The sequence below is a fragment of the Blennius ocellaris genome, assembly GCF_963422515.1.
Source record: "Blennius ocellaris genome assembly, chromosome: 7".
Classification (NCBI taxonomy): domain Eukaryota; kingdom Metazoa; phylum Chordata; class Actinopteri; order Blenniiformes; family Blenniidae; genus Blennius; species Blennius ocellaris.
The window spans coordinates 10,428,878-10,573,056 of NC_137656.1; the positions used below are offsets into that span (position 1 = coordinate 10,428,878).

At 41.9% G+C, this 144,179-nt stretch overlaps 5 protein-coding genes across 7 annotated transcripts in view; 2 read left to right on the plus strand and 3 right to left on the minus strand.

Annotated features, from left to right (window-relative positions):
- Nucleotides 1-1,944: 1,944 nt before the first annotated feature.
- On the minus strand, nucleotides 1,945-6,419 carry LOC308132079 (sesquipedalian-1-like). Its single transcript, XM_080499031.1, has 3 exons — nucleotides 6,321-6,419; nucleotides 5,803-5,874; nucleotides 1,945-4,820 (listed from the first exon to the last, which is right to left on the minus strand). The coding sequence occupies exon 3, from the start codon at nucleotides 4,777-4,779 to the stop codon at nucleotides 3,898-3,900; it is 882 nt and encodes a 293-aa protein (XP_080355157.1). The 5' UTR covers nucleotides 4,780-4,820; nucleotides 5,803-5,874; nucleotides 6,321-6,419; the 3' UTR covers nucleotides 1,945-3,897.
- A 10,566-nt stretch (nucleotides 6,420-16,985) lies between these two features.
- prr16 (proline rich 16) lies at nucleotides 16,986-22,535 on the minus strand (the record flags this gene model as incomplete). Its single annotated transcript, XM_080499703.1, has 2 exons — nucleotides 16,986-17,846; nucleotides 22,401-22,535. 2 exons carry the CDS (start codon nucleotides 22,533-22,535, stop codon nucleotides 16,986-16,988), a joined length of 996 nt encoding a protein of 331 aa, XP_080355829.1.
- Nucleotides 22,536-25,353: 2,818 nt separating this feature from the next.
- hsd17b4 (hydroxysteroid (17-beta) dehydrogenase 4) lies at nucleotides 25,354-53,281 on the plus strand. Of its 2 annotated transcripts, XM_080499282.1 has the most exons (25): nucleotides 25,354-25,485; nucleotides 25,856-25,909; nucleotides 26,992-27,099; nucleotides 27,678-27,737; nucleotides 27,891-27,912; nucleotides 28,109-28,155; nucleotides 28,431-28,515; nucleotides 30,490-30,677; nucleotides 32,985-33,076; nucleotides 33,275-33,299; nucleotides 33,466-33,594; nucleotides 39,007-39,104; nucleotides 44,724-44,836; nucleotides 45,071-45,194; nucleotides 45,461-45,512; nucleotides 46,295-46,366; nucleotides 48,010-48,113; nucleotides 48,234-48,299; nucleotides 48,714-48,783; nucleotides 48,917-49,023; nucleotides 49,909-49,995; nucleotides 50,108-50,194; nucleotides 50,288-50,423; nucleotides 51,401-51,528; nucleotides 52,732-53,275. In XM_080499282.1, the coding sequence occupies exons 1-25, from the start codon at nucleotides 25,434-25,436 to the stop codon at nucleotides 52,819-52,821; spliced, it is 2,196 nt and encodes a 731-aa protein (XP_080355408.1). In that variant the 5' UTR covers nucleotides 25,354-25,433; the 3' UTR covers nucleotides 52,822-53,275. The 2 variants fall into 2 exon arrangements, with proteins under 2 accessions (XP_080355408.1, XP_080355407.1); XM_080499281.1 differs by having other exon boundaries at nucleotides 50,108-50,423; nucleotides 52,732-53,281.
- Nucleotides 53,282-55,470: 2,189 nt separating this feature from the next.
- dmxl1 (Dmx like 1) lies at nucleotides 55,471-109,093 on the minus strand. Of its 2 annotated transcripts, XM_080499279.1 has the most exons (51): nucleotides 108,777-109,093; nucleotides 106,508-106,708; nucleotides 105,738-105,863; nucleotides 103,360-103,437; nucleotides 102,705-102,783; nucleotides 102,393-102,537; nucleotides 101,975-102,041; nucleotides 101,371-101,555; nucleotides 100,480-100,684; nucleotides 91,655-91,835; nucleotides 90,834-91,010; nucleotides 90,453-90,718; nucleotides 88,927-89,644; nucleotides 88,672-88,793; nucleotides 88,303-88,392; nucleotides 87,864-87,960; nucleotides 87,637-87,756; nucleotides 87,074-87,292; nucleotides 85,385-86,646; nucleotides 84,966-85,221; nucleotides 84,008-84,141; nucleotides 83,617-83,803; nucleotides 83,408-83,518; nucleotides 82,730-82,899; nucleotides 82,312-82,409; nucleotides 81,996-82,161; nucleotides 80,837-80,965; nucleotides 80,521-80,653; nucleotides 78,138-78,913; nucleotides 77,500-77,598; nucleotides 76,989-77,156; nucleotides 75,057-75,248; nucleotides 74,544-74,620; nucleotides 72,280-72,401; nucleotides 70,121-70,378; nucleotides 69,538-69,740; nucleotides 69,131-69,279; nucleotides 68,807-68,892; nucleotides 68,491-68,692; nucleotides 67,916-68,033; nucleotides 67,455-67,517; nucleotides 65,794-65,880; nucleotides 64,807-64,925; nucleotides 63,960-64,107; nucleotides 60,737-60,797; nucleotides 60,118-60,245; nucleotides 59,480-59,557; nucleotides 59,279-59,370; nucleotides 59,048-59,100; nucleotides 58,254-58,471; nucleotides 55,471-55,971 (listed from the first exon to the last, which is right to left on the minus strand). In XM_080499279.1, the coding sequence occupies exons 2-51, from the start codon at nucleotides 106,592-106,594 to the stop codon at nucleotides 55,747-55,749; spliced, it is 9,330 nt and encodes a 3,109-aa protein (XP_080355405.1). In that variant the 5' UTR covers nucleotides 106,595-106,708; nucleotides 108,777-109,093; the 3' UTR covers nucleotides 55,471-55,746. The 2 variants fall into 2 exon arrangements, with proteins under 2 accessions (XP_080355405.1, XP_080355406.1); XM_080499280.1 differs by lacking the exon at nucleotides 67,455-67,517.
- Nucleotides 109,094-128,331: 19,238 nt separating this feature from the next.
- Nucleotides 128,332-144,179, plus strand: part of sema6a (sema domain, transmembrane domain (TM), and cytoplasmic domain, (semaphorin) 6A) — a 108,263-nt gene continuing 92,415 nt past the window's right edge. The window contains exon 1 of the mRNA XM_080500060.1: nucleotides 128,332-128,699. The gene's annotated coding sequence lies outside the window, so the exon portion shown is untranslated. The remainder of the gene's footprint in view (nucleotides 128,700-144,179) is intronic.

The following is a 144,179-nucleotide window of genomic DNA, read 5'->3' on the forward strand; positions in this document are numbered from 1 at the left end:
CTTAAGGTTTCGCACTAAAGCTCAATTTATAATTTCATTTAATCCCCATTCTTTTTATTCGGATTTTTATGCTGATGATCATGTTTTTTTTAAATCGTGCTGGGAAAAGGCATCCTTTTGATTCCCAGCTTTTTCTTACTTCTCCTTCCATCCTGAAACTCTCTGGCGCCCCCCTGGGGAGCCCTTATACCTACGAACTGAGGAAAAACAAAACAAAACAAAAAAACACTGCTTTGGGTGAATGGTGGTCTTGTGCCAAAGAGGTGGTGGGTGGGTGACCACCTCAGGACACATTGAATCTCACTGCAGCCATGTCATCTTGAGGTCTCCACTAAAGGTCTCTGAGCAAAGCTCTTAACCCTGTAATGCTCCCTGGACATGGCACACTGACTCGCCACAGTTCCAAAGGGATGAGTTGGAGAACAAATGTCACTGTATATTTGCTGTGTGTGTGAGACACAGAGAGGTTCGCTGCCCTTTTCCAGAGCTTGGCCTTTACTTGTTCTGCTCATGAACAGGAGATAGGTCATCCCACCACATTGACCTCCACGCAGAGCAAAACTGTGACAGAAAGCACAAAGTTACATAAAATAAAACCATAAAACACTACAGCGGACACCGGCAACAGTTATATTTCCAAATGAATGCTTAAAAATTAAGGTAATGCATCCCTTTATTTCATTTTCTATTCATCCTTAGGCAATTTTGTTGGTTGTGCGGTGCTGCCGTCCATTGCAGCTGAGCTCTTAAGGCAAACCCTGGACACATTCTCAAACACACATTTTTTTTTTAGGTTCATATTCACTTGATACACATGTACTTGGACTACCGGTGGGCAAACGTCCGAGGTGGTGTTGGAAGCACGGGTGAGAAAACACCTGGCTGCTGAGTGGCGAGGCTGAAGCCCACCATGAGAGCTGTGGCAGGACGGACGAGGAGACAGATTTACACAGGACCACAGCAGATGCAGAGCTTACTTGTGGAGTAAGAAAAATGACTGTTGGAAGTCCATGTTCACCATCTTCACCTGGTGACAGCAACTGTACAGAATCGCTGATACAAGCCAGCAACTCCATGCTTCCAAAAAAATAAAATGTTTTTCCTCTTTTGCAGCTTATATCTTTATGTAGTCTCCCAGACAATTCTTATTAGCAGTCACTTGTTCGACCAGGTGAGTGTGGCTGAGGGCCTTAGAGACTTAGGTTGAAAATTAATGCACAGCGCCCCCTGGTGACAGGCAAGCTGCAAGGCACCAGGAATGTGTTCATAGCTTCAGTACTGTGTCGCACCCATCAGTGCAGCAGATCGTTTTGTACAGTCCTTAACCAGTTTAGAAAAGATAAATGCCCAAAAAAATATATTCTTTCTACTCTAAATAAGATTATGTAGATAGCGGGATGAGCTTAAAGGACTTTTGTACCGGTCAGAAAATGTACTGCAGCTTAGTGTCCGAGTCAGGGCAAATATCTGATTTCTTTTTTCCCTCTAGTAGCACTTCAGCCTCACAGCTGGATTATCCCTGGGTGGATTTTAATGTTGGACACGCTGGAGTTGCCATGTTTTCCATAAGTGTGTGTTTTTCTTGGCTATTCTAGCTTCATCCCACAAACTAAAAACATGCCTTTGAGGTTCGCTGGTTACTCAAAATCGCCTATTGAAATGAATGTGTACGTGTTTACCTGGGAAGCAAAACTATAAAGATGAGAGAACAACAAACATTTAAGTTTAGTAGAAAATCCCCAAAGCTATTTTGTAAGAAAATTAAAACAGTTTCATTCCACCTCTTTCTTTCAAAAAGACCAAACAACAGGAAACTTTCGCCGAAGCTCATTTTTTTTTGATACTATTGACAGCTGCAAGTCAAAAGGGGCAATAACTTCAACCGTAGAAATATGAATACAATATGAACACTGTTTATTGAATGGTTTACAGTTTATTGAATGGTTTACAGCAAAACATTTTCAAGGTACCACAGTAATAATAGTATTCTTTTTTTTTTTTTTTTAAAGTGGAATAATAAAAATGCCTTTAAAAAAACAATCAGATTGGTTATTGTGCAATGGGGCTACATTTCTCCCTTGGCAGATTGGTATGTTTTAAATCGATGTAGTTTTGACACATTCACACTGTACTTATACTAACACACTTCCGGAGATGTGACTAGTCATGGTACAAGAGAATATAGTCCCGGTATTTTCATACCCAAAGTGTACCGCTTTTCTGAATATTGGACTTGGTAGTGATGTGCTTTGACGCAGACTGAAGTGACTGAGACATTGTCAAAAAGTGATTGCACAAAAAATTAGCCTTTGGTAAGAAATGAAGCAGAAAAAAAAAAAAAAAAAGAAAGCAAGCAAGTCCCTCCAATCACTACGATCATATGGTAATGGTTGCAAGTGCATTAAATGATTTATAGATAACATGAGGCACATAATAAAGTTCAAATGTAAACAGAGCCATGATTGGATATAGGAACACAATATCATTTATAAAGGCCCATTGTGAGAAGTGTTAAGTGTTAATTTCCAACATGGAACATTAAGACTCGTGTTGCAGCCAAGAGGTTAGATGTTTACACACAGTAGACGTAGGTCGACAACAGTTACACCCATTCAGTAACGCTCGGGTTAATCCCCTGTTACAAAACATTCCGACATCATAAAGATTTGACCGTTTAACGTTGGGCTGAGAATCACAGAGACGCAGTGTTACAGTGGTGGAAGATGGAGGGGGAAAAAAACCCATCTCCTTTGATGAAATGCAAGAGTCAAAAGAGAACCAAGTGATGCACACTCTTATGACACAGCCTCATCTGGCCGCTGGCAAACAAGGGCTAAAAATAAAAAGGGAGTTCGTAGCTCTGAGCGAGACACCCAGCTTCCACCGCTGGTCCCCAGTGACTGTCGGGAGGGGGTGTGACATTAGCAACCACACGGCCCCCTCCCCGGGGTGACTCGCTCCCTAGTGGGAGCATGGAGGAGAATCTGGACACATTTGCAAAAAGTTCTTAAGTCTCCAGAGGAATCCTCACGTCGACATCAAATCGCTACATGATTGTGATGCAGCGATTAAGGAGGTTTAAAGTTGTGGGACGCTTCAAAATCTGAAGCAGGAATATCAATTGTCCCGGAGCATGCGCCACGAGAGCTCATTTCCTCATCCAGCAAGAGGATACGTGTATGACATCACAAAGGGATTTCATCCAATCGGCCGCAGGATTTTCCCATCAGCTTGAAATGTTGCGGATAATGCATCAATGTGACAACCTGAGCTTTGTGGAGCCGTCTGACTCCACATGTTCAGATCGTTATTTATGTAGCCTTATAGCAGCCCCCCAAAAAATTCATGACTGTGTTGATTAGTTGCAGCCACCTGTTGTTTTTGTTACTTAACAGATGCCAAATGGGAGGAAATAAAAGGTTTGTTGCTTTTGCAGGTTAGAATAAAAATAAAAAGAATTCCACAACCATATTTGGAAGTAGGAAAGTCTTAAACACAGGCACTATATTGAAGAAGCCATTTAGTTTGAGCTAAACTCAAAGTGAAGCTCTTTGCATTACATCCCGCCATTTTAATACTGTATTTCTCGCATTCTTAACCGTCATTGGCAAAAATAACTCAGCAAATAGTTGTAAAAATACAAAAAAAAAAGAGAGCAAACTATCTTTCTTGGATTGTACACAGATTGATTCCTGAGTGTCGGGGAAGCTCTGGGATCAATTTCATACTTTAGTTGTGTCTCCTGATTGCTGATTTTGGCCTTCAACTTTGCATTGGGATCAGAATGATGCAGCAGTGGAAACGATTACATAGGAATGATAGAAATGTGTGGTTAAATAATAATAATATAAAAAAATTATTCTTTTTTTTTAAATGAGGCGATCCACCTCCATTAGGTTACTGGCTCTGCAGCCACTGCACTCTCAGCTCTTCCACCTCTCTGCCATACCAGTCGTGGAGTTTGGAGAAGCAGCCGGTGCCTGGAGAAACTGGGCTTTCCAGAGAGGCTCCTCTCCTCCTGGGCGGCACTGGCGGGGCCCTCACTCCGTCGGCACCACACCCGATCACATTCCCCGAGTCCGCGCAGCCCTCCCAGGCCACAGAGGACGACGCTCCCTCAAAGCAGCCGTTAGCCAAGGCAGCTGGTGATTTGCTCCACGCAACTCCATTCTCCCTAAAGGAGCCCGACATCAGCTGCACCTCATCCGGGAGGCCCACGGAGCCAATTGACCGAGGAGCGGCGTTTGATGAGGAGGACGACAAAGAAGACGAGGACGAAGAGGACGACGACGCTCCGGACCTGGAGCGCGCCACCTGGTTCCTCTTGGAGGCCTTGGGCCTGGCCTGCAGGCCTCCAGCTCCGACAAAGCCCACCCCGGCGGCCTCCTGGATCTGCTCCAGCTGCTGCTCCAGCTCCCTCACCACCAGCCTCATGTAGTCGAAGCTGGCCCGCGACAGCGCCTTCACCCACGACTCCATGCCCGCTTGGCTCTCGGCCGCCATCTTGTACACCCGGGCTTTGGCGCAGTCAAACTTGATGGCGAAGGCAAACTCCTCAGCCGACTCGCACAGCTCCACGGTGCACCCTTCGAGGACGATGACGCCGATCGGCTCTCGGCTGTCCCGCTCCTCGAAGTAGAAGAGCATATTTCCCTTCAGGACGAACCAGCGCCGGTGATACGCGGTGTTGCGCTCCCCCTTTTTGAACAGGAAGCCGGTTTTGTCTGGCGGAGTGTCGCACGTGGCATAGTGCGCGACACTGCGTTCGTTGAGCTTCATCTTCGACCGTTCTCCTTTTCCGCCGCGGATTCTTTATTTACCTGGAGAACAATGCGCAAGGATGCGTCATGGTTTATGATCAGAATCAACAATGTATTTGCTCTTCTCACGTTAAAAAGAGGTTAATGTGCAGGGCTGAAGAAAAAGCTTAGCTTATATAGCAACTATCCAGGGCGATCAAGAAAGGTCTGTACACCACTAGACATCCCTGGACACCACCTATAGAGACATTGTATTCCAACAAACAACTTTCTTTCCTAAAAGGCAGACAGTGTAGGCATGATGCCACTTGTAAAGTATAACGACAACACAGGAGACAAGGAATGCTGAATACTGCAAATGTGGGCCACTTTAGGAGGCCCGACTCATAAAACAAAGACCATTTTCCTGGGTTATATGCAGTGCAGTCACATGCCCAGCTGTAAAGTAGAGCTCAGACCTTCCCTCTGTGTAAACAACTCCTAATCCAATTTTATCCGGTTGAGAAAGAAGGAACACTTACAGAGCCACAGTAATATTCAACCCTGCTGTAACTTCATGTATCACTTCTTCTTCTTCTTTTTTTTTTTGCATATGTGAGAGGGCACAAGCTCAGGGAGTCGTGAGAAAAGCTCTGGTTTCAAAGTGGAAAAAAAATACTGTACATCTCACAGATTCTCAGCACATCCCAACACTGCAAAGGTGAGAAGAGAGGTCTCACGTCTTTTGCATAGCTGACCTACTTTACAGCAAAGAAACAGAAGGGAGCGAAAATATAACATCACTAATATTGACCTCCCATCCCTTGTGTCCAGCATGGCTGATGACAGCATTGTTTGTTATCTTTGTGTAGCTTTTCACAGGGTGAAATATATTCTCAAACTTAATCGAGGCGGCATGAATGCATCACTACCAGAGAGACACAATACAGATCCCAGAGAGCAACACGAACTATTTGTAAATGATCAAATGACACACGTGAAAGACTGGTGCTTCACGTGTCCGTGCCCACTGATTCAGTTGTCCAAGAAAGTTATTGCTTACGTGTTAATCTCATATCCGACAGACCTCCAGCATCCCCATCACACCTCCAGCTCGTCCTGTTTCAGCTGCAGACTGGAAGAGACAAACATTGCGGGGTGTGATCTTGTTGTTGTGACTCCAGGTATGAGAGGAGAGGAGTGAGACAGGAAGCAGCGGTCAGGTGAGGGTCCAGTGTTTCACACTCAGTTACAGATTAGCAGTTTGGTTTTTTTCCAGCCTGTGCCAGCGGCTAATCCTGTCTGGACCCATGACTCAGTCTTGGATGGGGACTGCCGCGGCTCACACGCCTTTGACACATTCGCGTCGTGGCAGCAGGACATTGTCTGGACGTTCACGTTAAACTCTCGGGAGAGATCGAGGGATGAAAACACGTCTCTCTGCAGAGACTAGCTTTACACGTTTAGCCTCTGCGGTTTGCGCAAATACGCGAGAAGCGGCAGAGTTCATTATCCCGCCGAGCAGAAGCTGTCAGTCACTCAGCTTTTGCTCTTTTACCTGTTACGTGCAGATAAACTCACCTCCTCCTCCTGCCGGGGCGGTTTTCTCCGCGTAGTTTATTTTGTCTTCATTTCTTCTTCTTCTTCTTCTTCTGCTTTTCTTTTTCTTGCTTTCGTCTGTCACGTGACAGCCGGAATGGAGGCACGTTGAATTTTACGGGGCCGGCTCGGGAGGGCGGTGTTATCCCTGCGACTTTGACGTACGCTATCGGGATACGCGAAGCACTAAAACGTGCGCACCTCGCCCTTGCCCTTGGAAAAGGAGGGGTTGTCTGACTCCCGGTGCCGCTGCAGCACCTGCACGGATGGACCGTGACCAGAATCAATGTACCGCTAAATTAAGACCGGGTTCTCCAAGTGTTCAGCCCGAAGTTCTCAAATTAATCCCGAGGTTCTCAAATCTGTGGCAGGAGGTCAACCAACTCTCAATGTAATGACAATTGCGTATTGAATGCCATGTTTTTTTTATTATTATATTTTATTATATTATATATACTATATTCATATTGTAAATATAGAATATTAATCTGAAAGAAGGGTTTCTATATAATCTGCTAGTGTGTTTTATTATTTGAGATGAATTCGCTTAATTTCGAGCAAACTAAGGAAAGATGATATGTGTTTTAATGAAATCATTCCAACTTTTTATCAGCATATCTGCCCCACTCACAAAACCCCCCACACCAATAAGACAAAATAAAAAAATATGTTTATTTGATTATATGTGCACATTATTGTCAAGGAATACATTATATTAACTGATTATGCTAAAAAGATGTCAATACAATGATCATTTGTGACCCCACTGTGTATTTATCACCATCAGATGAGCCAATAATGACCAACATCTCTTTAATTGTGGGTATATCACTGTATTTTCAAGAATTCACCATTTTACTAAAGGGCTGTTAATTGCAATGCAATTACTGTGGTAACATCAACAATATGTCAGACAAATATATCAATGTTTTGAATCTACAAATTGGCATCCAATACTAACCAAAACTTTCACGTGTGAATTTCTGTTCCACTCTACATTTTTAACAGCTCCAGTTGCAGGGGACAACATTTTATACAGAAACCTATGTCATCAAACATGGATAATGAGAAATAGTTATAGTTTACTTTTGGTAGTAGAGTGGTGTCATGTTAGCACTTAAGCTTCACATTGAAGTCTTAATTGATTGAATATGTGATTGTCTGTTTCTCTGTTGTTGGCCTGTGAAAGACTGCTGAGCTGTCTGGGATGTGTCTGGCCTTCGGACCATATTCAGCTGTGATTGGCTCCAGTCCAACACAACCCTAAGTTGAATTAGGAAACACATAACACGGAATACAACCTTTTAAACTCAAAAATGTTATGAAGTGGAGGTCTCCTTTCTCCTTACAGTTAATGCATATGTTTGGAAAGAAGCTGTATTTAATTTCATCATGTGACATCAGACTGTCACCTCAAGAGAAACTAGAATAATATGTTAATTCACTGTGGGCCAGACTTGAGGTTCTCTGTAATTAGATTTGAAAATATATTGTGCTTAGGTTGGCACTAGCATCAGCAATCTGCCAAAAGAGTTTGAAAATATTGGCACACGGGCAAAAAAAGATGGATCTGTAATATAATATTGTGACAACTGCTATCTCAGTTGCTTCTTTTTGACAGTCATCATCCATTATTAATGATTTCATTGTTTTATGAAGCAATACATTAAACATTTTTTGACATTTGATTCCTGCGTGATATTAACTCCAGATAGTTTTAGAAGTGAAAGTAAAACATGCCTCAGCGGAGTATTCATACAGATATTCGACTCGAATGACAGAGGCAAAGCTCAGATAACAAATACATTATTTTCAAATCATTTGACGAGAAAAGTGCATCATGTTTTTTGTTCCAGATCCTGAAAACTTAGCTTTCTTTGAGAAGTGGCTTCTTTTGTGACCGTACTATACTGTCTTGTGTTTTTCTCACAGATCAAGCAGTTATTTAGGTAATATGTAAGCAGCATTAAAACATTATAGCTGCCTCGGGAAAGGCTGTTTCCATCCATCCATCTCTTGCCTGACTTCATTCAACTTAGGGCCATGGGGCACTGGAGTCAATCCCTACTGATTATGAGTGCAGGCAGGGTACATCCTGTACAAGTTATTAGGCAAACAGGGGAAGACAAACAGTCACACACATTCACATTCACATTTAGGAGCAAATTAGAGACATCAGATAGCCTCATATTCATGTTTTTGTACTACAGGGGGAGAGCAGGTTCCCCTGAGAAAACCCACATTGCACAGGGAAAACATACAACGTGAAATGAGGAAAAGCGCCTAAACCCGACCCGGACTCAAACATACACACATCAAATCTGTTTTGTGAGGAGAAAGAGACTTAGATTATTATGTGCCTGTTGGAACATTCTTAAGGTGACCAGTTAAATTGTTTAATTTCTCTTGGGTGATTTTTCTAAATTCACTGAAATTACATTTCAAAAACCCCTCAATTAAAGACATTTTATCTTCATGAGCAGCTTGTTTTTCATTTATAGATTTCTATAACTATTTGCTCTGCACAATTGGGTCTCTTTAGAGCTGTGTATTTTTTTGGAGTTCTCCATGGTTTTTTTTTTTGGTTTTTTTTTACTATACACATTTTCTCAACAAATTCTTCATCCTGAGATGCTTTGTCTTTTAAACCACCACTGCTCCTCTCCTGTGACCCTGTCCTTCATTTTTATGGAGCTGAGCTTCTGGCTGTTACAGCATGTATGGCCATGACAAGCCACCATGAATTCATTAGAATATCTTTTGGAGACAGCTGATGGCCTTTAGCAGCGCCACTCTGCTATCTCATCACACTAATCTTCAATTAACTGATGCAGCTGCTGATGCCATTTAATACATTTTTCCTTTCTGAAATGGTTGCCCGTGCTGCTTTTTGGTGTTAAGTGTGATACTGTTGATGTCAATTTAATTTCCCCCATGACTTCCAGTTCACACAGTCTTGATATTCTGAAAGATTAAGCGGCAAAGGAAGTTTATAATAAAGAATAAACACAGGCATGAAGTGAGCACTGAAACCATTGTTCAGGCTGAAGTCCACAAGCACACACACACACGTACGCACAAATGCACATTGACAGTAAGTGCAAAGTGTTTACTTCTCACATGTTAATTCTGAACAGCTTTTGGAAACACATCAACAGATTTTTGACACATTCCAATCATCTGTCAAGCAGGTGTCTTTGTTGATCCAGAGTTTGGTCATAAATTCAGTCTTCCTGTCCACTGAGAACGAAGAGGTGGCGTTTCCAGGAGTGATGCCTTCAATTAGAATGAAATGAGACGTCAAATGTTTAAACATTAAACATTTTTCAAACCCTTATCTCCAGAATGGCCGAAGAATATCTGTTCACATAGCAATAGTAATGTATTCTCTCCCTTATTCTCGCTATTTCTGTATACATTTGTCCAGATCAGATTTCTTATAACTGCTAATGGTGCGTTCATTGGAAAAGTCCCACTTCTCTTTGGAAAATGTGCAGCTGAATGCTGCCACAACTGAAAATCTTCCACTCTGAAGTTGGAAAGTTTCCGATAGTCATTAAAACTCACAACTCTCAACACAACAGCTTTTGTGCTTCACCATAAAAATGAGGATCAGCTAATGATGGACTGTGTCATTTATAAATCTCATCTATATTATGGTGAAAACAGCCAGATATCTTTTGGCATATGTAACTATCTACCTACTACAAAATGGCAGTGTTTCTAAATGCCTAACATGTCTATCACAAAAGCAAGGTTTATGCATAATATTGATATAAGCATTCATTATGTCAAAGTCCATGTGTTGGATTATATAGGTGATGATAATGTTGTTGGTTCGCTGATTGCAGATTTTTTTTGGGGGGGCACCTTGTTAGCTGTTTTTTGTTGTTGTGTGAACCCTCCCAAATGGGAAATGAGACTTCCCCAACTGGAAACGTTCGAAGCTCCCAGATTCATAAACACACCATCAGTAAATGTAAGTTGTTTTTTTTTAATTATTATTATTATTAATGGTACAGGTAGTTAATCTCTATTGAGTCACTGGCAAAAGCAACATGGGAGTCTGTCAGGTTTACATTGACAACAGGATTAACCCGATGGACATCATATGAGAAAATACGGGAGAAAATGTATAAACTCCGCAGGATGGAGAGCAGAACACCCTGTATGTTGGAGCCACCAACACACAGCCTCTCCACAGGAATGCATAGAAAAACACAGTGATGGCAGGACAATGTGAAGAGTCAGTCATGTATTAATTCAGCCCCGTGCCGCTCACCTGATAAAGCACAACTCGGTTTTTGGTTTGCGCCACTTTATCGTGTCCACCTCCGGATATTTTCTGTCACACAATGCGGCTCATTCTGAAAAGTTTCTTGTAGCAATAGTTCTGATGTTTTTCATCCAAACAAACACTGTCCTGTATACATATAATGAACTCGTCCTGCTCTGCACTGCTCTGAAAAACATGTACCTTGAGGGAATGTCGGCTTTCGTCAACAAACCTCTCAGTCATCCAATGCAATATCAAAAATATCATCTCTTTAAATGTTAAAGTCTCTGTAGAAAAATGCCTGAAATATATTGATATCAAACATGTACATGTATTTTTTTTTTTGTATACAAAGAAAATTTGATGCAAATTATTACTTCTTTGATTAACCTTTAAAGCTTTAACTCTGCCAACTCTTCATCTCTGAATGTAACAGTGGGGAAAAAAAGGAATAAAATGCAGCCTGCATGGCACCAGTTGAGCAAACACATTTTGATGCACAATGAACATAATGTCTGGATACAGATCATTGACCACATCATCATTCATTTCAGAGCGCTGGTCTTCCCAAAAGTACACTGTGGCGGTGCCATGCGGCACATACTGACATGATGTAATTTTCTCCTTATCTGCTGTCCAGCAGAGCGGGCGGTCTTGTTGGGCTCTCCAGACACGAACAATTACAATTCTTAAAAGGCAAATTTCATCGGTTGAGTGGAGCTATTGATTTCCATCTGAGTGTGCACACAGCAGAAGTCTGAGTAGACATCAATCAAATACTGGCTGACATCATTTCACCCCATCTTGTACGGCTTCATCTGACCCCACCGCTACACTTTTGATGATGATGACAGGGCTTCAGCTGTATTCTGCTCCGTGATTTAACCATTTATGTTGACAAAAATATCCAATCCACACTCATCTACACACAGCGAGTGCCCGCCCGGCCTCTCCTCTGACAGTAACACAGCTTGGACCACGTCCACAGAATTGAATTGGACATTGTTGATTGAGAGCCATTAAACCCTTCATATAAAACAAGGTTTGGTGCTTGGCCTCTGCTCAGTCTCTTCCCTCCCTGATCAACCAGGGTCGGGGACTGTGTGAAGCGAGCAACCATTCCACTCGTCGCTCGAGTATCTCAATGGGCCCTGCAGAGGAGAAAGAGGAAACACATTAGTGTGAATATCTAACCGCACAGAGGAGAGCCACTTGACAGTGCAGTCACAGCACTAACAATAGCTTTTCATTGAGCAAAATGAAAATATGCCAAGGTATCATTGCCCAGACACAAGCACCCAGCAACACATACACAAGTCATCAAAGTTAATAGGACTGAACCGTCTGACACACTTTCCTCTGAGGATTAAAAACCTTTTTGTGAAAACACAATTGCCTACTCTTGCATAGCTTCTTAAATAGCTACCTTTTTTTGGGGTTTTGTCACGTCTGCAGTGGTTCAATGAGCAGAGGACCCCATCTGGGCCACAGTGCCGCTTAGAGATTTGATGCTGTTGTTGAGATATTGTTTACCTTCCCTAAGTAAGGTGCAGCTGATGCCTCTAACTTTTAACAATCTCCAAAGGAGCATGAAATTCTGGGATTAAGTTTGCTTCACCACCAAAGCTTTCTGAGTTGCACTGAGCCTTTCCATGCCCTTTGACTCATTCCTCCACACATGGCTGCATTTACCCACGAGAGTCTGTTTTTGTACTTTCATATAGCTTTAAACACGGGCACATGTCTCTTTTTATTGGTCAAATATGAGTGTGCAATGCACGCGCACATGCCCACTCACTTTCCCACATTATGACTTTGTCTGAGTCACTGACAAACAAGCACCGAAGACGAGCCAGCATTCATGGAGAACGTGCACCAGATTTACCTCGGAAAGCTCGCTGGTGTTCACCAATGTAGGTCATGTCTGCTTTGTATTCCAGTGAACCCTACGTACAGTGTCTCCATTACAGATGTGATGCGTCTGGCATGCAAGTTAAAAAATGACAGCGTTTCATTTTGTTTAATGCATTTCCTGGTGACATCCCATTCTGAGTGATCACAATACAATGTAGCTATCTGATTGAGGAAAACAGAAATCAAAGCAAACGACACATGCAGAATGGGGATGAGCAAACAGACAACTGTGGCTCTTGGCAGACTATCACCACCAACAATCAGACAACGAAACAACAGCTAATTAATATTCACTGACAAAATGTGTGTCTCACTCTGACACATTTATCCAGTTTTATCGCACGCTGTGTGCTTGCCAGGTTGGAAAATAGGATGGAGACAATGCAGTCAGTGGAGGCGCTGAAAGCACACATACTGTATGACTATTGTGTTGCAGGTAATATGTTTACATTCTCAAATGTGCTGTAACTGCATCAATCAGGCTTTCATATGCAGCAGATCTTCAGTGAATTATGAGAGCAGCAGGTCTGGTTGTTTTCTTGATCAAATTAAATGTCCCACAGGTGACGCGAACACAGCCTGGTGTTTTTAATCTGCAGCACACAAGGTAAAAAGAACAGGAAGAATCTAGTGGATGTAATAAATATTCTCATCCATGGAAGGTTATTTGTAATTCAAAGGTACAAAGTGGGGGAATGCAGAAGTTTTACAGCTTGTAAAATAATAAAAAACCCTGTAAACTTACTCATTAAGCATGCACAGGGGCATGATGCCAAAGGTGTTTTCTGTGCAGTGTTTCAGATATGTTTTAATAATAGCTGCTTCACCCACATGGACACAGAGGTGCATGTGCAAGAAGAGATTGTTATGCATACAGATGCTGGTGAGTGGGAGGGAAGCATCATCCAAAGGGAAAAGGAGAGCAAAGACGTGACGAGAGAGAGAGAGAGAGACAGAGAGAGAGAGAGAGAGAGAGAGAGAGAGAGAGAGAGAGAGAGAGAGAGAGAACGCCAGATCTGTGTGCTGTAGGGAGTAGGTCAGTGTGGTTGACTCAGTCCTGACTCATGATGGAGGCGGTGAAGATCCACCTCCTCCCTGCCCATTACAACCTCATCTTGGGCCTAGAGCACTGAAGCTCAGAGAGCCTTAAAAAACAAAAACAAAAAAAAAAACAGTGAAGAACTCCTACACCAGTGGTCAGAGGAGCTGTGGCTCGTGTTACAAGAACAGCCTGATAATGTACAAAACAGCAAATTGAAAAGTGTCTGCGGCAGGAGCCCGTCAGCAAACTGTGAGGTGTGGCTCAGCGTAATTTCACCACATAGTCATCTCATGGTGCTTTACAAAGTAAGATAAACCTCTGACAAGAAGTGCAAACCACAGGAATTTAAAATTAGTTGCAAGATAAGCAATGTGTCAACATCCCTGTTTGGAATAATACTTTTTAAAGTTACACATGACTGCAACACCACTACTTTAAATTTTCATAACTGATTACTATTATCAAAATGATAATACACTTGCAAGCACTTTCTCCCTCTGTCGTGTTCCCTGAGTTGACTGTTTGATTCAGTGTTTTAATGTCAATCAATACTAGCTTTTATATACAGTAGCTATGATTCAACCCTAACCCTGACCCTATTGGACTTTAATTATGACTGATAAGTTCAAACCTCAAAAACAGACCAACGTGCACCACTATTTGACTTCTGTATTACTTATTTTTTGCTTTTAAACACACACTGGTGAACAGTCACTATGAATCAGAGTCAACTTGTATACTTTTTGGCACAGTGCATTTCAGTATGTTACTCCATTAAAGAATAATATGATTCTCAATCTTGTAGAAATAATTTTAACCAAAGTAAACTCTGGCATCTTTGATTAAATAAAAAATGAGATAATAATCATCCAGATGTTGACAAACTGTGACTGTTTTGTCATTTTATATGGGTCTGGAAAGGCAAACCATCAAGTATCAGAGCAATATCAGCCATAATTTCCATTACATCACTGTCTACAAATGCTGACATTTTAAATTATATAAAAAAATAACAGTCATAATTTGAAAAATGGCATTTTGAACTGTAAATCTTGTACACCACAGCAAGGTGTTTTGCTTCAGAGGAGTGGTGAATGAAATTATATATTTAAGAGTTTAATTAAAAAAGTTATGAAACAAAGTCAGTAAACACTTCAGCTGGGCACACTGAAGTGTTCGAAAACTGCTGATGCTTTTACTTTTAATAAGTTATTCTCTTCATCATAAAATGCCAGAATGTGCTGTGTAAGTTTTTTTCTTTGTTAGGTGAATATTGCACAGTAACAAAAGCCCCGATCAACTGCATCTATTGCTGATACTTTCAGAACTCGGTTCACTTTTACTCATATCTGTATGTATGTGGACGGCTGCTGCCAGACTCATGGGCATCCACTGTAAATACAGTGAATGACCCCCACTAAAAGCAATCAGCAAATGGATAAACACGCATCGACAAATGCTTTCACACAGCATCGAAATGCACAGTCTTACAAAGAAGCCTCCACTACCTCAGCGTTAGCCTGTTTACTATCTCGCTCTCTTCTCATTCCATGCCTGTACTCTCCATCTGCAACTCACTCGCTCTTTCTTGTTTTTCTCATGGCTGCATATCCACTGACCCTTGATCCAGATGTTGATATAAAGTAGATTGTAAATCTTGTGGCCTGAATTTAGTCGGCGGTACATGTCCTGATCTTCTTGGCCTTACCCTTCAACCCTCTACAAACATGAGTGACATATATATTAAATGTAATGCTTCTGGAATAAATCTCGCCCCTGAAGCACACACAATAGTTCTTTTTACACACCTTTACCATTTTATTTCTTTCATTTTCTCCTGACAACATGGCTCTCCCTCACTCTGTTTATCGTAAAGAAGAAAAAAAAAATCATGTACAGTTCAGAGTTTTGTCAAGGCTAATGTCGGTACAAAGGCTCTCCGAGGCAGAGCTGTTATCTCTTGTAGTCTATTCCAGCTAATTAAGGGCATTGCTTGGAGGAAGGTGCTATTATTCTCATCTGGCTCTGGGGTATGCTGTCTCCCCACGTCTGCCAAACTGACATGTGCTTTTATAAACTCCTATACAAATACAAAGACATGATCTGAGATGTAAATAAAATGTCAGATCAACCTCATGTGCATGTAATTCAAAAGCACATACAATGAAAACCACTTAAGTGTGCTTCTGTAGAGATGCTAATAAAGTGAAGACGACAAACTGCTCAAATAGGATCATATGATACCATATAATGTCTAATTTATATTCCCTGGAGGAAATAAAGCTTAGCATTTATTGTGCCTGATTCACTCAGCCCAAAAGCTGAATTAATCAGCCTGTTGTCCATTTAGTGTCGTAGTAATCATATAGAAGTGGTGCAGATATCCCAGAGGGCGGTAAGAGGATGCATACTTAAAGCGGGCTTGTACAGCTAAACATGGATTATAAAAGAAAGTGACGTACAGCATTTTTCAATTAGAATTTTGCTGTAAAGACACCTGCCGACACAAATCAAAATGGAGTGGAGTCAGCTCACACTTCTCCCTCTCAGCCTACAACTCGTCTCTCATTTTCTCTTCTTTCGTCCAATCTGACAGTCTGACACGTCAGCAAAATGGCACTTGGAAGGTGGTGAAGGCAGAGGTAGTATGAAGTCACTCGTCTATCCAGCAGGCCTAATTGTTTTTCTAGGCAGGTATGCACAGAGGTATGTATCTCACCACCTGTCTGCAGTGACTTTGATGTATTAGTATATGCCATAACAGGATCATTCCCATACAGCTATTTGCGTTTGTGTAGGTGTCAGAGCATGGGAAGATCTTTAGGGCTTTGGATGAAATCCGAGGCAAGCAGGGATTCTTGTTTCATGAATTAATCAGAGCTTCTCTCTGAATAAAAAAAAAAAAAATCTTTCTGACTTTGAGGCTCATTAGTACCAGCAGCTTCTAGAAGGACACAATTCAGCTTTGGCGTTGTCAGCCATTTTTTTGTGACATGACTTCTTATGTGTTTTTCAGCCCGATGCTGCAACGAAACTGCAAACAATCATCTTCCCATGTACACATACGAATATACATAAACAAATAGACTTGTTGCCAGACAAACCCACAGATATGCATCAGTGCATACATGAAATTGCTCTCTGTTTTCCTTTCTTTGTCTTCCTGACAAACACGCTTATAGTCGCACAAACACTCACCGCTTCTTCTTGATCGGTGCATGTGTCCCAGTACCCACGGCAGTGCCTTTCTCTCTATTCCACGCACTTTATCCATCTTTTTGTTTCTCATTCCCCAGCCCGTCCTCCCTGTGTTTGGATAATCCAAAGTTCGACTGGAGTAGAAAGAGCTCATAAAGTAGAAGACATTATGAATGATTCAAAATGGTTATGTTAGAAAGAACATTGGGATTCTGTGTCAAACTGTGGTGGTGGTCGATTTGCGTAAGATGGTTTTCTGGGGCTTGAGGGAAGGTGTGTGAGGAGGCACGCAAGGTGGAGACGTGTGTGTTGTTGGTGGGAAACTGTGGCTGACTGAGAGCCCACCGTTTTCCAACATGAGTTCATGAGAGAGAACATGAGGAAGAGGGGGGGAGGAAGAGCAGTAGTGCACCGGGCTGAGCCTGAGGTCGTTCAGCTCAGCCTGTAAATGCAGTTCTGTTTCGTCCACATCATATTGGAGGTCACAGTCCGGGCAGTATCCGTGGTACTGGACCTTTTCGCTGAAACGGACACGCTCGCGAGGCTCCCTGCCCGGGGCCTTGGGGCATTTGTTCTTTTCATGGCGGAGGAGAGGCATAGGCCTGGGCAATGTTGGAACAAGACCTGACTCCGGGATCCCGCTGTCATTAGAAAAGAAGCACGGTGTAGAAGAGAATAAATCCCTGTTTTGTTTGAGTGGGAAAATACCACCATTCTTTAATAGAGACCCGTTAGTCTTGGATAGATTCCCTGATAACACTAACGTCGGATGAGGCAGATTCTTCATGTTGTGATCCTCGGCTCTCAGAGGGGTAAGTCTCGGTGGCGGCAGGGGTGGGTGGGCTTTCTTGAGCACAGTTAGGACTGTAGAAGGATTGACGGGAACCGGGGTGAGGGGCGCAGGTGTTTTGAAGATGCAGTCATCAGGGAAGAGCTTCATTTTCTCCAGGCTGGAAGCGGTGGTTGTGGTGGTGGTGGAGCTGGAGCTGGAGTTGAGGGTGTCCGTCTTGGAGCTGTCCGTCATTCCGTCTTCCTCCAGCTGCAGATCGCAGGTCAGGGTGTCAATATCATGAACAACCTGGTGACAAGAAGACAAAGTGTGACTGTGGCAGCTGAGGATAGGGATAATAAATAAATGTGGCACAAGAGAAAGAAGTCTTGGGGAGAAAAAGGACAAGAAGCTGAAGGTTAAAAGTGTTTTCTTCAAAGGGGCTGGTCTTATAATATCTATAGGTCCTTAATTAATTTATGTCAGGGAAACCTTTATGAGGACACTGAATTTCAGATTTAGTGGATTTAAAATGTATTAGGATATCACAAAATTAATATCACTACAATGTATGAGGATAGCCATGGACCATCCACATTCTGACCATTGTGACCATTCCGATTTACTAAAACAAGCTAATGCACCAGTAAAACTCAGAGAATGAATAGTACTATACATGTCCTGTAAAGCAAGACTCTCATTTCTAATATATATCCAAAATTAGGAAAGAAAAAAGAGAGCAAAAGATAAAGACAGAGGGAAAAAAAGATTACAAGTATAAAAAAGCAGACTATTGGGCTCCTTTAATGTAAAATTAGTATAATAATGTATCCGAGGACATGAAATGAAAGGTTTACACTGAGAACAAGAGTTTGAAGAAAAAAAAAGATAATAAAAATGAAAAATGAGATTTTTCCACAGTACAAATAACGTTTTATTATTACCCATGTATATATGATACATAGTTAGATCAGGGATACTTTATTTGTTCTCAAAGAGGAAATTTGCTTTCCCAGATATTTTGTTTGTGGGTTTGACTTTGGTTTGACTCGCTATAATTGAAATTGATAAAATGCAATCTCAGTGTACAGATATGCACAGATAAAGGCAAAACAAAAACCTGTGGTGGGAAATGTTAGCTGGTGATACATACATTTCTCCTCATGAAAAAGCACAGGAGGAGACAAAGACTGAGATGTTCTTTACTTGAGTCCAGATACGTGGGCAACAATGACCTGGTCAACTTCAAAACATCTTCACTGGGGTAAAAATGAAAAAGAACAGATTCTGCTTTTTTTTTTTTTTTTTTTATAAAAACTGTCCATTATACCTTGAATGATGCTAATTTTCTGTTTCACACATATTGCATTTAAGACACATTTGTTTTGTGGTCAAACGTAATTCTGTTGTCTGTTCAGTTTTTTCTTTTTCTTTATTTGCTTGTGATGGGTAACCAACAGAAATGTCCCAGCCTTGGTGTTTAGTCCAATGTTTCGTTTTCCCAGAGGTCACTATTCCCAGCTTGATTTCAGTGTCTAATGCTCTTTGTGCTCCAGTGAGCTTATTTGTTTACTGTTTTTTTGTTCAAGCCTTGTTTTGTGAACTTTACTCTTTAATCTTATTTCATCCATGCATTCATTCAACCATCCATCCAGCTTCTAAAGGGCTTTATCTAATTTAAGCTTGTTGAGGATAGGATCTATTCCCAGCCTACATCGGACAAAAGCGTGCACACACCCTGGACCGGTTGCCAGTCCATCACGAAACCAAGTTACCTTGGAAGCCAAATTACCAAAAACACAAGGTCTTTGCACTGAGCAAAAATTATGCAAACTCTACATACGTATCTATGACGGGTCTAACCACATGTCCACTGTGTCAGCACCTTTCTAGTGTGGAGCTATCTGATCCTCTTGTTTCACATAAGTGTGTTTGTGGGCTTTTACTACATCATCATTGATTTATTACATCCTTTATGTGACACCTGTGTTTCTATGTTTATGGCTCTCGGTTTAACTTTTATATTTCTTTATAGTGCCTGCTTGTATATCTGTTGTTTTAATTAATACTTATTTGTTCTGCGATTTAGTGTTAATTTACTTGTTCATGTCCGTTGCCATGCAAACGTTTGTGAGTGTTGGTCAAACAGTTCCCTTTAAATAAAGATGGTTTTTTTGCTTCCATCCTGTTTAGTCTCTTTAACAAAAGATCCCTGATCATTTATTTGAGTGGTATTGTTCCACTGATTTAGAGTTTCAAAAATCCAGATACTTGTTTCACAATACAATATACAGTAGAGGCAATAAAACTTTATGTGAGCGCATTGACATTGTGTTGGTTTTGCTACTTCCCACCTTTGGCCGGCACCAATCAATGACAAACAATCCACTGATAGAAAAAGTCAATAGTGATATACTGTCCTACCATCTAAAAATCTGAAGAGCATCTTCTATGCAGACAACAGGAACTTGCACTTTCACCGGATACCTGGACTCTTTATTACTATTTATTTTATTTTTTTCTACATGGTGCATAAACTATACCTTGAGGCTCAAAGAGTTTAAATTACATGGTCACATAATAAAAAAAAAATAAAAAAAATGTTTGAGGAACTTTTAGCAACGGGGACTGAATATAATTATAGTGCTTAACTCTGTTGGGAACTACAAAATGATTTTCAGTAATATCATGTCTGTGTTCATTGGCCATTTTCAGAGCCCGATTCCAAAAATGGCCCACTGGAGAATGGTTCCTTCCTTGTTCTCTTCCCTGAGTGGAGTGGTTATTGCTTTGATGGCCAGAACTGAAATAGTGTTTTACATTTTATTAATGTCTGCCTGATTATTGAGGATCCAGCTCTCAATGGGTCTAAGTTGAGCTGGGAAAGGCTAACACCATTGTGTCCAGGTTAAAATAATGCTACAATGTCCAAGAATAGAAACCTCACCAGAAGCGAGAGGCAATCTATTTTGTTTTTGCAAGATATATTAAATAGTTAAAACAATGACAAAGTGCTTATGTTCTTTCCCTGAATTAGTGATGCTCATCTCACAGCACCCCAGCTCACTTGCCAACTTTAAAACACAATTGCTATTATCTGAGGGTTTGAAATGCATGCCCAAACAGTGGCTTGAATAGAAGCTGGGAGAGGAATGAAGAGTGTGATGAGGAGAGGGAGAGGAGGGAAGGAGCAACTGAAAGGGGGAGTTAAAGAGAGAGAGCGAGATAGTCTGGAGTGGAGGAGGCAACACAGCTGAAGCCTCCATGCACTCTCTAAATGGATAATTTGTTGGGACACACGCGAGAGGTAATACCAGTATCCCAGTGTGCAGCCCCCGCTGTAGGCCAAGCAGCCTCAGCGGCTGTGCCAAGCATCTGGGCAGGGTCTCTCCTCAGAGCCAGACTCAGCTCCAGCCCTGACTGTGAGTTATAACAGATAACTGCATTTCAAACGGATTATACCCCAAACACTGGCTTTGATAGTAACACCCCCCCGAGGTATGTGTTTAGTGTGTACTGTGTCAGAATAACTGATCCTCTACACAATTTCCTGGAAGCTAAAAAAAGAAAGAAAGAAAGAAAGGGGGGAGAAAAGGAGATAAAGAAAGAAAAAGTGAGCACATTACAAGAAATCACAATAGTCAGATTACAATGCCATCCTGTTCTCTGGTTCTGGTGCCTGCTGTGTAGACATTGTGAATTGATGAAAAACACAAAAGAAGTCTAATTTAGCTCAAGTTAAAAAAAAAAAAAAAAGGAGCAAGAAAATGGTGCATAGAAGCAAAATAAGACAGATGCTGTGTCGACTACCCATCCATAATGTAGGAACCAGAGGCTGTACCGAATAGAGATTTATTAGAGTGACAGCTTGTCATGTTAAGGTGAGCAGCGTGGCACAGCAGGGCGGACGCCTGGTGTGTGGTGAGCAGTGCAGTGCGATCATGAGGGCAGGTAAGACTGTGGTTTATCAGAACTGGGGTGGTTACGTGGGAATCAGCATGACAATTGTTCACGAAAAGAAAGAACTGTTACAGAGGGACAGATTACATTTATTATAACAACTCGTGGGTATTAAATTGTTTAATATCATCTTATAAATCTTATAGATCTCCGAGTAACAATCGGCAGCCCTGTCTCTGCATCTGAGATTTAAATGCCCAATCAGACTGCTCAGAGAGTTTTGAGCTTTGGGAAAGCAAACGCGGATGACAAGAGATAAGGCAGGGATGAAGATGAAAGTCTGAGATAAACAGAGCCATGTGGTGCAAGATAAGGAGAGACAAAGGGTTGATGAAGATGAGGAAACTGAGATATACGGAGCAAAAAGCAAAGACCACTCCTCCATTATTGGGAGATAATTCACAGCAAACAACAGTCAGCATTAAGATGATGAAACGCAATGCAAAAAGTGCCTTCCTGGTTGAACCAACTTGTCCATCAAATATTAATCGTGATTGAATTTTTCTCACTTTCATCAGAGCTTGTGAGTCAGGGCGAAGGCGCTGTCCTGTCATTTCACACCCCACATCCTCCTGTGCCAAATGTCTTTCATGTTGGAGATAATGATCACATACATTAGTGGGCAGGGGGAGGAGCCCAGTATATGTGTGAGTGACTGTGTGGTGAGAGAGAAATAGAGAGAGAGAGAGAGAGAGAGAGAGAGAGAGAGAGAGAGAGAGAGAGAGAGAGAGAGAGTGAGTGTATGTACGTGCGTGTGCACAGCCGTTTCCAGGCCCCAGAGAGCTGGATGACAGCATCCCATCTCCTCTCAGACAAGAATGCTTAGAAAGAGTATTCCCAAGCACAATCCTGTTGAAAGCACAACACATGGTGAACTCCTATACTCCCTCCACACAGTGTTACCTCTTTCAGCTCTTTGGCTACATCCTTCAGGTCCCCCAGAATGGTTTCCAGATTCTCCACGATTGTCTTGATCTCCTTTTTCACTTGCACTTTGGAGACTACTCCTTCAGCCTCCGCATTTGGTGTCCCTGACATTCTTCAGTTTGTGGCACGAGCTATTTCACGAGGGATCTCGAGTCAAATCCTGCGGGCATCGCGCCGCCACTTTGCCAGCGCATTTTTTTTTTTTTTTAATTATTATTATTATTATGGTTTCTTCTTATTAGTGTCAGTCCTCCGCTCCCTGCACTTTGGCTCCTACATCACGGCCAGGACGGAGCGAAGTGGCGTCGGGCACCATCCAATATCTACCAGCAGGCATGCGCAATAGAGTGTAACACAAAAAATAATGCTTGTGTCCAAATATTGTCTCATACTGCCCGGACAAACGGCGCCCGTCTACAGGTTTGTGCACCTTGCGCGTTTATGTCCAACCACAACTGAAAATGACGCGCCACGGAAATCCTTCACGTCCACAGAGCGCTAAATTCAACATTTTCAGGGGGAAAAAAGAACGCGTAAAGACAAACGTCCCGACTTCGGTGGTAAATAGAGAAGATATGAGAGAAGCAGCAGAAGAAAGAGGAGAAGGAGGAGGAGAGGAGGAAGAAACAGACGTCTATCCACTCCGTCACGCCGTCGCTCCTTATTGTAAAGGTCCATAATCCTCAGGCATCGATATTATGGTAACGCACTCCTCCTCTTCCCCCCGAAAAGACGCGTCTGGTGACGGTCTGCACCCGCAAAAGACGCCAGGTAACGACACGCCAGAGGCACTTTTCCCCGAAAAAACACCTCGTCGGCTTCATCGTGTCTCCATCGCAGCCTCCTTGGAGAGTCTGAGCATCCACCGTCCGGGCGCAGAGGAGTCTCTCTCTCTCTCTCTCTCGCTCTCTCTCTCTCTCTCTCTCTCTCTCTCTCTCTCTCTCTCTCTCTCTCTCTCTCTCTCTCTCTCTCTCTCTCTCTCTCTCTCTCTCTCTCTCTCTCTCTCTCTCTCACCTTTGTATATGCATTTTGTATAAGTGCTTGTTGTGCGCAATAACTTGATTACCACTCATGGCCGACAGCCTCAGTATCTGAAGTCAGAGATGGATGAGACCGAATGTGCCCACATTATTACCATGCCCCGTGATATTTGTACTCTACTTCCCCCATTGTAATTAAGAGGTGAAATAAGGCCCATTTCAATCCATACAACTAATGTCTCAACTGCTTTTGGTCTTAATTCCATCACAGGACCAAAGAAACGGACATACACACATCTACACCTAGTTACTTGGAGCCATATAAACCTCAAATCTAGAAGGGAGGAGATAATGGTATTCAGAGAAATCCCACAACCAGGGGAGAACATGGAAACTCAACCAAGAAAGGTCCCCAACTAGCTGGCTGATTCTGATCTCAAGTCCTCTAGTGTCTAATCAAGGGCACCACTGTCCCATTATGGAAATATAAATGTTCTAGATGTACTTGCATTTCTAGGCATGCAATGTTTTGTGCCTAGAAGTGCTGGCAAGGCGCAAGACAGTTGGAGTATAGTGTCCAAAGAAACCTAGGCACGTGGTCAGAGTGACATGAAAAAGGTCAAACTGCTCTCCTGGTGTTTACAAGATGACCTGTTGTGCCAAATGAGCCATAGTTGCCCCATATAAGTGACCTGCAAGGATATAGAAATGTCAGTCATCTGGTTGAAGTTTAGAGCATAGCCATGGATAAAAGAAAATAAATATAACATATATAAATGTAATAGATTAATAGATTGCAACTGTGATCCTTGACTCAAAAGCCTCACTTCCAACTCAAAACTATGAGCCTTTTGTGTTATTCTGTGTTATTTGACAGAAGAGATGACTAATTACTGAAATCTCTGTCCCCTATTTTGTTTGAAACTCAGACAACATCTAATACACCAGACATTTTTTACTCTGAAAATGAAGTATTCTGCTGATTAAAAAAAAGAAAGAAGCTCCTATCTGGTCTTCGCAAATGTGGGTCAATAAGAAATGGATTTGTAATTATGTTTTCCACTGAAAAGGAGTAAATATAGAGAAGCAATCTACAATTAGATAGGATTTCTTTAGTTAGTTCTTGTCTGTACCCTAATTATAGTATTTTGTAGTCAGTTTACACTTTTAAAGGATTTGTTTAATTATAGGTATGTAGCTAAATTTAGTCAGTGAATTGTCTGTGTCTTGAATTAGGTTTTCATTAAGATTTTCATTATCTGAAAAAAACCCCACAGTGGCATGGTGGTGAGCACATTTGCGTCATAGCCAGAAAGTCATGGTTTCAAATATTGGCCTCGCCTTTCTATATGGCATGTCCATGTTCTCCCTGTGTGTGTGGGTTTCCTCCAAAAGCATGTATGTGAGGTTAAGTAGTGACTCTAAATTGCCCCTAAGTGTGAAGGTAAACGGGAATGTGCGTAGTTGTCTGTCTCTCTTTGTTTGCCCTGTGATGGACTGGCAACCTGTCCAGAGTTGGATCCCACCGTCACCCAAAGAAATTGGCTCTAGCAGCCAGTGACCCTGGACAGGATAAAGTGGTATTGAAGAAGAATGGATGGAATTAACAATGAGATCTCAATTTCCTGGGAGGCTCTGAAATTGATACATGTTCAACAAGCATGAACTAAAACTGTAAGTCAAAGTAGAATGAATGATCCTTATTATGATTTATAGTTTTTTCCTTTTACTCTCATTATTATGCTGGTGTGTGATGAAGATCGTTAAATGATTGTCTGTGCAAAGGACTTTATGTTAGTGGTTCGCAAATGGAAGATAAAGTAAAGATGCTGGTTAAAGGGTTAAAACAACATGCAGACATCCTTCGTAATATTGACAATACGTAACAAAACCCTGGCTTCTGATTGGCTGCTGCTGAGGAGGTGCGCTCGTAAACCCGGAAGTGTCACAGTTCACTGCGGACTGCTTCGGGACTGCTGCAGCCACTTCGGTGTCTTCTGTCTCCTACCAGCAGCGATTCCTCCCAACAATGTCTCTGTCCTTTGAGGGAAGAGTCGTGCTCGTCACCGGGGCTGGAGGAGGTAGAGTAGCAGTTTTCACGGCTCTCACAAGACGTTAGCTTTTCTAACTTTAGCTCTTTGTGCTAACCTGCTAGCTGAGAGTTTATGTGATAAAAGTCAGCAAAGAAAGTGATCAAAGACAACGCGGGAGTTATCATGTATATCTTTGTACAGACCTTTACGTCTCGCGGTTAATGTCACGAATATCTTTGATCCGCTGCACATTTTTAATGTTATTAGGCTTTGTTTAAAACCCTACTGGGGGCAAAGTGCAGCTGCTGCAGCAGAAAGTGTGTGAAAGGGCGCCTGCAACAACATGACAGCAGTGCTCGTTTAGTGGCGTGTTTTCTGCACTGATTCTCTCTCTCCCCCTCCCTCCCTCCCTCCACAGGCTTAGGCAGAGAATATGCCCTGGCTTTCGCTGAAAGGGGAGCCTCAGTAATAGGTAAAATAAATATATGCATCCCAAGATTAAAAGTTGCAGTGCAATACCATTTATATTTGACCTCTGTTTTGAAAGTTGACTTGGCATTCAACCCATCCTATATTTGACACGCTACACTTTTTAGTTACCATTCTGTTTTGTGCAATACTGTATCTGCATCCTCAATAACATTTTGAAACATTAGAATTTGTTCATGTTTTCACTGGAGGGAGAATGCCACGTCCTCCAAAATCACAATATTCAGACATTACTGTATAGCCTATTCAATTAAAATGTACTGCCTGTCACAGACTGCCATGCCTATGCAATTTAAACAGCTTGTAGCTGAAGTTTGTAACGGGTCAGGTTAAGGAGACCTACTGAAGTTTTGTTTGTTGTTGTTTAGCCTTCTAGTTGATTAAATGTACGTACCATTTAACAGCATTTTCAGTATGCATGTGTCTACGTACTGTTGCTCAGGGTGACTCTAGAAGATTTTTCCCAAGTTTCATCCACATAGGCTTTTCAGTAATCCTTAAAATGTTTTATTCTAGGTTCATCACACTTGCACATACATTAACGCATTAGTGACTTTTAGCTGTGAAATATGAGATCATTAAAGACTTGCAGATCATCAACAGAATGATGTACTATTACAAACGAATGGTTCAAAACCTTACAGTGAAGTATGGGTACGCGGATCCAATATACCGACACTCATGAACACTGAAATGGGGCAGTGAGGTCCATATAATGAGGGACAACAAAAGCTCTGGTATCAGACACCCTGCATGGAGGTATAGAAAAATCTTATTGCTACTGAGGGATAATAGATTTGGATAAACTATACCTTAAATGTCTCGAATAAACACTTCTTATAGTGACATTTATAGGAGGCGTGTTGATTTTTACACTGTGTAATTCCGCCGTCAGTGCGAGCATCTACCCATTGCCAAGCAATAACTCTGTCTGCTGTCCGCCTCAAACCTGCTCTTAACTCTGACAAGGAATCAGGCCACACTCATCTTTTATCCTAATCAGTCGTGGAGAATTGCAGAACTCACCCCATTATTGCTAATCTTTTCCTTCTCGTTGCAATAAAGTGAATGACCTTGGGGCAGACACTAAAGGGGGTGGAAAGAGTTCTGCAGCTGCTGATAAGGTGGTGGAGGAGATAAGAGCGAAGGGAGGAAAAGCTGTGGCCAACTACGGTGAGAAGTCTGGACTATCTTTTGTCTCGGCTCTTCGGCCGTTCTTTCTCTATTTGCTTTTGTTTCACACTGTGTGCCTTGTAATATCCGTTTTAAGCAACGGTCCACTGAAAAACAATATGGATTTTTGTCTGTTCAACACGAACGCCAATGAGGCCATTTGTGAGTGTTGGGGACAAATATATCCTGGTTTGTTCTCCCTCCCAGGTTCATAGAATAAAACTGCTTGTTTCATTGGTGATTTTTTAATTTTTTAATTTATTTTTTATTTTTAACATGGCAGATGTCTTTGAGGCATCCATTTTTATCAGAAATGGTTGTGAACAGTAGTCAGTATACACACTTTACATGCACTCGTACTGAGAACGTGAGGGAGTGTTGGGAGTAAAAATGTCTGTTCTTTTGTTACGATGATCCTGCATATTGTGTCTCTCTGGCAGTCAAACCCCCACCTGGATCATGTCTATAAATAACCCTAATAGATGATTTATGGAGCCCTGTTTCATACTATTTGAAATACACTGTTCGTCAGATGTAAAAAAAAAAAAGATAAGTTTGTCCTTGTCACTCACCCACAGATTCAGTAGAAGATGGAGAAAAGCTGATCCAGACTGCACTGGATTCATTCGGAAGAATAGGTGTGTAATGTACACATATTTGTATCCAGTGGTCATGAAGGCTTGCACTGTACTTTCACTCTGTGTATGCAAATATTAATCATTCTGATTAGAAAGTGTTTACAATATTATTACTGTGGTTCATTAAATCTGCCCATGTGCCTTTTGTTGCAGATGTTCTTGTAAACAATGCCGGGTAAGCCATTTCACAGCAATAACCACACCTTTTTGTCTTTTGGGTTAATCACAAATTCTTTTAGAATGATCATTTGCTTGCAGTTTCCATATTAATGGGCGAGTGGGCTGCAGTTTTCATGCAAAGGAGAGCCCTAAGTTTTGGCTCTCACTCTGGGAAAAAAAACTGAAACCCTTTTATGCTCTTCTTTGCCAAGGATACTTCGTGACCGATCATTTGCCAGGACGAGTGATTTGGATTGGGGTAATTGAATTATGTCTTCTCCATACATTCAACTCACTCTCATTAACGCATTTGTTGGTTTGTTTGGCTCGACATTGTGCTGTATGTGGAGGAATATGTTTGTTTTTGGTCAAATATCTTATGTTTGAAATAGCAGATTGTCTGCGTGGGAGTTGGAAAATTGCACTGCAAGCTGGACCTGTTCCACGCTGTTCCAATGTAAAACAAAACAACAAAAGTGTGTAAGATTTGTGTGTTGGTGTTTACTGTGGTATTCCTCTTCCTCTGCTCTCCAGACCTGATTCAGAGAGTTCACTTGAGAGGCTCCTTCCTGGTGACTCGAGCTGCCTGGAACCACATGAAAAACCAAAAGTTTGGCAGGTGGGAAACACAAACACGTCTAGTAGGAACTATTGACGTGGGTGAAAACTGTATCAACCTGGTATGACGTGGGTAGAGTTTTTATAGATCTAGCAATCTTACAGTACCCAGACAGACTATTGTTAGACTATAAAACAAAAAAAAGATGCATCAGTATCGCATGCTGTGTGGTAAAGACTGACTGAGACTCAAGAAAAAGTACAGAAAAATGCACGTTGCATGGTTTCACGAGTTCAGGGATAGAGCTAACATCGATACAATATTAATTTAGTTGCATGCCACTTTTTAATATGTCTTGCTGGACTGGTTTCTTGTTACATTATTTGGAGATAAAAAAAGGACACACTTGTACAGCAACAACTTCAAACATACTCCCTCACCCATCCAACTGCTGTGTCATTTTATCTCAGAGTCGCCAGGTGCTGGAGCCAATCACAGCTGATCTGGCAGGGTAACAATCAGGAAAGGTTACCAGCCCATTACACGGAAAATAAACAGAGACAGACTTGGATTCATACCTTCAGGCAATTTAGAGTCCTCAATGAGACGAAAAGTTGCAAATATATATACTATATACTATACTATACTATACTATATACTACAATACAAAATGTAGTATATAGAGAAGAAATCTCAGTGAGAAATTCCCACTATGAGGTGAGAGCTTGAACCACTACTTCCTCATGCGACCAACAAATATGCAAATCTCCAAAAATAAAAGAAGTCATGTTTTGGACTTGCAGGCTGACGGATTAAAAGCAGTTTGAAATGATTGCTCTGCAGGAGTTAAAATGGCCACTGCGTTTTTCTTTCTTACATGGTGGAGCTCACATCATTAAAGAAACTTCTTCTCGCAAGTCTTTCAGTCTAAAATGTATTTTGGGAAATTCTTCATCTCTGGCATCAGAAGCAATGGATCCAATGTACAGTACATTTTGATTTAAAGCAGAGACATAGCCAATCCAGGCTGTATTGATCCAGTTCTTTAAAAACATCATCGGTTGCTTTTGCAAGCTGATATCCAGTTGCACATTTTTGCATCATAATGTGAAAAGCACTGCACGTGTGTTACTGCAGGTAACAGGCGCCCTTTACAAGAGCACGCAAGCCGCGCCACATGAAAGGTAAACAATAGCACATAAACTCTGAAGGGACATTCAGTCAAAAGTTTCACAGTTGCAAAGTCGCGTCTCACTGAGCAGAAAACGGTAGCAAATGGTGCCGTCGCTTTCAAATCAAGGTTTCGCTGTAAAAATATTACAGTTCATTGTTGAGAGATGTCATTCCAGATCTAGCCATGTTTTTATTTCAGTATTTTGCTGTGCTCATAGGCGGTTCTAAAATTCAATCTCTGTGTGCAGTCACCCCAAACAAAAGTTTCTGGTGCATTCAAAGGTAAAGCTGAGGCTTTAGGAAATGAAAAGGCGACAGCGTCATGGCAGGACTCTCCTGCAAAAGCATATTTGTCATCTGCATCTGGTCCCTGATGCAACAGTTTTATACTCTGATGTAAAACGTGACAGATTCACTTTTCATTGTGGTACTTGATTCTCTAAAAGGGATCTCAGTAATTGAACTGTAGCCTTAAGCTCATAAGTAACCGATTTATTTGTTTTTTTTGATGAAAATCTCTCATCACTGCTACCCTGATGCCTCTTGCAGTTTACAGTGTTTCTACTGACTAGTGTGACAGCAATTTTCAGTTTTCTTCTACAGTTAATGCCATTGATTGATCAGTACTGTTGTGTGAGTGAGATCTCAAGAAAATCTGTCAGTGCCAGTCTTTGTGCTTGCTGTGCTTCAGTATGTGTATTTCTGTATAATCACACATGCTGATATTCGCTCTTGTAACGGTAAAATGTATGGAGAACCCGCCTGCCAATCGTCCTGTTGCTTTGCACAGGCCTATCCTTTCATGTGTGCGTCTGCCTCCGTCTCCATGGCAATGGATTGCATTTTTGTTTCTGTGGCCAGGATCATCATGACGACTTCAGCCGCGGGCATCTATGGCAACTTCGGCCAGGCCAACTACAGTGCTGCCAAACTGGGCCTGGTAGGGCTGGCCAACACCTTGGCCATCGAGGGCCACAAGTACAACATATACTGCAACACTATTGCTCCTGTTGCTGGTTCCCGCCTCACAGAGACCGTCATGCCCCCAGGTAATCACAGTGGGTAAACAAAAGAAACCACACATAGTTTGTCCATACGTGTGTGGTAAGTGGGCTCACTCAGACAGTAATTTATTTATTTTTTTTTTGGGGGGGGGGGGGTGACATTTTTTTTTTTCTTTTTAAGCACAGCTGCATAATGAAATGCCCCTGTAATGTTGATTTGCAAAATTCGAGGCAACAGCTCTCCCGTTTGACATGCAAATTTGTCATCTAATATTCAAGAGCTGTGTTTTTCTTGGCTCTTCCCACAGCCATGATGAAATCGTGCACCCTGTAAGTGCTTTAAAAGTTTTAATGTGTCAGCCCCTGATTTAAACGGGGCGGCTCTGGCTCCCTTTGTTTTCCTCTAGGTGTTCGCTGAACTTCCAAATATTCACTCAAAATGTTCTGAGTTAACTAATGAAAGGTGTTACCTCCTATGGCAGTATTTCTCATGGCAGAATGTCATGTTGATAACTCAATACCTGACATAAAGATGTTGAGGTTGCAGTTATTATCGAACATTCAGAATGAACTTCGTGACCCTAAAAAGGAATTGAGCAGCACATGACTGTGAATCTTTTTCCAACCTTGGTATGTGCAAACATCACGAGCATATTGTCAACGCTCTATGACTGCAGCTCTGTTGACAGGGGTATTAAATGACAAATTAAAGGAATGGCTTTGCTGCCCTGCTGTGCTGGTCTACAGTAGCATCTGTCGCACCGCACCGCGCCAACTGTCTCAGGAAGGCCTCACCTTAGTAAATGACTCACTTCAATATGCTGCCTTTCAGCGACTGCCACTTAAAAAAAAAAAAAAGACAAACCACAAAACTCCTCTTGCGGTGTGCAGCAGAGTAGAATGGCTCATATCCCTACCACCAGGGTACAGATATTTTCAGCACACATATGGTGCAGGGCGTTTAGTCTTTAACAGTTCAGTCAGGGATTTAAAAGCTTGCACTGTGTTTGACGTCTGACTATTCAGACATGTTTATTAATGTGGTTAAACCGTTATCGACGAAGGGACTGTACTTGGTAATAGCCAGGTTTCTTCTTCTTTTTTTTTCAAGTGCGTATCCATGAGGGGAAAGTCTTAGAATAAAGCAAGAAACATGTGCATTAAACATTGAAATAGGCCTTGCCGATAAACCGAAAATTTACCGAAACCAAAATTTACGAACATTTCCAACGTCATTTTGCCCATGTTGGTATATTTGGTGTTTAAAAAAAAATGAAATGTTAGTTTTGAGTGTGTGTAGGTAGCACGTCCCTTAAGACGCGGTACTGCGAGAGAGACGTGACCCCACCTCTTCCAGTCGAAACAAAAATGAAGAGAGGCGATGGAGGACAGTTCAGAAGTTGTAGCGGCTGAAAGTTGTAGAAGCGATCGACGCAAATCGTCCGTATTTAGAACCAGGGGGCAGAGTGCGTCACTCTGGACGTGAAAAGTCATTTTACACACAAACTATGTAAGTTCTTTCACGAGAATTAGGTTAGATTGGTCTTTTTTTTCATATCACTGTGGAGAAATCCCGCGTTTTCAAGTGCAATGCAGACAAAGTCACGGGTGTAATCCGCTCTGTCTCATCTCATTTCAAGTAATCTGTCCTTATCAGCTCTTTAATAAATCTTAACTAAAAGTATTTAATTTGTATTTTCTTCATTTATTTTCAGACAGTGTAGTTTTACAGTCCTTTTAAAGTGGCAATAAATAGGTCCAGGGGAGTCATAGTATCAATATAACTGCTACATCTAGTGGCCAAACATTTTTTTTGTGCAGGGGGCACAGTGGAGTAGTTATCGTCCATTTATCGGTATCGAGGTGAACTGCTCTATATACCGTGATATTGATTTGAGGCCATATCGCCCAGCCCTACATTGAGGTGTGTTAAATTCAGGAAATCTTGATTTCTGGCATTTGAGTGTTGAAGAACATTTCCAAGTATTAAAGTATTTTTCTCTTGTATAAATCTGTATCTTTGCACATGTTGTGCCAACTGTTTCATATTTCTTCCATCAAGTGATACATTTTACATTTGATTTTGCTGAATGAGGAGCTGCAACATGTTTTTAATGATCAACAAATGAGACGCTACTTGTCGTGACGCTGCTGTCGTAGGAGGACAAATGCTTGAAGCGTGTCAAACATCTCAGGCTTTGTAAATCTCATATTCTTATTATGAATCAAACAAACATGGCAACATACAGTAACAATCGACGCTTTGTTGCCCTTCAGTGCAGTTGTAGGACAGATGCAGTGCGGCGACAGTAAGATGCACTCACTTGTCTGTGCATATGTTGTTTTATTTAGATATGGTTGCTGCTCTGAAGCCGGAGTATGTTGCGCCTTTGGTCCTCTGGCTTTGTCATGAGCGATGTCAGGAAAATGGAGGATTGTTTGAGGTATGTAGGAAAAAAAAACAACACACTTTTTCGTCAGTAAGATGACTGCAGTCCCTCTCTCATACTCTCACTGTATCTCCCCTCCTCGGGTCTTTGTTGGCCGTAACATACTACTGGCATATCCAGTTTCCATGAAGACACAATATTTATTTAATATCTGTGTGTTTGCTCATCTGCTCATGTTTCTTCTCCTCTGAGGTCGCTGCTGGCTGGATTGGTAAATGTGAGTTCATTTTTTTATTTTCTTTCCCGGAGGAAATGTCTGTGTGCATGTATAATATTCATTAACCTCTGGTTCACTAGTACTGTATGCGTGTTTGTTTGTTTTTCTCTCTCTCCCATTTCACTATGCAGTGACCCCTTTTATTTGTGTGTGTCCATGTGTGCAGTGCGATGGGAGCGTACTCAAGGCCATACTGTGAGACAAAAGAACAAAGCCATGACTCCCGAGGCAGTCAGAGACCACTGGGACAAAATATGTGATTTCACTGATGCCACCAGGCCTTCGAGTACGCAAGGTCAGTGATGCAATGAGCAACCTACCATCTCACTCACTCGGTAACCTACAAGTGACATGTGCTTGCATGCTTATATATATATAAAAAAAAAAAAAAGTAAACAGGCATTGATCAAACTTATTCTCTAGTTTATGAGTTTGAAGCAATGTTCATCATTTCCAACATTGAACTAAGCCATCCCAAACAAAATACACAGTGAACCCCTTTTGTGATTTGAATATGGCTTCATATTTTCCACACTAATAATTTGTGCTTGGCTAAATGTACCGTGATGCATCTTGGATCACTCGTGGTACTTTTCTCTCCAGCTTGGACCTCACCAGTAGCTTTTAAGCTCTATGAGAGATTCAATGCAGCGGCAGAAATTTCCCCGTCGTCTCTATCGATAATGATCTGCAGTGAAGACGCGTCACTTCTGAAACCCAGGATGTCCAATGTGTAGTCCGCGTGTAGATCTTTGGTGTGGTTCAGTTCAGTTCAATTGAAGTCGAAAGGCAGAAAACAAATCAGAGTTAATTACATGGGCCGAGACTTGCTTTTCATAGGGACACGGTTCGCTTGTTTCATCCACTCCAGGGTTCGCACTTCCACAAATAGATTGCGCTAACACACTAATCGGACCAAACCTGACAATTGTGAAAACACTTTTAGGCAACTCGCATCCTTACACCCAAGTATAATGCCCCGTAGCGAGAGTTGTGCAAGTGCAGTTCAGACTGGGTGGCATGGTGGAAAGTATTTGCCAATGATCAGTGTATCATCTTGGTTGTAGCAGGCGAGGGTCTGCAGTGCAATCTCAGTGGTAAATAGGCTGCCATGTTAATGCAGTCGACATGGCAACAGTAGTACCACTGTGCGCTGACGGTAAAAAGGCTTCACTTCAGACAGTGTCAATATTTTTTGTGATTTTTTTGGATTTTTAATAATCTAACTCCTGATAACCACATGTTTGATTTGAATATGTGATGTAGTCCAGATCGTTTTAGAGAAAACCCCTGCAAAGAGTTTAAAGCCACAACTGAGTGTTCAATTTTCTTCTAAGAACCAACGGTCACCCTAAACGCTGGAAAGGAGCACAGCGTTTGAACCGATTTGAATCATTCCATAGTGATAACATATCAAACAGCCCTATGCACACAATATACTGTATGTATGCACGACCACACATGCCTCTCAGGGACACATGTTAACCTAATATGCATGTCTCTGGCTTGTGGGAAGGAGAAACCCACATACGCCCTTGACAAATTTAACCAGAAAGGTGATGGTGATAAACCAGTACACCATGTTGAAGCCTTTCTCCATTCTCTCTCTGAAATATTTTTATTCTTAAAGTCTTATGCAGAGCCCTCTGAACAAAATCATTTTTAATTATCACCACCTGCTTCGATTTGAAGCCCAGTTTATAAAAATAGTTTGATCTTGAGTATAAAATCCCACATTGTATAAAAAGTGGATGGATTGATTGCTCTTGACTTGACGCTTTAATTGTAACCAAGGACTGTTGACATGGACAAGCTCGCTGTCTCTCCCTACCACGAGGCAGAAGAAGTGCCTTCAGACTACTTTATAAATAGAACTATTTAATTTCTTTGTTTATTGAATATTTTATTCTTTCCAAGACGTCAGGCGAGGATCTCCCGCCCCCTGCCTCTACTGACTGCACGTCACTGTCGCATATAGGGTAGCCAATTAAGTGGCTGAGTGTATATAATCTACATTTGATCCCAAAAAGGTGAATTTGATGCATTTTGCTGTGACTAGTCATTTTTTTGTGAACATGGGTATTTCTTCTCGTGCCTGGAGATATGTTACTCAGACTGTTTTCACTCAGATCTTTTATAGTGGCCCGATCAGACTTTCACACTTGTTTGTCTCGTTCTTTGTTGAGTCAGAATAATTTCAGCTGCAGATTGTTGCATATCTACAGTTTGGCCTTTGGCTTTTAAGTAGGCGGATCTGCTGCTGCTCTAAGGGAAGTGTTATCCTTCGTGTTTGAATTGAAACTTTTTCGCTGGAACAGATCTCCAGCGTCTTAACAGGGGTATTTATAAATAATGCAAAAACCCCTCGTCTCCTGTGGGTTTGCTAAGTCGAGAAGCTGTAAAAGCATCATGCGAAGAAGCTCTGTGGTGAAAGTTGGGTTAAACGGGATATGGAACGTCGTCTTAAAAATCACTCAGTTCAGTTTCCTCACAGAAAGTCTTGAAGATGCTTCAAATTTGCCAGTTTAACAGCAGCAGTCAGAAGTCCTGCTCTAGGCAGTATTGTTAAAAAATGTTTTGAGAACAATAACATTTGGCAAGTACACTTTTGCACAATCTGTAGGAAAATGACTATTTTGACCTCGTCCTAATATGTATACAAATGTCCAACTCTAAGCTGCATAAACGCGAGTGCTTATCAGGTGATGTGCATTTGTGTAATGAGGCAGGGCATGTCATAAGGAGATCAACACCGACACCATGACATTGAACTATGCAGATTCTTTCAAAAGAGAGATTCGTCTGACTCTGAAAAGTCAAATGCCGCATGCTTCAAGTCACAAAGATATTGGGTCGTGATCACAGAACTTTCAAACGTTTTGTTATAAAAATTGACTTTCAGAGATTTATGGATGATCAAACGTGAAGCTGACATGAACCCATTGTCCTTCAGTTCTGGCAGACAACGAAACTGTACCTGGAGGAAATACAAGGTGTTCAGGGCTCAGTGACATGGCCAAGGAAGCATGAGATCCCACCTTCATTGAAAAAGACACAAGTGTAAAGGTCAAGACTGGGCCAAGGGATATTTGAAGACAGACTTTTCAAAGATGAGCGAGTTGGACCTTTTCACGTTGAAGGTGGCCCACAAAGCTCCCAGAACTAATGGCAGTTTTTAGAGGACGCTTTCTTCAAGCTGTTGAACTGAAAGCAGCTTGTATGATATTTATGCTGGATAATGATTTTATGTTGTTTTGTTTGCATCAGTAATTCATTTTCTTCATAATTGGCGTCAAGGGGTTAATAATTGTGCACACAGTTTATTGTTATTTCTAATCTCTGTACTAATCAGTTCCCCCAAATGTTTCAAATTATTACCCATTTTAATGGGTTAACTTTGTCCAGAAATAACAGTTTGTGGTTAACTGGTCTCTTCAAATTGACTGTAGGTGCTAGTGTGTGTTTGTAGGGGTGGATTGGCAACCTGCCTTCCCTGTTACTCAACTTGGATCCGCTCCAGTCTTCTGCGACCCTGAATTGGCTAAAATGCTATCGAAGATACTGTAAATTGGCTTGTATGCTCAAAAAAAGATTCTATGTTATGTTCTATTTAGTACAAAATTACATGTGAACAATGCATAAACCTGCTATAGGTACAGTAGTATATTCTATAAAACGCATTGATTGCTTTAACTTTAAAGTCAATTATTTTAGTGAGTCCTGCCAGTTTTCCAAAGTAATAAACTCAACCTAAAGTGAAAAGAAAAGAAAGAGTCAACCTTTGGGAATATAGACTAATCTTTTTAAGGGTTTGACAAATGCCAGTTTTAACGCGTTGATGTGTTTCATTGATAGGCTAGAAAAAGATTAGTTATTGCTTAACTTTGTGCTCAGTCACTGGTGTCATGAGCATCTTGTGAGTGGAACCACATTCGGAGATTATCCGAGCAAAGAATTGAATATTTGTAAGAGAGAGACAGAGGCACATGGTCGGTGTAGTCACCATTTAGTCACAGTACGACGGGAGCTTTCGTGTTGGTGAGAACCTTCTGCATCAACATGAACTCAGCCTTCAGCCGCACGAGTCCTATTACTATCAGCTCATCTGTATTTACAGTGAGTTTGGTACCAACAAAGAGAGAGGACCAGATGGTGTTCGAGATCAGGCGAGGCAGAGGGAAGAAGTCGCGGTGAAAACAATGATGAGCATAAACAAGTGCAGCTTGGCTCCAGCAAGGTCTCATGCAAAGAAATTGGGTGGTAAATGTTTATTATTACTTCTCATCACCTCCTTCAGCTGATCCTTCTCCTTCCTCCTTCGCTAGCTGATCTATATTCGAAGAGAGGGCGACGGTGTCAACATTAACTGTACGGGAGTGACGCTCCCACAGGGTGCTTGCCGGTCTCATTAGCATGGCTTTGTAGTGTCTCTTCATTTCTAGCTTATTACAGGGACTTGTTGCTGCCTCTGTTGAATAACTGCCTGCCACTAAGTGATGGTAATGAGTGGTCCTGGGTTTTTTTTTCTTCTATCGAATCCTGTTGCTCACTTGTCCCTGCTGTCTTCTCTGTACGTGCTTGCTGTATCTGTCGAGGCATTTGCTTCTACTGTTACCTGGGTGAATATATTTGTTGTCTATTTTTAGGCCGAGACTGAGAACACAGTCAAAACTCGGGTCTTAAGCATGTAAATAGAAGTAAACAAGAGCAGTGGTCTGTTCTTGACGCACCTGGATCTCGCACCGGCTTGTTTTGAACATGGTCATGAATCAGCACGCGTAGGATTAAAATGTGTACCACGTGTCCATATTTCCTTGGGATTTTATCAAAAAAATTTAAAGATAATATATTCTCGAGCTGTTACAGCTGGGGGAAAAAAAATACAGGTTTAACTGTCGTCATCTTGACGATTACTCATCACATTTAACCCTCGAAAGAACATCATCGGTTATATGAGACGCGGTATTTTACAGCCACAAAGAAACCTTAATGTTATAATGGCATAATTTAACATGAAGGCAATCACATTACTGGTATCAGAGCGGAGGATCATAGTTTAATCTCTGCAATAAAAATCTAACGCAAGTGCTACTTTATATGAAATCAAACCATTGATTCTTAATAACGTGGCATTTAAACAACCATTTGTGAGATTTTAAATGTAACCCTTGCACTGACTTTCATCTAAATTTTTGAATTATATGCTCAGTTTTCCCCACAAAGTCATTGAATCTGACATGAGATATTGGATATTGTTCTTTTCAATATCGAGAACTCAGTGACAACATTGTGTTTCACACTCGTGTTTGAAATGGGCTCCTGATGAACTTATGTCGGCTTTAAATTTCAGAGTGAAAATGATTGTTTTTACAGATGAAACCTGATAATTGGTCCTCTAACTCTTCACAAAAACACCAACAATAGATTTTCTTTTTATTCTTCGAGGAATGCATCTCTCTGCGCCGCGGGTGACTAATGACATCCGATTGTAGTTTTGGCTCCACTTTTCTCATCAAATGAGATGTGTGAGAATATCAGAGTGTCGAGGCGTGAAGTTAACTTGCCGAGCATCAGCAGGCTCACGCCAGCTGGCCGACACAGTCCTTAGGTTTGAACTGTATATCTCTCCGTGACCTGCAGCATCGTACATTTGAATGAAGACATAATATAATCACAGCTTCTGTTTGGATCTCTTTCTTGTGATCAGAATCTCTGCAGTCAATGGTGACTGTGCTGTCCCAAGTCGATGCAAATCCAACAGCGGCAGCAACAACCTCCGCAGCCGGAGGATCAGCCATGAATCCTGTGAGTACCGACGGCAGTTTCTCCTTTTCAAGATTACAGTGATCGCGAAATACGTCGGACCGTCGGCCATTACCGATAAAGGGAGATTAACGACGAGGGGGTGCAGGAAGTTCCTGGTGCCTGTCAGAGCAAAAAAAAATGGCACGTACTTTAGTTGTACGTGTCGTGTTGGTTTTAAAATATTCTGTCCATTTATGTTTGCATCGGGTTAAATGTAGGACTACGTTTAAATGTGTTTTAGTAAATTGTGTTCTGAATTAATGCTATGTAGTGTTGTGGAAATAGGCTGAAAGAAATCTAGATTAAAAGCTGGTTTTCTGTCAAGCTTCAGTAGTACACAATGAACACTGGCAGTTACTCGCTACAGCAGACGCTATGGTGACATGTGTATGACTTGTCAACACTTTCCTACGCATATTTTCAGTGACTTCACATCTATCTGTCCTTTTTTTTTTTTTTTTTTTTTAAATTTCCACCTGATTTCCTTACACTCAATCATTCCTCCTACACTGCCTGCAGTGGTGGCTGTAACGGTTGGCTGATGATGACTTTTGAAAGCTCGGAGCTGTAAACTCTGGCTTTTTTTGGAACGCGGTAACTCATGACTCTTTCATCCCACCACACTGTGTTTAGTCAGGGACAATAATAACCTCCCATAACGTACACGAGTACATTAATGTCTCCTGTAAATGTGAAATGGTGACACACCAAGCAAGTGTCTGCTCGGATTAGCTTTCCAAAGGCAACGTGGGAGAGATGTCGGGGCACAACGGCGCTCTGATGGCTCCCTGGATAGGTGCCCCTTCACTCTACTCCGTTCCCCACCAGCAAATCACAGAAAGTGAACTAGTTAGCAGCCCACATATGGCTGAGTTGTTTGAATAAAACATGGAGTAACAAGTAGAATTACATCACATGAAATAGTTATCCTGAGAAAAACAGCCACCAGCTTCTGCGAAGCGGCTCCAGTCGGGCTGCTTTTCCAGATATTTCTCCCTCTGTTGACCGAAACCGCGCTTATAAAATTGGGTTGTTGTTGCAAAGCAAACCCTTTGAATCACGCAGCTCGGAAAATGAAAGTTTATTGAGGGGGAGTGGATTGTTTACAGACTTCTGAAATATTACTTTATGATAATAATTGCATAGAGAAATAACACTATGCACTGCATTGATGTCTTCAGTAAGCATCATGGGGGTGTCCTGGTGGCCCATGATTACACTGCACTGTTTAATCAGCACCTTAAGCCATTATTAGAAAGATTTAAGCCACACAAATGTTCAAAACACATCCGTGTATTCAAGCTTGGTTTTAATTCGATTATTTAATTTACCTCCAGAGTTACAAGCTTGTCTTAATAAACACTATTATTTAAAACTACACATTTATACTAACATAACATTCTTGAGTCACACGTGAAAAGTGCAATAAATGAAACCCCAAATGTTTTATAGCGCAAACATGTCTAAAATAACTGCATGCTGCAGGATAAAATATGCTAGCGTGCAAATGAATAAAGCAACTCTTCCTTTTCACTTTCCTGGGAGACATTCACTCACAAGCCCCGCTTTCATGATATCATGCTTCAGTACCTACAATGTTAAATGATGTACGCTTACTGCCGGTTATCAGTGTCCTCTATGTGTGTGTGTTTGTGTGTTCCTGGACAGGAGATTTAGAGCCGAGACACACTGTAGCCTCCAGACAAACATCACCATTGTGGCCTCGGCTGACTTCACTTTGTGGCCTTTGTGTGTGTGCGTGCGTTTATGTGCACAGCCTGGATATTTGTGACACACACACACACACACACACAGTTCACTGGAGTGGTGTCCTCGTCCTTACTGTGGTATGTGGTGCATGGTATTGCTTAAGTTTTGGCACGCTCTGCTTCTGCGCTTGTATTTATGTCGTGTCGTTCACCTCTCCCAATGCAAAACTGTCCGACATGCCCGAAAAGTAATTTCTCTTCACATAGTTCAGCCGAAATGTCACAAGTAACATTATGTAGCAACGCAGATTGCACTCGTTGCATCAACACGTCTATGGAAAAATCAATGAGAGAAGGAACATGGTATCTTTAGTAAAAGCAGGCTTGACTTTCAGCTTGGTTCACCTAATAATAAATGGACAACCGAGAGAGTAGCTCCACCAAAGTCTTATTCAAACGAGAGGCATAAAGTTGCCAGCACGTTTTGTTTGTATCCATTTAATGTCAATGTGTTTGTATCGTTCGGAAATTCAGTATGTATTATAATTACGCGCAGGAATATTTGTCTTTTGAGAACAAATATTAAAAACAAGAATTGCATGACTAAGCTATCAATTATTTCACTAAAAATAACATTTTATGGCTGTAATATAATGCACAATGTAGCTTAAACTCTGTCAGGAGACCTGGGGATCCCACGCTGGGTGAAACTGAATGAAACTAGTCGTTAAACTCAAATGTTAAAACTTAGTCTAGTGTTTTTACTGCCGCATTCTTCCTGCACATATGACCGAGATGGCTTGACGAACTGAAATATCGGGGCTGTGGACTTGTCAAATGTGGAATGTGGGACTAATAACGCTTAATAACTAGCTGTTCTTCAATATTGCTGTGTTTTTGACTGTGCATGTGACAAACTCGGCTCACTATAGTGTCGTATCCAGTACTGCAATGCTCTTTTATTCCATTTTTAGATAGCTTTTCTATTTTGAAGATGATTTAAACAGTCAAGACAGGAAAGAAAAAGAGCACTGTTGTCATGCAAGAAAAATCCCACTCATCGCAAACTACATGAACAGAATCTTTTTAAGTAATTGCTAATCATGTCTCGATCGCAATTAATGCTTGCATATTAATGATGTGTGGATTTTTATGTGTGAATATGTTATTGTATATGCAATGCACACAGACACACACTGTCATCACACATTGATCTCTTTTTTGTGAACATGTTATGAGGACAATGCAAAAAAAAAAAAGAAAGTGCAACTACACATGCATCAAATACGATTTACATGAGATGTTTTTATCATTTACAATGTAAAGCAAACTGGCAGGGATGGCCATTTTTTTTGAGGAGAGATGGATAATGTATGAAGTTAAGTCATCCGCCAACACAACACCAGCAGGAAGCCCAAATATGGGCCTCATTTAGAACTCCAACTTAATTTTCATCCTCTATTTCCTCATCTCTTTACAAGTGACTAACTGCCTCCCACCTACACATTCCACCGCAGAGGTTTCGCTCCTCACATGGAGCTTTAATCTGTGGCCATATATGAGAGCATTTATTATTAAGTCCTCACCAAGTGGATGGGTTCTGAAAACACAATATTAAATGCCGTTTTAATTAAAATGGGCCACCAGAGACCCTGCTTTATGGTGATTTCCGACCATTGGTATATCGTGTGAATCACGCCGTTCTGCCGGGCAGTGTTGTTCTGAACAATATCCCGGTGCTTGTTACGATGAAAAATGAGCCACTGCAGGACGACTGCAACTGCAATGCTGCCACAGACGCGTGTTTATGTCGTACTCTGCAGGGTGTCTTTCAGTAAGTCGTTGCTTCGGTATAATGATACTAGTAAACATAAAGGAGCCCGCTGAACTGCAGTTTTCCAGGCATTTCCTGCTTTATTGGATTCATTCTTTTAATACAGCCTGATAATAGTGTAGATTGTGAGAAAGGTATGAGATTTGACTCTTTCCTTAATTGAGTCCAGCCTAAACAAGGTAACAGTAGTTGCATTCGAATACCAGTATTTCTGTGGTATTTCCGCCCCTGTGACAGAAGCACAGCAGTGAATTAAAAATTTTGTGGAGCTTCTCGAGTCTTAGATTATTGTATTTTTATGCATGTATGTGGTGAGAGTTTAACTAGTGTAGTAGCCACCGAGTACGTTTACAATGAGAACTCTCATACACAGGCGTAAGAAAGCTCGTAACCGTAAGTGTGGTAGTTTGAATCCCACTGCTGATGGGTCTTGGGGCCAACCTCCACTCACAACTGCAAGGAAAAGAAGCAATAGGCCATAAAACAGCGGGGGGGGAGGGAAGCGACCCTAAGTGGGGAACCACAACCCCCCCCCGGGTTTGGAACTCGGCTGTGAATGCAGACTGTCGCTGCCTCCTCTCGCCCTTCGCCCTTGTCATTAACACTTGATCACTGCAGCGGTCCGCCGGGGACTCAATGCCCACTTTCTGGGCGTCTCGTTAACAGAAGTGCAACCACAAATTGGACGTGGCTCAGTTCCTGGCCTCCCCACACTGGCCGCCGCTCAAGATCGGGATCCGTAGTAGTAAAATTGTGCTGATCGCTGAGAATGGGCCGGGCGGTCTGGCCCAGGAGTGCAACGGTTTGTGAACTGCTGATTCCTCCCAACTCCAGGAGATCCCACCGGTCCTCAAACTAATGACTCCTGGCAGAATCCAATGCCTGCTAACTATGAACAGAGGAAGTTTACTTTAATACTTTCTGATACAATGTTTTCATATTGCATGCATTTTATTCATTGTTTTTATGTCTTCTCACTGTTGCGTCCTTCTATACAGAACAATAAATGAAATATTAATATGACCAATACAACAATACCAATACAGTCATGTGCCAACGTGAACAATGAAATGAGCTTTGGCTCCTCCACTAATTTCTCATTTTGATAGTAGTCATGAAATCTTAATGCGAATGATCCCCTCTTTAAAAAGCAAAAGAAAAAAAACAAAAACAAAAACCTGTCAGATTGGGTGTTATTGGATCAAGACCACATTGTTCAGACGAGTAAGCGGTTTGAACACGCCAAAGGGAGTTAATAAAGTGTTTTTTAAACTGGCTCAAACTGTGAAGTTAAAAATTAATGGAGTGTAGAGATGGGCTGCTGGGTGTTGTAGTGGTTCGCACTCCTGCCTCTGTGAGAACATCCCCGATTCTTGGCTCATTGGCCTTAGCGTGAGGCGTTTGCATGGGTTTTCCTGTGCGCTTGTTTGTGTTTTCCTGTGGAATCGGGATTCCTCTGGATCTTGGGTGTCTCTTTGTGCTGGGCTGATGTCCTGATGGGCGTTTGTACCCGGGTTTTCTCCCAGTGCTGGTGATGGCTTCATCGCCAGCATAAATATGACATTGTTACTGTGGAGAACAATGATAAAGTTTATTCAATTTAGTTTTTTAGTTTAGATGCACTTGTAGACAGTTTGCATGAAAGAATAACTTTTTGAAGATATCCACTTATTAGAATTGGATGGTTAAGATATCACTATCCTCAGCAAAGTCTTTTTTATTACATTTTATGCAAAGAAAGATGGTTGTTTATTCAGCGGTGAGTACTGAAATGATCTATGAATGTTTTCTTTATTCAGATATTAACAAAATGAAACTTGCATAAGCTGTAAGCTGTGATTGAAGTCGTAAACTATTTTAAATGCAGGGTTTGTTTTTCACCCCTCAATGTGTTTTTGGGATTCTTAACAACGGGACTCATCTGTAATGTTGCACTAATAAAATGTGTTTTTAGAGTTTATAAGCGCCTGAGATTGATAGTCTGCCTGTTTGTTTGCAGGATTTTATCTATGTGGAACTAAACATCATGGTTTATTATGTGTTCTTATCTGCTTAAATTTTCCCTGTAATGCTCAGGCGCTGGCAGTGGGACAAAAAGTATCGACGTCCACGTTTTCCTTCGACCACGTGCAGTGCATCCTCTACGCTTTGGGCGTCGGCATGTCCACAAAGGACCCGGACCATCTAAGGTTTGCGTTTGTGTCTCTAAAAAAGAGGGCTCATGCGTAACTGTATTAAACGAAATATACTTGCTGCCTCATTTCTCACTCTGACCTGCTTGGAGATCAAATTGCTGGATTTTCTCCACACTGGCCTCTGCGGCCATCTGGGCCGTTATTTTTATTTTTTTTAATTTACCTTTCGTATGTAAACTATCCCCACGTGCTGCTTCACAGTTCACCAACGCTCACGTTTCCATGTAGGTTCTTATATGAAAACCATTCCGACTTCAGCTGCCTCCCCACCTTCGGGGTCATTCCCTCCCAGGCAGTCCTGATGGACGGCAGCCTGAGCTCGGTGCCTGGACTCAACATAGATCTCACTCAGGTGAGAGAACATTTCTGAACTTTCTGTCCACTTTCACGCTTGTGTTTGTACATATGTTGGTGCATATTTGTATCCGTATGGTGTATTTCCGTGTTGCACAGGAGACACACACACACACACACACACACACACACACACACACACACACACACACACACACACACACACACACACACACACACACACACACACACACACACAGAGCCCAAGCTACTGAAGCTATAAGACCTTGATTCGAATGTTCACCACATCTGGTCTTGTGTCAGGTGTTGCACGGGGAGCAGTATCTGGAGCTCCACAAGCCTCTGCCGACTTCAGGTATTTCCTCTCTGATGGAATTGCGCAGATAATTTCCCGTATACAAGCGTGGATCAATGTAGACCTTAGGCCTGTTTGAATGTAGTAGATATTCTGAGCTATGAACAGATGAGCTCTGCAGGTTTGTGCAAGCATTTTTTGTTATAATGCACCCAAAAACAGAAACTGAGATATTTGGGGATTTAACAATGGTGCAATGTGCTCAGTGAAGAATGAGAGCGGTGACTACACAAATGTTGCCCAGAATAAATATAAATGGTGCTGATGTTACACAAACAAAAATCTTCCAGATGATGATAAAGAACGTACATACCCACACACACCAGGTCAAGAGATCGGAGAAATACTCTGAAAATAAGAAATAGAAAATAAGCTGATGGCTGTTCAGCAGCCTCAGCCATGTGGGCCACGTTGCACCGGATCTCGAGCTTTATGTTCGAGTTCATGTTTGTGTTTTTCCCAGATAAATTCCAGACAGTCCACCAGAAAAGCCGAGTGGGTGAATGAACTTTGTACCGTTTGTACAGATATTTCAGAGACTCCAGTAGCCATTTGCATGTGATCTGCAGTATATTGAAAATATTTTTCAACCTACTTTGACTCTCGTTGGAAATATAAAAGGCATCGACTGACAATTGTGGGGAAAAAAAAACATTTGAATTGCAAGTGTTGTAACATGAATATATGGATTATTCACAGTCAGGGAAACATCGACAAGAAAGTATGAAGTACAGTTTAGTAGCCGTGTTGAAACTGTTTTTTTCGTTTTTCTTTTTGTTCAGGAACACTCAGGTCTGAAGCCACTGTGGCGGATGTGTTGGACAAAGGATCTGGAGCTGTTCTCCTCTTGGATGGTGAGGGTTTTTTTTAATGTTTTTTTTTTAGTCTTCAAAGTTGACGACTTCCATCATTCTCCTTCAGCGTCTGAGGTATTCATTTGTATTCATCACTTGAATGTGTCATTTTCCTGAAAGTTGCCTCTCAGTCTGAATTAATACAAGTTAATTTCCAGTCGGTGTCTGCGGGGGCTGAAGTAATGGACTGAGAACGGCTCGTATTTTCGTTTGACAATTCCATGGAGACGGATGATATTAGAAGCACTGTGATCTATAATTAATCCAACTTAAAACAAATAACATGGGACCTGAGGTTCCCCGAGCGCTCGCAGATGGGGACTTCTATGAAATTTCCTTTGGCTCTGAACCACTTCTGTGACAGTGAATATGAAGTTATTTCTGGAACGTAAGGTGGACTTACCGCACATGATCGACCTCCAGAATGTCTTCATCTTGGCCACAAGCTGAATAAGAATGAAAATGTATTGCGAATTGGATCCGACACCTGCAAAAAGTCTTCCTTTATTTGTCGTCGCGGTGACGGTTTGGGCTTCTGGGTTTCGAGCTTCGGTGTTATTCTCACTGTTGGTTGTTATTGTGATGTCGTGGACTGCACTTTGAAACACAAAGAGACATCCGCGCTCCGAGCTCATTCATAATGAAACAAAGAAGATGAATCTGCTGTATTTAAACTGGAAGGATGAACTGAATTTATTCAATAAGACGGAGCACAGTTTGAATGGACCTCACGGAAAATATGTTTATTTTCGTCTTTACAAAACTACACTTGGGAGGTGTATAAACACATCTTTCATTGCAAAACATTTATTACAAGAACAATGTGGGATCATGTGGATGAGTCATATTTGCTTCGTCTCTCGCCAAAAAAAACAAACATTTAGCAAAACAGTTTTCTTGTGGAGACTTTTAAAACAATCTGAAAATGTTATAGTGTCAGTTAGTGGTTGTCAAAGTGTTGATGTGTCGTCGCTGCAGAGAATGTGAGGGTCAGGAGAACGGCCGTCTCCCACCATAAAGTTTTCCTTTTTTTTTTTTTTTTTTTAATCTGCTGAAAATAAATACGTGAGGTGTCAACCTATCCCGAATTTCATCGAAACGCACATTTTTAGATCACAGTTGTTTGTAAGTGTAACAGAAAAAACATGAGTGGGGCTGTGCGAGGAACAATGTTTGATTGTGGGCGGCGATCATTAACTGATCCAATAGAGAGGTTTTAAAGTAAGGTTTACTTACATTGGTTTTGTTTAATGTCGAAAGTCCTTTTTCTCTTGTAAAAGAGAAAGCTTCATGTTTTCCCCCCCTCGAATTCACGAACTGAAGACATTAGAACAACCCGTTTACAATCAAATTAACCTCGTAACCTTTTGCTCTGTTTACGATGTCAAACTCCTATTTCACTCTTTAACAGAACACGACGGATCAGATCAGCATCGGATCTGTAAACTCAAGACATTTTGTCATTTAATGCAGAATATTTCCTTTCCGGGAGTTTTCCATGTACACATGCTTTTCTAGGCCGGCAGTTGGAGTTGGAGTGACGTTTAGTATGCGAGACCACACTCATGAAACGGCATTACTCTGCGAAAGCTGTGAAAAGTGTCTGTGAGGAGTCGTAGGTTTTCATTTGTGATGCTCTGCAGTGAACACCTACAGCGGAGACGAGCTGGTGTGCTTCAACCAGTTCTCGGTGTTTGTGGTGGGAGCTGGAGGCTTCGGAGGGAAGAGGAGTTCAGAAAAAGCCAAAGTAGGTTTCTTATCCGAGGCGTACTTCCAAAACCGCACAAGAGAAGGACGTCATTACCGACTGTTGTCTTACCCTCGATGTCATTTTTCAAATCAAATCCGTGTTTTTCCCTCCCTCCAGGCGACGGTGCCGCCTCCTAATCGTGCACCAGATGCTGTGGTGATTGATTCAACCACAAGAGACCAAGTGAGTGTGTTGTCTGTGGGTTTTGGTAGGGAATAAATCAGCCACGTCGATAGTGATGCGTGGATAAAAATAGGACATGTTGTTTTGTGCCTCGAGGGGTGGAATAAAAAGACTTAAGTTTTGGGACAAATGGGTGAAGGTGCGGCCAAAGTGTTGAACAAGAATGAAGAAATGCTGACTGACTGGATGATGCAGCAAAAAATGGAAAAAGGGGAATTACAAGAAAAAAGAAATGTCCCTGAAGCAATTTAAAATGACTGCAGCTGCATCACTTCAAAGACATTCTTATTTTAGGTATCTCTTCTATTGCCCTCATAATAATTTAATTCCATCCCCACATCAGTGTAAAGACGGTTCAGGGGTTTATGAATTAGATATTGAGCTAAACAATGTCTGTTCGCCCTGCGGTTCCAGGCTGCCCTGTACCGTCTGAGCGGAGACTGGAACCCGCTTCATATAGACCCCAGCTTTGCAGCCATGGGAGGTGAGGAGTCCGTCCATCCCCCACCAGCGTTGGAACTCGTTTCCCGTCGGGATGAAAAGTTTCCCCCCGGGGGAATCCGAGGTCCGCCGATGGCTTTCGATCTCACTCACACTTGAACTTCCTCTCTGGCCAGGCTTTAAGAATCCCATCCTGCACGGCCTGTGCTCCTTCGGCTTCGCGGCGAGACACGTCCTCAAGCAGTTTGCAGGAAATGACCCCTCCAGATTCAAGGCCATCAAGGTGAGCGTCGCCGGCTTATTTAAAGCTCCATGCTGGATCCAGTCGAGAGGCCCGAGAGGATTCCTCCACCTCATCACTTTTGTTTTGACAGCGATCAAGGCCTGTTGCCTCACGTCATGTGCCGATAGCGGCATTTTTCATCCTTAAATGTCTTATTTTGATTCAATTTAAAATCAAGGTAACCGTTAAGCGTTTTGAACTTGTTGATTTATTTCTCAATCCAGATACTTATGGGAATACTTCCGAAAAGAAGAAAAATGATCCTAGTCTCACTTCAAATCTCTTCTCTTGAGCTTGTTTCCTAATCGGTTTGAAAACAAACGGTTTTGTGTTCTTAAGTGCACCGACATCAGTGATCCGTCTCTCTGACTGGCTGAAGTCGCAGCAGCTCAATGCTGAACTCCTCGAGGATTTCGTCTAACCAAGGCTGAAAATGATCTTTACCACATCAGTTTTAAAAGTGCCAGACTTGTTCAAAGCTCCAGTTGCTGAAGAGATCAACAACGTAGGACTTTGTCTAAGTTTCTTAGCGTCTTTTAAAATGGCCATGGTTTATTTTTATTGACGTCACAATTGTGAGATGCACGTTTTTTTTTGTTTTTTTCCATGGCTCCTGTTTGGGATCATTTTACTGAGTGAAGCCGGTGCAGCGGAGCATCTGAGATGTCTGATCTCTGTCTCGGACGCTCCATTTCTCTGGGGCACGCCCTTAAATACCGAGTTACTTTCAAACGTCTTGCTTAATGGTATGCAATAATAATGTGGAATACATGCCTTCTTACCTTGAACTCACAGATTCACTGAGCAGATATCCAAAGCGATTTAGATCCATGGGTTCCAGCGGAGGAAATGTGGTCACGCCGCGCTCGTTTAATCTCTGTGCAGGTGCGTTTTGTGAAGCCGGTGTTGCCGGGTCAGTCGCTGCAGACTGAGATGTGGAAGGAAGGAAACCGAGTTCACCTGCAGTGCAAAGTGAGTGCTGATTACAGTCGTCATGAGAAATGAAATGGCTCCGTCTCCGTCTCCTCCGTCTCCTCCTCCTCTCTATTCCTAAATGGGTTGCGTGTTGCTGCTCGTCCCTCAGGTGAAGGAGACGGACGTCGTCGTGCTCGCCGGAGCCTACGTGGATTTACACGGCGCTGCAGACGCGCCGCCGGAAAGTCTCACTCAAGTACTTGGAGCTGAAAATACTTTACATCATCTCCGTCGACAAGATGACCTTTTTGTGATGGGTGTGTGTGTGTGTGTGTGTGTGTGTGTGCAGGGAGGCAGCCTGCAGAGCGAGCTGGTCTTCGCTGAGATCGGGCGTCGGATTGAAAGCTTGGGCTCTGAGCTGGTCAGGAAGGTGAACGCCGTGTTCGGCTGGGAGATCACCAAAGATGGCAAGACGGCGCAGTGGAGTACGTATAGAAATACAATAAAAACTGCATCGTGGTGGAAAACAAATGAACGCAATCCAGGTTCACTTTACAAGAAGACAGACATTATTGTGCCGATTCCATAAATATACACCCCCCCCCCCCCCCCCCCCCCGAATTAAACATTCATGTGAAATTCATGAGAAAAGCAAGAAAAACTGCCGCCTTTAGAGCAAAGGCAAGTTCCGGGGCGTGCAGGCAGCCGAGAGGCAGTTTACGAGATCTCACAAGGTTTAACATCTATATTTTATATACAGGAAATAATTAAATCGGTAACCTGCTGCATTGAACTTCGGGAAAACGAATGACTGGAAAAGAGGATTCATTGACAAAACCTATTGGAAAAGTTACGACGTGTTTGCATTTCAAGCGTTTGAATCCCTCTGCTGTGAGTCTCCGTCTTGTCTTGGTTTCGTTTCAGCAGCCGCAGCATCATTAGAGAACGTCAGGAGCAACTTGCGGGGTCGAATCGCGTCTTTGGAAGAACTCTGTTTCTTTAACAGCGGCTTATATTACGCATGTAAAAGAAACTAGTTGGCTTTAGGGTGTCAGTAATGTTGAAAACACAAAACATCCAGTCAAGCTGCATGTGCATTTGAAAAAAAAAAAAAAGTATAATTAAAAGTTAATAGTTGCCATTATAATGGTTATTTCTGTAAACTAAATTAATAGGTTTCATTCAATTTTCTTCAGATATTTGATTGTTAAAAAAACACATCAAATCAGACATAAAGAAATAATTGATTGTAACAGGTGAAACATTCCATTATAGTCTAGATTTCCTAGATTTCTTAGTATTTTCAGAGGCGAGCAGCCTCAAAATGAAATCAGTCATGTCGACTAATCCACCATTTGATCGCGCTGCTGTTTGTTTTATCAGACAAACGTAATCGAAGCTGCGGGAGAGTTTCACAACCTTTCTTTCATCCACCCCTTTCTTCTCGTTTGTCCTCGTCCAGCCATCGACCTGAAGAACGGGAGCGGCTCCCTGCACCGAGGACCTGGCGGCGGGAAGGCCGACGTGACCTTCGTCGCGTCGGATGAGGACTTCATGGAGGTGGTGCAGGGGAAGCTCAACCCTCAGAAGGTGAGGAAATCTCTTATCTTAAACTTTCGTAAAGCGTTCTCGTGGTGTTCCTGTACGGGGGGGGGGGAGAGAGACGGGAGAGCGTCTGAATCCCACTGTGATCGTCATGTCATGTCCTGCAGCTGTAGCTCGTCGCTGCGGTCACTCTGACACCGGCACCATTTCTCACACTGTCAGAAAATAATCTCGCACCGTCTGTGGTCACATGGCCTTCATTTTAAGAGCCTGGCTCAAAGAGATGACTACAATCTCCCGTCTGAAGCCGCCACACTCGCACAGCCTCTTCCATAACACTCAGATTGATTGGGTCTGAATGGATCTGTCATGTGACATTGTACTTAATTAACCTTTGCTTGAAAACATGTTTTTTTTGGAGGTTATTTTTTTTTTTTTTTGTGAGTTTCTTCCTGAAAACCTGCCAAAATACTTTCATTAAAAAAAAAAAAAAAAAAAAAAAAAAGCCATTTGGTCAGAATCCGGCCGCCTGGCGTACATTGTAATTAAGGCTAAAGTGCCTTGGAGGGGCCGCTCAGATGGTAACGGCTCCCCAGCTTGATCTCGTCATGTCACATAAAAGATGGGAGCCGCGATCCATCAAACCCGGCTCAGAAAGCACTCAGGCCCCGGTAATCAATCGCCGCTGCTTGTTATGTCCGCAGCATCTCATCTGTCACCGGCAGTGGCCGTCGTCGCGCCAGATTTATACGTTTCCCGCAGCGCCCGGTATTGATCCGAGGCACCGCGTGCGCTGCCGGAGATCCCTCGGGGCGGGGGGGTCTTCTCCCCGTCCCCGCCGCGATGAAAGGACCCGCGGGAGGAAGATTAGTCGGCGGAGTTGAGAAGTCCGCGGCTAACTTGTCGTCGAGGGTCACCGCGGCCCCGCCACGTCATCGATTTCAGACGAGCGGAGCCGCGCGACGCCGCCGGTAGACCGGTTCACCCGGTGAAAGGACGTCATGAATATGAATGTGCGTCCATTGTTGTGCCGCTCAGAACATCTCGGAGGGGGGGTGGGGGGGTTCATGGTCGCTTCTTGTTTCATTTGTATGAAGTGTCAGCCGCAGGCGTCTTGGCCCCGCCCTTCACTCACGGACTCAGAAAACCAGCAGCCGCAAGCCGGCGATGGAACAGAGGAACCTCGTGTTTCCTTAGGGGGGGGAACAAGAAGAAAATACTCAACTGTGTCTTTGTTGTCTTTGCTAGGCCTTTTTCTCTGGCAAGCTGAAGATCCGAGGGAACGTCATGCTGAGTCAGAAGCTGGAGGTCATCCTGAAGGACTACGCCAAGCTGTGAGCTCCTCAGCCAACCAATCGGACGTCTCCAGGAACTAATCGACCCGTCAGACCTCATCTGTCTGCTTTCCTGCTCCCGATTCCCCCGTATCGCTCTGTGTGTATGTGTATGCTTAAAACACTTTACATGCTGAGTAAATAAAACGTCTGAATGAATAAACTCTAATCTTAAGACTCCAAGAAGTCCGAGAGGAAACGGGAAGTTTTTCAGTCTTTAGCGGAACATTAATGCTGGTTATTTACAGTCCGTCCTTGCTAAACATTTACGGTTTAAACGTTAAAACAACTTTTGATTGTAATTAACTGACCAATCAGGAACGGTTTTATGTGTCCGATACTGTAATCAGCCCGGAGCAGTCATTAATAGAGATTATTCAAGTCATGAAAATAATGTTTTTGATGGATCATGAAATTTTAATATTCTTTGAAAATAAAAGTAATTCAGATAAACTGACCGGTTTTGTTTTGTTTGAAGCTCGATCCATAAGATATGGGAGCGAAGTGCCCTTTTATTGACGGACGACCTCGACCGCGAGATTGCTTTCGTACAACAGCTACATCGATACGTCTTCGTTTCTCCAGTGGATGAAAGCAGGTTCCACCTTGAACGTCTCAGCAGAACACAATTCAATCTGGAAACGTTTTGGAGTGGAGAAGTTAAGATAAGTACAGGATCCAGAGGAGTCTGATTCCAAACGTCACAGCAAATGATACGATCAAATCTCTCATTGGGTGTCGGAAAGATTCACTTCACTACTTAAATTCTCTGAATTGACTTTATTTTCTGCTGATGCCTTACTGAGTACTACTGCAGTTTAACAAACATGACATTTACATGAAAAGCATTAACTGGGAATATTAAATATAAAATAGCTTCAATAAACTATAAATGTTCTTCTGGGGTTTATTTGTCTCTTCAGGATGAACAGATTTGAAGGTGGTTCGTTTTAATGCATTAGATTCATCGTAACATACAAAGGAAATAAAAAAAGAAAAACGTACTTTGATGATACATAACTCTTTTATTACATCAGTACATGTTCTTTATATTATACACTGATTTATACAATATCTTCATTATAAAATTAGAATCATCTGATCAAATTCACATTTGCAAGATTGAGGGGAAAAACAAAACAAAAGAAAGCAGGAACTCTTGCTTTTGTGGATTTTGCTAGATGTGCTCACGCAGCAGCTCGGACCTGAACACCTCCACCAACTGAAACTGATCCAAAGTGTTTGATAAAACGTTCGCCAGTGTCTGCAGGAGCACTTCCTGTTTAGCTTTGTACAACGGTTTCATGGTTGGAAACCACTTAGATTTGTGGGGGGAGAATAAAAAACTAAACAAAAAACAACCAGTTACCCAACAATCGGACGACATCTGCCTTTTGATCGATCAGTCTAAAATCCTACACACAAATATATTTCATAAATATACCTGTTTATACACAATATTCTTCATGAAGTGGCTTTCGTCCACCTGCGGCTGATTATTTTATGCTGGGAAGCTTCGCCGATGAACCTGTGTATTTACAGAACTACAATAAACCCTGAAATCAAAGCGAACGTTTTTCTCTTTCCTTACACGAGCAGCCCGACGAGGGTCGACGGCTGCTTAGCTTAATGGATTATACTCCTCTATAGGATTCTAATCTAACTTAGATTACATCTTCTGAGCGTGTAGTGACGGCAATTGGATGAAAAGAAAAGTGAAAGCTCTTCCTACAAATGAAGAGAACAGCAGGCCTGCCGCTGAAAAGAGAAAACTACAAGGCAAAGCAAAGCGTCCGCATGGCCGGTGTGTGTGTGTGTGTGTGTGTGTGTGTGTGGTCGCTGGAATAAAACACTTTTAACAAAAGCAGATCTTCTCTTCTTCACCCCACCCCTACCGGTTTCCATTGTCATCAGCAAAGTGTCCTGCTACATGTTCAAACAGCTCCGAATAAAAAGGGCCTTGTCCAGTTAAAGCTACTTTGTGCAACGACACTTGATATTAGCGGGGGGCCGGGCGGTTACGAGAACCGAGTGTGGTTGGCAGAAGTTCAGAGGTTTAAGGACACTTAATAATATAGATATACTGGAGTAATAACACCACCGGGTTCAATCCAGGCCGGGAGAAAACAAACACTGCACTATAGAGAGAGAGGAATAATATCTGATCAGCAGACACTTTTATTGTCGGTCTGCTTCGATCTTTGTGCGTCACACTCGTTTAGCTTCACTTGTTTGTGCAAATACACACAGAGAGGTTTGGTGCGTTGAGGCAGTCCGTATGTGGAGAGTCAAATCTGTGACGAGAGTTTCAGTCTGCAGCGGAGGTCGAGGAGGAGGCCGACTCAAGCCCTGCGCTCCGTGGAGGGATTGAATTTAATAAAAGAAACTTTGAACACAGCAGGTAGAGAGGCGTGTGTGTGTGTGTGTGTGTGTGTGTGTGTGTGTTACTTTGAAGTGAACTAACAAATTTCCCCCAAACTGTCAAAGTGCCGCTCTAAACTGAAGCCATGTTTTATCATTCAGAACAATCGGAGCGACAGACGAGCGGCTTCAACGTGGAACCGACAGCCGGTAGTTTCCTTCAGTGCGGCGCCTCGTCGCTGGCGTCTTCCTCCTCCCGCAAGAATGCCGGGATGCGGCGGCGGAGGGTTGGGAGCTGTGCTTGGATGCTGCGTTGTGCTGAGCCAGTTCACCAGAGCTGGATTGATGGGGGAACTGAAGAGAAGGTGAGATGAAGGAAGAAGCTTGTAGATCCAGTCTGGCCCCCCCGCTGCCGCTCCGTCTCCAGCTTATTGTGCAAACAAAGAAGAAGAAGGAAAAAAAAAAAAAAAAAAGACGACAAGTCTGGGTTGTTGGTCCGATCCTCCCGTCGTATACCCTGTAGAGCTCCCGTTCGGCCTTCGCTCCGCAATAGTTCGATGGTTCCCGTCTATATGAAGAAGCGCACGTCGCTCTTGAGGTGGTTGTTGTTGACGCTGAAGCGGTTGGGGAGGAGCCTCATCTTCATGGTGCCGTCGGCGCCACAGGAGAAGATGTGGCCGGCCGGCCCCACCTCGAGCTGCATCACGCCGGTGCCCAGGTTCCTGAAGAGCGACTGGCGGGCGTGCTCGTTGGGGAAGGTGTAGAGCGGGCACTGCGTCGCCAGGCTCCAGATCTGTGGGTTGGAGGAGACGTCCATGTCGGGACGGAAACGTTACATCCAAGGCAAAAAACAAACATTAAACAACTAATTATCCATTTTCTGTAAAAAAAAAAAAAAAAAAATTAAAATAGGCACCAACTCCTGCTCTAGTGACTTTTGTTAAATGCTGCCATGCTATTTTTAGATTTGCTCCCGTCCAGACTGAAACATCGGCGCACGTCACATGGCTTCCCATAATTCCTTCAATATATCCTGCAACTGCCAAGGTTGTTAACCACCTTCTCTTCTACAGTTGTCTTTTATTTACTCCGTTTTCGTTTTCTCTTTATGCGTGCTGGGAATAGGCCTCCTCCCTGACCCCGTAATGTTCCTGCTCGTCCTCCTCCATCCCGAGTCACCGTCACTCAAAATGTCCGGTCGGTCCTTTACATCTCTGCTCACGTCCCAAACGGAGGTCGACTTGGCTTTAATGCCGCATGTGGATGGAAACGGGAGGAAATCAAGAGACGATCGGTCAGATTGGCCCGGGAAATTTCTCTCACTCTTCATGAATATTGACACTGGACTTGTCAACCGGTGTGCAAATCAAACATCTAACCTTGAGTTTTCTTCACCTTGCAGACATGGAGCTTTTAGATGAAATAGATGCTGCTAAAAAATTCAAAGCGTCAGTGAATTGACTCTATTTTAAAGGATCAAAGGTTTCAGGTTTGAAGTGCTGACATGCTATGACGTGTTGTTTTGAGGATTTTCAGTAATCCATACCTTTGCAACTGTCGACTAACTATTCAAAAAGGTAAATAGGTTGAATTAAATGAACGACAATCACTTGATCACATGAGCAGGTCTGCTTCTAAAGCCTCTATATTGTAGAAAGTTGTTGGCTTCTCTGGAGATTTATTTGGCCGGCAGCATCTACACGTTTGGCTCATAGACTGTTTAGAACACAGAGAAGTAAAAAAATTAAAATAAAAAAACTACCAGAAAGCAGAGACAGAGAGCTTTGGGTTCATATTCTAGTTACTCCACATTCATTGCTCTTGTTTTGATCAGTGAAGAGCCTTCAAATCAAATTCATTTTAATCCAGGCCTCTTAGGCGTACTTAAAGTCTTAAACAGGTGGAACCACATCGTTCTAATAATTCTAATAGTTCTAAGGTGCACTTGAGGTAAAGCTTTTCATCACGAACATCGTGACATGAACAAGCCTGGGATGAAGAGACAGACCGTCGCTGCTGCGTTTGGTTTCTTCACAGGATTTGCTGATAAAGAGAAAAAAATATTGAATATCAGCAACTTGCTCCTGCCGCAGATGAGCGGCGAGGATCCAGGCGAAGACGATGATTAGCTCCCAGCAACTTGCATTGTTTGATTTGTATTCCCAGCCTGGGAGCTTTATTATTTGATAAGGCATTTCAGAGACTTAAGTCTGTATATATTAGTTAATCCTACTGTCCTGTGGTCTCTCATCAAACACTTTCCAAAGCTTCGGAATGCGCAGCCCAATCATGTTCAAATTCCAGACAGCCAATATCCAATTAATGACTTCAGATGAGAAACATCACACACAGCTTTGCTGGGCTTTTTCTTCTTCTTCTTCTTCTTCTTCTTTTTTTTTGTGAAGAATCATCCTGAATTGAAAGCGGTTTGAATTTCAAGCAGACGTGCACTGCGCCGTTCCCTCTGCGCGCTCGTGACGTGACACTTCCTCCTCGCAGTGACGGCTGTGTGATCGGCGCCAACATATTCAAGTGGAGAAGATAAAATAGCCGCTGGCCGTGGAAATATATTAGCGGACGACGCCCTTCAAAAAGCTCTTCCTTTGACTTTTCCGCCGTCCCTCTGCGTTCACCTTAAACCCTGCTCGCCATCAGTCACGCCGCCGACCCGAGCAGGTGGTTAATCAGAAGTGACGTTGGGTTTCCAGCGACATTGGCGGGTCAGTCCAGTGGCTGTCCGTGTGGAGGAGAGTCACAGACGCCCTGCGGGACTCCCACGTTTCACTTTGTGTGCAGGAAATGATCAAAAGTATTTTTAGGATTACTGTTCCCCACTGAAACGCTCATAGAAAATGGATGACTTTCTAAAAAAAGGCTCGCGCCCGAAAACCTACAATTCTTTTCCCCGTCTGGCGAGCCGTCTGCTCTCCGCCTACAAAGGCTGAGAGTTATTCATGTATTCTGAAGATATCTAAGCCCCTCGCCCCACATCAGCGGCGTGCCTCTCCAAATGTCGTATTTATTCAAGGGAAATGTACTTAATGGGCCTGATGAAAGCCCGGCCAGTCACAATACCTTAATGTTGCCCTCAGCCGAGCCGCTGATGAAGCAGTCCTCGGTGGGATCCACCGCCAGCGCTTTGACCGGTGAGTCATGGGCCTGGAAGCTCTGCCGCTGGTGCCGGTGGGACAGCTCCAGGATGCCGATCCAGCCCTTCCTCCCGCCCGTGATGAGCAGCTGCTGCCGGGGCGCCATCGAAAGCACCGTGGCTCCGGTCTCATGGCAGCAGAAAGCTGAGGAGGAGGAGGAGGAATGAAAAGGAGGAAGAGGAGAGGGAGAGCAAAGTAAAACTCGGTGTCACTTAAATTCATGTTATACGTCTAATAATCAAAGGAGAGCTTCACGAGATCGTCCATAAGCGTCGAGGAGCCTGTTGGATATACTGAGGCGGTCAAACCAGTGACTTGGTGGCCATGCGGCCACACGTGAAAACGTTTTACTGGTGAATCTCAAACGCTTTGGGGTGGCAGTGAGGATGGTGCCGGATGGGAGGAGCAGGCAGAAATGATTTGTGTAAATAGTGATAAACCACGATACTTCGGCTTTAAATTTGTCTTATCTTAAAATAAATACTGGTGTATTTTGTTAACGAAATATATTCCATTTAGACAACATTTTGAAGCTGTGAATCATAAATAGTATCAATAGCAGAGAAGGTCAGTTTCATACTTTCCCAAATTGCCAAATATTGTGTTCAGTCGATATTTGGTAAAAAAAAACAAAACAAAAAAAAAAACAAGCTGAAATTGATTCTTGTATACAAACGAGGTTTAAAATGTTAAATGTTATGGGCTCAAGCAGCGTCTTACCGTGTACGAGGCTGTTTGCAGGCGTCACCAGCGTGTCCCACAGACACACGTTCCTGTGGAGCCGCAGAAGAGGAAGAAGAAGAAGAAGCACAAGGCCATTCATTCCACCACTGTAATCACCGGGCCGACTGCTGTCGGCTACAGCGGAGCGACGACTAATGAGATGTGGCATCCGGTTCAATTGGGAAGCAGGAACTCTGGAGGGAAATACTCGCTCAGAGAGCGCCGTACCTGTTGTCGGTGGAAAGACCCGCAGTGGCGATGAGAGAGGAGGAACCCACAAAGACAAAGTCGTGAGCCGTCTTGTTGTGGCACTGCAAGGTCTGGCGGAGAGAAATAAAGACGGCGGTTGGTAATAGAGACGGCGACAACAGATGACAGGGGAGATAAAAACACGGGGAGATTCAAGTGGATGAGCCGTGACGATCTTACCAGGTACGGTTTGGGAGCATTCCCACTCGTGTTGGTTTGCCAGAGACTCAAAGCTCCATCGGCGTCTACGATACCAAACTGAACACACATGCAGACGGCAGATGTCAGACTTTCCTGCAATTTTTTTTTTATTGACAGACCGTCAGCTTCTCTTCCTGTGTTTACACAAGCATGGAGAACAATAACTTCCTCCCGGTGATCTGGATTGTTCATAAATTATCCTCCAAAACGCGCCAACGCCCTTTATGAGTCCGAGCAGCGCTTACATAACTGAAATCAAGTGAGCCTGCATGTCTCATCTTATCCCGATTTTGTTCCTCCGAAGCATATTTCACTCTCCTGGCCAGAACAAGCAGATAAGATAGTGCTGGCACAGGAGAGGCACCATCTGAGAAAATTATTTGCTCGAGGCGAGTGCCTGAGTTCAGAGCAGTTGAATCACTCAGCTGAAGAACAATATGTGCTGAAGCCAAACTCCCCACTGTGGTTTGTGCCCGACTGGCAAACGCCGCGAGAGGGAGAGTGAAAATCTACTGAATTGGATCAGTATGCAGAGTGCAGAGTGGTCCCACATCAGTACAGCGTTCAACCCCCCCGACGAGAACACATATACTCAGGTGTGCATGTGACCTCCAAACCTTGTTTCCTTGGTGGTTGAATCGTATCCTGGTGACTCTGGAGTTGCCCGGACTTCTGAAGCAGATGATCTGCTGGGAGTGACCCCACTCAAACATCCTCACGCTGCCATCCTGAGCTCCCGTCAGGTCTGACAAACAGGGAACAAAACAAAACAAAACAAAAAATATATATACAGAATCTGGCAGCGGCTCAAATCTCGATCCCAGTGAGTTCCTGGGTCTCAACAGGAAGCCCTGGCACGTCCTCGCTCCCAAGATCATCCGTTTCATAATTGATTAAGGAAACCCGGTCATCTTGAAAGGGTTTGACAGCCGTTTTCACCACCTGCTGGGAATTACTCCGCCGAAACATCTTACAGCTGTTTCGCTGCTCTGCAGTTTGACCGGAAAATACAAGGTTGTAGCGAGTGCGCTCACTCAAGACTTTTCCGAAACCGCAGCAGCTCGGGGACCAGGAGAAGAAAATAGCACAGCTGAACATGAGAGAAACTTTTCGGGTGAGGTAGCCCCCCCCCCATCCCCCCGAAGGCAGGTTTTAACACAGGCTGTGACGACTGAACAGTAATTTAAAAGGAGGATTCTCCTCGGATCTACCGACAGACGCCACAGTCCTACTTACAGTATGGCAGCGTGGGATGGGAGGTCATTCTTCTCACGTTGTTTATATTTCTCTTGATCATCTGGGAAAAGAAATGTGAAAGAGAAGAGGAGTACAACTCAGAAGAGTATAAATAGGACTGCATGATGGTAAATATTAAAAAAAACAAAAACAGGTATGCAGTGATGCAATATCCAAGTTTTAAAGAATATATTCATGGTTGCCATTTCAGTCAGTTAAAATAATGATTTTGACTCTTTAGGACTTTTACAGACATATTCTAAAGGATATTCATGAATGGCTGTCAGCAATAAATTAATGTTGATAATTAACAAGTAAAATAGGCCACAGAGGATTACTCTTCTTCTCACTTAATTAAGAACGTACCCAAATATTGTATATTTCATACAGAGCAAAATAGCTGCAACATGACTGTATATTGTCGTTTACTTTTTCCTCCCATGTTGTATGTTAAATGTAGCAGAAAGCTTTCATCACTGCCATTATATCTCCTCATCCGCACAGTTGTGGTCAGACTGTGAGGCGGTTGGATGTTTCTTATGCAACTGAATCGGATCAGACCAGGTTTGATCTCCGTCCTGGTTCAGAGGAGCCTGATGTGCTAATTTGCAGGTCATTCATTATTCTGCAGATGTTTGAAACTCCCGTGTCCTTAAGACCAACCTCCTTGAACGTCTGCTGTGCTCTTTCAACAAACCCAAGTCGACTGAAGTCCAGCTTTGCTTGACTGTAATTTGACCCCAGTATCATTGTCTTGCTGCTCTGCAAGGAGTCATCACTTTGTGACATTGAGACCCAAATCACACTCAAACTGTAGGTACTGTGCGTACGAGGGAAAAGTATTTAACAGTTACTTCACCATATCTCGATTCTCATCTCCAAAATGTAAAACCTTTCCTCGTCATTATTCACCAAGTTTTGAAAACTGGAGCTCAGACTCGTTTGATTTTCCGGCTCACTGATTTGTTCTCTGGACGAAATGTCTGCGGTTAGATCACAACACCGCCACCTAGCAGGCAAGGAAGGGAAACATTTGAACTGTGAGATTTGTCTTATTATACTGAGACTCTTAATAATGTAACACATTCCGACAGTATAATTTATCATGAATGGAATAAACCCATCTATGCCTTAATATCTATCGCATTTTAATACTGTTTCAATGTACATTTAATCTGGGCCGGTTTCAAAAGTGACGAGAGACGGGAACTAAACGAATCAAATTGGGGATCTTTGAAAAGTAGACCAACACAGGCCATGGAAAAAGAAGGGAATGCAAAGTGCTCAACCACTAAAGTGCAGTCAAAGGCAGAGTTCACATCGGTACAAAGCTGAAAGCAAATTTTTTTGTTTTGACAGCTGAGCAGACAATTTCACTCCTGAACATCATTAAATGCGATGGGAAGCCGCGGGAACGCTCCTCGTTGTGTTGATAACTATTCATGCGACTTATCGCCTCATCATTTATTTAATAAACTTGATTGCCTTCTGAACCACAAGCTAATAATTAGGAGTCACACCCAAACACCGATCTCAAGGGGATTCATTAGTGAACATTTAAAGGTGTTTGATCTATTATCATGTGTGGAATAATCACTTTAAACTACTGCGGCTCGGTTGTTTTTTGCTGTCCTCTGTTATGACAGTTGGCACACAGACTCAGACATTAACAGCAAAGTCTGCCAAGTGTTTTATTTACTATTGTCACAGGATCTTTCCTGTTCCAACCTTGAGCAAACGGCTCGGAGAAGCCATAACCATGCAGAGTGGCTCTCACCATCAAGCCAGGGATCGAACCGGTTGTAATCAACAAACATGACTCATGTCGACTTGGTTCAAAGACACTGCTACAACCACACTCAAACCAGTCTCCCTCCCCGCTTCTAATGCCAAGTCTCTCTGCAAAGCAGCTTTCACACACTTTCTTACAGAATAAACGAGAGATTTAAACGCCGTCGCACAAGCTGTGGCAGCCGACAACATCTTTGGCGTTTTTGTAAGTCAATGAGGGGACTTAATGCTGGTTGTCATGTTGCTTTTGGCAAACTGGGCGCAGACAAGGATGAATTATTAATTTACGTCATTTAAACTGCTTTGAGGATTTTGGTTTGAATACAAAGGAGGGCAGAACCAGAGCAACAGACATCAAATAATTCCAGAAAAGCAGCAAGGAGCTTTCATAAACACAGAGCTTGCAGGGTGTACACACTTTACACGACGTCTGGGATTGATCAATTTCCTAATATTAGAGCAACAACTTGCACTGATCTACAATTGATGCAAATCAGCACATATTGAGTCAGCCTCAGCTTTTAGTGTCTCTTTATCTTCTTTTCATCTCTCATAAACATCTTTTAAATGAGAGAAATTGTTGAAAGCAGTTTTAAATGAATGTCTACAAATGTGAATCTGACATTGATGCAAACTTGATTTGCAGCGACAGATACTGTGGAAGTTCAATCTGATTTTAAGGTTGAATTGTGTTGTTTAATCATTTAGTACTGGTAGTAAAGTCTCAAAGACTCTTTCTTTGGTTTGTGGAGCTACAAACTTTACTCATTTAAAAGTAAAACAACCATTGTCATATTGTCTCCCTCTGTGTGCGTGACTTTCTCTTGTTCTGCCAGTGTTCTCTTATTATAGTTCTCTCTTGTTATTTTATCACTCTAATTTGCCCGCAGGTGAAAATGTATGCGTGTTTGTCCGTCTTGGACCTTGGACGTGGATGCCGTCAGGATGTGCCTGTAGTCACCTTCACCATTCACCCATTGCCAGCTGGGACTGGCTCCTGCCAGATGATAGATGAATAGCTATATGAGGAAGCAACCTTTTGTCTTTTTTTAGTGAATCCCAAAAAAAATAAAAGAAACTGAGCATACAACAGGAACAGCATCACATGATCATCATCACCGAAGCAACACAGTGCTTTTTCATAACTGGCAATTTCTGCCTGACAATTAAGCTTTCGTTTGTTGATTAAGTTAAAAAATGGAGCTATTGAACTGTAGCAATATATTTATATGCTACGTTAGAAAACCCGTGCTGTAGCAAGTCCTCGTTCTATCAATGTGTACACAAGCTGTTGCCAGTGTTTGTTGTGGAAAGCTTTGCTAATGAAGACCAAGAGGATTGGTATGATCATTGCAAGAACCTTCACTGGGTTTTGGGAATTTATTGTATCTGATTGAGAAGCTTTCAGAAAGAAGTCAGGTGTGGAACTTACCACAGCCGCCCCTCTGCCCGTCTGCATGCCTCCGAGCCACGGCACATTGATGGGGGTCCCGGGGCTGCTGTGGGTGTACGGCGTGGTACCATGGAGGGCTGCAAAGTCGTCACGCGCATGGACCACCAGGAAATCATCCCCACCGACACTACAGCCAAAAACATGAGTCACAAAGAGTTGTGCAGAAAGCTCCTCAGAAAGCCATTTATATTAAAGGGGCTTCTCACTGCAGCACGACTGACAAACAAGCTGTGAGAGCTAACTTTAGAAAGAGGAAGAACAAGGAGTCCTGCAACAGATGGTGTGGCTCCGATCTTCAAAACAAGAAGTCAGTCTGGCATTACATGAAAAGACAATTCACAAAAGTGTGTGCAAGTGTGCAGAGTTTACTTAATTTTTTTTCATACATATATGCATTCCGCACTCTTTATCATGTAAACCAATACAATTCTCCAAACATTCTCACTTACTCTTATAGTGCTTGTGACTTCTGTACAGACTTCTGCACAGTGCATTTATTTTCGAGACAGATTCTAGTCGTTTGAATTAGGGAGAGGAAGGTAAAGTTATTATTCTTAGGAGGAAATATTTTTTTGAAAAAACAAAAAGACCATATTGAGAGATTTTTCCATATTTCATGAAGGAGCTACAATATACATGCATACATCTTTTACCACACGGACACACTGTGCAGATGCTTGTATTACTCCCACAGAACCGTTCCGAAAGCAGCCATGCAGTTGCAGGTATTTGGGTGAATCGATGTTACTCTGGCTGAACTCACAGCTGGTGGTCACAAGTACATCCAGCGTATGAAAGCGTATACACAAGCACAGTGGTTTCCTACCCTTTGACTTCAGCATCATCATCATCGACCCATGTCAGAATCTGTGTGGCCAAGATGGATGACACATCCAACTCCTGAATGTCATGGGTGGAGGCCATGACTAAACAATTACGGTTTGCCTGAGAGGAAGAAGGAAAAGAAAGGAAAGAGAGAGATGGGGGAAGGAAAACCCGGTCAGTCTTGACACGTGTGTAAAATCAGAAACGTTAGAGGATCCAAGGAGCGAGACAAAGACTTCTTTAAAGTCGTGGCAACCTGTGGAGAACTTTCTCTTTTGATCATAGCGGAGGAGAAGCCGGTGCTGCTGCTTTACAGTGGATAAATAACCAGCCAAGGCTCACACAGTCTGAACCTGACCCTCTATCAAACAAGGAAAACAAACATCAAAAAGGGCAGGACTGTGCAGTAAGAGTTGTACCAGCAGCTAAAGGAATTCTATATGTATCGACTGCTTATATTATGGATTTAGTTTTTTTGTGGAGAGTTGTTACCAGGCACAGCCGGGCTAAAATTACGTTAGCATTTAGTTCTAATCACCTCAGAACAAACGTTTCAGTCTTCTTGCGAGACTGACTGTAGCCACTGCCAGCTCCTATTTTTGGCTGCACAGTTTTTCGAAGACTCACGTATGACATTCTTGATTAGAGCAGTTTAAATGGAAAATAAGTGAAGGGATGATACAGACACTGAGGTATGCAGCTTAAAAGATATTTGACATTTATCAGTCTACAATACTTCAGTGTTTACTCTGAGTACATGCAGTTTGTGTTCATATATCCATGTCCAATAGACAAAACTGTTTTAATTTGAAACTAACACACTGCCTTTCATAGTAATGGTTGAATATCATCAATAAGCAAACTGAATCAGACTCATTATATTGAAGAGGGCAGTTTTTGACGACCAGTTAAGTTGTCATCAGTTAATCCGCCTCTCTTCTCTCAGGTATTTGGTGTACTCCACTCACTTCTGTGTCGAAGTTTTTACCTTGTTGATGGCGAATGCTGTGATGATGTCAGATTCCTTATGGATGATGCGCGCTTTCCCTCCAGGGCTGCCCAGATCTGACTCAGTCTGCAAACAACAGAAAACACCAACGTTACAAATCGTCACCATGAAGACTCAAACCATTACAACATTATCAAACACTTCATGCAGACAAACAACTGCCAGAACTTCCCTTCATGTGAAGGGACTGATGACCCGACAAGATCCATGAGTAGGATTAGGAAATTCAGGAGTCAAACTGAGTCCTCTCAGAGTTTTCTTCACTTTGTGTTTTGTGTGGTTCATGAGCTGGTGTTAACCAGCAACATAAGTTACTGCTATTATGCAGAATTGGGAAGAAAAAAACCCAACAAACTCTCGAACAATGAGCACAAGTAAACACTGCTATAGAGGCCTTCAGGGATACTGACAGTGAAGTAAACAATACTGTATGTTGCTAAGAGATGGTGAAACCTATTCAAGATAAGATAAACATCATTTAAACACGAGTCTGAACTGAAGTCCTTGGTGCATTTATTCAAGAGGAAAAGACCATGTCTTTTATGTCTTTTTCTGTTACGTGGAATGACGTTAAACTCGACTCGCAGAAATCTAAATGTGGTGGTTTGCCATTTACGGCGATCACATAATCCCCATAGGACGCAGATTCACTGTGACAGCATTGGGCCCCATTAATCAGAAGCTATTCAGCTTCATAGCATGTCCACCGAGAGACTGGGTTAATTAACACTGCGCTAAATGGAGAAAGCTCTAACGTGGCAGCTTGCACAGCGAGAGCCTGAAGATTAGAAAACCTCCACGAAGCATCAGTGTACAGTGCAATTCAAAATTTATGGCTCATATTCACATGAATATTTAGACAGCTAAATGTAAGATTAATATCAAAGTGACAGGAGCATTCGCAGTTCATGGCCCTTAACGAACTTGTACTGTAATTCTGTCAAGATCCCAGTTTAATATTTGAGATTATATATGGCGAATCACATTTGCTGCTCTGCACCAGGAGGCGAAAATAAGAAACATATTGCTGCTCCCTTCACATCGCCAAACACTGGTACGATTCCTCCCTCCCGTTGGTACAGTAGTGCTGAATCTTTCATGTGGTGTCACATGCTCACAACACTGTTCACTCAGGGGTCTTGTCAAATCAAGAGTTAAACACACATTTTACAAAACACACAACAAAACCTCTGGAAAAAAAAAAAAACTACCTGAACTGCAGGTTTCAAAGATTTGAATCAAAGCAATGCTGTTGTTTTGCTTGATAATAACGTCATACTCTGTGATGATAAACTGTGATCAAACAACTTTGAAAAACTACAAACGCTTTAGCTGTTAATTGTAAACAAAAGCAATAAGGAGGAATTTTCCCAGTCGGTTCGTCCGTCAAAACCAGCTCTGTTTGTTTTCTTTTCAGATTAAAAAGGTACAGCAACAAGCTGATTTTTTTTTTAATCTCAGTATCTGTGCCAAACGGAATATTTATCCTTCAAAGTCTGAAGAAAAAGCAAAGGTTGTTAAAATCCAACCCAATCCGTGGTATTCTATCTAATTGAAAATCGTCAATTTGTCAAGCTTTGCAGAAGATACTGAATCCTGTCCCACTCCATTAAGCAGCAATTGAGCTGAAGTAGCAATACCTGATTGTTTCCTGTCTCGTCCATCCCTGAACATTTCATATTGTCAGTCTGATCCTCGACCGACTTTATATGAGCGGCGAAGTGGCACACGGGGTAGACACACACACACACACAAAACACAAAACATACAACAACAAGTGGTAAAACATGCAGACACACAGAGGCTGAATTATTGTGCTGTTAATCAAACATGGTGTAATTATATGAATTAAAATGAAATCATCATCATGCAACTTGGAGGAGGTCATAATACGCAGGAGTCTGCATGCAGAACAAAAACAACACAAGTACAACAATAAGGGATGTGAAAGCAATACTGGTGAATCTGTGGGTAAATACGTGTATACGGGAGATTTGATCACAACAAAATAGTTAGTGTTATTTTGTGAACACAATGAGCTGGCGGCACTTCCTGGAGACGTCTCATGCAGCAAGAGGACGTGGTCGAGACCACAATGTACCTGACTTGTGCCGGGTTTCTTAGTGAAGATGTTTCTGATAAAGGTCTCCTGGACTTCATCCTGCTTCACCAGGAACAGCCATAAACGTTTGACGGGCAGTGCAGAGTGGTGGCTCGTCCTGAAAACGTCAACAACAACAACAACACAATGGTCCATGAATCCCGAAATGGATCAGAAGCGTCATTTCGAGTTTGAACTGTTTGTGATGACCTGGAAACTTTACTAAATCTAAAGCTCCAGGCGAGACAAATAAAATATACACAGTTGTTTTTCCAAGAACAGTGAATCCCTGCTGTATGCACCGCACACGTCTTTTGAAATTCTGCTGGAATAAATCCGAGTGGAAATATATGTGTAGTTTACACAAAGCTTTGTACGATATATTGGAATGAATGAGCCGTACAGGATTTTTTTTATTGTGGCAATATTAAATCATCATGGAAAGAAAGATCTGCTCCACAAAACATTTTAAGGCTTTACAGGCTGATAAATGTAGAATAATTGTGTACTTTGATTCAAATGAAGTGGATTACAAAGTTGAAATTGTGGTGATGATCCTGAGTTCATTTTGGTACCTGAATGGAGTGTTGGACGGCTCAAACAGGGCTTTGTGTCTGAGCAGGGCAGGGCCGGTTGTGGCCGTTTCATCCTGGAAATGAGTGGAAATGTACTTTGAAGGAGGGCCCCCGAAGATCTCCAGCCTCTTCTGAAGCACCTGCTCCCAACGCTGCAGCGTCTTCAGCACGGTGTGACACAGTGGAGATCCCACAGGCAGATCTGTGTTCAAAGGCAAAAGCAGACGCACACAAACAAGGAGGCAATGAGGTTAACACTTATCTACATCCTGGCCGTTGCGACGTCAGAGGGCTGGTGGTGTGGGGCAGTGTTTACCTAATAGATCATATCCTGCCATGGGGTAAAAGGACTTTAGGTTGACCAACACCAGCTGGACCATAGCCAGACGCATCAAACACCAACTAGAAAGTGAGACGGCAATTACAATTCAGATTAGAGTTCTGAACAGGAACGCTAAAAGTCACCATCAAAAACATGGAAGACATCAAGCAGCGCTCGACTCGATGTGAAGCCGAGCTCAGACGCTGCACGAATGAATAAAGGTGCAAAAAAAAAAACACACGCAGAGGGTCGAACTCGGCAGACTGACGATGATGAGTCACTGGACGCAGCAACATCAAGTCGGGTCTGTGTCATTACCTGTAGGAGTTGTGGTTGGAATGTTCTTTCTGTGGAGAATTGGGGTCAAACACATCTTCATATTCATCCTCTTCATCATATTCATCTTCACTGTCTTGGCTGTCCTCTGAGTCATATTCGATTCTGTTTTCGTAGGGCGGCAGCGAAGGCTAAGATGAAAACAAACAGCAGAGAGACACTTTTAGATAAATAAAAACACCCATTGACAAAAATATTGTTTTTCTTTTAAGGCTTGGTGCTGTGAAAGTTAAATAATTCTTTATTTCACAGTACCTTAGAGTGATTTGGAGTATCTAACATAAATAACTCCAGATATGGAAAATATTCCAAATAAAAACAATTTATTCAGGACAAACTCGGTCAAGAGACATCACAGGCACAGGTTTTTCTCAGGGTGTCGGGGTTACCTTGGTGATGAAATAGTCCCAGATGCTCAGCTCTGGAGGGACAAATCGCTCTTTAAAGACAGGAGTCGCTTCCTGTTCCACAACAGGGCCTTGCCTGGGACTGGAAGGTCCCTCCCTCTCTACCCCAGACTCTTCTTTGGACCCGCCTCGTGACGAGAGGAGCTTGAATCGTCTCGACTTCTTGTCGGAGCCACTTGGGGAGGCTGCGTTGTTGATAGATACAGTTAGATGGCTCTCTCAGCTGCCATCACACACCTACGTACTTGCTAATGTTGACACCGCATACAAGAAGCAGCCTGTAAAACCTAAAATAAATACCTGAATGGCAAACAATAATTTGAAATTCTTGGGATTTTAGCAAATGGCTTCCATCTGATTTTCTCTGCCAGTCATTAGAGAGCAGCACAGACAGTGTGTGAGGTTAACAGCTGTCACATTTCAGGTTAATGACTTCACTATGGTGTACAGATGGGATTCAACTCAATTTAGCAGGACTAATTTGATTTGGGTCATGTCCAAAAAAAAAAAAAAAAAGCCACAGGCACAAACCCCCCCCCCCCCCGACAAAATCTACAATAAGCACCTGGTGGGGGTGTTCTTGTCGGACTGTTTGGTTTCGACATGACAGGCGTGCGGGCGCCTCCGCCAAACACCGTCACCCAGAGCTTGCTGTTGAGGGGGTGGGCCACGATGCGAAACAGCTCGTTGCTGGAGTGAGTGGCCAATCCGTGAACAAACAAACTGAGGAAGACGGCAGTCAGGGTCTCGCACAGCAGCACGGCTAAGCCGGGCTGGCTCTCCTCACCTGCTGAGCTCAACAGGCGGATCAGAGAGGCAATACCTGATAGGGGGGGTGGGGGGAAGCAAAAGACAGACCTCGGTCATTCAGGAAAGCAGTTAAAGATTTAACATGGAAAAATACTGTCGGACTCCAAATTATGTAATGGTACTGTGGTAACATTTTCTTTGGGTAAACAAGTTCAGAAAATGAATGCCGTCTGTTATTTCGTACTATGAAACGTAAACACACATAAAGACCCAGATGATATTACCATGACAACAACCACAGGCAAGATGAATTATTTGAACTGATCCCACATGACCAATCCCGCTGATGTAAAGTCTCTGAAGTGCAGCGACTTAATGGTTTGATTTGCAACATTCCTGCTATAAAATAACGAACATGATTAAGTCTATTATTGGTCCGATGATTACAATCTCTATTTCTGGTACTTTGAATTTAACCACTTAAAGGCCGCGCAACAAGCCACTCTGCTCTTGTTTGTGCTGCAGACTTGTGACAGAGTGTGATTATTCATTGCCGTCTGATGTGCGTTCTGTCACCGAAGCTGCCCACATAAAGTGCAAATGCACATTTCTCTGAGACGTTTGCCTGCGAGGCCTTCTGCCACACAGAATTATGGTAAAGGGAAAGATGACAGGGGCTGAGTTTCTGTTAAGAAGGCTTTCTCAGTGGAAGCCCTGAAGGCAAACTTTACCCACGTGCCAACTGCACAAGTAAAGACAACAACTCCCATGATGCCCATGCTGCTGCACAACTCACGCCGTCTTTGTTCTGGTTATGCCTGAGAGGGCCCCGTTGGGATGAAAGTGTGTGTGCACTGTTTAAACGCTATGGTGACATGGCTGTTTAACCCTTTAGCAGGTCAGTGGCATTATCTCGCAGTTTTAGCATTTATTATTGTTTCTTTCAAATAAATATTGATAAAAAGGTCAATTAAACACTACACCATGTGCATACCTTGTGCTGAATGATGACATGAGATGCATGTAGGATTTCAGGATTTTGTAAAACAATGACTGATTTTGCTGGTTTTCATTTTTCACGAAAGCATAAACGCTGTTGTTTTACACCCATTTGATGCATTTCTTTTCGCAAAAAGTACTTGCAATGAATATAAAGCTAGTCCAAGTAAAATTTGCAAATCCTTTGATTTATACTAGGGTCATTTTGCTCAAAGATGTACAGAATGAAGCTAACTTATAACATGTCACAAAAATCTATATATGCCGTGTGAAGATTAGACCCAAAAATATGAATATCTGAGATTTGTATCCATTTGAAACTGGTTTTGAGGTATGTAAATGACATGTTATTTATTTGTGAGTTTATAAAGTGACAAACATATTAAAGTAACCAAACCTTTAAACATCCATTAAGGTTTTACATGTTCAATAGCCAAGGTTTTATGTCCTATAAATGTTATGGTACTACTGTACCAAAACAGTGAGCCTTAACCAGAGCTACTTGGATTACATTATGGCCTGCCCCAAAGTGCATGACAAATACAAGCACCAGGTAAGGAATTTCTACTCATAATACAGGTGGTCGGTCGTCAAGATCACGAAGAAGAACCGTTTCTTAATTTGGCAATTGATGCTCACGAAGAATTCCCTTTCATCTTAGACTCAGTAAATTGTGGTTCCTGTATTATTGGCAGTGAATGAATGCATTTATATTAGCAAGAAAAAAGTTTCTTGCTAATAAAAAAAAAGTTCTTTAAAAATTCTTTATCAATTTATTTCATTATTGTGAAATAATGCGGCCTTGCGATCAGGGATATCTTTCAATCGGACCAATACAGTATTTGAAATGATGTTTCCATCTTCAAATGAGCTTTAAACTGAAAACCAAAGGCATAATAACTTTAAGTGGTGTCATGGAGAAGAAGATGTTCCTTTTGAATCACTGAAAAATGAGTTTGTTTCGACTTGATTTACCTGGCCACTGTGCCGGAGAAGTGTTGGGCTGAACCGACTCGTCCATGCTGACGGTGCGGAGCGGCTGCTTCTGCGAGAGCAACACGCTCTGATACACGGTGCCAGTGAAATCGTTCACGTGGCTGAGGGAGAAACGAGTCCCACAGAGTTGGTACGACAACACCAAGCAAAAACATTTACATTAAACATGAAACGCAGTGCTGAAAAGAGAAATGCTAAAATGTAGGGTAGCTGTAAATACATAATACCAAATTGTTTTTCCCACTTTAAACTTAACTTGGTCGTGAATTCTTAGCTGTTTTGCAAGGTGGTGAAAAACTGAGGTCGTCTGTCTTAACTATTCTGTTTGGTAATTGAGCTTCCTGATGAAGAAAACATCAAGCGCTTACATCAAGTGGCTTTTGGAGAAGAAAAAAAAAAAAGATGAATGTTGGGGAGAAACTTTACTTTTTATTTATTTTTTAACAGAAAATGTGGAAAGCTTAACCCTCCAGAGAGTTTATTACCTAACACTTAGTAAGAGCCTCTTTTCAGCTTCTGTGAAGTAAACCAATTAGATTTTCATCAAAAAGAATTGAAAAGGTGACGAGAACGTCATTCAGTGGAGGGAGGAGCAATCACATCCCTACAGTGATGAAGACACAATTAATATACGAGTGCAGGCAGATAATCCGACGAGCATTAAAAATATTGAGTCGATAATAGATACATAAATTACACATCTGTAATGTGATGATTGTAGGAACAAAGAGCCAAAGATTAATAAAGATATCATCTACTTGACAACTCACTTTCTGAAACCTACATCCATGAAACATCTATTAAAAAAAATAAATAAAAAATCACTCTTACACTTGCTCAGGACAGAGAAAAAAAAATAGAAGGGACATTTCATCAAACCTCAGTAGCGACACACCAGGAGAGTTTATATGGTAATTAGCATAACAAAGACGGTGCTAATTTAGAAATAGCCCAGCTAATTTAGCTAGACTCCTCTGCTTCAAACAGTGTGATAATTGTGTGCGTGTGTTGATGAGAAGATGCAACAGCAATTCCTCATTTGATCGTATCACTTAAGATTTCAATGAAGTCTGATATACCAAGGTCGGAGAAGTTGCCCTGAAAGAATGATGAATGTTTTTGCTCCTATTCAGGAAACAAAAAAAAAAGGAAAACAAAAGGAGAAAACTCCTCCTCTTCATCGAATAATTTAACTGATACAAGCAATTCTGCCCTCTGTGACGGCAGCTCTGTGGCTTAAGGTCCCAGTTTGGTGAAGCATTAGTTCAAATAATTCGGGACGTCATCAAACAATCTGGCAGAACTATGACAGGAAACCACAGAGCAGCACAGCTGTAAGTCAAATGTGTTCTTCTCAGAAAGAATCCCGTAATCACACACACACACACACACGCGCGTTTATTCATCAACCCAAAGTTTGAATCCTACCGGGTTGTTGTCAAAGTGATTGGGAGATATGCTACATGAGAGTCTTAAATAAACAATGTTAGTCCCATCTGTCAAAACCAAAAATCTGATTAAGTATTTACAATAGGAATGACAAACTGCAGCCTGCCAGCTTTCATAATTCATTCTCAACATGATCAGAACAGACAAGTGACTGTCACATTTCTGCTCTAGATACATGCAACACTTCTTTCTTTATGCCTTATGTCGTAAACACTATAGCACATTGCAAAGCCAGAAGTAAGAACAGGCCGAGATCACCTCAAAAAAGAAAATGTTCTGCCTGTTTTCTGGTGTTATATTTGTTTTTCGACTTGAACTCTATGTGTGCACTACATTTTCATTTGAAAGTAGGCTTAAGTACCAGTAGTTGTGTCCCTTCCCTATTATTTCTTATTATTCTGCTCCAATAAGCCAAAGAACCCTGACAAGCACACACACATTGGGGAAGCGGAGGACACCATTAAAATATGTTGTTACGAGTATTTTGGCTTTGATTCACAAGAAGGAAAAAGAAAAAAAATAGAAGCCTTAAATTAAATTAAACTTGACAGGTTAATAATCTGCATTAATAGAATGTGGTGGAAAATCCCCTACAATGAGCTAAAACCATTTTGAATCAGTTCATAGATTTTTTTTCTTGAATAAAAAAAAAAAAAAAAAAAGTTAGGATCCCAGGGATTTTCTTTGATTTTCAAATTGTTATATATATATATTAAAAAAAAAAGCTTAAAAAGTCATAACATGGCAGTGTACTTTGTTACCAACAAAAAAACATAGATAAATGCAACAATCACCTGTAGGTGTGTCCATCGCACAGACACTGATATATGCAGGCGGACAAGGACGCAGCCAATGTGTGCATCACGGAGATCTGGAAAAAGCATAAAACAATTTAGTTTAATGAGGGTTGTTTTTGTAGTACACAGCAGCTTTGTTCAGCTCTCCAGCATTTTTTGATTGACGGTGAAAAGCCTCACGATTTTGTTGACTCATATCAGACTCTACTGAGAAGTTAAGCCGAGGCAAAAGTCAAGCAAATATTCAACTTGCATGAATCTGTCCGATAGATAAACATTGACGTTGCATATTGTCTGCAAAATTAGCTAGAAAACGTATACGTTTAATTCAAACTGATGTATAAATGTGTGCTCACGACAGTGCAGGCTTTTGCTTGACAAACTTGTCTGTAGATGTCGTCGCTAATCGACACTGCAGAAGGTTACCTTGTCTCCTTGAATGACTCTCCCAATAAAATTAAATCAAAGCTCTTCCAGCGACATGACCATGCAGTTGAAAGACTGCCTCACCTCGTTGTTAACGAAGTCTGGGTGTGGGGGAGAGTCGAGTGCATTGATGGTTTGCAAGATGTCGTGGGTGAGATTGGTGAGGTAGACCATGGGATTGGCCACCACGGTTTTCACGCTGGCTGTACAGGCCATCAGGAGAGGGATGGAGGAGGACTGGGAGCTCAGCGTCACTGCAGACTGAGTGGAGTCATCCTGTGAGCACAAACCAGATAGGGGGCACGGCGAGATCATTACGGCAGATTTAACGCCGACACATACACCCGGAGAAAGACATATTTCAAATGTCACACTTTGAAAAACAAAACCTAAAAATGAATGCAGAAATAGTCAACTATCTTTTTTTAGAGGGTAAAAGAGAGAAAGCGTACAAAGAGAGCTGGGAACTGAAAGTTACTGCCTTGAATTGCAGAGACGCCAGCCGTTACCCGAGTTGTAATAAAGACAAGATGAGCCAACTGCTGGAAATGCCATGGATGATTTCTGCGTACGTTTTTCCAGTGCGTGCGTGAATGGCAGTTCAAGAGCAACACGTTGACAGTGTAGGGGCAACTGGTTTTGTGTGTGTTAATCAGATTCCCAAAGATGCCTCCCAGTGGATACCACAGCAGGCTCATGTTAATCACCTTTGATCAATCACGTTCACTTGTCAGTAACCTCCTTCAAAGAGGATCTACACACCGACTAAAGTCGAGACAAAGCGAGATACAGAAATTTACTCGACAACAACGAAGGAATATGACAGCCGTGGGACAAAAACTGGAAGCAACCCCCCCCCCCCCCAAATTATTTACTTTACTTAAAAATCAAAGTGGTTGACTGAAAAACACTCCCAGTGCCCATCCAGCGCGGTAACATTCAGAAGTGCTGCTCCCGTGTCAACTCAACGAGTTGTTTACCTTCTACAATTTGACTTAGCCTTAGTCAGCCCCCCTTAAATCTGTCAGCGCATTGCTGCTGAGCAGATAATAGCCAGTGCATATTGTTCTGGGACAGACGACGTGTGTGTGTGTGTGTGTGTGTGTGTGTGTGTGTGTGTGTGTGTGTGTGTGTGTGTGTGTGTGTGTGTGTGTGTGTGTGTGTGTGTGTGTGTGTGTGTGTGTGTGTGTGTGTGTGTGTGTGTGTCTTGGGAATGGGCTTGCATTAACACAAGCTATTCAAATGGCTTCATATTGGCCTCTCATGCATACATTGCTGCTCATCTGCTCACTATCCTACCGTTCAAAGAGAATGTGAGAGCAGCTAAATAACGTGGAAGCTCCACACGCCAGCACGATCTCACTTTTTTCCTTGCAGCCAACGGTTATTACATTCCAGTCTTTTCTGTTGCACAAACATTTATTCTGTCCAGGTTGCATGTGATGTTCTTATCCAAATAGAATCAATTACTATTTTAATCATTAATGTCACATTTAATTTGTTTTGACAGATATAATCAGCATCTGATAAGGTTTCAGCAATTACCAACAGATATTATAAGCAACGCTCATTTGTATCGCCATTGTCAAACAATATGTCTACTTTTCACTGCTGAAGACTGAAAATACAGTCATCATGACATACGAGGGCACGACAAGTGCTCATTGTGAGTTAAAACAATATTTGAAATCAGGGAAACACTGACGGCAAAATACTGTGGGGAAATAAAGTTGTAAAGACTTCATTCTTCATTCTCTCACTTGATAACATTTAATGATTTTGTTTACTTAAAAAAAACACTTTTACTAATATATCAAAGAAAGAAACTACAGTATTATTAAATGAAATTATTATACAGAATTATAATCAAGCATTAATCAACAAAGTGCCCAGCAATTGTTAAAACAATAAAGAAAAACCTTTAATCACAACATCATCAACTTTGTTTAGTTTTTCATAGGGGGCAGCTAAAAAGAGAAGGGTGTCATGCTCTGCTTCTCAGCATGTTTTAATTACCTGGTGGGATTCCTGAAGCAGCAGAATGAGCTCCATTCGTACCGACGCCAGGCCTCCTCCGTGAGAACCATGCAAGCTGCAGTAGCTTAAAAACATCCTCAGTAAGGGCTGATTACTCTGCAGCCAGTGTCTCCTTCTCCTCTGACCTTCGCCGTGGGGGCTCCCCGGCTGGGAAAACAGTTTGGTTTTAATAATTTCATGGAATGCTTTTATTCTGCCAAACTTACCAATTCAGCCCACGTTTAAAGAAAAATGCTTAAAAACAACCATTTGTAGGCTGGCAAACTAATTGGTATAGTTCACTAGTAATTTGAACATGCAGAGCATGATATAATACAGCAAGTTAAAAGGGTTTTTGCACCGCAAATGAAATCCAGGACAAAAATGGGAGGATAACATTTTTCCTCCCAGATAGCCTAATTGAACATTGTGCTTTCATTTAACGCTTCATTACACTAATTTCAGATTGTACTAGCTCCTGACGAATCTAAAGGCGGCCATCTTCACCCACCTGGTCCTCCTCCACCAACCCAGAAGCAGGTGCATCGCCGTGGACAGAGAGTTCTGGCAGACAGGGCTTATAGCTGCAGCAGTGCTGGAGAGCCACCACCTGGGGGAAAAGCACTGAATCTTATCTCAAAATGTATTCATCAAAAGAGTCATCTCTGAGTGGGAGTCCGAACAGCATTTTTCCCCAATCACAAGAGGAGATGAAAAAAAAAAAAAGAATAATCTTATGATGTTTGTATGCACGGACAGTGCACAGTGATGTTTAAACATGAAGGCTGCCAAGGTGTGTGGGAGTGACGCAAGTTAGGAAAGTTTTGAGTGGATGCATCTCTGCAGCTGGAATAATTTTCAAGTGCAGAGCAACGTTTGCATGCAATTAACATATTTTTGAGCCCCGGGATGCCATTTCTGTTTCTATATGACATTCAGTGTACATTTTGGTCACACAGTGGGTGAGTGTTCAACCCTGGTTTTATTCAGGGTCCATTTTGTGTGGCGTTTGAAAGTTCTCACTGTGCACACAATCTGAAGACATGCATGTTTGAATTATGATACTGAATTAGCTGAAAGTGCACACTGTACAGTGCACCTTATCCTTTAAAAAAAAAAAAAAGAAGAAAAAGATAGCTGAATTTGTACCTCTCTTTCTAACCAGTGGTAGAGCTGGTAACGTAGCTTCCCTCCATCGAGCTCGTATCCCGTGGACAGCGTCCTGAGCTCGTTGGTCATTATCTTTAAGCAGGCTGCAAACTTCAGCTGGGTCACCAAGACGTCTTCAGAAGGTGCAATGAAGTCGTTGCTGTCCTCGCCGTCCTCTGCAGTCGCCGTTTCCATGTCCTGAAGCATACTGCTGCTGTCCGCTGTTTTACCACCCATGTCATTTTTAGCAACTTCTTCTTCGTCTTCCTCTTCTTCTTCTGCATCATCACCTTCGTCTTCTTTGTCACTGTCCCACTTCAGGTCCAGGGGCTCATCAGGAAGGGTGAGGGACGGCTGGCTCCAATCAAAACTTAACACAGAGTCTGACTGACTGTTGGACAAGCTGTTCCCATCTGACTCAAAGCCATTGAGAGCCGGCTGTGACCAGTCTGGGTCCGAGGTCTGACCACTGAGCTCGGCAGTGATGCCCGTGTCCTCCTGATTGAGATGGTTGGAATGTTTGTGGACTTTGGGCATCTTGGAGAGGACTTCCAGTGCGAGCATTGGACACCCCGCGTGCAGGTGAGCATAGGCAGCCGTGAAAAACAGTCTCCTCTCATCCAGGCTAATGGAGTCGGCTCTGCGGCCCTCGGCAGTCAGGCCAACTTTGGCCTTGTCAGAAGAGCCAAAATGCCGGCGGAGGAGGAGTGGGTGGGTGCGGAGGTACGTGTAAAAGTTGAAAACCTCGGGGTTACACGTAGACACGGAACAGGAACCTGTCAAAGATACGAGTCAGAAAATTGTCTTTTGAGAGTGCTTGTAGCAAAAGAACAAAAAAAAAAGATGCCACTGTTACTTTGACCATAGCATCTAAAATGAAAAGCTGTATTAAAGGATCCGCAACCCAAACAGAGCTAGAACTAGTCTGAGTGGAGGCCTGCAATTTTGAGAGGATTTATAAATGACAAACTGAATTGTGTTGACACTTAATTGTGGAAAATGGTGGGAGCAAGATGTTCAAAAACACTTTATTGAGAAAGAATGATGGGTAAAAAGCTGAAGGATCAAGTTCAGTCCGGTTTTTTTTGTGGGTTTTTTTAAACTAAGGTTTTGAAATGTCGAACAGCCTCACAACTCGTAATGAAACTTGAGGACATGAAGGTCTGCACATCTTTCTTGTGCAACAAAAAAGGATTCGTTACTCACTTCCCTTAAGTGTTCACTTCTCCACCAGTATACTGAAAATCACAATCTTTAAAGCTCATGTCATACCGTTTATGTGGAAACGCTTCCATTTTTAAATCAAGAATGCTTCATCTAAACTAAATTCTATGTCCATTGTTCGGACCTGCCCTGTATATTTCCTCTGATTAGATGATGTTTTCTGTTCAGTGCAATGCGCAAAGCAATTACATTTAACTGAAGGGCACGAAAATGCTTGCAATGCTGTTCATAAAAACACAGGACCTGAACCCATACTGTCAAAATATGACTGCTCAAACAAAGGCAGTAAAGAATAGTAACCGCTTTTACCTGTTAAATTGCATTTGATTACTCTACATTGTGTGTGTGTGTCTCAGCGTGATTGGCCTGTGATACTTTGGTGCCCTGTCTCAGGTGTACTCAGCCTTCACACATAACCAGATGGATGGAAGTTGTATTTGACTGTGTCCATTGTATCCAAGTATTTTTCAAGAATTTTTTTATGGAATTTTATTTTCTAGTATTTAACTACCCAAAGCCAATTCTAGCTCAATTAATTTATCATAACATGAAAATTGCCCCCCACTTATTTTGTCAAAGTAATTATTTCCAACCATGAATCACATTTCATGTGTGTAAAATCACCCAAAATGTAATCACAGCGATTCGGTTGGTATTTCAGCAGGGGAAACAGCAATAACATTTCCATAATTTGAAAAAAATTATAAATGGGGAGAAATGCTTTGCAAAACCAAAAAAGGTCAGTCCTCTCTGTACACTCACTTTCTCAGTGAACCAACATGAAATCATCATCCTCAAAGTGATGTCATACTCTGGTTTGAGAACTACAATAATCCTCAAGTATATTTTGCAGTCGTATTGAAGCCCATGTTTAAATTATAATATAATAAACATGAAGTGAAGAACCGACATAATGGCAGCAGTATTTGAAATTTACAGTGTGCTCATCATAGCAACTATATTTGTGAAGCAGTAGTTTAAAATGTCTTTAAAAAAAAAACTAAACTAAAATAGCAATTAAAAACCCTGCAACAGAATTCAGGGAAATAAGCCACAAATTCAAGGTTGGTTTGGACCAAATAGTAAAAAAGGCAGAAATGGTTGAAAGAGTCTGAGAAAACTGATAAAGAGCATAATAGATCAGCACCAGCTGACGTACTGTCAGATTTGTTCTCCATGAAGCCAGAGCTGCTGCTGTTCGAGTGCATGAGCAGAGTGTCCAAAGCTCTGCTGTAGTCCTCCAGGACCCAGTGAGCCATGCTCCGCAGGAACGGGTCCGGGTGAGCCACAATCTGAAATACATACAAATTACAATGAGCCGTTTGGTTTTCTGCAAAACATCAAAATCAAATAATGGTAGATTGAATGCTAAATCTAAAAAATAGAAGTAAAAAAACAAAAAAAACAAAGCCTAAATGAAAATATGCATATTTTTTCCCCCAATGCAGGCAACAAAGAAATAAAAATCTGTGCACCTGTTTGTCATGTCCCAAAACGTGTCTCTGGAGGATCTTTTTGTAGGTGGATGACGTCTCAAACTCTGACTCATACAATCTGGAGATGACCAAGGCCAGCTGCAGGTCCTGCATTTTCTCTAAACACACCTGAGAAATAATTCAGTCGATTAGCATTTCATAAGGTTCTCTGGAACAGAGCTGAATGGGATATGACATAATAAGGAAGAATCATGTATATTGTGGATGCACAGTGATCCGGTTGAACATAATCCTCTTAAGTTACAGCTTTCATGTTTGTTGCGTCTATGAACAGGGAAAGGAAAGGGCCAAAAATACAAAAATAGAAACCTGTGCTTAAAGAAAAGAAAACTAAATGTGTGTGGATAGTTGAAGTTGTTGTGGTTGCTCCAAACTGCAAAAGGTATGAGGTGAATTTCAATGAGACCCCCTCGCAGCCAGAGAGGCTGAGCAAAGTCAATGATAGTCCTTTGCCGGGTGACACTCATTTCCATAAAATGCTCTGTTCCAGTTACTCATGCAGATGAAATAAGGTGACTCATTGCTTCAGGGGTTTTCCAAGCAAAAACAACCCTGATGAATGGAAGGTTAAACAATCGAGATGACCAGAAGCACCTCTTCTGATATTGAGTTGTACATTTTTATTTCTTCCAAGTGTGATAGATTATAGCACAGGGCATTAGGGATGAAGTAGAGTGTTCCTTTTACTTTGACAAAAGCGACATGACGCTGGTTTATGAGTGTGATGGCACATAAGTGGGAAAAAAAATACCACAAAATGTAGGAAAGACAGCACCACCCAGGGGTCAGCTATTCACATCAATAATTCTTCAGTGAACTGAACTAAAAGCTTCTGACAAAGACATTATCTATGACAATGAAGGGAATTGTTTTAATAATGAAAAGACAATAGAACTACTGTTGTAGGTCTGTTCCTCTGAATATATGTTCTCTGCTTCTTGCTAAATCATGAATCACTGCCCTTGAATTGCCTTGCAAAAAACAAAAATATGACAAAGATAGTTTGTAAATGAAAATGAGAAGCAACAGACTGCGAACAAGGTTTCTAATTTGGTGTTAGCAGGTTGGGAAGCGGCAGTGCAGTAGAAGGAACAAGTGCTTCTCCGAGATACTGCCTCGAAGTCTATTTTCCACTTGCCTCAACAGCATCCTTCAGGGAGCCGGCTAGAAGGAAAAAGGCTGCCGAGTGTTGGAAACGCTGCTTCCCCAGCAGAGAAAAGGCATTTTTCAGAGCTGCTTTCCTCCACCGGTCTTCGCTGAAGTTGTTGTGGAAGAAATCTGTCATTTTAGCATTCTTCTGAGACCTGCAGAGAATAATGTTTCCGACTCAAAACAACAATATAAATGTCACTGATCTTCAGTGATATGGCAGAAGTAAGCGTGGGGGCACATATTGTGATGACTGGAGCTACCCAGGTTCTTCAGTATTTCATATGCAAAATATGTCTGCCTACCTGTACAATCCCCAAACCACTGCCTTCTTTTTCAGCGCAAGGTAAAATATAGCTGCATCCAGAGGATCATTGTTTCTCTGAAAAGAAGCCTTGGCAACCTGACAAAAACAGAAGGGGAGAAATGCACTCAGCTAACACTACAGCTCCCTCGCCTATACGGCATTTCCCGCAGAACAAGTGGTAGCTTTTCAGAGTTGTTCGTGCTTGGTCGAAATACTGTATTTTGGAACAACCTCTGCAAACACTGAGGTTTCACAAAGGTGAGAACATTTCACACTTCTAATTGCATCATTGCTATCATATCGCGCTCACATTACACACGGTTCAGACAAATGCTTGCCGTTTTTACGTCGTCGGTGTATGATTTTACAAACAGCCAAGTGGATGATGACAAGCGGCGTCCTTAGAAGTTGCTTACCTTCTCTATACAACGGCGAAGCTTGTTGGTGCTGCGCAGCCACCAGCCCACGCCCATGGAGCGCAGCTCCGGCCAGGTGGGCTCGCCTTTCTGCAGGGCGGGCAGCATGTGCAGGAGCTCCTCCTCTGCCTCAGAGTGGAAGGCCCAGGCGTAATGACAAGTCGACAGGCCTGTGGAAAGAAATCCAGAACTCCATTGACCCACACGGTGAGATTAAAAATGATTTCACATGGGCAGTAGGACAAGACGTCATTGTCGAGGGTAAATATGAGTCTCGTAGAGGTAAACACTGCAAGCTGTGAGTTTCCTCTAACAGCGATGAGTGTTGTGCAGCTGCTTGTTGAAGAGCTCCAGGAGAGCAGTCATTGCTCAAAGGTAACTTCACTACAGTGATTAAGGAAGATGAATAGCGTTTATTTTGATCGCTTTGCTTAGTGGCACAAACATTATAGGGACTCTGTAGAGTTATTGTCCCATCAAACCAGTGGACAGTGCAGGCATCTTTGAGGGAGAATTGGAAATCACACCTCACAGAACAAGGCAGTAAAACAAGATTAGTATTAGCTTATATGAACCTGAAGGGTGCCACAATTAGTTATGATGTGACCTGTCCCATGTGTACCAATTATGAAAAATCATCAAAACACTTTGAAAACAACAACAGCAGCAGCAGCATACCTTGGCGTAGCAGCTGTACTCTGTGTGCTGGAGGCAGCGAAGTTGACAGGAAGGTATGAAGTCTGACAGCCAGCAGGAACTTCAAACCACACTCATCCAGCGTTTCTCCCCCTGCAGAGTGAATGACAGTGTGACGATATATTAAGACAGAACAAAAACCTCATGCACATTTTATAATGTTTGGACAGAGCATGGTGTTTCTGCGGTACCTTTGCTCTTGCCCTGGCTGTCCTTGAGGTCTGTGCTTGTGGTGGCGATGGTGTCAGCCAACGCCATGAGAGACATTTGCTCCATACGAGTTAATCCTGGCAGGCTGGAGTGGAGGAGGTGACTGGACAGAACCTGGGCATGTTCTGGGCCAAAGTAAGTGGGGCTGTACTGCGACAGGTCAATGATCTACAAAAAGCCAATGAGAGAGACGGTGAATAAAGTTCACATTGCAATACGAAAAACATTTTTCAACATTCCGTTGTTATTCCGGTGCTACAGAGTACTGAGTTTTAAGCTGCAACGTATGCAGCGTTGACAAAATGGATCAAACCAAACTCAAGATCTTCTGATTACAATCATTTTAAGATGTGGGTGTGAATGACATCTGACCTTGTTCCCCGTTTCCTCTTGATCACATTCAAGAGGGTCCAGGTCCACTGTGCTGGGTGTGTGAAACAGCTCATCGTAAGCATCAGTGTGGCTGGAACCATGCCCACTGTCTCCGCTCACACTGCCCACTTTATCTGCAGAGAGGCACACAACAGAGCTAAATTACACACGACAAGAATTCCGTAACAAACCCTAAGAAAAACTCTCCCCTGCAGAGGAGACGGCAGATTAAATCAAAATATCCAAGTGTTGGACACTTTTTACAGTGTACATGTTTCTGCTTTCATTCTTCTCAACAGTGTAAAAATCCCAAAAGCAAGAAGTGACGGATATTCTTCAATTGTAAGGCAGCGCAGCTAAAAAAAAAAAAAAAAAAGTAACTGCATGTCAAAGATACACAAATGTTAAAAAGGGGCCACCTTCAGTTTGAATTCAACAACATCAACCGTACCATGAGTTATTTGACGAGTCTGCGAGATGTTTTATGAGGTTACGCGGAGAATCACATACAATTCATTTTAGGTTTATGTTGTGTAAGGAAGGTATGAGATCAGCAAGGGAAATCTTTTCAAGCAGGGTGAAGATGAATGCTACAAATGATTCAAAATTATAGGAATATCACTGCTATGCTCTGGTGAAGTTTAAGAGAAATCAAGAAGCAAAAACAGCCACGAAAAACAAACAAACAAAACATCTTCTAGGTTTGTTTCCATGGTGAAGATACTTTCACATGATAACTTTTGCAAAAGTGTATTTCAACAGAATATTTGAAATATAGAAGTCATTTTTTAAAAATATTTGCAATTTATGAAAGGAAACATCCATCCTTCAGACAGTTCAGTTTATGCAGTCACTTTTTCCAGCACCTTTCTTTGGCCTACAGGTACGACCGAATCAGTACTAATGTTTTATTCAATACTGGAAGTATTTGTTCTTTCACCACATGCTGTACACCCACCAGGTTTTGGTGTATCCTCATCAGCTGCCAGAAGGGCGTACAGAGGCATGGGAGGGATGGAGCTTATCTCAGTGTAGTCGGAGCTTGAGTTCTCGGCTTTGCTGAACATCTTTCGGTCCCTGGCTGTGCTGCCTCCAGCACTGATGGTGCGAGAACGCACACGTTTCTCTGGATTGCTGGTGTTGTCTTTAAGAGGCACAATTTCTCCAGCGATGCACTTCACAAGGTGGGAGAGGATAGCCTTGGCACGATGAACCTGAACACATACGACAGTGTTACAAAATAAATACAGGGCAGGTGAAACATGCAAACACCACAAGCTTTACTACAGCTTAAGCATTTGTGTAAATAAAAAGCATTGGGTGATGAAAAAATTTAACTGGCATGTAAGTGAAAGATGTTTATTTTATTTTACTGACCTTCCCGAGGTCCATGAGCTCCAGTAACTGCACGGGGTGGTACTGGGGCAAAGTGGGAAAGAGTTGGTGAGCTGCTTCGAAAAGCCCCGAATCTTCCATTTCAAAAGGGAGGTCGTAAACCGTTCTCTTCCCACTGAGTTTCTGAGCCAGGCTCATCATTGATCTTGTTAGGAGCTTTTTTGGAGGGGCCAGCAATGAATTGGGTGCCCCGGGGCTAAGACCCTCTTCCTGACACTGTCTGACTGCGGAGATTATAGAGGAAACGCTGCTGCTGATGTCTGTGTCTTGGCCAACGGTGGCAGCGGGTTTGGTTGGTGCTGGCGGCTGCCACTGAGAGTAGACATGCATCTCACAGTCCATGCCCACAACCAGAATCCCATCTCGTACCCAGGAGAGCGAGACAGGGATCGGTAAAGACCCTTCAACGGAGGAGACCAGACTGACTGATCGAAGCAGAACCAGGCGAGATGAGCTTTGTTCTTTGCTGGCATCAGATGACAGACCCAGTTCTGGAGGCTTCCCAGAGAGGCGGCCGTACATATAAATCTTTGTCCCAATACCAATGGTCAGAACATGCGAACCATCTTCTTGAGAGACCCAGTCCAGGTGAACCAGGCTCTTACTCGTCGAACCAAGACAGTTCTCGTTGGGTATACAGAAGTCTGTGTTACTTGAGATATTTGCACATTCTGTCGTGGTGTTGCCGACCGCGTAATTAGCTATGGGATCCGGAGTGTCCAAGACTATAGTCTGCTCAAGTATCCACTGAGATCCACCGGTAGACTCGCACTGGAAGATCCCGATGTGGACCAGTGGTTCTCTGCTGTTTGCTGAGAGTACAGGGAGAGATGGGCTCGGCTGTACAGTCAGGGTCGGCATCACACGGGCGTTGGTGCTGTTGTAGAGTGCGTGTGGGGAGGATGCTGAGGTAGGAGGAGAAGTCAGCAGTCCATGAGAGTTTGCCTGAGGTGTTGAGTTCAGAGGTGTGCTCGACATCTGCCTGTAGGCAACAGCAAAACGTCCGGTGTGACAGCAGCTCACTTCTACAGGGTGACCTGACACGCTGACTGCGCTGCTATTGGGAAACCTCTCCTCCACCAGAAGAGGCCACTCCTCCCACTGGTACACCAAGTCGTCCATATTGGATGGTTCGGTTGTTACTACGTTGCACCTCCAGAAACGCACCTTTTCATCAGAACATGAAGTGGCAAGGAGGTAAGGCACCTGGCCAGCTGGCAAAGAACATGATGCACTCAAGTGACCTGGAATGAGAAACGCTATTGTTAACATAAAGCTATATTCTCATCACTTTTCTTCTCAAATGTGAAATGTTATTTAAACTGTAGTCTTATGGACAAGTTAGCGTTTCAGAAAGTCTAACTGTAACTGACGACTACTTCTTCAGAGATTTAAAAAAAACCTTCTCAGAACTTAAAACTTCTGCATTCTTGTTAAAAACAAACCTTAACCTCTTCTGTTTCTGCACACTACATTAAAAGATTTAGCCATTCACCGGAAATAAATCAATCTGTGTTTTACATCATTGGCTAAAAAGTGGACAAATGTTATAAAAATAATAACTGACATGGCAATATATACAATAGCTGTCAGTAAATCACATCTCACAACATCAGGAAACGTTCTTGTACTGTTATTGTGTGGATGTGCACCATGCTGTCTGCCCTTCACCTGCTGAGGGAGCAACACTGATGGCTTCCACTCCCGCTGGTAGAGCCAACTCTTGGCTGTAGAGCCGGTGCGTTGTGAGGCTGAGACGACAGGCGCTCCGCAGATTGGAAGTGCAGGGTTTACTCTTCTGGGTGATTGGAGAACTCAGTGTTTCAAAGATGAACTGGGAGCCATTCAGAGGGGAAGATGAGTTGGTTTCCTTCTGTATTACCGTCTCTTCTGAGAAGACACGGCCAAAAAGAGGAACTGTTAAAAGTGTTGACAACTTTGAATATAGGTAGTTTTTACATTTTTGTCCTTATTTTACAACACCCTGAACAATTAAAACAAATCCTTATGTTAATATTTTCATAGATTTTTTTTCCATTTTACAGAAAATCAAAGCATTGACACCAATACAGACAATAATTATAAAGTGCGACATAGAAAAGCAAAAGAGGAAGCACAAATGAAAAATAGACTTGACATACTGAAATAGATAAACTGTCAGTATCATAATCTCAATGTGTAATATCAACTATCTAGTACTTCTCCATCTTGTCAGATTCTTCCTCAGTATTTACCCATGGTAACAGGACGAGCAGCAAGATGGAGATGCCACATGTGGAGGAATGAGCGACCTGTTGGGGTCCGTTCCACCACCACCAGGAAAAAGCTTGCAGAGAAGGCCGACTCGCTCAAGGCTGCATGGAAACACACATCGACATGGAATATTCATGACGCAATATTTAACCTAAAAAAATACAAGTACGGTAAAGCATACAGTTACAATAGGAAAGAAATGTCTTACGCTGAGAATCAGGTGCTTCCTGAAGGCTCTCGGATTTCTCACGGCCAAGAATCAGATCCTCCTCAAACACATGCAGAAGCTGCATCTCCTTCCCTTGCTGTAAAGAAAAATTATCAAACCAACTCGTATATGGAACGCAATGCTTCATCTACCGTGCAGAACACACACGGACACAGGATGCGTTAAATGTCGGGCACAAACATTCAAATGCGCGCACACACAGACTGCCTCAGGGCATGAAACAAATGGAAGATGTGTTTGTCTTTACGTGGTCGACCAAGTGTTGCCAGAGAATGTTCCGCTCAATAGAAAGTCAGAAATTGAACAGTGAGCTTTAATGTGATTCAGACATAAAAATACAGATAAATGATATCGAAGGGGAACATTTCCAAGACAAGAGAGTTTATGTGCAGTTCTCTTGATCTTCCAATATCCTTACAAAGTCAGTAATGGCATCCAGCTCTATAATGCAGCCTGGTTTTGCTGTGGACTGCTGACTGATGATGTTGAACACCTCCCCAACATATTTCTGCAAATCAGAGTTACAAAAAATGTAAACATTTAATTAATTCAATGGTATTAAAGATAAATTCATTTAAATATCAAATGTACTCAAAATACTGAAACTGACAAGTTTGCAGTCGTTTAGTCAGTTTGCTGTATACAAAGATCACAGGAAAGTCTGAACATTTTTTGCTGTTACTCAATCGTTTCAAAATATGAAACAATGAAGGATGTGGCAGAGGTGTAACAAACTGGTTATTACACAGCAGAGAACATGATCGGAGACAGCTTTTCAGGCACTTACAGATATCTCAGGATTAGAGAGCTCACTGAGGAGTTTCTTCGCTTCAATAACAGCCTGGTAGAGCCTGAGTGACTGGCCATCACTTGCCACAAAGCAGGCGCTGGGAGAGTTGCAGTATGCACCTAGAGGGAGCAACCAAAGCGTAATGTCATCTGTGGTGATATATACAGAATACTGAAATCAATTACAAGAAAAAAATACATCAGACTGCCATAGTGATTAAGTTCAAATCAGAAACAATCAGCATTTTCTCACCTAAACAGCTGCTGGGAATGAGCGTGGGCAGCCAGGCTACATTGGCAAATGCTGATGCATGGAGAGAATTTATTCGAGCCAACTCCGAGACCCCCCCTGACAAAGAAAGTGGGCCGACGGGGTCCACTCTCCATAAAATGAGCTCGCTGTAGATAGCATTGGGATCTTGGGAAATCATTCCCAGGGACATCCGGCTGGGTCGTGACCCACGGCCCAGAGATGTGGAATGTGAGAAGCCAGAGGAGCTGGACCCTGGAGGAGCCATGATGTTGTCAGCTTCGGGCGTCCTCAAGGCATTGTGGTGGGACGTGGTGAGCAGCAGAGGGAGCAATGAGTGACAGGCCAGGTCATTGAGGTGGAAGCGGTGGCCACAGTACCGTGACTTGTGAGAGACACTGAGCACAGTGGAGAAAGCAGAGTCCTCCGCGAAGCTGACGGCCCACTGATTCAGAGAGCCGTCGGCGTGTTTGGAGATCATGAGGACGTTGAGGGTGAAAATGCTCAGTCGAAGGCTGCTGCTGGGTGCTACTTTTCCTTGACCTCCATAGCTTATTAGAGCAGATTTGTTTTGAGGCATCGCGCTCCCGGGGGGCCGCTGTCGGCCATGTTGAATAGCCAGATCAACGTTTTTGTTGCAAGCGTACATGACCACACTGTGGCTCAGAGAGATTGCATCACCAGCTGGGAAGGCGACAGGGATACGGGACACGAACGATACCTGAGAAAGAAAGAGGATCAACATCAACAAAAAAACTAACAAAACAACTCTAATTAAGATTGAGTTAATTTTTGAAAAGACTTAATAATGTAATTTTGACTAAATCAAAAGGAAACATCTGGAATGAAATAGCAAAATTGCTTAGAAATTGATCGAAGACAACAAATTTCCATTGAAAATAAAAGTAAAAAGATGAATAGAAATAGAAGCTCAAGGGGCTCCCTTCTTCATTTGACTGTTACTGTATGTCAAGAACAGGAATGTGAACCGCATATGCTCATGATGAAAGCCGTTTCTTTTCTGAACGAGCTGAAAGAGCCGGTCTTAACCTCTTTGAATGTCAATGGATCTTATGCCTCGTCTGTCCAACTGACTTACAACTCTGCAATCTCATCCAGTTCCCATTATTTTTTACTGCTAATATAAATGTACCAAGGCACTTTTGAATTTGATATGAAGCCACACATAATTAGAAAATAACTGTCTCAAAGGCTGGATAAGAGGCCATTACAGTCTCTATATCATCACAGCTGTCAAAAAGATTCACAACCTAACAAATGACAAATAGATGCTTTCCCCAGGAGATACTTATTGAAATTGTTAATACAAAATGATTGTTTGAAAAAGTGACCAGATAGCGTTCATTAACTTACAGAAGCCATACAAAACTGGTAAACGGAAACAAATGACCTCTATTAGCCATAAACATCACTGTGTGTGTGTGTGTGTGTCTGGGATCATCAAACAATTTGACTTAATGTTAACAATATATCAATATGCTCTTTAAAATACATTGACAGTGAAGTACCTGAGCCTGTCTGAACATGCCTGGCTGGTATTCGTCTAACCAGTCCACGTGCCAGACTAACAAGGAGCCATCCATGGGATGAATACTGAACAGCATGTCGGCCCCTTTATTCCACTCTTCTAACAGCACGTCCACCTGGTGCTCCATCGCTGCCAAAGGAAGCTCCACAGCATCTAGTCCCCGGGGCTCACTTGGCCTGCTATTGTTCTCTTCATCATCATCATCATCATCACCATCATCATCAAAAGTAGCCTCATATTCAGGATCTGGAAAATAATGCAAATCAAGGCAACTGAACAAAATAGGACTCGACTTCCACTGGGAGCGTCATTCCAGCCCAACATCCACACAAGTAATATGTGATTAAATATTTGCCTGCACCTTCAGTGGAGCATTCGGTCTGCTGCTCCAGACTGCCCCGAAGCTGCTGCAGGAAGACTTCCATGGCTAATGTGAAATGAAGCTCTTTGTTGTTGAGCCAGTGGACAGTGAATGGGCCTCCGGGTTCCTCGTCATCCGCAGCGTTCAGAGAGGAGATGGAGGGCAGAAGAGGAATATCTAAGAAATATAGGTGCAAAAATTGTAAAAAAAAATACGTTAATCCATGCATTGCATAAAGAAAAAGGAGAGGGAAAAAAAAACTTTTTTTTTTTCTTAACAGACAGATAAAAATGCACCTGTTGGAACACATTTTCTTTTATTCATTTAACTCAGGTCGAGGTTCTAAAACACATGAGCAAACAGACAATTCTTCAGGACCCTTAAGGCTAAAGGCCGAAACAAGATAAAAGATTTTGCCCTTGTTCAGGTCATGTTAGGTTGATCCAGAAAACCCGAGATAAACAAAATGAAACGCTCAGTTACTCGGAACAGCTCTTGCTGAGCACAAGCTCAGTGGGATGTTAAATAAACAACCTCAGGCCTTCCACAAATGAATCGTGGGTTTTTTTACATCTGAAAAGCTGAGACAACACTCTGACCTCTGACTGTTTTTTTATTCAGGCTGAACTCCCCAGCTGTGTGTTTTAGGAATAACTAAAAGATATTTTATGGTTGCCCTTTTTATGTTTTTTTGTTGTTGTTACTTTTTCTCAAATTGTTCACCAAATTTTAGGAACTTGTCTTGATGTTAATGTGAGACTGACGTTGGGGATTATTAACTGGTCCCGGAGAACAATGTGTGTGTGTGACCATGAACCAACCTGTGGCAGGGTTGATGCTGGCAGCGATGTGGAAGTGGCAGAGAGCGTTGGCGTGCGGCACGCTGCTGCTGCTCCTCTTGTGGCTGCAGTGTCGGCTTTGTTGGTGAGGCAGGTAGCCGGTCAGAGACGGCTGCGGCAGGTCCCGATAGAAGGAGGAGCGGCACGGTTCTTGAAAATTCAACTATGGGGAAAAATATTCAGGAATCAAGTTACCGAGATTACTCTTTGGTGTATGATTTAAAAAAGCCAAAAAACAAACATTGGTTGCAAAGATTCAATCTATAGTCTACAAATGCAGATTTGTAGAATATGTCCTTCAAGTGAGCATTGGGGTAACAATGCAGGTGAAATCAGCTTCAGAACAAAAAAGACAAGGCTCCAATGGTTTGGCTTCTCCTGGTTCGAGCTGAACAGGTGTTTCTTTTATTGGCTGGGAAAATAATTTAAAGCCATCGACGTTTTAACAGCCGTTAAGTTAACAGTGTAATTTGTCTGAGGGAGTGCCGAGCCAGAGGGAAACCGGCTGCACGGACGAGCAGCCGAGTGAAGAAAAGAGAGCGGTGTGTAAGAAGGGATGATTGAACTAAACCTACTTTACACAACTTAAACAGTAAATTAAGTAGTCAGTATATGTGAATGCTGAAAATAAGCTTAAACAACAGTCTAACATGATTGACAGCAACTAATTTTGAAACCTTAGGACAGAATAATTTCCTTTAAGCATTTTAGCTAGAGTATAATAGGTATCAGTAATAACTAGTGCTGTCAAAAATAATGCATTAAATTAATTAATTGATTGGAATGTTTAACTCGATAAAAAAAATGTAATGTAATTAAGGCAGTTTTGTTTACTTCTGTTTCTTTACTCCCTTCCCAGAGCAGAATGTATATGGGCAAAGCACCGTGACTACAGAGCAGCACAATACCGAGTGGAATAAAATTAAGGCAGAAAGTTTCACTTTAAAAAGTTACCTGATGGCTGATTAGAAAGTGAAAGTCATTAGCTTTACTTTGTGAAGCCGAATTTAACGACCACAGAAGTAATTCTGCAGCAAAACTTTGGCTGATCAAGACTTGCAGGAAAAATATTAATTTCTCCTCTTCGTTCATGTAATAAGTTCACAACTCTGTTTCCCTGGATAAATATCAATTACAAGCTTCAGTCTTACAAAAAGAAGAAAAAAAAGCGATTAATTAATTGCAATTAATTACAGGAAATTGTGCAATTTTTAGGGACCTCGCCAACGGGTGGGCCCTAGGCCCAGCCAACGGCAGGTCTCTTTTGGATTTCGTCGTCGCCAAAGGTGCGGGCCCTCCGAAGGAGGGCCCGCACTCCGAAGGAGGGCCCGCACTCATCCAGGCCCTCTCCTGACCCTCCCAGAGTGGGCCACTCTGACGTGGTGGCGAAATTGTATATTGTATTTCGAATGTTTATTAGGGACCTCGCCAACGGGTGGGCCCTAGGCCCAGCCAACGGCAGGTCTCTTTTGGATTTCGTCGTCGCCAAAAGTGCGGGCCCTCATCCAGGACCTCCCCTGACCCTCTCAGAGTGGCCGCGCCCCCGAAGGGGGCGCGGCCACTACCTGGTGGCGAAATTATATATTGTTTTTCGAATGTTTTTTCTTCTTATTATTATTATATATTTTTTTTTGCGCTTAGCCTCATTTTTCACCCCCTAAACACGCTCAAAAACTCACCAAATTTGGAAGTCTCGTCACGTCTGCGCTCCATTCGAGGTTTCTGTAAAAAAATCCCCAAGAAGTCCAAAAATGGCTCTCTAGCGCCACCTAGAAGATTGTAATCGCCCGCCACGGTCCGTAGGAATGTCGTAGAGAAATGTCGCGAATATGAAACTTCTTCGTCTACTCGAGCCCTACGACTCACGCGCTCTAACTTTTGGCCTAACTCCAACAGGAAGCCGGCTATTTGCCTTTCAATGTAAGGTGCTCGCCCAAAAAAGGGAAAAAAAGGCAGAAACGGAAAATTTAACTCCTCATAGGGCGAAGGTCGCATCGGTTAAATTGAGATATACAAAAATAGAGGAGATTGTTTACTACTGAACTCTAGAGGGAAATTTTCTTACCTAGTCCAGTTTAATTTTTATTAGCCGTCCAAGCTCCCCACCCCCTAATCGCCTTTTTGGCTCCTGTCATCCATTAACATGGGGAAACGGAAAATTCTCGCCGAAAATCAACGATTTAAAACTCCCCGAACTACTCTTAACTGTTTGCAAACCGTGACTCTCAGCCACAAACCGAGGGCATCGCCACGTACACGAGACCCTGCCGAACAAGAGGATGTAACATATGTGGGGAAAATTCCAAAACAAGTCCCCAGAATGACGAGTTAAAGCGACACAGTAAAATTTTTCTCGTCCGAAATCTTAACACTATAGCGGATGGAGCCAAATCTGCCGTTCCTGCCAAACAGCGCCCCCTGGTGTCCAAACTTTACCTCTGACTGCTTCCAAACCCACACAGTATTAAAGACGACAAAAATTCCTACAAAAGTATGGTACTTTTATCCACATACTCCCCCGATAAGTATAGATTAAGAGCACTTGTTCGCAAAATCTTTGAATATAATCCTCCCTGTCTCACACTCTGACGTCAGAGTGTCTGCGCTCGGTGCAGCTGTGAAATTCTCCACTGTGATTGGTCAGTGCATCACTCCATATATGGGCAGCTTCCTGTAGCTTCAGGCTCATCACTGCTGTGTGATTGACAGCCTGTCATATCCTGCAGTTTGACCTGAGAGTGACCTCAGCAGTCATTCTCAGGTCAGGTTACTCTCATGTGACCTGACCTCACTCTCATGTCTCATGTTCTCCTGTCATGAGGACATGCAAAACCTGTACGAGGTCTGGCCTGAGACATGTAATTCATGTCGGTGAGAGTTTGTGAAAAACCTTTATTGCTGGATCAATTACACCTTCGTTTACGCCGACAAAGGCCGGGCCTCCTAGGCCCGGCACTCCACCAGGTCACTCCATCGTCCCACATTGACCTCCGTAGGAGGCCTGGCCTGAGGCCATATAATTCATGTCGGTGGAAGTTTTTGAAAAACCTTTATTGTTCCATAAGTGCAGTGTCATTCACACTAGAATTGAAGTAAGACCAGATTTGGGATCGGGGCAACCTGGGGAGTACCACACTGAGATTTTCAGGTGTATCCGCTAGCTTGCGGCATAGCATGCACATTAGCATGCTAGTAAACATTGTTCGATTGAGCTGAAATTTGGTAGGTGGCCCAATGGGGGTGCTGCGGTCACAAATCACTAGCTAATTAGCTGGTTCCGACGCCGTTTTTTCAAAATAAAAGTACAAATTTTTTTTTTTTTTTTTTTTTGCTTAAATAATATTTTTTTTCATTAACCGTTCATAGCCACCCCCCCGACGGGCAATCTCGAGGTCCCGACCAATGCTGCTTGCAGCTTTAATTATTATTAGGGACCTCGCCAACGGGTGGGCCCTAGGCCCAGCCAACGGCAGGTCTCTTTTGGATTTCGTCGTCGCCAAAAGTGCGGGCCCTCCGAACCCCCTAAACACGCTCAAAAACTCACCAAATTTGGGAGACTCGTCAAAAGTGTGGCACTCCACAATCTCACGTCAAAAAATTCCCAAAAAATCCAAAAATGGCTCTCTAGCGCCACCTAGAAAATTGCAATCGCCCACCACGGTCCGTAGGAATGTCGTAGAGAAATGTCGCGAATACGAAATTTGTTCGTCTACTCGAGCCCTACGACGCACGCGCTCTAACTTTTGACCTAACTCCAACAGGAAGGCCGCTATTTGCCTTTCAATGTAAGGTGTTTGCCCAAAAAAGGGAAAAAAAGGCAGAAACGGAAAATTTAACTCCTCATAGGGCGAAGGTCGCATCGGTTAAATTGAGATATACAAAAATAGAGGAGATTGTTTACTACTGAACTCTAGAGGGAAATTTTCTTACCTAGTCCAGTTTAATTTTTATTAGCCGTCCAAGCTCCCCACCCCGAAATCGGCTCTCCCCATCCTGTCATCCGAATACATGGGGAAATGGAAAATTGTCCCCCAAAATCCACGATTTTAAACTCCCCGAACTACTCTTAACTGTTTGCAAACCGTGACTCTCAGCCACAAACCGAGGGCATCGCCACGCCCACGAGACCCTGCCGAACAAGAGGATGTAACATATGTGGGGAAAATTCCAAAACAAGTCCCCAGAATGACGAGTTAAAGCGACACAGTAACATTTTTCTCGTCCGAAATCTTAACACTATAGCGGATGGAGCCAAATCTGCCGTTCCTGCCAAACAGCGCCCCCTGGTGTCCAAAGTTTACCTCCGACTGGTTCCAAACCCACACAGTGTGAAAGAAGACAAAAATTCCTACAAAAGTATGGTAATTTTATCCACATACTCCCCCGATAAGTATAGATTAAGAGCAGTTGTTCGCAAAATCTTCTAATATAATCCTCTCTGGCTCACTCTGACGTCAGAGTGTCCGCGCTCGGCGCAGCTGTGAAATTCTCCACTGTGATTGGTCAGTGCATCACTCCATATATGGGCAGCTTCCTGTAGCTTCAGGCTCATCACTGCTGTGTGATTGACAGCCTGTCATATCCTGCAGTTTGACCTGAGAGTGACCTCACCAGTCATTCTCAGGTCAGGTTACTCTCATGTGACCTGACCTCACTCTCATGTCTCATGTTCTCCTGTCATGAGGACGTGCAAAACCTGTACGAGGTCTGGCCTGAGACATGTAATTCATGTCGGTGGAAGTTTGTGAAAAACCTTCATTGCTGCATCATTCACACCTTCGTTCACGCCGACAAAGGCCGGGCCTCCTAGGCCCGGCACTCCACCAGGTCACTCCATCGTCCCACACTGACCTTTGTACGATGGAAGTCGGTGGAAGTTTTTGAAAAAGCTTTAATGCTGCATCATTCACACCTTCGTTCACGCCGACAAAGGCCGGGCCTCCTAGGCCCGGCACTCCTCCAGGTCACTCTCATGTCCCACACTGACCTCTGTAGGAGGATTGGCCTGAGGCCATGTAATTCATGTCGGTGGAAGTTTTTGAAAAACCTTTATTGTGCCATAAGTGCTGTGTCTTTTACACTACAATTGAAGTAAGACCAGATTCAGGATCGGGGCCATCTGGGGAGTACCCAACAGACATTTTCAGGCAGCTCGGCTAGCTTGCGGCTTAGCATGCCTGCTAGCATGGTCGCAAACATTGTCTGATTGAGCCGAAATTTGGTAGGTAGCCTAATGGGGTTGCTGCGATCACAAATCACTAGCTAATTAGCTGGTTTTGACGCCGTTTTTTCAAAATAAAAGTCTTTTTTTTTTTTTTTTTTTTTTTTTACTTAAAAAATTGTCTTTTTTATTAACCGTTCATAGCCACCCCCCCGACGGGCAGTCTCGAGGTCCCGACCAATGCTGCTTGCAGCTTTAATTATTTTATTTTTTTTCACGGACTAAAACCCATATTTGACCCCCTAAACACGCTCAAAAACTCACCAAATTTGGGAGACTCGTCAAAAGTGTGGCAATCTATATTATCACGTCAACAAATTCCCAGAACGTCCAAAAATGGCTCTCTAGCGCCACCTAGACACATTTAATCGCCCGCCACGGTCCGTAGGAATGTCGTAGAGAAATGTGGCAAATACGAAACTTCTTCGTCTACTCGAGCCCTACGACTCACGCGCTCTAACTTTTGACCTAACTCCAACAGGAAGCCCACTATTTGCCTTTCAAAGTAAGGTGTTCACCCTAAAAAGGCAAAAAAAGGCCGAAACGGAAAATCTAAACCATCATAGGGCGAAGGTCGTATCGGTTAAATTGAGATATACAAAAATAGAGGAGATTGTTTACTACAAATATTTAGAGGGAATTTTTCTTACCTAGTCCAGTTTAATTTTTATTAGCCGTCCAAGCTCCCCACCCCCTAATCGCCTTTTTGGCTCCTGTCATCCATTAACATGGGGAAACCGAAAATGCTCCCCCAAAATCAACGATTTTAAACTCCCCGAACTACTCTTAACTGTTTGCAAACCGTGACTCTCAGCCACAAACCGAGGGCATCGCCACGCCCACGAGACCCTGCCGAACAAGAGGATGTAACATATGTGGGGAAAATTCCAAAACAAGTCCCCAGAATGACGAGTTAAAACGACACAGTAACATTTTTCTCGTCCGAAATCTTAACACTATAGCGGATGGAGCCAAATCTGCCGTTAGTGCCAAACAGCGCCCCCTGGTGTCCACAGTTTACCTCTGACTGCTTCCAAGCGTACACAATCTTAAAGAGGACAAAAATTCCTACAAAAGTATGGTATTTTTATCCACATACTCCCCCGATAAGTATAGATTAAGAGCAGTTGTTCGCAAAATCTTCTAATATAATCCTCTCTGGCTCACTCTGACGTCAGAGTGTCCGCGCTCGGCGCAGCTGTGAAATTCTCCACTGTGATTGGTCAGTGCATCACTCCATATATGGGCAGCTTCCTGTAGCTTCAGGCTCATCACTGCTGTGTGATTGACAGCCTGTCATATCCTGCAGTTTGACCTGAGAGTGACCTCACCAGTCATTCTCAGGTCAGGTTACTCTCATGTGACCTGACCTCACTCTCATGTCTCATGTTCTCCTGTCATGAGGACATGCAAAACCTGTACGAGGTCTGGCCTGAGACATGTAATTCATGTCGGTGAAAGTTTGTGAAAAACCTTTATTGCATCATTCACACCTTCGCACTCCACCAGGTCACTGTCATGTATCGCACTGACCTTTGTTGGAGGCCTGACCTGAGACATGTAATTCATGTCGGTGGAAGTTTGTGAAAAACCTTTATTGCATCATTCACACCTTCGCACTCCACCAGGTCACTCTCATGTCACACACTGACCTCCGTAGGAGGCCTGGCCTGAGGCCATATAATTCATGTAGGTGGAAGTTTTTGAAAAACCTTTATTGTGCCATAAGTGCTGTGTCTTTTACACTAGAATTGAAGTAAGACCAGATTCAGGATCGGGGCCATCTGGGGAGCACCCAACAGACATTTTTAGGCAGCTCGGCTAGCTTGCGGCTTAGCATGCCTGTTAGCATGCGAGGAAACTGTCTGATTGAGCCGAAATTTGGTAGGTAGCCTAATGGGGTTGCTGCGATCACAAATCACTAGCTAATTAGCTGGTTTTGACGCAGTTTTTTCAAAATAAAAGTCTTTTTTTTTTTTTTTTTTTTTTTACTTAAATAAGATATTTTTTTATTAACCGTTCATAGCCACCCCCCCGACGGGCAATCTCGAGGTCCCGACCAATGCTGCTTGCAGCTTTAATTTTTTTTTTTTATTGATTGACAGCACCAGTAATAACAAATTGCAACATCATCATTATACCTGCAAAGAGGTATGTTGATGAGAACTGAAAATAAACTTAACAATTGCATCATAATAACAAGTTAGTTAAAGTTTGGGTTTTTTTGTTTTTAATTAAAAAAATAATAACTAAGATTGTGATCTGAATCACTTTCACCCTCAAGAGGTTTTCCCAAAAAAATTTAAATAAAAGATGTCCAGAACTCTGGGCATAAAGTAATCAATTATTTTAATTGGGATCAGAGTCAATGAACTTGTCAAACTAATAAGTTTAAGCCAGGGCTCCTTCACCATTTTCATTTCATTCAGTTGTGCTTCAGAGGTATTTTTCAGAAAATATGTCTACGCCAATAAAATGACAGTAGAAAACAATTTCCAAAGGTTACATTTCAAAGTGTCCAACAAATTAAAGAAAGAAGGTTGCCACTATTATTTGACTTCAAAATGTACCTTTATCAACAAATTCCTTTCTTCTTTTTCACCAGATTCCATTGAGTTGCTGTCAATAACTCATAATCCTGCATTGTATTTTTATTTTTGGAAATGTGTCCAAAAAAATTGGGTCAATTTATATTCTCCATTTATTATATTGCCTGGTGTTATGCTATGTTCTACAAATAAATAGCACAGGAACTCGAGTGTTTGTGGATCACATCTTGTTTCTCATCGAGTCACACAATTGTGAGGATCACGCAATGAAGTCATTTGATGATCATATTGGTGGATGAGAAGGCAGCTAAATGTGGACATTGGTGATACGCTAGAAAAGTAGCAGACAGAATTGGAGCATGAGAGTGAAAGCTGTGCGAGAGGTGGAGTGAAACTCGCAAGGTAGGAGATCACTTTGAGGAATAGAATGAAGACTGGAGACTATTTATAAATGTATTTGTAAGGGGGCTTGTTTTATATATGGTCCAATATAGTGTAAATATTATATTCTCTGTACTCACTGCCATGCAGTAACCCTTCAGGGCATGTAACAGTATAGTAAAATTGTCGCTCTTGAGTTAAAGTATTTTCTATTCTATTGAATCTGAATAAGAGTCTTGCTCAGCATAGAAATCCAAGAGTACTTCAAATTGATCCATTCAGTGTATGAGATTCACAACGGCATCCAAGAAGGAGATATGAGTATGCCTAACAATGTGCAGATACGGCGTGGACCCAATATGATGCTGATGGGTCATTTTGTAAAAATAGTTCTTAAGAATCAGTTTAAAACAATTCTTTAATCATTTGTGTTGTAATCGGAATTTTGTACTATGTAGTCTAAGACGTTTGTATAGAGTTAATTATATACCACTGTGGATCACACAATACACACTATGAATGACAAAACAACCACAGCGTTGAATCAATGCCTGTATGCCCTGGATGTTGAAAGTTTTATGAAAGTGTATTACCCAGTATATACCTCACCCTGAGGTAACTGAAGGAAATGAAAACACAACATTAGAAACACATACTTCTTGCAAGGTTTGCACGGGTGTCTTCCCATTGCAGCCGCTTTTCAACGAGAGGCCAGAGCTCCGCATCGTTTCCCCATGCTGGCTGGAAACGTGGTTGTTATGGTGACCAGAGAGGAGGCTGTCACCTGGCAACAGCGTCTCTGCCCAGAGTCGACACACGCTGTCCTTACAGCAGGTGAGCAGAACATTACACACTGCACCTCTGTTAGGAGAAAGGAGATGGGAGAAGACCAAAGCGTGAGGTTTATTCTGACAACTGGTGATGGGAAGTGATAGTAACACTCAGCAGCAGATTACAGAAAACAGCATGTGGAGAAATACATTAAATTGCAGGCAAAAAGTGTAGTTCCGGGAACAGTGATAAGGAAACAACTGCATTTAATCTTACCCTGAGTGAAGACTATAATCACAGCAGATGTATTTACTTGTAAAATTGTAGTATTGACACAGAACAGGTTGGGGGGAGAAAAAAAAAAACAACTACAGAAAATGCGGTTTGACTTTTCATTTAGACAAACAAATCCAACAAAATATTTACTTAACAATGTAAAGCCTTTGGAGGAAATCCGTCTCTGCGGTACACCATCCCATTGCTTCAATAACAATTATTTTGATAGACAGAATGAGTATAGGTGTGGTCTTTAGCAATTTATCAATCATCGTCATATAAAACTCAACATACCAAAACGGTGGTATTAAAAACAAATGCATTACATACTTATAGGCAACACTGCTCAACTGTACTAAAACAGCAGTAAAGTACTATATATAATCACTGGACGTTTGACTGTCGTATTCTTATTTCTGTGTGCAACTGCATGGGCTCAGACCAAAAGGAATGCGGCTGAAGCCGAAATAGAGCAGCAGAAAGGCAGTCTGGGTCAATACCGTGGCATGTATTTGCTGGTCTTCCTCCAGGAGAAGCCAGTAACAGAGCGGGGATGGGCCAGGTAGACAAAAGAGAAGGTGAGCTCTCCCTGTACACGCTCGGTGGGTTCTGGAGGTGTGAAGAGTCTGGAAACACCCGACTTCCACTTACTGGTACTGTACCACACCTTCACCAGGCAGTCATCCTGGAAAGAGGAGAAACAAGCGGGGATTAAAACTAATGCCGTGACAGATGAGCTTTCTTCCTTTATTCTTAACATCGTCGCTGCTGTTTGCACATTGATGTAGAGGTTAGCAGTTTAGACATTTCTGTGCTTGTTCACATGTTCTGCCTGTGCATGCGCACAAATAAAAGCCCCATGCAAGTGAGGTAATTTGGTGAACCTAAAAATCTGACCGTCTTTCTACGTCTGTCCTGTAATCGATGTCCTGTTGGGGATTTAATTTGCTTTAATCTTTTGTCAGCCAGGATCAGCTTCAGCACCACATAACTGGATAGTGGTCCAGAATATGAGCGCATTGTCACCACTATCACCATCATCACTAAAATAAACATCAATATCAGCCTCATCATGATCAATACCTCCACCGACACACCCCTTACCTGCCCGGCAGTAGCAAAGAACTCCCCATCAGGGGAGAACTTCATTAAGTTGATCGGAGAGGCGGTCCTATTAACAAGAACACAAAATGACATCAGCAGCACTATTCAATACTGGTTTATATTGAAATATTAAAATACATCCAGCAAGAATGACAGCTGAAGGCTACATGGAGAGGCTTCAAATTAATAACAAAAAAAAAAAAAACCCCAATGAAGTTGTTTTGCATTGTTGTCATAACAAAAACTGTCAGCACAAAAGATTTTAGTGAATTAACTGTTGATGTAAATAATTTAGCTCGGGATTATTTTTTGGAGGGAGCAACAATTCTGTCAAAACAATATCCACGTTTTTAAAGGAACGAAACAATGAAGCTTCAGTCGCAGTAGAGGTTAAGATGGAACATTTCTTTGTTCTTACTTGCTCTGCCAGATGCACCTCCAGGCTGAGCGAGAATCTCTTATGGTCATATCTTTCTGGTTTCCCCGTTCTGCAGACTCATCTTGTACTCCTTCGGCATTACACCATAGTTGAAGGCTGCCCGAGCCTGTCAAGAGAGTGCAGCCTGGATACCAAAAAAACCAACAACAAACCCATTAGTCAGTCCTCCATCAACTATAAAAGATAAAAAAGAACAACAAAAAAAGAATTCACATATAACAAAGAGTATATTCATTGCCGATGCAGTGCGATAAAAAGACGTCACACACAGAGAGATCTGCATCAGTGTACCTGTTGGATGCCAGGCCAGGTTCCGTACCATAGACTGCAATACGAATTGACCGGTTTTCTGCCACTGACAGTTCAGTTTCTGAACAAGATGGAGAGAAAACAATTATAGGAAGACACAGTCAAAGAAAATAAGTCTCCAACATTTTTTTTTCCTGTCTCACATGTTTGTAAGTACTTGAACTGCTAGAACTGCACAACCAGACCAAACAGTGAGGCTGCATTCATGTGAGACACATGTGACCAGACCTCCCAGACAGTAGCAGCAGGAAACCACTGCAGTGAAAGAGGTCCCCAATTGCTTTTAAGATGGCGTCAGTCCTCTCCGTTTTATGACTATTTGGCTTCTCTCGTGATGGAAGTCTGTTCGACACACTGTCAATGGCCGACTGTAAAACAGGATTCACGACAAGGACTGCAAAACTTAAAATTAATTGAACCAAATTCCAGTGAGAACCTCTGTGTGTTTGAAATGTTTGCTCTTTCCTTGTAACCTTTGCAGCAGCAAACTATTCTCATGGGTCTTGGAGAAACAATATGCTTCTGTTTCAATTGTCAGAAAGGCTTCAACAAAAAAGAAAAAAAGTTTTGTTTTGCCGGGGAAATGTGAATATATGCATGACCAGACTGTGACTGGAAGATAATGGAGGCTACTCACAGTCAACGATGTGTCTTTTTGATCTGGATGCTGAACAGGCTCAAAGACGCACACAATGCTTCCATAGGAAGCTGCAATCTGAAAAAGGGGAAAACACGACACATTGAGACATTAAAAAGGCACCACTTAAACTTTATAGCAGCTAAAGTATATTTTAACACAAAACTGATTTTTTAAATTTTTTTTAAATTTTGCATATCTGAGAAACAATTTTTCATCGAAATATCTACTGTGGAATAAAAACATTCAAATCAATGATGCATTATGAATGTAAATCAGAGTACATTATACAAACAAAATCAATATGTAACCTGCTTAAGAAACCACTACAATTCCTGAAATAAAAATCCAAGTATAGTTCCCCAACAAAAAAACATTAAATATCTCAGTCCAATGTTTGGTAAGCCTTGTTTTGTCGACTAAATAAATCTCCAATTCATATGTTGGTCTCTAGGGTCATATGCTACTAATCCTGGGAGAGACAGTCACAAAGCTAAACTGAGATGCTGACATTTCTACAGCATCTAATAAAAGCCGTGTCTTTATTAGGAGAATAATCACAGTCAGAATGGGAACACTGTAAGGAGTGGGTCACAACACACACAGGCATAAAATTGTGCACACAAGAAATTCACTCATTGCAGCAGACACAAGCAGTCACACAGAACAACAAGATGCAGAATGGCTCAGATAAAGGCAAGTGGATGCGTTTGTTTAGGATATAGGTAAAGTTGTAAGATTATGTAAAAAAAATTGTTTTCATTTCAATAAAAAAAAATTAGAGCACCGTATGTTAAACTGGAGCTACACTAAACGATCTGCAGGCGTAGTCTAGGAACTGAGCAGTTAAATCAACGTCGTCTTGTTCTGGAAGTGGCATAAAGAGGGCAAATACGACTTTTCTCGGCGGCTTGCTTTTAGTTACACTCGCAACTGTTGTTGGATCTGACTTTCATATAATCTCAAGTGAGATTTTGAGCTCACAAAAAGCAAATTACACTGAAATCGCATCAACTTCACCATCAACAGTCTGCTCTTTTACCAACTTACCAAAAAAGGATGCCGATTGTATGTGTTGATTTTCTTTTCAGGTTTGATTTATTTACATTATAATACAGAATTCATACATAATAAAAATGTCAAACCATCAAAATCAGACAGAAGTTACTATTTATAGCTTAAACAATCTGTACATGTGACATATTTCCTAAATGTCTAAAAGGTTCTACAATCCTGAGATCAAATATAGGACAAAAGATTATTGTGGACTATATTTAGCTTAAATATTAAGTTTAAAGCTCCATATGCTACCTTCATATAACAATATGGACAAAAATGAGAGTTTGTGTTGCTACGAGATTTCTAAATTTAGAGTATTCTGTATCATCACACATTCAAATTTGCACAATCAGATACCGGCCTAGATTTCTTAATTTCTTCCCAATGATCTAATGTCTTTGAGTGTGTAAATATGCCTTTATCAGTTTCATTCCATTACTCTATGTGAAAAACAAACAAAGTAGGAAATGAAAGTGACAGAAGACAAAAGTCACGAGCAAAATCAAAAGACAACTGTTGTGGTGTAAATGTTGTGAGCCTCTGGTGCTACTGGCTTTGCTGTGTGATTTTTCTCTTGCTTGAAAGTACAAGTTCACAGAATGTCCTTTGAGGCTGAGAATGATTGAATTTTCTGCAAATACAGAAACGGTTAATCCTGAAGCCAAATCTAGCATCTGTGGTGGACTTGCAACGGAACTTTAAAGGAAATTATTTATCAAGTACGTACATCACTGCTGCTTTATTTGCCACGCAGTGATTGATATTAAATTCAGGCCAAGCGTGTTACATGAAACTGAAGTCGGAGAAAATTGTCTCTCAGATCCTTTCAAAATGCAGCAAACTTTGTCGAAATCAGACTGAGATAAAGGTTTGTATTTTGTTTATATTATATTTTGAGGGATTCCGACTAAAACCAATAATGATGATTGATCGATCAAGATTATTTTCATAATTAATAAATTGTTTTGTTTATGAAACAAATTAAGTTAATAACAGAAAAAGCCTTCCAAGTGTCTTGTTTTATCTAGCTACACATATAGAAAAATAATTAAATAACTAATTGATTTAAGAAAAATAATGTAAATTTTTTTATGAAGAAAACTGTATCACATAATTCCCTTTATATAAAGTTGGTTCTTTCCAACATACTTGAATAAAAAGAAGACAAAAAAGAAGAATTAATTTAGAAGTATTATACTGTATTTATTTGCTTGCAATGTTCATGAAATATCCAACACTGATCACATAAGACTTTAAAATGTACAGAAACATGGATCTTCAGCTCAGCCTGCAGCTGAGCAGCACTTTGTTACTCTTACCTTTCCACCCTGCAGTGAGCAGTCGACACAGCCGACCTGGATGTTGCCATGTTTGGCCCCAGGGATGATCTGCAGTCGCTCAAAATCACTACCCAGAATCACCACGTCACAACCTGACGCATAGGCCTATCAAGAGACGTAGAGACAGCAAGAAAGAGCAGGGTGATGAAGATGACACTCGGATGCTTCCAGAGAGAATTTAATGAAGGGTCATTTGAACTGCGCTTGTCCTAGAGGCCAGTGTCAATGCATCAGACATGCCAGCATAAGGCAGCGCTGGAGGAAAAGCAGATGAGATTAGAATTCTGCGCTCTATTTCTGTAGCTCTCAAAAGGAGATCCTCACATGAGCTCTGATTCACCGTGACCATGCCTTCCTCAGCAGAGGACATAAGGACACAAATGATTCTCCGACTGATCGGAGTCTTGAATAACACTGAAGTAGCATCACAGAAAGGTTTTAGATCACAAATTCCAATTAACTTTGACGTACTTCTACAGAGCCTAAATCCTAGCAGAGCCATCACAGCACCACGGACAAACTTTCAACTGCTTTGAAAGAGGACAAAATAATCATTTGGCTTTTAGTCTTTTAAAGTTTTATGGCAGTTTTCATTTCTGCACAGCAAGTCGTTAATACTTGTGGGGGAGCTCATTACAATGAATACAATTTCCTTTCTGCTTTGCAACAAATCTTTTCGGCCATCCTCTCAGAATGAGCGCTCCCGTACAGCTGGGAGGGAAATATTTCCAGAGCTTGAAATATCTTACCGTGAATGGCACATTGTTGACGCTTCCGACAGAGAAGCAGTTGTCTCCGGGGTTGACAGCCCCAGTGAGGACTTGATGGAGATTCATGACTCGTGTTTATCATCCACGTGCCTTCCTTCTCCCTCCCCCCCTCCTTCATACAACCTTGCCACTCCAGGTGAGGTTCATGGGAAACCATGGGAGGGACGTGCCCATCTTCGCCTGTGGAATGCAATCACACGTCAGGGTCTTTTTGGGAGAGAAGGGATGGTTGTTAACTGTGCTCGCTCAGTGAGCGTCAAGCTTAATGCACAACACTGGACAAGCAGATATTGACTAGAAAATGTTTTAAACTCTCTAAACGCATAATGCAATTAAAATGTTCTTCAATATTGTGCATACAAGGAAGTGTTCACGTACTCAATTTGTACTGAAACATGACTCATAATGGAAACTCATACCGGTAATAAAGCAAGAGGACACCTCTATTTCATCTATTTTAGCTCATCTCTTCATTTGAAATGCAAGCCATCAATTGTGTCAGCTGTTCCAGAGGTCATAAGCAAGGACTCTTTCCCTGGAAAAATAAATATGAGGTAGTGGCATGGTTACAAAGTCAGGATGTATTACATTATGGAAGACAGAAATTAAAGGGAAAGGGCTTTTTGAGTGATAATGAGCAAATAACAATATTTCTGCCATTTAATGTTCAAAGCCTGAACATTAAAATCAGGAATATAATCTAACAGCTGGTTATTGGTGTGTATTTGGATGTGCTCCGAATTGATGAACGCTCCCACCTGCATGTGTGCTTGCATGATGCTCAGAAAGATACATGTGACATGAATGTGCATTGAAATATGTGGTGAACTACAATAATTGCACGTGCAACAGAAAATATCTTTCCAATAAAGATATTATAGTGTCCAATAGTTTCATCCAATAAGCGAAAATCATGTGTTGCTGTGAACTGGCAACTTTAAATTACCGGTAATTGTGAATATGTGTTTCAGTCTCTGTGCTTGCCAGTAATGGTCTGTAGAACTATCATGGTGTAATGTCTCTTTGACCATACTCAGCTGGAATTTACTCCCCCCTCTACTGCCCAATGCCTTGGAAGTAAAGCATCTTCACTCCCATGTTTAGCCTTTAACAGACTTTTTAGGCGAGATCAGCCACGAAAACCTCCCATGATGCTCTCAGCACCTACACATGTAATTTCCTCCTCTTCCCCTATCATGCATTTAAATGCCACTGTTATATGTCATTACCATTGCATCCTCTATATAAACCCTTTCTCTCTCTGCAACCTTAAAGTCTTATATCAGGTATATCAGTTCCAACTTGTCATTTGTGTAATCATCTCTTTGCAGATGTTTTTCCTGTTTGAGTTCCTTTCACCCAAACCAGTTGAGGCGGATGACCACTAAACTTTAGGACTAGTTGTACTGGATTTTTGTTGGTTTGTTTGTCCATCCTGCTTCTGAATCGTTGCATTGATGTCCTCAGGTGACTTCTGCTGTTGTTTGGCTCCATTTGGATTAAACTGCCTTAAGTTGAATGAATATATTGGATCACAAATACAGAGAGCTGCAGAATATTAAACTCCACGACTGATGCAATTCTGGGGATGATGCGACGATAATAATAATAATGACATGTTGGATTCGTGGGAGGGCAGACTTTCAAGAAGTTCCAGTGAAGGTATAATATTTCACGTCTGTATGGTGCCAGCAGGTAAGCCAAGTGGGTCACCATGATGGAAGATTAAGCCCTACCACAGCACTGCAGATCTCATTAATCCACTTTCTTTGGTTCAATGAAACCTCAGTCTTTGCCAGAAAAAAATACTAACTACTGATTATTCATATTCCACACTTGAATTGCATGTCAGTCGGCTTGCTGCTCTTGAAGATGGGTACACAATTCATCAGGTCGAAAACTAGCCTTTTTAATGTACATCGCTGGCCTAAAATTAATTACACAGATGATCAAATGCAAAAAAGAAGCAAGACTGTGTTTCCTGTGTTGTGACATCTCACGTGATACCGTTTATCATGCCACCACATTAAAACATAGTAGCTGACACATCATCTGACCAACACTGTGTCCCCACCGTATAAAAAAAAGTCTGGTTCCAACCGTTTGCGTCCGTTTTCTGAGCTGACATATCATTAAAGCAGCTGTTTGTTTTCAGTTCATTAGATCGTGGAGCTAACTTTAGCATGGAAGTTTAGCCATCTCCACGGTCACACGGCAAAGTGACAGGGCACAGTGATCATCCATTTACCTCGACCTGCTCCCCTGCAGCCCGTCCTGCACACGCCGTGTCCACTGTCCGGTCCCCTGTCCCCCGCTTCTCGCTGCTGTCTCCGGTCAATGTGTCGTTAGCTCCCAGCGGGACTCCTCGGTGAGCTAGCTTTAGCGCGCGCTAGCTGTGTTTTAGCTCCAGCGCTAACAGGCTTGCTGCAGATCACTTATGTTGCCCATGTATTGCTCGACAGTTTCGCTTGGGAGGAGAACGAGCGACCCGCTGACTTATCAAAATGCGAACTATGAGTGGGAGGTATCAGCTCCTCAAATCTAGCAAATACATCGCTTACAAAGAGGAAGCTTTTCCTTTAGTGAATATGTGTCACGATAGTGACTGTGACGCCGCAGTGCATTGTGGGAGTTGTAGTACGGCTTTACAGCTTTATCGTTTTATATATTGTGTCAAAAGAGTGGCGTGCATTTAAGACCCCCTCCTGCTCCTCACAACACACAGAGAAACTATACTAGGCCCTATAGTACATCAACCAACAAGGATATATGGGAAACGAAAAGAACATATAAAAGGCTGAGAAAGCAGTAGAAAGGTAGAGACAATTAAATGACAATCAATGAAAGAAAGAGAAAACAGGACAAAGCAAGAAAGGGGAAGAGAAAAAAAGAGGTCTACAAGGAAATTATAATAAGGGCAGAATACACAGAGTAAAAGAAGAGCGCAAGGACTACCTTGATATATGAGTGAAATCAGGTGTATGCTTGTTCACGCTGCAAATACATGGATGAATAACAAGATTGCTGGTACTAATCATATTTCAGGAGGGAAAGAGAAGATGTGGCTCCAAAAGCTGTGACTGAAAGTTATTTCTTCAGAAATAAGTTGTATTATTTTCATTGGAAATCTAACTGAGTTTTTATTTTAGCTGTGAGAAACAACTATCGTTCTTATTTGGTTCACAACACTGTGGACAACACTGAACAGCACTTGCAGTATTTGCAATACATTTTTGTTTAAAATAAGAAAATGTGGCATCACCCTTGGCAGGCAGTGTACCCATTGCTGATTAAACACAATGGATTTTGAAGCCTGTGAACAAATTAGTCAACAATCTATAGATGGTTAATGTGACTATTTCAATGGTCGACTTTTTCCAGAGTAAAATGTGCTCTACTAATGTTAGCTCCCCTGAAACGCTTAAAGAAAGTGATACATTTTGGGTGGATGTAAGATGATGTAGGTTAATTGTTGCATTCAGGATCTGCTGTTGTGTTTTGGAATGTCTGTAAATAATTTCCTGAGCCACTAAAAGCTGTTTTGTCTGATCTTCCCACATGACCCAGGTTTTTGACTTGCAGGAGTTATTTTCAGGTCACTGGAGGGTTGCCTTCAGCCAAGCTGGAAAGCTATTTTTGCTCATTAAACCACTTTTTTTGCTTTTCCTTTTTCTTTCTGTTTTTTTTTTTTGTTGAGTTGGGCTGTTTTAGCTCATTTCAAAAGAAAATTGAGCACTTTTATCTGTTTCCAGAATTTTCCAGAGGTGAATTTGCAAAACCTATATTCACCACCCGAAGTGAAAAGCACTATGCAGGTGACATAGTGGGATGTTACACATATTTTTATAGGCCAATTATTGAACCATTCTTTAATTAACATATCAGTCTGAGTACTTTTTTAAGAAATAGCCTGGTTGACAAATAAAATCAAAATAACGTTAAAAAAAATTCATATATATATGTTTCACATTATGGTTATGTCTAGTGTACCTTCTTACACCCTTATGTCATACTTCATCCAAGTTCTATTGCAGGACTAATTCTGCAATTAGGATTGCATTGAGTATTGAGAGTTGACTCCATCAAGTCAGACTTTTTGTTTTGCTTTAGTAACATAGAAGCAATCCTCAACTGAGAACCTTAGAGAGTCACCTGGTTGAGCTTGATGTTCAACATGGGATTGTGCCCAAAGGAAAAACTTACCATTCATCAGATACATAAAACTTTGAACCAGCCATTATTTTTTCTTTTTGGAAAGTCTTGGGATATGCTGATGAGATGACAGTATCTGTGTGCCACGAAATAAAATTGCACAGTGATTTACATAGATTATTGGTATTCATAAATCCTTGTCAAATCTGAAATATATTGTCAAACATCGAAACAATGAGCACAATGGATTAAGACAAATAACATGACGGTTTGATTGGATAAGTTCACTGAAATGGCAACATCCATATGGGAGAAATAGATGTGGAGGAGGACTGCGATCTGAACTTTCCACATCAAAGAGATTTCTCATGCGCAGAGATTTTGCAACAGATCTGTCTATTGAAGCACAGAAAAACAGGAAAAGTTGACAACCACAAATGAATCCCATTTTGAAGGTACATGATTTCTGACAGCACCATCAGCTCACAGCTAGCACAAACCAATGTGCAACAGAGGTTTGGTTAAAAAAAAAAAAGTTTATAGAAAACTTGTTGTCGAGGAAAACACTGCAGATGTTACTGTGGGCCTGGACTCATTCTGGTTGAAAACACCAGCATACATCAGGATGAATATGGTTTACTTTAGCTATAAACAGTCTTGTCCCTGAAGAGCTACGTGCTACCAGGAGACAACAGAAACATGATTGTACTTCATTTTTTTTTGGCAAATTTGATCTGAATAAATGGCGTCCTCATAGCTCAGAGCTGCAGACAGGTTCTTATCAATGTATGCAATATCGTCAGAGACATTTGATTTGTCCCAAACTCATTCTGAAACACGATAATGGTCCCAAACTACTGAACTCATACAAACTACTGCAAGCCCTGCAACAGATGTTATGGCTGCAACAAAACTCACATAACCGTCATTGTGGAGCCAGTCTGGGATGACTTGAAGAGACAGGCTGCACTGAATGAATACTGCTAAATGACATAAGGTTCGAATGAAGCACATTGGGCATACGGCATTTATAAGCTGTAAAATGTGTCATGAATATAAATGTCTGCTCAATAAAGTTATCAAAATCTGCAGCATTCAATCTCAGATATTTTACATTAGGATTTTATTTTCTTCACATTTCTCATGCTGGGCCACACAGTTTGTGGAGTTTGCATGTTCTCTCTGTTTCTGTTTTGTGTTTTCTCCTGATACTCCAGTTGATGTGTGACTCTGTTATTGGCTGTATGCATGAATGTGTATAATTGACGACTTGCCCTGGGTGTATCCTGCCTTCATATATAGTCAGCTGGGATCCTGCAGGTGTTATCCCAGTCAGACAAATCTGTTAGGCAGGCAGATAGATGCCCTAAAAGGTTTGCCATATTGTATATGCGTTGCTGTTGTTTGAAGTCTGTGCACTGAACCAAAGTAACCACAGGGTGTCAATGTTGTTCAATACACCGGTTGCCACTTTACAGCAACTCGTCCACATACAGTATCAGAACTGGACAAGCATTCCTGCCAATGCGGTCTAATATTTCTTTAAATTTATGATCATATTTTATATCCTATAGTTATTCTCTCTGCAAAAATGTGTTAAAGATTGTTTTGAGCTTGGAAGGATAAAACTTAGATAGTTTTGAATGAATCATAATAAAACAACACACTGGGCCATCTTTTATTTCCAACATGATAAATCTCACTGTATGTTCACACATTCCATTTGAGCTGCACTGTTGTAGGGGAACATGAATGAGGATGGGGGTTGACACCTTCAAATTCAATTACGGCATGTTGAGATAAATGGGACAGACACTCTCCATGACTAATTAAAATGGCTGACATGTTAGCGACATTAGGGAAGGTTGGATACATTTAGTCGTGATGAAATTGTTGACTTCCCGGTATGGAAGTAGGTCATGGCATTATCAAAGATGTAGCTTTGTTTTATAGCTCAGTGAAATGTCTCATTGCTTTTTATTCTGGACACACACATTCATACGTACAATATATTTCTTCAGTTTCCTTTCATTTACAATGTAAATATATATATATAAAAAACACATAATTTTTTATGACATCTAGTCACATCTTCATCCAAACCATCCATCATCCATCTCATTATTGAAAAAAAAGAGTATAGCCTGTTGTGAATTAAAGATATGTGTGTTTTCTGAATTACTGAACTCTTCAATTTTGTTTCCAAGTGACTCTTTCCTTATCAGCTCCTACTTTGGTGAAGATGACAAAGAAATAAAGTTAGGTGCACTCAATTTGTTTTAGATGGGAAAGGCATTGGAAGTGATCTTTACTTTAGATGACTGAGGGGAAAAAAAAGTTTTACGAAGAATATACTGATGATGATGATTAATATTGGCTAAAATGATTTAGTGTATGAAATGTTTGAGCAACTTTCAATCCCAACTAGGACAAAATTAAGTTAAAAAATGTAATTCGTTGCCAATGAGAATTACTGGAATTACTCAAAATATTCAGTGTGGAAGAAATGGGCATAATACTTTAGTTTCAAAGTAATATCATTTAAAAAAGATCATGGAAAAGACAGAATCTGCACCAGGGCGTTCATTTACTTCTCCATTTTAGCTCAAAACACATAAATAACATATTTCCATGGCTTTGACAAACATCTGTTTCATAATAAGTTCATTTTTTGTTTTTCTTAGCACGTTTTGACTGATGATGATGGTGATTGAAATTGTGATCTTTGAACACAGTGAGTCACACCCACATTTGTAACTAAATAAAGCTGGGGGGGAAAATGCAAAACAAGAAGTCTAATTTGTGGCCTGTAAATTGTGTATTTGACAGCATTGCAATATATGCTTTGTGATTTGGTGAGGCCAACTTTATCTTTGTTTTGATCTGTAACATTATACAACAAATATTGATACATGGGCTCAGCAATGGAATAAACATCCAATCATTTCCCTACTTCACATACTTTGTTGCTCCGGCTGTGGATATGGACCCCATTACTCATGCTGCCAACATGGTGATTGGTGGGCAGAAATAAATAAACTGATTTTCCGGATCCAACGCTTCCATCACACATCATAAATGCTTACAATGCTCTGTTAATAAAATCTGCACTGTGGTGTTTTCTCGTACCATTGTAGTCCATCCCCGCACTATTGTGTCCTTCTATGTGATGGCCAATGAGCAACTTCTCTATATCAATGAGTCGGGTCTTTTGATAGAGAGAAAAAGATGTGTCAATGCAGAAGAAGTAACTCTGAAAAGACCAATATTTAGATTCATATAAGACAAAACACAAGATGGCAGTATTGAAGCATACAAAAACCTCCTTATTTGCAAGGGTATCCTAAGTGTCAAGGCACAGAAATTTAACCCCTCTGCCTAAATTCACACTTGGCTGTGGCATAATCCTATTGTTACATGTGAAATAGGCTCTACATTGTAAATGTAAATGACCAGTTTGGCTAAAAATACCTCAAACCACAGGCTGTGTCTGGTTTCAGCAGGCATGTCAAATTTACTTTAAAATGACGCCAATATAAATCTTAACTACAAGTTCGGGGTCCCATTCCAAATATTATGAACTGAGCCCCAGCTGCTCTGAAAGGTTGATTCAGTCCTTCCTAATGCATAATCCATGAGCTTTTATTTTTCCCTTGAAATGTGAGTTGTCTCTTTGAAGTGCTTTGTGGTATTATTATACAGTGGTTCGACGAGTAATAATGTTGATGTCTTGTATGAGCTGTAATTACTGGATCTAGAGGTAGGAGGGCTGTGCCAAAATGGGCTTGAAGTTTCAGTGGGGCCAGGCTTTGATGTTTTCTGGGTGGAGGGGTGGGGTGGGGGGGCGGTTGTGGGGTGGGATGGGGTGGGGGGGTGTGGAGAGATGGTGCCTTTCCACGGTGGAGCATACCCACAAGTAGCTGAACTTTGCCTGACAGATGGAGACACGAGTAACTAAGCATAATGATACATCATGGCAAATAAAACAAATGTTCTTTTGAAGAGATTAGCTGTTTAGCATTTGACTTCAGTAATCACAAAATAATGAATTGTCTCATCTTTGGGTAATTATGTGTATCCCTTAAACTACTCTGTAAAGGCGACGCTTTCATTTGGCTGTAAATGTATAAAACTGTACAGAGAGGGATAATGGGCTTTGTTTGCACTCAGCAAACTGGCTGAACAGCACTGCTTGATGATACTGTTTTTGTCAGTGCCATCTCTGGCAGACTTTCTGTGTTTGTAATCCACCGGCTCTCTGCCCTATGTTCTATGATTTCAACGCTGCCCTTCATTTCCGCGTAATGCGGTGACCTGAGTGAAAGTGTCCTTGGCTCTGAGTGTCGAGTCAACTGGAGTTGTGTGTGTGTGTGTGTGTGTGTGTGTGGGGGGGGGGGGTGTTTGCGTATGATTTTTGGCTGTCAGCATGTACAAAGGCCTGCACGCACATTCGTACCTGAGTCCATCTGTGTTTGTGCATGTGTGCATCATCGCACTAGTTGTTTATGTGGGTACCTCTGCTGCATGTGGTGTTGCTGAGGTGACCATGAAATGTTGGGAACGCACAGACCAGCAGAGGAAAAGGGGTTAGCAGGCAGGCGGCAGGATATCCCATCGCATCAGGGCTGCTGCTGCTCCCACTTCCTTCAGCTCTTCCCAGCAGCCGGATTCAGGCAGAGGTCATGAGAGGTCAGGCAAGCTCCTCCCTCTGTCATTATCCTTCCATCACCTGCCGTCCTCTCTGTGCTGACAACACAACTCCTTTCGGCCTTTACCTCTTTATGGCCCTCGCCCTCTTTTTCATCGTGTCTGACTCCGGCCATTATGATTTTCCCATCTTTTTTCCGTCCATCTGTTCTCCAGTTTTCTTCTTTCTTGGCCTTTTATTTGTGTCTTTTTGCTCTTTTGATAGCTCGCATTACCCCCAATTTCCCTCTGTCATTTTCTCGCACAGATTTCAAGAACATCGAGGCCCCTCTCACTGATGGGCTTTGTTGAGTCTGCAGCTGATCTCTGGAGTGCCACAGAGATGCTACACACCCACTGCTACTCTCTGAAAGATCAGAGATTGAACCAAATTTGTCCAGAGGAGATTCTCAGCTGGGTTTTTAGCAAGTGAGGAGAGGACTGGCTGTGTACCAAGAGAGCCCAGCACAGTCTAATGTGTGTCAAAAATCCAGCAGAAATCTGGGGCAAGAGGTAATGCAATATAGATGTTAAGTCGTCATGAATAGTTCATGGCACAAAACAATGTACTATAATAGAATAATGCATGACTATTGACAAAAATGATAAATAGAGGTGATAATTTGATGTCTTCATATTCTGTCTTGTGCAATTTTGAAACATTCTTTAGCCATCTTAGCAAAACGCTCCAGCTCTATTAAAAAAGAGGCAACTGGATGTAATTGGCTTCTTGTCTAAAACTGAAACTATCCCACAAAATCAGATTTTAAGTGGAAAAAGTTGTGCAGAGGTACTCTTGTTACTGTAGAATTCTCCTCGTTTTAGCAGCGAATTGCTGTATAGTTCACAGCGTGTTTGAGCTGTATTTGCGTCAATGTGTTTTGACTTTCTTTGAGCTCCAGCCTCTTCATCGTCAGACTCTTTGGCATCATTCTTTGTCTGGCTCCTTTCTCCTGTCTGAGAAAATGTGAAGTGAATTTCCTTAATGAGGAAACAAGAATATTTTTACATGATTTCAATAGAGATCACATAACAGACGTCCAGAACACGTCTCTCTCAAATAACACGCATCTGATGAGCAATCAGATGGTGTGAGAACACTGCAGATGAAAAAAGGGGGGGAAGCAGTCTTTTCTTTTCATTTAAAACTTGACTTGGGTGTGTCCAAATTAAGTCCATGTAAGGAAAAAAGGATCTGTGTAGTTTGTGCCACAGTCTATTAAACGACCCATCATTGTACCTGTTACTGCTGTTGGCTAAACACGGTTCACTTCATGTGACCTCAAATCAGGAAACACCTCACGTTCAAACCATTAAAACTCTCTGTTTTTCCTACAACGTCAAATTATCTGTTCGCAGTAAAATGTGCAATCCTGCATTTAGTGGCGGTAGCAGATTGTTGAGTTATAGTGGCTGAATATACCTGTAGTGGCTCTGGTTGGGCCATTATCCTCCATGATATCTAGTTATTATCCCTGTCTGATTTATGCTGCTTCTGCCGACCCTCACCCACAGTGACCTACATTCACTTTCATCTCACCCATCAATCATTTAGCAGTTCAAAGACAAGGTCTGTCTGTGCAGGAATGCACAGGGCTTGATCATAATGACATTAATTCTGCCATGACGCAGTAAAAAAAAAAAAAAAAAAGAAAAAAGCTCAATATTTAGTATCTTTGAAGGTGTTTTTGCTCTATCGCTGCCGATAAAATGGAAGGCAAACTCTACACTAAGCTGCTTGTTTGGACTTTCACCTTCAAGGAAAGGAGTTATCCAGCTGTGGTGGAGGTCTTCACGACATGCAAATATTGTGGCTATGTCGGGCAAACTCCAATCCAAGCCAATAGTTTCACCTCCTACTGTTACGTGCATCCCAAACACTGAACCCCACCCGGCCAAACAACCACAAGTCAATAGAAACAAACCGGTAGTTCTCAGCAGGAAACAACGAAGACTCTGACATTGATGATACCAGGATATGATTGCAGGAAAAAAACTATGCTATGAACGCAGAAACAAAACAGACACAGATGGAGAGACCTGGACAGGCAGACAGTGTGGCAGTGAGATGGAAAGACCGAAATTCCCTTGACTGAAAAATAGATGAGCACTATGGGTGTGTAAGCACAGGCTGGATGACTTATTCAGTAGGGTCTGTGTGTACATGTCATTAAATCAGCCGCCAAATTCAAGGTGAAGATAAAGCTGGAGCTGGGGGAGAACACTGAGACGCTGGAGTCAACTCTGAATCGAGATTTTGATCTGGATGAACGGGCCTCGATAAAGATGGGAATAATAATATGCAATGTCAGGGGAACATCTGTTTCCACTTTGTATGCCATTGTAGTTCTTCAGCGGTGCTGTGCTCTGGAGCATCATTTCTGCATAAAATCAATTTCACTCAACACCTGATATGCATCCGTAGGTGCAACACGGTACACTGTACTGTACACAAATATCCTGCTGGCTCATGTAGACAGAGCAAGGAGACAGGGGTCACCTGCACTTCCTGTTGTGCTTCAAAATCTTTTTAATCACACAATGTGGCAAATTGTATATTAAGTATAGTTTTATTCATGGTACACCTACACCTAGACATTTAAGACAAGTGCATTGAAAAGGGGATAAGCATTAACATGCATTCAGTGCATATGAAAAATGTTTCTGGAAATTACTGCTTCACTTTACTCAATTACTTCACTAAGACAATAAAAGTCTCTAGTCTCTTGGAAAAGTAACTTGTTGACTTAACAAATATAGATGGATGGATTTGACTTATTATTTCACAAATGGTGCACACATGTTTGAATTAATAAGTCATTACCAAAGTCTATTTTTTCCCAAACTGGGCATGCGCTCATGAACTGGATGTGTTTTCTGGCAGTCATGCACAAATCTGCATAACACCTGTTGTTGAAAGAATTGGGATTCCTGAAGTGAAAACAATGGGAGGAAGAACAACAAAACAGCGGAGATAAACCACCAAAATGCACATGACTCTCACGAAGGTTTGGTAATGTTTCTATGAGCCGAGAATACACCACAGCTCCTGAGGAGAAACAAAGCTTTTCCTAGTGCTGAGGGTAAAACATTGGGAGCAGGACACAGAGACACAACAGCTCCACAGTTGTTCCCATGACTGACAAGCAGGTTCAATTATGGTGCCTGCCAAATTAACTTCTTATTCATTTACTAACTGCATTACTGCCAGAAGTATTGGCATCACAACAAGGCTTTACCTTATAACGCATTAGCCCCAAAACACTGCAGCTGGTTGGGCCTGTTGTTCCTGCAGTTTGTCTGGTGAAGCTGGCTGTGAGAACAGAAGTATTACCATCCTGTGGAAAATCAACTGAACACACACATTTTGAGCGTGCAAAGCATTAGCACTCATGCTCCACAATAAATCTAAATTATGCATGACACAGATTTTATATACTGGGGACATAAATACGGCTGCTATGCTATGATGTATTAAAGCTGAGGGCTTCGCAAGACAGTTGTTTGGCTGCAACGTGGGCCCCAAACAAACCAGCAATCATGGAAAATGTAGAGTAATAATGGATTATTGGGTGTTAAAAACATTGCTGGAGCCATTATCTTTCATGCATCAGACTAACTTTATTTTACCCCAATTGTCAATTAAAAAGATTACCCAGTAGCAACACAAGCCCAAAGAGAAAGTTAGAATTACTGCCTGCAGGTCAGCCAGCGACCACAAAACTTTGGAGAGCTTGTAGCACCTGTTTTTCCCAGATTGGTTTTACCACATATATACTGAAGGGGCCCATGCGTATTTGTCAAGATCAGACGTAACCATGCCTGCTGAGTGGTATGCCTATAACTAGATGCAAACATCTCATTGACAATGTACAACAATTAGACTATAATATTTGCGTTTGGACATGGATATATCACTGATAAAATCTTCTTCACAGGAACAGCAATTCTTCTTTAACTGTCCGCTCAAGAAGATTAGGCGATGTGATAAAACCGATGTGATAAAACCGAAACATCTATTTTCTGCTAAATCGGATATCAACACAGTTTACAATATCTTATGACAGATAAATAAAAATCGATCTAGTTATGATGGTGTCTCATTCCCTGATGGCCCGTTTTTACCGTTTTCAACTACAGCAATTCCTCACCTCACAGCTCCATTTGCAGCTGACGTCAACAACTGCTCTCTCTTTCAGACCTCATCAGCAGCGTGACGTCCATTTGTGAGGTAGATGAAGCAGCGGGGAGGACACATGCAGAAGCACTCTGCCCCCTCCTCATTGCCACATACATGCACACACATTTACCCACACAAGTACACACACACACAAACCCATCTGAGATTGTAAAGAGTATGCTCTCTAACTGTCACTCCTAGTTACAGGCCTATCATGCAGAAATGCTGACTTATTCATGGCTTTCATGCAAACCTGGATGCACACAGGAAACTGAAGCTGGCTGAGGCGAGGCCCAGCAGGCTGTGTGTGTGTGTGTGTGTGTGTGTGTGTGTGTGTGTGTGTGTGTGTGTGTGTGTGTGTGTGTGTGTGTGTGTGTGTGTGTGTGTGTGTGTGTGTGTGTGTGTGTGTGTGTGAAACTAAACCACATCAGGCTACCCAATAGTATCATGGAGACACATCTTTCTTAAGGCACCTTCACGAGGTAAATCCAAGAATTTTGAGGTGAGAACACAATTAAAGGTCACGTAAAGGTCAGATTTATTCATAGAATGTTTTCAGAAACCTGGCAATATTGCTTTGGGTTAAGGTACGTTTGAAATGTATGTCTTCGTAACATCCTCTGAAGCAAAGGAGACATGACATGGTGTGCAGGGTCTTTCAAGACTTCCTCATTCTGCCGGTCTCAGCTTTTCTTTACAGCATTTTACCATTACAACTCTGGCATGCACACATGTTTTTGGAACAACACGATTGTTTAGGAGCAATCTATCATCTCTGAATACAGTACAATAACAGTAGAAGAGGGAATACAGACTGACATTTAAAAAAAAAAATGAAACAGAAGGAAAGGCATCTACAATTTTCTGTGAGACCAATTAAAATTGTGTGAAAGTGTGACTTGCCAGTTGGATGGTGCTAAAAATGCAGATGCTCTTCCTGTTTTGTTGAGTGATTCCCATTTCCTGCAACACTTTCTGTTATCTTTCAATTATTCTAATGCCACCAGCTGCACGGTGTTCTTTTACAAGTTCTGCTTACGCTCACAGCAACTGTATGCATTTATAAATGTTCATGTGTGTGGATTTACACATATACAATAAATCCATAGGAGCACGTGTGTGAGCGACAGTCCACGGTGAAAAATAAGTGTCAGGCATCTCAGGATCATTTTTCTGCAGCTCAGGGGCAACACTATCATAGTTTCTCAGTTTGGATACACTTCTGCCTTTATGCAGAAACTCTATCTTCCGGACGTGTTAAATATTGCCCTTGATTTGAGGGATTTGACAGCTTACCTGACAAGCAAAAGCTGGCATATAAGATATACAATGCAAATAAACACATCACAAAAAAAGCATGGATGCACAGTGCAAATACATAAACAAAATGTGCAGAATATCTGCCTATAAACTTTTATCACCAAATATTGTTGAGTATATAATAAAACTTGTTTGTACTTTTTTTCCCCCAACATGACTCATATTTTGAAATAATGCATAATAAAGTAATGTGTTACTGTTATGGCTGTAGTTCTGGCTGTAAAGTGTTAGTAATGCATTACCACAAACAACATAAATAATTATGTTACACAACACATTGAACAAACAAATCTCCAGCAACAAGAGCGTAAAAGATATTTCACATGTTTCAAACAGCATCAACACCAACAAAATAAACGGCCGAATATTACAATCTTTTTAACATAATTTCCCAAACCCACATGCCATGTATCAGATGCTACTGCTCTGCCACGTATATATGTTATTGAGTTATTAAGTTGAATTGTTATTACAGGTGACTTTACACTGTCAAACTAAGTCAGGGGAGAATATGGACTTGGAGTCATGAAACTCAGGCTGACATTGTTGTTATTGTCCATCTACTGGCACATGCTTTGGTGCGCATAAACTGACACCCAAAACGGAGCGAAAGTTTTTAATTTTCACTTGAAAACACTATTGTGTAAGAGAGCAAATAAGTCATCGTACTGCTCAACACACATGGTGACACTGAAATACTACAACGTACAAATAAAGTCACACAAAGTTTTTTTTGGCAATCAGAAAAAAACACAAACAAACAGCATGTGATTTCTTGTTTTAGTAACAAAGATGAGCTTTACTTTACTAATAACTGTTTCCCCTACATGTGCTATATCCACCAACAAGAATTTTTTGTAGATTCACTTTAATGTTTTAACTTTTGTTTCTATAGAAGTCCAACTGTGATATATATTGGAGTTGTTAAAAACACTCAAATGTTCGCTTCAAACACACGGAAATTTGGTTTAACTTCCTTGAACTCGAATGTTGTTTGATTCACTACAGCAAGAAACAAACTCATGGCCTTTAAGAGTAAAAAAGTACAGTGACAACAGCTGAATAATTTCCCTCCATCAAGGCTAAGTGCTAAATTATAGCTGGGTGTAGACCATTTATCAAAGTGTCTAACAATGGAACGCGAGCCTGTGTGCTTCATTTTCCTGAGCTCGACACAGTATGGGTGGATATTTTGGGCTCCTGATTTCAAACAAACGTGTATCTCTGATGAAAAGCGGGTGACTGAGAGTCTGCATATGTAAATATTTAAATGGTATGCTGTAATTGCATCTTATCTATTCTGCAGTTGCTTGCAGTAGCTCAACACAGGGGCTATTTAACAAGCAGCACATTTAGGTAGTTTTTCCTCAGTGTGTAACTTTGGATGAAACATCAGAAAATGTTTTTTTCTTTTTTTTACTGATATTGTGGAACATTACAAGAAATCAGTTGAACCATTTGCGATTATTATCATGATTTAGATCAGCTTCTTTTCCACACAGAGAGAATGTGCTGATACTTCCTGCACAGTTGTATCCTGTTTCACCCTTTATTGTAATTACAAAGCAGTTTAAAAGACAGAACTTCTTTCTTTCTTTCTTTCTTTCTTTCTTTCTTTCTTTCTTTCTTTCTTTCTTTCTTTCCTCAATTTTTTAGAAATGTTATGCATTCGCCTAATTGATTCATTGATTCTTCAACAGTGTAGTCATTAGCACTCTTGTTTCACCACAAGAAACCTCCAGTTGGAGTTTGTGTTTGAGGGCATTTCTGTGTGGAGTTTGTATGCTTACCTTATGCATGCACGTGTTTGCTCCAGGTTTCCTACCACAGTCCAAAAGATCCAGTTAAGGCTAATTAGTAACTCTAAATTGACTTTCGCTCTGAATTTGAGTGTGTATGTGTGTGTGATTGATTGTCTCTCTTTGTTTATCCTGTAATGGATTGCTGACCTATTCAGGGTGCAACTTGCCTTCACCCTCAGTCATTTGGGAACAACTTCAACACCACACAAACCATATACTGGATTAAAAAAAAGTACCAAAAATAGGTCAATAGATGAAAATATGTATTCGCAATACTATGTTAATCATAATGGAGGCTCTCGGTTTGTAAATGATCACAGTTTGGTTTGTGGGCTTGCTTTCTCTGTGTGTAGTTTGCATAGTCTACTTGTGCCTTCTTGGATTTCCACTGTGTGCTCCAGCTTCCACAATCCAAACACACCTGTTTGTTTTATTGGTAGCTATGCATCCATTGGTATAGGTGCTTGTTTCCGTCAGCGTTTTGGCATTGTGATGGACTGGTACCTGTCAAAGGTGCATCCTGCTCTTTCAAAAATGTTAACAAGCTTAAGCCCCAAGAAAGTAAATTAGGCAGAGTGGGTGCATAAGATGGAGAGATGGAAATAATTGTACAAACTGAAACTTCCAGGAAAGAAACTTGATTTTTAAAAGTAAAGTAATGAAATTGTTTGTGCTGCTGGAAGTCCTGCAAATGCAACAAATAAAATATTTTAAAAAATTGTGTCGAACCTTTGCTATGTTTACAAAAACCAATAATATGACTTTCAAGCCTTTAGCTGTTTTACCAGCGCTAGTCAAGACTTTCCCATTTGTTTTCAGCATGGTGCATGATGATCAATTCCAAGCTGACAGAAACAGCGGAACGCTGTGGATGCTGTGAATTCAACTGCAATTTGTTGTGCTCCAAAGGTCATATATGGTGAGGTTTATCAGTCGAGAGTATGTTATTCAAAACAATTTGTAAAGGTGCACACTGTATTTACTACTTTTCACTTTCTACTCCTTGGGGAAACTATGCAGGCAGCAGTGGCCATTAAAGTGCTAAGAGGAGAAGTCGTAGACGGATTCAATGATCAGCTGGGAACAGTATCGTCCCAGATACCTCTGTCAATAGGCTCTGTTTCTTTCTTGGCTGTCTGTATGATCCACAGGTGAGCAGCAGTCTTTAGGACTCAGGCAACAGAAGCAATGGCAGTTTGAACAAATTATGCTCCTTCCTGGGTCCAGTGATAAAAAGCACACAGCTCAGCAGGTTTCAAATGGACATCCCATCACCTATAGCACATTGTCATAAAAAGGTACAACAAAGCTCCAGGAACTCGAGCAGACGAAAATATAAAAACCGCAGACCCACAACAGATTGCTTGTGTGACATGTTGTTTTTTAACAAGCATCTTCATACCAGTCTACTTACGGATAGGGGAACAGGTGCTTCCAAGTGCATATGTTGAAATATGTCTTGCTTGGATTGAAAAAAAAAAAAGAAGCCTACATGATGTTTAAACACACACGACTTAAACCTTTTCACCCAGTGTCCCAGGCCTTTTGCGGAACTTTCCCATGTATACCTCCAGAGAAGATCCATGGATTCACTGTCTTGCTCTTTTTTGGCATTTTTTCTTTTGTTTGTTTTTTGTTTTTTAAGTCTGATTTGATACAGTTCATGCTATAATGCAGTTTTTGCTTCACAATTACAGTTTATGATTGCTTGAGTCGGGCCACTGACAAAGACAGCCCTATATTTCTAAGGTTGTTAACTGTAGCCTCAGTGATTTGCAGCTGTCTGTGACTAAATCTGGAAATATTTTTAGGTTTTAAAGGGTTAAAAAAGCTCCAAGTTGGCCAACTACATTTAAAGACCTATGCATTCTTTTCAGAAACTGTATAAGAATGATAAATAACATAATAAATAACAGTGAGAAAACCATCATATGATAATCTTTACTTGTATTTGTACAGGTTCGATCTATTCTGTTTACTTTTGCAGTTCTGATGAAGCTTGCTGATGAAGCATCCATCCATCCATCCATCCATCCATCCATCCATCCATCCATTCATCCTTCTATCAGGATATACTCAAGACGTGTCAACACATGATGAGCACAGAGAGACAGACAATCACAGACTCACACTCTTAGAGGCAATAACAGAATGAAATTTAAAAAAAAAATGTTTTTAGCTCAATGGGGAAAACCAGAAAAAACCCAGACAGGCGCAGGGATAACGCGTAAGCTTTATTATCTGTTATCACTGTCAGGTGGGAGTGCTTCCCATACACGACCACCGTGCAGCTGGTTGTTAATAGTTTTGTTATTTATTATACATGGGTCTGGTGAATACATATCAGATCTATAAACAGATTAATTCATTCATGTAGTGCACCTGCACGCAAGTATTATGTACTTAATTTTTCTTATTTTATTAAAGTATTTTGAGGACTATGAATCAGAAAAACTTTAATATTACCAAATGGATTATAAAGCTAATTATGACTCAGTATTTCCTTATTATACTGCTCTATCACAAAGAATTTCATAGAAAGAACATTATAATAAACCAATAACTTTTTAATGCAACAATCAAGTTTCACAGTTGTAGTTTTTTGGCACTTTTCGGATTAAGAATCAAGTAAAATGCTAGTGAAAACCATCAGCTTGTTGTAGCTGCTAGATGTGAAATGGTCTTCCATGCATTTTGGTCTCATAAAAGTAAGAATTTAATTGAAGTCCCTTTTGGCATTTCAATGATTTACGAGTTATTTGCCGTTCCACTGGAGTTACCCGTCCCTTTTAATCCTCAGATTTAACGAGGGACTCTGTGCAGAGCTAGATTTCTAACTTTAGCAGTAATCACAGGATTAAACTATATTGATTTATTGCCAGTGAAAAAGTTTCTGATTGATTTATTCAGCAATGTTAACAATATGCCAATGTAATCTAGCTCACTGTCACTCTGTTTTGAATATAGGATGCATACAAGAGCCACCATTACATTCAGGCCTACTTTACCTTAACAGAAGTGAGCTCGACGCACAAGTGATGTGATATGTCGTTTCGTATATGATGGCAGAAAAGAATAGAACGAAGTAATGTCCTAGAAGGAGAGAGGTATGAAGCAAGTTGTATTCATTTCAAAAGTGATGTAATAGTAATATAACAATGTCACACTTCAGACAAATAGAATTCTGGTCTACAATAGATTGCTAATAGCCATCACAGGGGTGAGAATTAGTTGTAAGTCTACCTGAAGTTTCTAAAAAGATCAGAGAATATCTGTGACAGGAGATGATCAAATTTAGATGAAGTTCCTCAAAATGAGAAGACTGGGAGGTATGAATGCTGCAGTAGCAATTTAGTTAGGAGATGTTAAAAAAAAAAAAAAAGCCTGAGTATGTGAGTATGATCTGAGTCCCATAAGACTCAATGCTGTGTGCCTGCTGTCGGTCCCAGTCTGGGGTGTGATGGTTGCTCCATTTCAGCCTTCCTCTCCTCCACACACAGAATCCCAATGCGCCCTGGAAAACTCTAGCAAGATAAGCGAGATAAGCTCTGACACAAGCATATTTCCAGAGTTCATACGAACCGGCGTTCGTCTTGACATTATTGAGCTTGAATTATACCTGGCCCGCCTCCCACATTTTAGAACACTTCCACTTCAAAGTTTGTGTGACAAGAGAGAAAGCGAGCAATGGAGGGAGAAAGATTAAAGAACCCCAAGACAGCGTTAGAGTGTGAAATGCTGAAAAGTTCCACATACCGTAGTTTGATTTGTTTAGAGGTGTGCAACATTTGCATGACTATTGATGTTAGCTGATCAAAATGCTTTTCTCATCTGTGTGTAGTATCCACAATGATTCACCTGCATGTGTCAACAGCACACTTAGACTCAAACGCAATTCTCACACAGAATTTTAATGAACTTGTAAGAGCCCGCTGCACATTATACTGTAAGATGAGATGTATGATATATGTATGTATTCCAGGCTGTTAATTGCTAAAGAGGTGCCAGCGTTTGCATATACCTCACATTTCTATCTCTGCTTTCTTATATCAAAAGCATTTTAAAGCAACCCTTGAAACAAAACATTGATCTCCCTTAGAGAATGAAGGAAGAAAATGGTATTTGACTGTAAGTACATTTCCTTCTTCATCTGCAGAGCACCGTCAAATGGTTCAACTGCATGATGGTAAATGACATTTGTATTTGTGACAAATTCAATGAGAGCAGACGAGAAAAAGATTGGCAGACAAGAATGCATTAGTTTACATTAAATAATTAAAGAAGGGAAGACTGTATACAATGTTTGGCAGAGGGCCTGTGGAGGCAGTGCTGTTACAGTAACGAGACAGCAATAGTGCCTGACAGGCCTCCACACACACACACACACGCGCGCGCGCGCACACGCACGCACGCACGCACACACACACACACACACACACACACACACACACACACACACACACACACACACACACACACACACACACACACACACACCGATCTGTGCTACTGTTCTGCTTTCACAGGTGGCTCATTATTATATAACTTTAAGCCTAAAGCCTTACACACATTAGCATTGTCCCTCCGGAGCTTTTAATATATTTAGAATTTTGATATCTACATAGGTGTGTGCGCGCCTGTGTGTGTGTGTGTGTGTGTGTGTGTGTGTGTGTGTGTGTGTGTGTGTGTGTGTGTGTGTGTGTGTGTGTGCATGCGCTGTCAGTGGCAATGCTGTGTATCTGAGAGCATGTGCAAGTAGTTATGTTTGCTTTGTGGCAGTCTTGCAGTTTTCAATCTGACAAATTGATGTTGATTTTGGCTGAGTTTGAAGCGGACTGTGTGCTTCTGTGTGTGTTCAAAGGAGACGGAGAATATGTGGAGTATGCTGACATCAGATGGTAAATGTGCCATAAATCTGAGCAACAGCTTTTTGAACTTTGCTGTTGTTTTCCAGACTTTACCTCCACGACCCTTCTGATGAGATCTCAGATAAGCACGCCCGGGACTCGCTTGTTAAAATCTTATTTACTGCACGTGAGTGCGTTTTTGTGTGTGGCCGTGTTGCGTGAGTGCGCGCGCGCGCGCTCGTGGCATGCTGGTGCTACAATGAGACCACCAAGGTGGGGTTGGTCCCGAGCTCATAGGCATCAGACAAGAGAGACTTTGAACCCGATTCTCATCGGCACGAAGTGGGGGTAATGCGGGAGGCGTAAAGACGCACCAGCATCTTTATTGTGTCCTCCAAATTACCACTGACAGTTTGCATGACACAGCGCCAACGGACCAGTCTGCATGACTGTACAAACGCCACATTATCGTATTTAAATTCACACAAAACTCATGATATTTTCCTCCATACTTTTATTTGCAATTGTTTCAACACTATCAATAGCGCTCCGAGCTTTCTCCTTCTCGAGCGCGCATTCTTGTGCGTTGCCGCTGCGTAAAAATAGAAATAGGCTACAGTTGTCCATAACTGGCATCCATTGACACAATAGCTCCCGTTCCATAGACTTGGCTCCTCCCAATGCATGTGTGTGTGTGTGTGTGTGTGTGTGTGTGTGTGTGTGTGTGTAAGAGAGAGAGAGAGAGAGAGTGTGTGTAGCGGGTGGGTGACAGCTGGGATCGCTGCGCTCCGCTCCAGTCTGGTAAGAAGCTTCATCTCCAAATAGGATGACCGTCGGCTTTTGTGGAAGGGACTGCGTTCCGCTCCGTAACTAGTGCTGCTGGGACACCCGCTTGGTTCCGTCCGTTTTCTCTTTACTTAAGAGGAGTTTAGGGGCATCCGAGTGTTTTTTTTCTCCTTCTTCTTCTTCTCCCTCTTGTCTAGTGTGGATTTCTGATGGATATTCCGATTTGAAAAGGTGTGATTTGAGCGCGGCATGTAACAAAAAGCGCAAGAGAAAAGTAGTGCTCGTATTGTTATTCTGTAACGAGCACCGTCTGAACTGCTTTGAGAGACAAATCTGATGGATTACTAAAAGGCAGAGCTGTGTAACAACTCCGAGGCATATCCATTCATGAGCTGAAGGTAAGATTTCTTTGTTTATTTTAAAACTTTATGCTCGTATAGCCGCTATGATCCTGCCTCCTGCTCCGGAGGAGGTTTGTTTGCTGTACAGCCAGACGACAAGTGCACCCGCTTTACTTTATTGCTCACTGAGGTTTTACGTATTGATATTGCATTTTAAACTTAAATATTGTGACAAATCGTCACGATTTTCTTAAAAAAAACAAAAAAACCTGCCGTGTTTTCTTATAATAGCGAACCTTCTCTGCATATGAACAACCCATCATTTCGTACCTAATCCCTCTTGTGCTGTTTACCCATATAGAATAAAGAAGTGTAAGTCTCAGCGGATCTATTTCGGATCATATTAAGCATAAACACAAGCAACACAATTAACAATGTGTCACTGTACGAAGCAGGTTATTAAACTGGTAATGTGCTTGTGGGAACTTGGACCGACTCTCGTCCTCCTGACCTGCTGCTTTTTTGAGCCTCCAACCAGATAAAAACTGATCCCACAAAACAACCAGTAAGAATTTTAAACAAGAATAAAATCTCGACAAATATGAGTTTATGAACACACCTGGTTTGTTGTGGACAAGCTTCTCATTACGGTGCATGGCGGGATTTCTCCTGTTCCATTTCTCCTTGCCTGATTGATATTTCAAAATTGAAACAGCAATTTACTGAATAAACTAATTTCAGAGACTATATCTACATTGGTTTTTTTCATTCCTGCTTTCACACTTTGGATTGGATGTGTTGTGAATTTTCACTTCATTTGAATTTTTTTTTAATTGTTCCTATGAGGGTTTCTCCACAGGATGCATTTTATACCCATGCAAAAGCACTGGTTAGGGTGTGTTCAGGGAAATCAAGCTGAGATTCAGCACGGTGGTCACTATTACTCATGTCCTTAAGATCAATCAGATGGTTTTAATTCTGACTAGAGCAACCAGCCTCAGAAGTGGATTTGCCATTAGATGAAGTGCTGCTCCACATTATTTCTTTTAACAAGCTTGGGGAGAAGATAGAGGCCTCTCAAACCACATCCAGCAGTCCGGCTGCCAACACCCAGTTACTGTGTGGTTGCCCCCACTCTCCTCTCCTCTCCTCTCCTCTCCTCTCCCACTATGAAAAGAGCCCCCCAGAGGCATCGGAAAAAGCTGGAAAAGGGATTTGCAAACTCTAAATGTAGGTTATAGATTAGGAAGTGTGCAAGAGAGATGATAGAAATTGGTGAATCTAAGCAGTTTTGAATGCACACAACAAAATATGCCCCATGTCAGCTGCTTTTCAGCAACACCACATGGTATTTTGGAAACATAATTCTAGGATCCACCTTAAAAATGTGCGGGGAAATGATAGGAATAGTTCACATTAGCTCTGAGAGGAAAGGGTGTCTTTGTACATTTGTTTTTCCTGAAACGGCTGGAAATATTTGGTGTTCCTCTACGCATGTTTCTTTATCCCTGACCTTATGTTTTGTGCAGACAGTGGTGTGCTGGGGATTACACACAGACCTTAAATGTGGAATAACAGAATGTTTTAACATTTTACCACCGCTCCTCCTACAACATTAGCCTCAAGGCATTCAAATGTCCTGGAGGCATTTTTTGAGATGTTGCACAGGCGGTAAAACCTACTGTTTCGGGAAGGCTGCAGCACCAACACAAACCAGAGCACTAATCTCACTATTAACACTTTGCACACTGACATGTTGTGTTGCTGATACATGAATTACAGGACGATTACCTTTGTGACTTCAGCCGGCCTCTTGTCCTCCTGAGAAAGCAGAACAGAGCAGAACGGCCAGAGTTGTTGCTTGTATTTGGAGCAATGCTCCGTGAAGCGTTTGATCCGCCGATCCCTTAACAATAGCAATGGGGACAGCATTGTGTGTGACTGATGTGAATTTGTCACACTGTATGTGTTTGTGTTTGGAGGAGAGAGTTAGTATTTACCTTTACTGGCTCAGGACAGTCGGTGCTTGAACATAGCAGGTCTGAATAATTGATAAATGGTATTTACTCTTGAGCAATGAATTGGCTTTCTATTATAAACAATGAGGGCGGTCAGCTGCTGTTAACCACTGGTCCTCACTCAGTTATTGTCAATACCCAGCATTCAACCCTCTGTCTGTGTATTTATGCATAATTTATAAAAGCCATGTTTAATTGATGCAGGTCCTCAGTGTGTGGGCTGCTTTCTGAAACAATTAGAGAACAAGAAAGCATCAAACCCATCTCACTCATCTCAATGTGATTTATTGATGTTTAACCCATTTTCCATTTTCCGCATTATTCTGAATTGCTGCTGCTTCAATTACCGTGCCTGAATGATAAAATTCCCCTCAAAGGTGTATCAGTCAGGGCGAAAAAAAGAATAATCATGGGTTTGTGTGTGAGTTTGTGTACAACTGGTAGGAGAAATATGGGTCATCATAATCAGAGAATCGCTTAATTTTACACTGCACATTTGCTGACTTTTGCTTAGATTAGTAAGTTGGCTCTCTTTTCAGATTCAGTGGGAGTCTGCAGTGATTCAGAGGTGAAAAAAGAAACAGGAAGATCTCCTAACCTGCTGCAACAAATTACACAACTCACCTTCTGTATAAACAGTTTTCTACTTAACCCTGTGCTGCTCCATTTCTCTCATTTTTGTTATGCTTTTCATGAGTCTGAGGACTTGAACCTCTGATTTGATTAATTTATTTTTACTTTATCTAACAGATCATACTGAGATGTTACACAAGAACACAGAGATGATCATCATCTAAATTCACTTTCTACCCTTGTTCATACAGTATGTCTAATTTTCTTAAAAGCCTGAAGTTTATTTGCTCAGTGCTCCATCCTTTCTACTTAGGTTGGAACCATTTATAGGAGATGATAAATGAGATTCAGTGGACTATAGACAACTAAAATATATCACTGTGCAGTCCAGTTCACTATGCTCTGCTCAGCGCATGGCTCACTGAGAATGTAATCATTCACTAATCACTTGTTTCAGTGTGTCACACACACACACACACACACACACACACACACACACACACACACACACACACACACACACACACACACACACACACACACACACACACACACACACACACACACACACACACACACACACACACACACACACACACACACACACAGATCCACGGCATTTCCAGGTTTCGTGTTCTAAGTGTTGTTCTATCGTGCTGTTTTCTCCCACTTAGCCCAACCCCAGCGGCTCCATAAAAACATCCTCTGTGCGTCCATTGAATCAACCAACCATGTGTTAGACACTCTTCATACTAATTTCATTAGCATAATTGATTGAGTGTGTTGTGTACTGTATGTATGCCAAAAAAGCCAGAAGCACCAAGCAAGCAAGGACCAAGCAAGTGTCTGTTGATTTTTTTGGCTGTTGGTCCATGGCATGGCTGAGTTGATTGAAATGAAGTGAATTAGAAAGTGACAGGAAACCCATCTAGACAAAGACATTGCTACCATAAATACATAACGTATGAAAACCCTTTCACAAAAACATTTAAAATCAGCTTACAACATCAGTGGTCTCTTCATGGTCGCTTTTTATTTCAAATGTTTTTTATATACCGCATTAACATGTGATAATACCTTTGTCACAGCCGAGCTGGGTTGCCTGTCATTACTGAAATGGAATGGAAAGGAAATGCAATTGCCGGGATAATCCAAACGCAGCGGGGCTTTGTGTGATTGCCTGGGAGATGGATGAATGACTGGCCTTGAAAACAGCCAAGTCTCCAGATCAGATGATGTAAATCATGGTACCCAGTGTTAAAATATGATGTTCTAGTTCTTGTCCCGTGTTTTGCTTTTACAGGTGAGCGTCGCCAGCTGTGAGTCACAGAAACAACCACAGTCTATTACTACTCATTAGGATTGCATCCGCAACTGTGGCTTGTGGTTATTTCTGTGATTAATGTGTGTGTTGAGAGCCAATAAGGAAGTGTGTGTCACGTGGATGTTAAGCAATAGGGAAACTCTGCCGCCTCTTCATTTACTCTTTCAACCCAAACGCTGCTGCGAAGGTCGACGTCTGTATGACTGTGTGGTGTGTAAGTCAGAGCCTTTCACATTTACTGTGTACAGTACCACAAAGCACGGAGGGTGGCTAATGGTGGGGTGGGGGGGGGGGGGGGGGGGGGGATTTAAGTGTGTACTTATTGCGTGTACTCTCAGTGAGTATGTGTACATGTTTGCGTGGCGTTGTTCGAGTGCATCTGTCCCTCCTCCCCAGGCCCCAGCGATTGGCACTGCATCTCTCATCTATTAATCATAGAGAGCGCTTGCTCTCTCGTTCCGTTGCCATAGTTTCAGGACCTGAGACAGTGTTGGGGTGCCTGGCTGCCTAGAGAGAGGAAAAAGTGAGAGGAAGAGGAAGAAAGGAAAGGAAACCAAAAGAAAGGAAAAGAAAGGAAGGGAAGATGGTGTGTAGAGAACGACTTGAAACGCGCAGGCTGAGGAAGGAAGAACAATTGAGGGAGAGCAGTGGAGGAAAAGGGGAAGTGACTGAAAGAGCAATGGCAGGCTAACACGCCGAGCAGGTCCTCACACTGTGGATGGGAATGCTTCAAGAACCAAAATGGATTCCATTTTTATCTCAGCGGTGAATCCTCTATCTCCTCCTGTGTGTGCATCTTTTTAGTCTCCCTCACACAAACATGTAAACTCTGTACCTCTCTGCTCGCTCCTTCCTGAAGAGAGCAGAAGAACATTATCACAGTCGGCATCGTCTTGTGAATAGCACGCTCACGGGGCTGGTGCGTCTCCACTGTGTTACAGTAGGTTGAATTGCTATTATTTCATGTCGCTTTACAATGGAAAAGCCTTCAACAGAGCAGAGATGGAAGATGCGCTATAGGGCCTCCTGTTTCATGCTCAGTTGGATATTTTGATGTTTAATCGTGCTGAAATTTATGTGTTATTCAATGATGGATTACGACTGAAATGGACTGTTATGGAATTTTCCAAAGATAGGAAAAACATTTTGCTTTCAAACCATATCTTTCTGTATTTCATCTGCCTACCCGCCTTTCTTTCTTTCCGTGACTCATTCTTCCTTTTGCCCACTTTCGGATTTCAGGAATAATGAACACGGGCTGCGACTTTCAAATAAGTGGTTTTTGTTTTGGCTGTAGGCTTTGTACCTCCCATATGACCTCATAATCTCATTTGGGTCTTTTAATGGCTAACCATGCACTAATGTGATGGCTGTATTATCGCCTTGTCTCATCACATCATACCCTGTGCATGAGTATTTCCAGTGGGAGCTTTGAGAGCGTACAACTGACTCCACTGTAATCATGGGATTCTGACTGCATACAGCCATCTTTCACTCAAACGCATGTTACACAATTACACATTTACTCACTCAGATACACATTCAAGTGCACACAATTTCACATGCTGGGACAGTTTCTCACATGTCAGTAAGACTGAGGGGGAATGAAGAAAGCTCATCATTGTTACAGGAGTGCGTGCAATGGGTGCCAGGGGGCTGAAACCCAAGAGTACCTGATTGTAGAGTACACTGTGTAATTCTCCCTTCACCATGTGTGTACTTTCTGTAGGGGAATTACTATTAGAGGACAGCGGGACAAAGGAAGGAGTGAGAGGTTGTGCTTGCTCTTTGTGCAGATAGCACCAGGGTGGTTTTGTGCCTTTGAAGTGATGGGATTGCAGATGACATCATAGCGGCGGCATTCTCAGGTGCAGCAGGTGAATTAATCCAGGTGGGAGTGGGGCAGTGATGTATGCATGTGTGTGTGTGCATCAGTCATCAAAGCAGAGGAAAGCCAGTGTGTAAGTTGATCTGTATGCTCATGGCAGAGCAGCAGTCATACTCCCCCAGAGGCTATAAGCCCTGCTGAATGTGGAACATGCGGCTTCTTCTCCGATGCCCCGCCACTGGTTTTCATGCGCTGGCCAACCAGGGTTAGACAGATTTAGTTGATTATCCTTGTATCTGGATTTTCTCCACAGCAACATTTTAGTTCAAGTGATCAGTCAGCAGGTGTAAGGTTTTACTTAATTTAACACTTCTTACCACCCTATGGTGCAAACACATTTTAGCTGGCGAAAAGCCTGGACGGACTAGTTCAGCTGAAATGGCTGAGATCCTAGACTGCAGGTAATTTGTACCAGCCTTTAGTGAGCTCATCTGACACACTAATGATGAGCAAGGATTTCTAGTAATTGACCCTGGGAGAATATTAATTATTTCCAGGTGACTGCTAAATCTATACAAAGACCTGTGATTACTGTGGTAAAACAAACACAAGACATATTAGGAAAAGATTTTTGTGTTTCAGCCACATGAAAACAATCAAAAATGTGAGTATTAGTCCTCAAAATCTCGAACCTTACTAAACTATCATTATCTTAGTTTATTTTCACTGCCGGTTTATGCTTCATCAGAGTCTGTCTCAGACCTTGTTAAGGAATCAGTCTTCTGCTGGTCACAGTGGCTGGCAGACTACAAGTGATTCCCCGGAGGGTCCTCTATTTCAGAATCCAATCAGACCCAACTCGGAACAATATTACCTCTGTGTGTGTGTGTACATTTATTACATAGCTAATGAACAAATTGCAGCCATGTGGCACGGCCTGGTGGCGTGGCTGGCGAAAATGAGAAGCACACAGACTGCACACTCCAGTCCCCAGCCAACGCCTTCCCTCCCACCCCCCCCCCCCCCTTTTTTTTGGACCACAATACACACTCGTGCACGCACACGCGCGCTCGCATGCACACACGCCCCAGCCACAAGGCTCCCAGTGTTCTTGGTCTGTCTGTCCATCAGCTCATGCAGAGCACTGGGCTGGGAGTACTTATCATCACTCTCCTGAGTGGAGGCCTCACAAAGGCCCACTCACAACACACACACACACACGCACACACACACACACACACACACACACACACACACACACACACACACACACACACACACACACACACACACACACACACACACACACACACACACACACACACACACACACACAGTTCAGTGAGCATGGGGAGGCTCCTTGGTATCGCTCAGGCTGCAGGAATGATTAAATGTATGGTGTGACAGCAGCCTAAGCTGACACTGGGAGGAGGACAGCCAGATAGGCAAATGAAGGGACTGAGCAGGTAGAGAGACAGGCAGTGAGGCAAGCTGCAATCTTCAGTGACATACATTGAAATACTTTTAATTTGGTTTGGCAAATGCAATGTGCAAGATATGTAATTGCACCCTAGATAACACTTAACCGGTTCGAGCAATGCTTTTGCAATGCGACGAAGCCAACAACTATATGCAGAACCTAAGAAAAAACAAGGTCAGGGTGAATGATAAAACTGACCTGAACAACAGAATGCAATGTTTTAATCTGCGTTGGTATGTCAAAGTAGCTATCAGTGAGATTAAGGAAGTGTGGCTTTGTTTTATTTCACTGTTAAATTCTTTAAATCAAATTTTAGTTTATTTTTTCTCTTTGACTCAGGCAAAGTTGTATGAGTGCAATGAAAAAAAGTAAATTTATTGGCTGCAACTGTTGTAAAATGATTGTTTTGCTGGTCAGAGAGGGAAAAGAAAACACAGCATCAGTGCAGCAAATATGAAACCACATAGCCGACCTTAGTTTAAATGGTAAATGGTAAATGGTCTAGATTTATATAGCGCCTTCTAACCACACTGAGTGCAGTCCCAAAGCGCTTTACATATCAGTCATTCACCCATTCACGCTCACATTCACACACCAATGGGACAGAGCTGCCATGCAAGGTGCTAGTTGACCACTGGGAGCAATTTAGGGTTCAGTGTCTTGCCCAAGGACACTTCGACACATAGACCAGTGTAGACTGGGATCGAACCTCCGACCTCTCACTCCGAAAGACGACCACTCTACCACCTGAGCCACGGTCGCCCCATTGAGTTTAGCTCAAATGTTGGAAATAACGAAACAACTGGCCTGGCTCTGGCCCAAGATAAGACCATGTAGTTAATCTTTTTAAAAACCCAAGCGTTAAAACAACATATTGTGGTTTTGGAATGGTTTCATGCCAAAATTTTCATTGGCCAAAAAAAAAAATCAATATGCTTTGCATAGAAGTTCAAATAAACAAAGATATAATGTGTGCATGTGATGATCTCTGCATAATGGAATTATACACATTGACCGAATGTTAAGCCACTTATTACACATCAAATTTCTGTTTCTATTGCATATTTCATACACAACAAATTAGAATGTGAGAAATTGATGTTTCTTTTCTATATGTTTTCAATAGTCTTAGTCTGTCTTACAATCAGTGGCATAGAAATATAATTTAAAGACGACATTTTACAAGTGTAATGCAGATTTGTAAATAGATGGATGTGCTGGGAGCTGGAGAATCTCAGAGGTAACTGTGACATTTAGGGAGCCGGGTGGTAAGCAGAAAGATGGCCTGTCAAAGAAGGGTAATAGCTGGGACAGTGAGCAGCGGCAGGCTGACTGTTGAGCCACATTGGGCAACAAAACTAACTGCATCTCCTTTTCAAAATGAATTCCTGTGAAAAGAAATAATATTTCCCCCCGCTACGTCCATCCCCCTTTAATCTGGACAAAAGGGGCTCTGTATGTGGGCAGGTAATCAGGCAAGCAGGTTGATAGGCAGGAAGACAGACAAGCTGTGAGGCAGGAAAAGAGAAGTTGTGCCCTGCATGATAATGTATCCATTCATTCCCCTCTCTGATAATGTTCACAGCATGCTTGGGTTGATTCATTCATCACAGTCTACTGGAGGCCTTTTTACGTTGTTTGTTAAAAACCCCTCTTTGCTTTTCTAAACCTGTTAAGGTTTGTTGGCTGGATTATTAGGGAGGTGACTGTTTTTTGGGTCCGTGGAGGTGTTCAAGGCCTCGTGCAGCATGCGTTGGAGCTCGGGTCTTGTTTGTGGATGTATGTGCTGTTGGATTGGGGTGTGTTGCGACTGACATTTCTGCAATGACAACTATTTTGGTCTGTGAGTGGTTCGGTTTGATTGGGCAGTGCAGCTGCTGCATACTGAACTGCTGTGTGTTTTGATCTGCTCTCATTCCCAACTAATCTGGGACCCTCTCATCTGTTTGACTGATAAGTTTTCTATATGTTTTTTTTTTTCTTCTCTTGTGGGATCTGATTAAATTCACCCAAATCTGATAGTGGAATTATACAGCAATTGAACCCTAGATTAATTAATTAGGTTTGGACTCTGAATGAGAAGGCATGGCTACGTGCCCGGCTCGTCTAAACAGTTTGATGGGTTGAAATTGGTCAGACACGTTCACAGAAAATTCTTTCTGTTTTAAGAAGATGATTAAAGTGTGTATGTGTGTGTTGTCTTCAAATCAAATCCTGCTTGTGTGAAGGCTTTGAACTACTGATTTCGGCTGTTCAACAGATAGGAAAAACAGGAGAAAGTCAATTCATTAGCCGCCCTCTTTAGATTCCCTCGTCATCCAGGCCGCTCCCGTTCCTTCTCTGTGGGTTTGTGTCACGGTACATGTGAGGTAACCCTGGACAAATTGGATGTAGTAATGCTCGCTAGTCTAGTAATGCATCTCTGGTAACGAGATAGGAACACTGGGTGGGGGGTGAAGCTATCTAGACCTGCTATCTGGGAATCATTTATATCGTGTTGCTGAGTCTTACTAACAAGAACAGGCTCTGTTTACAACTTTGCACAACTCATTTTCATGATTGAAGTAACATTCTGTGCTTTTTTTCCCCATTTGATATCCATCTCCTGTAATCGAAGGGGTAATTTAGGTACTTAGGGTTTCAAAAATCACAAAGCCTTCGAGTTTTTTGGGGGTTTATTACAGAAAGCAGTGTTGTTGTTATCTGCTTCTTTTCAGAGGAAAATTCATGCCTCTATTACCTTTTTTCCATCTTGAGTTTACACTGCAAAATTACAGTATGTTACATCACCACACATGACAGCAGAGGAATCACAGTCAGACGAGGAGGTGGGATGAGTTGTTTGGAGGTGTAGCTCTGACCTAGATAAGATTGGGAGTTGAGCTGATCCTGTGATGTAGACCTATTGTTGTCATTCGGTATGTACCTGACTTTGATCTTCATCCTTCCCCTCGTGTTGTTCGGGATTTGCTTGTCTGTTCAGTCCTGTGCGGTGCAGTCATCTCGGGCCAGCTGAACATGCAGACTGGTTGACTGTTGCAGACTCTATCGAGAACAAATGGCTTTTCATCCAGCCAGCTGATAACATGGGACATGGTAGTGTGTTCAGTCCGGCGCCACTGCAGCAGACATTTATTTCACACATTAACAGGTGAAGGACTTAACGTGCTCTCTCAGCAGTGTGTGTGTGTGTGTGTGTGTGTGTGTGTGTGTGTGTGTGTGTGTGTGTGTGTGTGTGTGTGTGTGTGTGTGTGTGTTTGGGGGGGGGGCTTTGTGTTAGTTAAGCTAACGAAGCTTATCACGCTTATTCTTGCCATTGCAGCAAGGTTATTAGTATTATAATTCATATTTCTTTTTTTCTTGCTGGGGAAACTTTGTCACCTATAGTGTAACCTGTTCATAATTGCCATTTTTAATATGTGGTTCATATCTTATTCCGGTCATAGATTGAAGACCACAAAGGGCAGATAGATGCTGGGTTTTCTTAATTTTCACTGCTCAGCATGATTGTCTGTAAGAAAGCAGCATACATGGGCTCTGTTACCTGGGGAGTCTGTTTATTCTTACCTCCAACACTTGCATAATAAGGCGTGACTTTCTATTTGAGTGCACTCATTGCCTGTCCTACCCTGGAGGCAGTCACATAGTTATTCCTTCAACACGGTGATTTCCATGCTTGTAAGACTGGGCTAATTACTATAGTAAATACAGGTTGGGTTGGGACTACAGCATCAACTGAATGGAAAATGTGAACACAGGGGAGATGCTTTTAATTAATTAATTGTTATTTGTAGTCCTCTGTGAATGATTGGAGTGAGTGTGACACAACAGAAAAAAAAAACCCTACTCTTTTTTTCCTCAAAGTGCAGTGCTGGATGAGAATCCAGTGGGTTTCTAACATGGGTGAATTAGTCTGAAGTGTTCTATTGTAGTCTGCAAACTTTGCATGTATACTAAGATGTAGTGCTGGTGCTTCTGTCAATTTAGGATAATCCATAAAGAGCAGGGTCTCCGTTTCTGTTCTGACTGAACAATTTCTCATCTGCTTTTCATCCTTAATTCCTTGTGCCACTATATTGAGATTAAATAAAGATTGTGGTTGGTGGAGATATCGATTCTAGTGGCTTGAATGTTAGCTGATTCTCAGGAGCTTTTTATAGCCATCAGCAATGGTTATTCATTCCCTGGGATGCATTGTGTTACATCTTAGGCGGGTGTAGAAGCGGATGGCGTGATTGTAATCAATAGAAGCATTAATACTGTTCTTTGCACTGTGTGTCGTTCCCCTTCTCACGGATGACCGCTGAATACCTCTTTTAGACAAAACCGCCTCTATCATGAGGTTAACTCATGGTTCAAATGTGCTTGAATACTGTCATCATATGATGCGGTCTTAAGAGTGCAGTAAAAAAAACCAAAAAAAAAAACATAATGGGACGGCAGGTCATATGAACAGCTTGCTAACTACAGTAGGTCTGCCATATGCTTCAAGTAAACAGAGCTAAAAGGAGATATTACAAGTATTCACTGTGGGATGTAATGAAGAGCTGAATGCAGGGGGAAGGGATGTGACAAGTGAAGAGGCTTTGGTTACCATTTTAACTGATAGCTATCTCTCAAATGGACAGAGAGAGGAGTGCCACCTGTATTGCAGCCATTTGTGCAACAGAACAATTGGTGTATTTTATTACCTTGTAGATGAGGGAACTTTATCCACCTCTGAGGGGTATTTATGGTGAAGTTTGACAAACGAATATGCATTAGCGATAACAAGCATTTTCACTTGTAATTATAGCAATACGATAGTAATCTAGAAATCTAGCTAGCGTGCATGGCTTACACCGAAACATGCGCATGTACACAAGCATGTGCACACTGGCAAGCATTTTAGATTAAAAAACCCTGCATCACATGTACATCTACTGACTCACACATGGCTTTGTGTTTAGACCAGGTTGTGCCCGTCTCTGGTATCTGCTGTCAGGGTTTTGGGCTGGATTCTGTGTATCCGGTGTCGATGGGTCAGACATGTGCTCGGAGTCAGATGAAGATCTTTTCCATGAGAAGCTGAAGGTTCTTTTTCAAAGCTTCTTTGTTTTGTTGGCTGGGAAGAAATTAATCACTTGGGATTTACGGAGTACAAGTGAGAGGATTAATGGATTAATTTGTTTGGTGATCTGATACAAATGATTTGTCAACCACTTTTCTAAACTTATAGTCTTAAATACCACAAGGTATTCAATTGTACCACTTTGCATCAAAGGACATTAAAGATGGCATTTTTACAAATTCCTGACATTTCATGTGTCAACGCTGGACTTTTCCAGTGTTTATTATGAATCCATTCATCCATCCATTCATCCATCCATCCATCTATCCAGCCATAGAAAGGTACCTGATATGTCTTAGTGCTACCATTACACTATAGTGCATGCTAACCCACAGTGGATTTATTTTTGTCCTAAATTATGATGTGCATATAATCTTTAGAGCACCATAAAATAAAAATAATAGCGATTGAGCATTTTATCCATATTGTCGACTCATATTGCAGTTGTAAAATATAATCAATCAAATGCCTTAGTTGCGATGAGAGTAGCAAACCTCATAAATGTGACACAAATCCTGGATTTCTCTGGCTTTATTGTTTTTGGCATCATTGTTTTCCACAATTCAACTGGGAGCAGTAAAACAAGGTATGTTACAATATTGCTGCATAATATAACACTTTGTCACACCATCTGTTGTTTCTACTTTCTTTCAATTACAATATGTTCATGAATGTGAACATCAGAGAGCAGCCAAAAAGAAAGGGTTGAGTCATGGTTTGCGGCAGCGCAACTATTACCTCAAATTCAGATTTTGGCTGTGCGATGAATATCGGATTTTCCCAGTGAAATTACACATCATTGTGATATGGATCAATGCGATTGCTGTGTGTTTTGCATATCCTGTACTGAAACATACTATGGATCTGATTTGCCATGTTCAAGCTGAGGCGAACATGATTCCATTGAGTGCCGCTGAGCGTTCAATCGAACCCATCTGATTGTGTTTCTGCCCACCCATGCTGCAGGCCAGGCGTGCAAGCTATGAGCTATAGTGGTCTGTCACAAAGAGCCATTCAGTAAAACTTCCTCTCCGAAAAAGATCAAATGTATAGATAAGACAAACAAACTTGTGTTGGTTGCCTGAACAAATCATAGGATATTTCCGACTTCTCTGTTCCCTATTTCAATGCAGCAGCTTCGTTCTCTGAGACATTAAGATGTTAAGATGCAGAAGATCATATCACGTTGCTGAACAGTTGATCCATTTGCCTGCAGTTCACTTAGGAAATTATACTTACCTTTGAAGGCCCACTTGTACGTAGATACCAGAGACAGCAGAATAGTGAAACAATTTATATATGAGAATTGAGCTTCAGTTTCTGGTGATGAATTTAAAAATACCCAGACACATTTCATTAATTTTCTCCTAGTTATGATTTTCTTATTGCTTTGTTTTGTATTGTAATTACAGGATGGTGGCTTATGCTAATTACTCTGTGTTCATTCTAGGTACTTTTATAAAACTGAATGCTAAAGCTCAAGAGGACATTTTCGTGAAATTGTCAAACTTCCTTCGTCTTTCCACAAAAGGATAATATGCTAGTAAATTGAATTCAGAAGAGTTAGGATCCTATTGAAATCTGAAAATCACTTGTGTACTAGAAACTGGCTGCGAAAGAAACCCTGAAAACAATATAGCAAATAATAAAAAGTATCAGTTTTCTTCTTTAAGATCCCTGTTGTCGACACTGTATGCCGTTGCTGTGAGGAGGAGGAGGATACGGAGATGAGAGAGGAGAAATAGATCAGCCTTTGGTGGAGGTTGGCCTCTCAAGTGCACAGTGTGGCACCCCTGTAGTTGAAAGTGTGTGCATGTTTTTCAGAGAACATGCGTGCAATTGTGCGTGTGTGTGTGTCTGCATCAAAGTTTTTGTTTCATGTTTCATGTTCTCTGTACTTATTCCCACCCCTGCTGCGAGCCTGTGTGTACTTTAGGTGTACGTGAGTGAGTGTCTCTGCTGCTCCGTTGACCCGCTCGCGAAGTAAATATTGCAACACTGAGAAAGCAGAGCTGGTAAGCCCAGGCCAGAGCAGGAGAGACGAAACGGGGAAGAAACCTGCACACAGACCCTTCTTTATACCTCATTAATAACAGCCCTACGGAGGACAGCCTGAGGCCACACAAGGTCTGTCAAGGTAGTGCATTGTGTGGTAGGAAGTGAGTTGTTCATATGGTAATAGCTGCTGAAGCAGGCTCCTTCAAAGCCCGTTTGTCTTAGTGAAAGTTGTAGTCACTCACTGAGGAGGACTGGATGGAATGTGACAGGGTGCACTGCTGTTTAGTTACTGTAGCTTAATTGACCCTGAGAAAGACGAGTGAAGGCGGGGGGAGGGTGGGACCGGACTTCGCGCAGAGAGGAGCAATGGAAGCGGGAGGTCGGGAGAAACGAGCGCAGCAGTGGGGGGGGGGCAAAAACAGAAAATTGATAGAGACAGAGAGCAAGAAAGAAAAAAAAAAAGCATCATTATGGCAGAAGAAGCCATGCTCTAGAATCTGTTTAGTCGACAGGAAAAGTATTATTGGCCAACATACTGCACAATGCAAAGGATTCCTCAGAAGTCCCTTTTACTAATGAGCTAACTTGTCCAGAATCATCATCTTTCTAATTATTTACTTCATTTTTATTTATAGTTATATTTATAGTTTGCCTATTTATTGCATGCTGATCTGCTCCTTTTCTGGGTCAGGGAAAAGCTGAGTCTTGTTTTCTCTCATTAAGCTACATTACAGCAACAGTCAAGAATATATTATAGTGGTTCTGCATGCAAACATATACAACACATAAGATGTTGTCACTTTCATGCAATTATTAAGTTTTGTACAGTAGATGGTAGCAGGGTTAGTGGCCCCGAGGAACAAACTTGGCTCACAGACAGGAATCAATAACGGCAAATATAAAATTCACAAGAGTGAATAAAAACAACAGTAAATACAAAATATGGAAGGATACGGCTCCAGACTGCTTTGATTCACCCAAGAATACAAAAAGGAAGGCTCTTTACCTTAATGCTGATAATGAGTTCACCACAAAAATATTGTCTAAATTGTCCTCCGTGCCTTATAAAACCGTGTGTGGCTAAAACTCAGGCATGTCCCTCCAGGGTTAAACCAGAACAAGGAACAGCTGGTGCTTATATTTTTATACACAACATTGTGGGTGTGTCCATACAGGTACGGGCCATCTTCCAATGCCAATTTCAGC

Bases quoted from the DNA above. Each gene is read 5' to 3' on its own strand.
- LOC308132079 (XM_080499031.1), bottom strand. From the start codon at position 4,779: ATGAAGCTCAACGAACGCAGTGTCGCGCACTATGCCACGTGCGACACT.
- hsd17b4 (XM_080499281.1), top strand. From the start codon at position 25,434: ATGTCTCTGTCCTTTGAGGGAAGAGTCGTGCTCGTCACCGGGGCTGGA. The intron at 33,300-33,465 runs GTGAGTTCATTT...CCATGTGTGCAG, and splicing joins TGCTGGCTGGATTGGTAAAT to TGCGATGGGAGCGTACTCAA. The intron at 44,837-45,070 runs GTTTGCGTTTGT...GTTTCCATGTAG, and splicing joins AAGGACCCGGACCATCTAAG to GTTCTTATATGAAAACCATT.
- dmxl1 (XM_080499279.1), bottom strand. From the start codon at position 106,594: ATGAATCTCCATCAAGTCCTCACTGGGGCTGTCAACCCCGGAGACAAC. The intron at 80,654-80,836 runs GTGCACAGATTT...TATGTATTTCAG, and splicing joins TTTTGGGACATGACAAACAG to ATTGTGGCTCACCCGGACCC. The intron at 68,034-68,490 runs GTACCAAAATGA...TGACGTTTTCAG, and splicing joins CCGTCCAACACTCCATTCAG to GACGAGCCACCACTCTGCAC.